Below are 120,000 nucleotides of genomic sequence, written 5' to 3'. Positions count from 1 at the left end.
ATGTCATTGCTGCTGCTGCTGCTGCCCAATGCAGTGTGATGATGATGGGTTCGCCGTGACCTCCTGACTGATGAGTGTGTGTGTGTGTGTGTGTGTGTGTGTGTGTGTGTGTGTGTGTGTGTGCCTGCGCTTCAGTATTGGCAAGAGCTTGCTCATCAATGAGGTCACTATCGGGTGTGTGCGTGGCGACGCTGTCAGTGTGTGAGGTCATTTAGCACATTCTCAGCAGGGTTTGCGGGGGACGGGTGGGGACGGGGGGATGTTTAGGGGGGAGGTGTGGGGGGGGGGGGGGGGGTACGGAGGAGATTGATGGACTGCCAGGAGGAATTATTTTCCCCAGCTGATCAATGTCGCCCAGTTAAAACCTTGTGATTTCATTACTTGACCACTTAGCTAATCTCCCTCTTTGATTCCATGTCAAAGCACATGTAAAGAAAAAAAAAAAAACACTTTCCCGAAGTTCCGCGAAGATATTAACGGTGCGATTAGACTTCGGGAACATTTAGTGATAACAGAGAGAAAAAGGAAGAGAAAGTCAATCTTAAAGGATAATTCTGGTTTATTGCAAACTGTGACGTTACCGTGACGACGCTGGAACGAAGTCTGACGGGGCAAAAAAAATCACGAGCGGTCAAAAAATCGCACATTTTTAAACAGACAGATTAGCTAAACTTGACTAACAGCTAAACCTGAATTGTATTCGTCATTTCTTAAGAATAAAGGTCACTAATGTGATGGTTTTCTGCTCCTTGTGAGGTTCATATCATTGTAAACAAATATATCTTTTGTACTATTGTGTGACAATTTACAGATAAAACAAGAAAGTAATGAGATAAATAGAAAGTATGATAAGATTAAATCACTTTATTCGGAGGTCAATTTGAAATGTCAACAATCATCCCTCATTGGCTGGGAAACTTTTAGGCAGACTCAAATATTCCAACAACTATTTGACGGATTGGCGTGTAATCATGCACAGACGTTGATGGTCCCCAGAGGATGAACCTTCAGGACTTTGACGATCCCCTGACTTGTCATCTACCGCCAGCCGGCTGTCATTTTTGACTTTTATTGAATGGCTTGACGACTATTGGACATCTGTCTGCACATCTGTACCAAATTTCAACACAATCCATCCATGTTACCCAGAGAATAATTTGTTTTAACTTTGGCACCATCATCAAGTTGTCAAATAACTTTAATTTCTTGTTAAAAACCTACAAAACTAATGTAATTTCCATCAACTTCAGCCGTAGACTACTTTGTGTTCAGCACTAAGTAGCAAACGTTAGCATGCTGAGCACACATTCTCAGTCTTAAAACTAGCATTCCCTCTACTGACCACCGGGGGACGACTCCTCTGGTTGTATAGAAGTATATGCTTCATGTGTTAAAGCTGCATTCTCTCTCCTGACCACCAGGGGGCGACTCCTCTGGTTGTATAGAAGTATATGCTTCATGTGTTAAAGCTGCATTCTCTCTCCTGACCACCAGGGGGCGACTCCTCTGGTTGTATAGAAGTCTATGCTTCATGTGTTAAAGCTGCATTCTCTCTCCTGACCACCAGGGGGGCGACTCCTCTGGTTGTATAGAAGTCTATGCTTCATGTGTTAAAGCTGCATTCTCTCTACTGGCCACCAGGGGGCGACTCCTCTAGTTGTATAGAAGTATATGCTTCATGTGTTAACGCTGCATTCTCTCTCCTGACCACCAGGGGGGCGACTCCTCTGGTTGTATAGAAGTCTATGCTTCATGTGTTAAAGCTGCATTCTCTCTACTGGCCACCAGGGGGCGACTCCTCTAGTTGTATAGAAGTATATGCTTCATGTGTTAAAGCTGCATTCTCTCTCCTGACCACCAGGGGGGCGACTCCTCTGGTTGTATAGAAGTCTATGCTTCATGTCTTAAAGCTGCATTCTCTCTACTGACCACCAGGGGGTGACTCCTCTGGTTGTATAGAAGTCTATGCTTCATGTGTTAAAGCTGCATTCTCTCTCCTGACCACCAGGGGGCGACTCCTCTGGTTGTATAGAAGTATATGCTTCATGTGTTAAAGCTGCATTCTCTCTCCTCACCACCAGGGGGCGACTTCTCTGGTTGTATAGAAGTATATGCTTCATGTGTTAAAGCTGCATTCTCTCTCCTGACCACCAGGGGGCGACTCCTCTGGTTGTATAGAAGTCTACGCTTCATGTGTTAAAGCTGCATTCTCTCTCCTGACCACCAGGGGGGCGACTCCTCTGGTTGTATAGAAGTCTACGCTTCATGTGTTAAAGCTGCATTCTCTCTCCTGACCACCAGGGGGCGACTCCTCTGGTTGTATAGAAGTATATGCTTCATGTGTTAAAGCTGCATTCTCTCTCCTGACCACCAGGGGGCGACTCCTCTGGTTTTTAGATAATGTATAAAAGATGGAACCCAGGTGAGTTCTTCATGTGTCTATGAAACGTGTATTTCACATCCAGATGGTTGCAACCCCACCGCATGTTGGCTGCCAACCCAGGGGGGGGGGGGGGGGGGGGGCAACACTAGACGGCGGGTGTCAGACTAAATAAACGCCGGGCGTATTTGCGTGGCGTTAACAGTTTGACTGCGGAGCCCCCGCCACACCTGTTTCAACCTTTCCTTCACGAAGAGGACGAGCACCGAAGGATTTACAGGTAAAATATACATTCTGGGTCAAAAATACACAGGTTGTGTGGATATTGTGGGTGCGTTCAGGCAAGAAGAAGAAAATAAAAAGCTCACGTGGGTTCCAGCCAGTATTGATCTTTGAACATAGGATTATACAGTCTGGCTCTATAGGCTTAGCGGCCCTTTAATTCCCTCACAGAATAGATAGACTGACTTTGGCTCTATACATATCTGGATCAATGCAAATCTACTTTCGCCCCCAGCGGCTCAATTTTAAGCGAATTCCATTAGCCATAAGTAAAAGTTTTCTTGGGTAATGTGATTAGAGAGAAGGGGGGGGGGGGGGGGGAGGAGGGGGGGTCCTCACCGATGGAGTCTCCCTGAAAGCGGTGAAACGATCCTTTTTCTTCCTCCTTCTTCTTCTTCTTCTTCTTCTTCTTCTTCTTCTTCTTCTTCTTCTTCTTCTTCTCCCATCTCACACATCACTTTTTACCTGCGGCGGTGGACGAGGAAGTGTCGCTAACGCACACACACACACACACACACACACACACACAAGACGCACACGCAAATTAGCGGGCACTTGCAGTTTATTCAGATTGTCGCCGATTTTTTTTTTTTTTAAACTTCCTGTTCAGTTATTCATACTGGTGATGAAACTATACTCATCAATTTAATCAGCTGGTCGAACGACAAACTATTTATATAACAGTCATTTTGATTATTGATTGTTGTGGTTATATTGATTCATGGATTCATTTGAAAAATAATGAGCAAATCTTGAAAAAAAAATCACGAGTTGCGGCCATAATTTGGACCAACATTTGGCCTCCAAAAACTAACAAAAGAATTATATAAATGTAAAATTCAATAGATGTAAAATGTTTTAATGTGATTTTACTTTAAAAACTAGGTGTTTATAATGTTAAAGTCACATATTACGCTTTAACTTTTTTACCCTTATTCATTTCTTTAATTAACTGTACTTATTTCCATGTTGGGGATCAATAAAGACTTAATAATGTTAACTAAATAAAATAAAAAAGTTAAACCAAACCCCCCAAAAAATAAAAAAGCTAGTTTTTAAAGACTTGATTTTTGTCTCTATCGTCTTGTCAAGTTACAAGAGGCCGATTTCTAACATTAAATAAAAGCTGAGCATCATCGGTACACACACGCACACACACACACACACACACACACACACACGCACACACACACACACACACAGTAGACAGTAACAGGACAACTGACGTCCACTGATTGGCCCTAATGCATCTGATAGAATAGACACGCAACAAAATTATTCCGAACATTGTCCCCGAGCACGAAATTCAATCACGACGACACAAAACCCGCTCGAGGCATCGCGACCGTTCACGGACGGGGGAGGGGGGGGGGGGGGGCTCTACCTGCAACAAAAGCGCCGGCTAATATTAGAACAACGGGCTCCTCACTTGCACTCTCGGCGCCCTAACGTGATTTTCTTTTCTTTACAGTAATTCGTTTGGTTCGTCCAGATCGTTGTGGAGCCGCAGCTGCCCAGCGAACGTCTCTTTGTTTGTGTTGACGGACAGGAAGGAGAGGCCGCTGTCCGTCAGCCGGCGGCTTTGTTTGACCCCCTTTTGAGACGCCGGCCGCCGGCTGCTGATGGTTGGCTTTCTGAGATCCCGTCAATTACCAGGAGACTTGTGACTTGCACGTCTCCATATGGTCACACGCATTAGCATTGATATGCTAACATCTTAGCATCCTACACAGGAAGTTATACCAAAAAAAGGCATACACGGAAAAATTTAAAGTACTATTCCTGCACTGTAGTACAATTAGTATTATTTTGAGGTACACACACACACACTTTGATATTAGAGTTACTATGGTAACCACATAGTACGCATTAGCATTGATATGCTAACATCTTAGCATCCTACACAGGAAGGTACTTTGCATTCCTCACGGATTAAACAAACAAGACGTAAAAACAAAAGTCATATACAGAAAAATAGACAATTTAAAGTACTAGTACTGCACGGTAGTACAATTAGTATTTTATTGAGGTACAAATCTACACACACACACTTTGATATTAGAGTTACTATGGTAATTACAGAACAGTACAATAAAGTTAATAAAGTTATAATTGCTATAACTTTAAGGTACTTCTACCTAAGTAGTTCTATTCAGTGTATACTTATGCTTTAACTTCACTGCGTTTTGGAGGCAATATATTGTACTTTTTATTCCACTACATTTATTTATACAAGAGACTTTACGAAAAAAAAATCAACAAATAAATGATGAGGTAATATGATAGGGGGAAAAAATACCCAGCAGATAAAAAAATATAAATTCCTAAAAAAATCTGCTCCACCTTTACCAGCTGCAACAGTAAAGTGATTAACACAATAATCTTGTATACATTATTAATATTTTGGTACTTTGAAGTACTTTTGCACAATTTAGAATGCATGACAACAAAGTACTTCTACACTGTGGTATTACTAATGTACCTCAAGGACAATATCTGAGAAGTGCTCTGAACCTTTCCAGACGATCCATGTGGGTCAAAGTTCTGGACCCTCTTCCTCGAAGGCCTCTGTGTTCAGTATTCATCCGGCTCAGCTGGACCGTCTAACAAGCTGCTGACAGCGCGTTGAATCGGGGGGGGCAGAAGCAGGGGAAAAAAAAACGTGGAGACGGATTTAAGTATGCCCCTCGTCATTAGCCTCAACGTAATCAAATCATTTTACCCATTCAGAAGTTCTGCGGGGCCTCCGGGAATGACGAGCGCTGGCGAGAGGCCTTCGTTCTCCCCTCCTCGGTCTCGCTCGGGCCGTCGCTGCCAAGCGTCGTCACTTAACAGCTTTTAATTGGTTCGCGTCTCGTCTCCAGACGCTTTGGGGGCTCTCCAAAAGACGGGAATCGAACCGGCGGATTTTAGACGCTAACTGCGGGTGAAAGGTGGGGATGAAGAAGAAGAACGTGCAACAGGAGAAAAAGAAAGAGCCTCAACTTTTGTATACTCTTTTTGTCATTTTCTAATTTGGTGCAAAACTAGAGATTTCTTTATTTGAAATCTTGCATCCAGGTGAAGGAGACAGGTCGTGTTTTTACGACTCGTTTCACACTCCCCTCCTCTGCCCCTCTCACTCCCTGCAGGACTTGTCTTCATGCAGTTTGAAGTCCAGCTGCTTTTCGTGCTGTTATCTCCCCCTAGAGGTCAATGGAGGAACAATAGAGCCCTTTCTCCCAGTCAGGGTAAACTAACTGGTTTTATAAAGCCCATGTTTTTGCAGGGCTTTTGAATGAAACACAATTCAATTTAAATTTAAGTCCAACACCACAACTAGGAGATATTTAGACAAAGTTTCCCTTTATTAGTTTTTAGTACAAAGACATTGAGAAACTTTCATTCCTAAACTCTTTTCTACCTTTAAATGGTGTGTGTGTGTGTGTGTGTGTGTGTGTGTGTGTGTGTGTGTGTGTGTGTGTGTGTGTGTGTGTCGGTGCAAGAGAGTACAATGCAAATTAATATTAGATTGACTATTTATTCAAATGTGCGTCCAAAAGTCCACACTAACATTTCGTACGAAACCAAAATTAAGGCCCGATGGAACATTACTGGATGCAAACACTGGACCCTACGCCCGCATGGATATCCCACAATGCAATGCGGTAGTCACGACCACGTGGATAACATCAATTCATTTTTGCAGACGTGCGGCACACGAATCTCCCCAAATATCGAATGAAGCTCACGGAGAACTCCAAATAAACGCCTCATTACCCCGACAGCGTGAGCGATGTTACGTAAGTCGACTGTGTGTGAGACTGTGATCCACACGACTGTCCAGCTGATTCAGTTTGTTTGTGTTTGGTCTGAGGCCCCCGGGGGGGGTGGGGGGGGGGGGGGGGGGGGGGGGGGGCTCACGTGAGAGAAATATTGTTCCCTGGAACTTCTAGTTCCCATGAATCCGAGCTGTGTGTCCCGAGCTGGCAGGAGAGCTGCCGCGCCACATCAATACGTCAACGCCGCCGCTTCCACATGTGGTGCGCCGTCCAAGTGAGCCAGAGGTGTGTGTGTGTGTGTGTGTGCGTGTGTGTGTGTGTGTGTGTAAAAGCTTTTATTTTGAAACAGCCTTCTCTGCCTGAGATTCAAACCTGCTTTCCATCCTCTCTTCCTGTAGAGAGAACAAGTGGAAGATTGGGCCCTCATTGTGTTCACGCCTCACCGAGATCAGAGCCAGCCGGGCCACCTCAGCACGTGGTCTGGCTGATCCTGATCCGGATCCGGATCCGGATTCAAAACCAGATCCGATCTCTGAGCGTAACCCCCCGTCGTTGTCAAAAGGAACGTCGTATAGAGAAAGTAAAGCGTGTCTGGGAGGAAGACGGCGGCCTCCTCCGGTTCTTCTCCAGATTCTGGCGCATCGGCATTTGTCCCCCCCCCCCCCTTTACCGCCTCTGAAAAATACTCTACGCCTTGTTCAGACAGAGCACAAGGCGGATTTTAGGATTTGCAGCACAAATCGAGGCAAAGACACATTCAAACAATGGAAAATAAAATGGCGGATCTCAATCAAACTCTTAAACGAGGCGAAAGGGGTAAAAAGGAGAGCGGCTGCTGGGAAACGATAGAAGGGAGAAAGGAGCTCGATGAGTTTTGAGGCCACACATGCTGTAAACTATTTCTAAAAGCCGGCTGAATATACGTGGTTCGGTTTGCTTTTTATTTGTTTAAAAAAAAAAAAAAAAGAAAAGAAAAAAGAGGCGAATGAGACAAAGGACGTCGTATTTTTCAAATGCGTTTTTGAGTCAGCGATGAACCGACGATGCAACACATCGTTTGTTTCCCTGGGCCACGAGTCAGCGAGTTTGAAGTCGTCATCCCGACCCAGAAGCCCCCCCCCCCCCCCCCCTCTTCATTTACTCAGAACCGACTAAAAGCCAGCGATGGCAGCGTTTGATTTTGAGCCCATTTCCCAGATTAGAAGCCAAACCAACGAGGCCTGCAGGTTCCGTTTTATATATATAAATAAAAATAAAGCCTGCAACTTTATCGCATCTGCTTAATTTGTAGCAATTTCCTCTGAATTGATCGTTAACGTCACAGTCGACCGAATTAGGGTCCAATTTGTGCGTACACGTCACTTATTCTCTCAAACATGCCTTTAATTTATTCATTAAATTGTCCAATTCTGCTGCGAGAGTCCAGTGGCCGAAGAGAAATTAATTATGAGTATAGACAATGAATTATTTGCCCGTGTTTGTGCCGGGGGATAAAACAAACGAGTCTCGTAGTCGTATTGTAGCTTAATGATGTTTAATTTTTTTTTTTTTTTTGTGCGAGGCCAAAAGGTTTCCATCGTGGTTGTTAATTAATTAAAAGTGAATCCAGGTTTAAAAACTCATTCAAACTGACTTTGCACTTCAATTTAAGTCGTGTTTATTTATATTACACGTGTCAAATTACTATTTTAAAGAATACTGAGTTGAAAAAAACGTATTTTTGCATCTTTTTTTTAACAAATATTGCATCAAAATGACTCAAAAGTGCGTGTTTGTGTGTCAAATGAAGGTCAGCTGGCTCCGCAATCCAGTCCATCGGTCACTCATATGGATCAAAACCAGGAAATCTAAATTATTAAAAGATTTATCAAAAGCAAATTAAAATGATCTGATTTTGATGAGACAAAACAATTTTTGAGTTTCACATCATTTTAATTTAAATGCACTTTGTCAGGTGTAGAATCTGTGTGTGTGTCTATGTGTGTGTGTGTGTGTGTGTGTTGCATTAGGAGCTATTCATTATGAATATGTTAAAGCTGCCTTCAGTCCGTCCAGTGATGATTTGTCAAGTTGCTCTTTAAGTAAAGAGTCGATGAGGTTAATCATTTCTCCACCGGCTCCTCCATCTTTCTTCCTTAGGGCCTTCGGGCCATCCGTCACGGGGAGGAAGAAAAAAACACACAAAAAAACAACCCAAAATTCTCTGACGGTTTTCTCCGCCTCGCCCTCGGCTTACACTCAAAACAAATCATCAGAGAAGATAAATATGCACAGCGAACGGGGGCCTCGTATTCCGGGAACGGACGACCTAATCCGTTACGCTCCGTCATCCGTCCGGTTGACAAGGGGGGCGGGGGCTTTCGGGCCCAATGGTGGGGCCCGTGGAGCCTCACCGCGGCGCTCGTGTCTTCCTGGATGCTCGTGTGTGTGTGTGTGTGTGTGTGTGTGGGGGCTCAGCTGCCCCTCGTGCCTCTATTCTGTCAGTATCGGCAGCCCAAACTAAATAAAGATGTTTACTGACAGCCTAATGAACGGATGGGCCCTGGTGATTTAACCTTGATGAATGCTCCGCCCAGGTGTTTTCGGTAACGACAATAAGCACTGCAAGCCGCAGGCCCAGTGATACTGGTATAATGCATTATTAGGCCATTAGAGGCAGGCCGAGAGAGACCACTTATGCACCGGCCTATCAATAATGCGGTGTCCCCCGTCCACATTTGGGTCGGGGGAATTAGTCATACTGATATTCTATTTAATAAAAAAATCACAGGAAGACGCATAAAGAATCTCATTACATTTTAACAGGGTTACAGTAACCCGGGAGGACTGCGAGTTTAATTTTCATAAGAGCATCCATTCCTCAATTATGTCAAGCAGAGAAAATGTAAATGGCAAATGGAATCCTAACAATATCTAACCAGCAGCGCATTGGCAGCAGAGGAGAGGAGGAGGGGGGGGGGGGGGGCTGCAGCGCTCTGTGTGTGTATGTGTGTGTGTGTGTGTGTGTGTGTGTGTGTGTGTCGGCATAGTTTCGGATCATGCAAAAGAACAAGAGCGAGAATCCCACAATTTGTCAGTTGTGTGTGTGTGTGTGTGTGTGTGTGTGTGTGTGTGTGTGTGCGTGTGTGTGTGTCTGTGCATGTGTGGTGTGTGTGTGTGTGTGTGTGTGTGTGTGGTGTGTGTGTGTGTGTGTGTGGTGTGTGTGTGTGTGTGTGCATAGTTTCGGATCATGCAAAAGAACAAGAGAGAGAATCTCACAATTTGTCTGTTGTGTGTGTGTGTGTGTGTGTGTGTGTGTGTGTGTGTGTGTCTGTGCATGTGCATGTGTGGTGTGTGTGTGCGTGTGTGTGTGTGTGGTGTGTGTGTGTGTGTGTGCATAGTTTCGGATCATGCAAAAGAACAAGAGAGAGAATCTCACAATTTGTCAGTTGTGTGTGTGTGTGTGTGTGTGTGTGTCTGTGCATGTGCATGTGTGGTGTGTGTGTGTGTGTGTGTGTGTGTGTGTGTGTTTTAACCCTCTGAGAGACCTCTGCAGCAAAAACTGAAACTTTATTTTTATCCTTGCGTTAATCGCTCTACTCTAGGACATCTCTGACTACATACAGAAACAATATCACACATAATTATTGAATCAATTTGGAGATATTCCAAAGCAAAAGTCCCACGTTTCTATAATTAAGACTCTAGACTGTACATATCATTTTTATATTGCACTTTTAATGTATAGACATCTGATCTCTGACGAATATGATGAGTTATAAGAGGAAAAACAACCTTTCATCACGTCGTCATCTCTTCTTCTTACTTGAGGGCGTTAAAATAATGGTTGCCAGCATGGCCGCTCTGGGCTTCCGTACTCAACTCTGTGAAGTTTTTTTTTTTGTGGACCTTGAGCGAGGAAGGGATCAGCTAGCTTAGCATAATTACTGGAAGCAGGGGGAAAACCGCTAGCCCGGCTCTGTGCAAAGGTCAAATAAACACCAACACCTCTCAAGCTCACAGATTAACACGAAAGTAAAAATATAATTGTCGATCATTAAAACTCAAACAAGCTACACTTTCATACACGGCATGCCACTTCCTGTAAATCGCGAGGTGCAGATTTCCTCCAATAAAGTAGTTCCTGGAGCCGCTGAGCCGGTGGATCAGTGCGCCCTGAGAGCGTGTTAATGGACGGAGACATTTTGCCCTTCTACACAGCCGTGCTTTTACGATGCCCACGTCATGGGGACACGTGGAGCGGTACATTCTGCTCATCAAACCTCTGCTCAGCTCAGTCGGTAGCGGCGTCGGCATGTAGCTGTGTGTGTGTGTGTGTGTGTGGGGGGGGGGGGGGCTGCAACAATAAACTGCTAATTGAAGGACTGCAGTGGGCAGAGAGGTGTTAGCGGGACGTCCGGCCGCTGAAAGATCGCTGCGGCACGCCAGCAGGCCGAGGCGCTGAAAGAGCCTATTACACCTCGCCTCAGTACCTGGACCCTGTGCTAATGAACACACACACACACACACACAGCCTGCCTGGAAGAAGAAGCAGTTTGTTAACGTCAAACACAGTAAAAGAATGTTTTTATTTATGTTTATATCCTACAAATCTCACATCAAATAACCCCAGAGAAGAGAAGCCGATGCTGAAGTGCCTTACAATGGTATTCTTTCTAGAAACCTTAAGGGGCGACTTCTCTGGACGCAAAGTTAGGGCACTCACGTGTGTGCATAATATCTTACTTGAGGCCCAATGATTATTAAAATGCACACTTTTGATTGGCTGAGCAGCGTCACGTGATACAATAACCCCTTTTTGCAGGATTACAGCAGTGCAAAATGAACAAAACAAGAAACATTGGCAGACAACAAGATCAAAACAATTATAATACACAGTAAAGGTATAAGGAAAAAATACATATATTATATATTTGATATAAGTCTGACTGATTGAACATTTTCTGGAACATTTTCGCCGGGTAAAATAGAAGCGCTGCGTCAAAATGTGATAATTTTCACACCCCCAAAAAAAAAATCACCATTAATTCTGAGCAGGAAACTACCCCGCCCCCCTCGACCCCCCCTCCCCCCATCGTCGGCCTCCGTCTCACCCCCTCTGAGATTTAAGTGAGGGGCCACAGGAGAAACAGCCCCTTATGCGGCGTGCATGAAGCCATGCAGAACGCTCATAATCTTTTAATACTTGCACAGGCAGGAAAAGATTAAACCGTCAGGGTGTTGACAAATGACAGGAGAACCTCGTCGAGTGTGTAAGACTCACACACACACACACCTTTACGTATGTACACACACACACACACACACACACTGGCTGTACGTACGACCAAAGGGGTCGGGGACTCTTAATTAAAGCAATTGGCTTTCCAGATTGCTTCCCCAATACTTGATCAGGTTCCTCTGAAGCAGTAAGAGGATTAGTCAGAAACCAGTGGTAACGAGCGAGAGAGAGAGAGAGAGAGAGAGAGAGAGAGAGAGGTAGACAAAGTGTTTGGGTGGCGAGAGATTTGCACAACTGTTGCACACTTGAAAAAAAACATATTTAATTTCTTTCACTCCTTTTCTTATTCTCGTGTTCTTTATTCACGACCCCGACGTCCCAAAGAAATGTGAAATGACCACCAATGAGGATTGACCTCTGGTAAATATTCAGTCTTTAGATTATTTTTACAAACTAAGAGAGATTGTTTAACTATTTCCTGTCGTTCCAGTTTTCTTGGATGAATCCAATGCTGATCTGTTATCATCAGCCTTTAAAAACACACAGATCCTCACGTCTCTCTTTCATAAGCTAATGCGTTTCCTTCTCTCCGTATGTCGAGCAGAAAGGCCCACATTGCTACTAGAAGGTCCCAGCTGGGCCACTCTGGAGGTTAGTGGTGGTGGCGAGGGAGTTTGACAATGTGTGTGTGTGCGTGTGTGTGTGTGTGTGTGTGTGTGTGTGTGTGTTGGGAGGCTGCTGAGGGAGAGCAGGGCCCCTCTGGCATTGTGTAGGGTCTGAAAAGGAGGTCACTGATTTGTGGCTAATTATATTACGTAGACCCTACTCAGGGCTTGTTAGGTCTGCATTTACGTGTGTGTGCGCGTGCATGTGTGTGTGTGTGTGTGTGTGTGTACTGTGCATCTATCATTGTGAGGACCAGTGACAATAACACACACAGGCCTGTTGCAGGGTTTAGACTTTATTTTAGGGTTATGATCAGATGTTAAAGTTAAGGGTTGGGGTGTGTTGCGATGATTAACATTAAAGTTAGGGGCTAAATGAGGTTCCTTACACTTGTGTGTGTGTGTGTGTGTGTGTCCATGGATTTCTGACAAAACAACGTTTTTCATGAGCATCGTCATCTTTTCCCAAACGAAATCGAGACAGAAGTTTATTTTTAAAAGACTTTATGCATGTTGTGAAAGCGAAAATATACACGTGTTGCTGGCGTAAAGAATCCGGAGTTACTTTGTGTAAGATGAGGACACGTTGGTGTGTATGTGTGTGTGTGTGTGTGTGTGTGTGTGTGTGACACAACACTCCAAAAAGGAAAAAGTTTAAAGAGCTACAGGCGAGGAGAGCGTTACGCTAACACGCAGCTAGCCTCGGCGGCTAACCCGCGTTAGCCGCTAATCCTCTCCTGTGTTTGGGCCTCCGCTCTGCTTCAGCCGTCATATGACTGCATGCCCTGCACATCGGCCTAATCGTATGGAAGAGATGATCACAGGGCAGGAAATCGCTGCACAGGGCCAAAGGAAACAATCTTTCTGCACAGAGTTAAGCCAATCATGTCCTCTCTCTCAACTCACCGGCTTGGCCTCTCGCTCGCCCTCTTTTTTCTTCGGCTTTTCAGCTTTATTTTTTAACTTACTGACGACTGTAAGCTGTTTTTTTTTTTTTTATGTTTGTCTGCTTTGATACGTCTCGTATTATGTTTAATGTGTTGAACGAGATTCATAATGTGCACATCACACAGGTGCAAAGTTTTATAAACATTAACGTCGAAATGATTGCATTGAGTTAGAGGACAGAAAGGAAAAATAAATGTTGGATCTGTACGTACGCGAGGGGAAAAAAGATCGTCAGCGCAAACAGGAAGCTACGAAAACTACAAGAAAACTACGCAAATATAGCGAACCCAACGTTAAATGTTAAGAGGACTTATTACTTTCTTATTTTTTATTTGTACAGTCGTCAGTCATCTTGATTTATAGACTTACTGAAAATATCATCAGTCGTTAAATCCAAAGGCAAATCTTTTAGTTTTTTTAATGTTTTTTGATGTTTGTATTATGTTTAATGTGTTGAACAATATTAATAATGTGCACATCACGCAGGTGCAAAGTTTTGTACGTACGCAAAGGGAAAAAAAGATCGTCAGCGCAAACAGGAAGCTACAAGACGGCGTCAAAGAAACGCAAATATAGCGAACCCAAACAATGTTAAATGTTGTGTTAACAAAGAGGACTTATTACTTACTCGCTTTAATAATTTCTCTCCCTCAGAATATTTCAAAGCGAGCGAGGAGGGAACTTTCATGACACGTTTACAAAATAAAAAACATCCCACGTGCGCTCGACGGCGCCGATGATCAATTGTTCTGAAGAATGAAGTGTGTGTTTTTACTGAAATCTGTCTCTCGGGCTGTTGATTTAAACAAGAAATACCCGATCGCACAACGTCGTACCCGTCACGTCGAGAGACGGGTGGCTGAGGAGAGTTTATTAAAGGAGGAGGAGAAGAAGAAAGGAAAAAAAAGCCAATTATCATCCGCGCACTTTGCCCCGAAATGGAGCTCTGATGGGTATCACACTCGCTTGAACCTGACGTCTCCTCCTCGGTTTATCTCTCCATCGGCGGAGCGGCAGGTGAGGCCCCCGGCCCCCGGCAGCTTTGTCCCCGGGAAGCGGAGGGATTCAAAACGCCCGAGGTCAAGGTGCGCCGGTAATCCGGGCAGCTGTGTTACCGGGATTAAGACGAGGCCATCGTTCTGTCCACCTAAAAAAAAAAAACAGGTGTTACCATGACGATGACCAGGGGGGGGGGGGGGGGGGGGGGAGTACGGATGCAAGCACCTGCCCTGAGGGTTGAGGACAAAAACATCTGAAAAATGTCAAATTGACATCATATCGCACATATTCATGCACGCAGAAATACTCACAGGGCAGACACGCAGACTTTATGTCTCCTTCACACTCACAAGGACTCACCTGTGCACCTGTGTGTTTATTCAGAAGCAATCAACTAACTTAAAGACTGATAACTGCACACACACACACACACACACACAGCTGGAGAGAATAAACTGCACCTGCAGCCACAAGACTTGTTTTATTTGACTGGAATACAGAATGTGAGTTCTACGACTTTCAGCCAGGAGACCCAGGAGAACCAAATCTGTGTGTTGTTGTCGTGTAATTGTGTATTTATCCTACAGTGTGTTTCTAAACGGGGATGTTCATGCTCTGAAACCTGCCCGGGGACTATAGTTTAATGCAGTTTGTTTGTATGGAAAGGTATTTTTTTAGGGGAATAGGGTTGAATCTGCTAGACGTGTGTTAAAGATATATATCTAACAGGCTTTCTAAATATACAGAATAAAACCCTCCCTCACACACACACACACACACACACACACACGGTCTGCTCGCGACAGCCGCTCCGCCCTGACTTATGTGGTGTTGTGGCCCCGGGGGCCCCTGGAGAGCGCTAATTGAATTGACTTCCAGAGAATACTAATGGGCCGTAATGTTGAGATAACTGATACTCAAACAACGAGTGATCATTGACAGCATGTGTTTCTGCCCCGTGATAAACATGTCACAGCAGCACAGGGAGCCGGTTGGCCCGTGAATTAACCCCCTCCCCCCCCGTCTGTTACACACACACACACACACACACACACACGTCATGTTTCCATCACTTTAGTCATTGACTGACATTCATTTCCTGGAGACCTGCCCTAACCATACCCGTAACCTTGAACCTTCAAATCTTCACACTATAGTGTTATGATATACGTTATGAGGACGTGCATATTGTCGGGTCACACACACGACAGTGGAGACGATTTCAGACCCATTTCTTGTGCACAAGACAATAAATTACAATGTTTTCCCCCTCGGCGAGTGGCGTGCGAGGCCACGTGATTGTAGCGCTCTATACTTAAAGGTTAAAACCCAGACTTTCGCAGAAGAAAAATAAAAACAATCTTTAAAATGATTTGAACATCATGAGAACATTATCGGCTATAATAGTTTCTCCCACTGCTCGTTCCGTCTAAACATAAACACAACGTAGCTTCCTGTGTTCACGATGACCATGAGCTGAACCTATAAGCTAACAGCAGCCCTCCGAAGAGGTAAAAGGGCATTCATCTCGAAGCCTAAAACTCCATTTTTGTCCTCACAAAGATAGCAGAAGAACGAGGGCAGGCTACACACACCCGTACCTTTGCAGCGAAGGGCTTCTAAACTCCACATATCAGTGGTATTATTACAAATAGGTATCTAGTTGTAATAATAGTGGAGCGATATCTAATATCTGCATTAATCTGGGAGCAAAGAGAAAAAGCCCTTTTTGATATGTCAGAAAAGGACAAATCTGAAAGCAATCTGGTAGTTTGATGAGTCATTAAGTGGACATTTTGACACAGCTGTTTTTAATTCGTAGGACACACCTTGGTTGGCGGGTGTCAGCCACAACATGGCCCCCCCCCCCCCCACACACACACATTGACTGTACCCACCCTCAGCCTCACCCACCGCCATGTGCCTCTGCCATGCGGCCTGGTGTGAAAACAAACTCCCCTCAGTGTAATCCCGAGCCGAGCTAACGGTTTTCAATAGCTCGTCCTTCACCGCCTCTGTGTTTCTGACAGCCCCCCCGACGACAACTCAGCCTCAGTTATTGTACCCCGTCTGAGTTTCGAGAAAATACCGCCGTGAGAGGCGAGGGGCTGGGTTGCCAATTGGGGTTGATGATGAGAGACACGCAGGGAAGGGGCTTCACCCCATGCGATGGCCACATGTGCTGGAGGGGTTTCCACAACGCTCCAACAACAACAACGGCTGTAGGTTGCTGTAACAATAAGCATCCTGTCAGAGGAGGCAGCCTGATGGAATAAGGTTATATATTATAACAGCTCGTGGACCAACGCAGTGAGAACTACAGTTTGTGTTTTGTCAATAAAGGATACTTCTATTATTATTATATTTTTATTATTATTATTATTATTTTATTATTATTATTATTATATTGTTATTGTTATTATTATTATATTATATTATTATTTTATTATTTTATTATTATTATATTGTTATTATTATATTGTCATTATTATAATATTATTATTAAATTATTATTATATCAGCTTTGCCTCCATGTTCTTCTCCTTCCTCCCTTTTTCCTGCAGTGCTTCTCAAGTCTCTCTCATGCAGCTTTTGGCTCCCAGTACCGAGTGCCGACAGAGAAAAACAAACACACATGTCTCCCAAAAGCCTCTCGAAACCTTCCCGGGTTTTCCCTCACCCACAGTCGCCTCCCAAGACCGCCACCACATCACCGCCTGCAGATTCCCCCCCGCGGGTGTTTGTTTGTGGAGTTTGAGGGAAGCTGTCATGATGTTACCACCACAGAGCCGCCCCCCCCCCCCCCCCCCCCCCCCCCCCCCCCCCCCCCCTCCCTCTCCTCTTTCTCCATCTCTGTTCTTCACCAAGCTAAACAAAGGAGATCAACTCATCTTCCCTGATGTTCCTGTCTCTGTGGATGGATAACCGAGGCAGCTCGAAAGGAACCAGCTGCCAGAATCCTATGAAAATACAATTGTCCCTCTTCCTTTCATTGGCCTGGGGATCTGCAGAATGTCTTGGTAACAAGGCTGCAGCCGCACTGGATGCTATCAACAAAATGTGAATTTGTTGAAACAGAACAAGACAAGTAAAATGAATTAAAAAAAATATATATATATATGAAAGTTTGTGTGGGAAGCCAATGTGAACCCTTTAAATAAAGATATTATATCTGGATGCTGGATTGTGTTTCTGGAGTGCAGATATATTGTGATCCTTTAGGGACATCTACTGGTGGAACTGGCATGACACCAACAGGACACATTTTCACCCTTAAAACATTTTCAAATAGTCAAATAGTAATTCTTTCTTTTTCTTCTCTGGTTAATGCATTATGTTTTTACTTAATTAGTATTTTTTTTATAGATATGCTTAGCAAAAGGTGTACACGTTATACCTTTGTTTGTTTGAAAATGTAATTTAATTATGTTATTGTCCTAATACTATTTATTGTTCTACAACTGTGTGTTAATGTTCTTTATTGATCAACGCATTTTTTAAAAACACATAGGATATCATAAAAAACATTATACGAGGTGTCGTAGTGTAGTAATATAGGCCTAGTATGACATAGTACTTCAAAATTGTTAAAATAATACATTCTCTACACTTCCAAATACAATTCTGGTGGTCGGATTTATATATATTGAGTCAAAGATTACCGGAATAATAGGAGCCGCCATGTTGAATTTGAAAATATATATATATATATTTTTTATTATTTATTAAAAAATGTCCACGAACATTTTGTAACATGGCCACATTGTCCTGTGTTGTTTTTTGTGTGTGTTTTTTTAAACAGTATTAAAAAAAACGGTATGGTACCCGCTGCTTGGCGTTGCCACGGCTACCGCCAGAAGCCCCTTGTAATGGCGCCGACCGGCCAGCAGGGGGCGAAGCGACACAAGAGCGTCTGAAGAGAGAACCACAGACGCGTCGCTCAGGTAGTAAAGGGGGCAGATCCGGGATCAGATACGAGGGGACGGTGGGGCTGCTTAGCTCACACCCATCGGGTTGTTTTTCTCTCTCTTTCAAGGCAACGGCTCCTCGCTGCCTTAAAACCCTCAAAATCGGCTCCTCGTTTGAGAGAAACTATGGTGGCTAAAAACCGAAAACAGACCGGGAAGAGTCCCGCGACCCAGGCGGACCGCGACCGGAGCCCGCTCGTCTCGCCCCCGGGGAAAAGTGCCGCTCGTCGGCCGGGCAGAGGAGGAGAGGGCAAGGCTTCCAACGGCTCTCACGCGAACGGGCTGTCGGGCATCAGACACAAGCTCGGGCTGACTCCCTCCGCGGTCGCGAGGCTGGGGATCACCCTCCTCCTCGGTAAGTTGGGACCGTTAGCCTGCTAGCTTACCCATGCTCCCCCTCCCCTTAGCTAACCGCTGCATAGCTTCACTACTAGCATGAATTAAAGTTGGTTTAGCTAACGGTAGCTCACGTAAATGTTAGCTAACGTTAAAAAAAAAAAGCGCACCCAGAAATCGGTTCCTCTCTGCTCACGTGACGGCTCGAGTCCCGCGCGCGTGCTAACAGGTCCTCTGGCAAAAGTTTAAGCTAATGTTTTGCACGATATTAATTATTATTATTATTATTATTATTATTAATATCTTGTAGTTTAACTGTCAGTGTAAGTAGCATTTATTTATTTGTATTTAATTTCATCTTCATCCACAGCTGCTCTGACTGGGTATCTCCACTGGTGAGTCAGCACAACATCAGCATGTTATTACTCATTTATAACTGTTTTACTTGTGGCTGCAGGCTAACATGTCCCCCCCCTCACACACTGTGATCAGGCATCATCTCTCACAGCTGTTTGAGAATGACAGGCACTTCTCACACTTGTCAAACCTGGAGAAGGAAATGGCTTTCCGGACGGAGATGGTAATCACATGTATTTATTATTATTTTTAGTAGTGGATGCACTATTTATTTTTTCTTTCTTCCTGATGTGAGTCTGTACAGTTTGAGATATGATGCAACTGCACATAGGTTTCAGGAAGATCGTGATCCTGCAGGGCTGCAACCAATCAAATGCATTACATTAACAATCACACAGAACAAAGATAAGCAGCACATTCTCACATCTGAGAACCTGGAGCTTCCTGCCGGATAAATTACTCCGAATAGTTGCAGAACAACTCACGGTTCCACCCAGTAAACAGCGGGTTCTGCTGCTTATTTGACCCTCATCTCACAACCGGCTTATTGAACAAAGAACGCATGTTCAACCAAGTATGTGCTGCGTAAACAGTATTTAAGAACGGTGAGGCAGAAGATAATCTGAGGCAGCGACCGTGATGTGATGAGTGTATTCAGAGTGTGTGTGTGTTGCAGGACGGGAGCTGTCCGCTTGTCGACCCCCCTTTCCATAAATTTCCATTTCATATCTTCCCAGCAAATTATAGCTTGCCACGACGAGAGGTACGTTTAATTTAAAAGAACAGTCGGTCACAGTGACAGAAATATGAATCTGAAATTCATCCGAGTACAGGCAGATTTTATACTTTGAGGTTTTGGACTTTGGCTTCTAGGACATCGTGTCACTATTTGGTCACATTTTGTGGACTAAACAATCGATTTAATTATGAGAGATGCACTGAAATCTGTCCAATACAGACTCAAACAGATGGATCTGGTGTTGGATGCCATCATTTCAATAAATAACAGTTCAGTACATTTATATTGACAGATTTATTTCATTTTACAACGTAACGAAAGCAAAGTGTAAGTTGCCTCGCAGGTAAAATAATGATGCCAGTCACTTTCACACAGTGGGGCTTACAGCTGGTATCGGATCGGTACTCGGCCGATTCCCAAAGCCCAGAGATCCCAATCGAGAAGGATCGGCGCGTTCCTTTTACTAATGCAAAGAACGGGCAGATTACTGTCATTCTAACGCAGCAGTTTTGTAATGCGTGCACCATTTTAGTTATTGTCCAAACAAAAGGTGACATTGACATTTCCCCAAACGCTGTGTTTCTGTTTGACAGCAAAGTTTGAGGGAGGCGCACTTTGACCTGCAGGTCGGCCTCAGTGAGTCAGGCTTCAGTATGACACATTGGGACCACGTTGTGACTCCATATCCTCTCTGCACATTCAGAGGAGAGACATGTATTTCCTCCCGCAACATCACAAACAACGCTAAACTTGCCCTTTTTAATCAAAAACTGACGTTTGTGATTCGGACCTCGTTCCTGTCGCGTCCGCTCTCTCGTCGGTTTCCATTTTGCGGTCGACGCAATGGTGTCAAAGTGTCTGATATTCAACGTGCCGAGCGGGAGTAGGTGAGGCTTTCATCCCCCCACCCCCCACACACACACACACCTGCTGTGTGATGCCAAATGGTTCTGTGAACTGTTGCCATGTGCTGAGCTGGTACGACTCATCACGATTCGTGATGTTCTGAAGCTATAATTAGTGTGCGTCTGCTGTCTCCTCCTCTCTGTATCGCTCTGTTCGGTCTCTCCTTAGGCGACTCTGTTTCTCTTTTTTTTGCTCCTCAAGTCGCTGACATCGTCCTCATTTAGATTTCTGGTTTCTTATGTGTGTGTGTATATTAATTTGTGCTTGCTTCTGTTGGTTCCAGGGTCTGTACTATTCCTACTACAAGACCATCATTGACGCTCCGGCTTTCCTGGACGGCCTCCACGTGGTCATGAACGATCGGCTGACGGAGTACCCCCTGGTCATCAACACGCTGAAGAGGTTCAACCTCTACCCGGAGGTGATGCGGATGTTTGGCACGCTGTTCGTATGATTTGCAGTACTTTTGCAAAAAGAAAGCATCCAGAGAATTGCAGAGCACCCACGAGAGGGTGCGGAATCGGCAAATCTCTCGAATCTGCGCCCGACTTCTTACAGAAGTCTTTCCGCTCAGCCCCGTTAATCCTTAACTACAACCCATGCTGTCTCTTCATCATGGACCCACCCCCCGTATCTTTGTTCCCCTTTGGCCTGCTCAACAAAAAACGTTGCTCCCTACTGTGCTATTGATCGGGCTGCTGTATCAAATGTATTCTAGATTCAACGCTTAGAGCGTCCGTTGTCATATTTTGCCGTTTGTTTGTTGGAGGAGGACAAAGACTTGTTGAGAAAACTTTAAAATGGTTGAAAAGTTCAAATCTCACGGCACAACCGATCTCTAGAAAGAAATGAATGAATGAATCTTTGCTCCAAACTAAACTCTCTTATCAGCAAGACGTTCTTCAGTTTCAAGGGAATAAATAAATCGACGTTTCACGATCCTTCTAGCGTAATGTCTGAAGTGACGCGTTGTGTTTGGTGCTTTGTGCCCATCGTCAAATCTTAAGAGGGTTTAAGGCCGTCGGTGGGTATTACGCTTCATAAGACGACTCTGTTGTATCAGGAAGCACACGAGTTACCCGTTTGGACCAATCAGTGCAGGAGATGGGACGGTTCTGGGACAGAGAGGCCTTTCAGACATGCTGTGTAAAAAGAGGCTTTGCGCTGATTCTCATCCGTCTCTGGTCCCCAGGTGGTCCTGGCCAGCTGGTACCGGATGTACACGGGTGTGATGGGATACGTTGGCATTCCCACAAAGATGTGCTGGTCCATCAACCGAGGAGAGGGACTCACTCCTGTGGACAGCTGTGAAGGTACGGACTGTCGCCCTCGGAGCTGCAGCGAGAGATATGCTCGTTTGCAAACACACACACACACACACACACACACACAAACACACACACAGGCAGGCAGGCAGCAGGTTGAATGATGACATCGCACAGGCAGATAGTTTCACTGCAGCGACCTGGAGCTACGCTCACATTAAACGCACTCACACACTCTGGTGCCGAATCGACTGGATGACTCAGACTTTGATGGTTTTCTTCCCTCGTGGACCGATGCAGTCAAGAGAAAACTGTATAAATTACACAGAAGGAATTGATCAAAGAACCCGAGTCGTCTAGATTCAAGTGGGAGTATGTATGCATCACTCATAGATTAACTTCCTAACGGTCAGCTCGAAGCATCTTTTACTACGTATTCAAAACCGCTAATGCCAAGATGTCTTTGTAGTGAATAAGAATACAATTCTTTATTCACTTAAAAAGATAAGCTGGAGTCTTGTTTACCAGCAAAACAAAACAACAAACAAAAATGATCTGCGCTATATGGATTATAGATGGATCATAGACAATTATTGACTGTACCATGAAATACATTTTTTTTTTAAAGTGTGATCGGGCATCTCTAAAAATTATATTTGTTCCCTATTTATTCCTGCTGATTTGATCCGTAACTCAAAACCCATGACACGATCTGAACCACGACTCGGCTAATAATGAGGCTATTTCTATAACGTTGGAACTAATTCTTTAATAAATAACTTTTTAAGGAAAAAAGGAAAAAGCAGCGAAACGATTGCCTGTTCACTTTGTCGATTGAGTAAAAACGTAATATTTCAGCACTGATATCATTTAAAAAGACAAAATAAAAATAGAGGAGTTCCACGAAAAGGCAGAAAAACACCAGTGTTGTTAAAGTCGCACCTGAAGGAAAGAAAACCACTTTTAACCTCGTACACACACAACCGGATCCGTCTCGTATTTACAAAGAAGAGTAAACAAGCCGACGGTGAACAAGCTGTTTGTCGGAGCTGCAATCTGTGTGCTTCTGTCAGTCTCGTTAGCGGAGTGAGGCCCACCCCTCCCCCTCCCCTCCCGGGTCGATGAACGCGGGGCTGTTTACACAAACCCCGACGCAAGCCGCCTTGCATGAGAGCGAGAGCGCTTCCTGTTGGCCGTCAAGCCGACACGTGGATTCGGCCGTCTCCATCTGTTCTGAGTGATTTTGTTTGTTCATTTGTGTCCACCCACTTTGTCTCCCCCGAGCACTTACTAAGGACGTTTCTGAACCCAAAACAGTGGAACCCGTTATTTATTCAGTGTATTATGTTCTTGAATATGCAGTCAACACTCTGGCTGGTCAAAGATATCACATGTTCTCATAAGGATTCGAAGCTGAGGGTTTTTTGTGTGATCTTTATAGACTGCGGGGGAAACAGAAAGTGTCGTCTGTCCTGTAAAAACAACCTGCGACCTCACAATGTCCTTTTTTTTTTGTGCCTTTTTTATTAGAGATAGTAGAGGGGTAGCAAGTGGAAATGCGGCGGGAGGGGGCTGCGTGAAACTTTATGATGATGGCGTTTAACCACCGTATGAAATCACAAATGGACTGGCTGAAAATAAAAGGGTAGATCCCCCTCGGCCTGAGAGCTCTGCAGAGACCTGCTCCATGGGCTCAGATATAAATATGTGTGTGTGTGTGTGTGTGTGTGTGTGTGTGTAATCAGGGTTGGGCGACCCGGCGTACTTCTACGTGAGCGTTGTGTTCCTGCTGAACGGCGCGATGATGAGCCTGTTCTTCATCTACGGTGCCTACCTCAGGTAACTCCCCTCCTTCCCGTCACACACGTTAGACCCAGAATACAGAAGACGGTTTTGAAGCGAGAGGTGGAAGGTGACCTCTCTCTCTCTTTTCATTTTTCCCATTTTATGTTGTTGTCGTCCCGTCTAGCGGCAGTCGACTGGGCGGCGTCGTTACCGCCGTGTGTTTCTTCTTCAACCACGGAGAGGTGAGTGCCCCGAAACTATCAAAGTCTCCGTGGGACCAGGAGAGCTACATGTTTGTTACTCTACAGTTATTCATCCCTTTCTTTAAATAAGTAGGACCAAAACAAGTAGGGGTGGCCCGAGCCAAGTCCGTTGATACAGAGTCTGGAAACTTCTGTTTACTTAAATTCCACAGATGGCCAGGGAATACAACTTGAGATCAGATAAAACGTGATTAATCCTGCGTGCCAAAGATGCTCAGCGCACACAGTAAAGCTTCTGAGCAGCAGACATGCAGTGTTGATTTAATGTGATATGCATCTGGCACATTAACACAACATTTGTTTTTAACGAGGCACTCGATCTAAATTACTAAAGATCCCGTTTTAAAATCCATTAAGTTGGAGTGGAATTATTAATATGTGAATAAAAGTTTGGCAGAGTGGAGGTTCTTCCCGAACAAACGATCTTTGGTCCGAGTGCGGAGAAAGATTGTTGCAAAGTGATTCCATCCGTTTGTTGTTGTTGTTGTTGTTGTTGTCAGAGCACGCGTGTGATGTGGACTCCGCCTCTCAGGGAGAGCTTCGCCTACCCCTTCTTGGTCCTGCAGATGCTCCTCCTCACCTACATCCTACGGTAAACACACCGCAGTGGGCCACGTTATCACGTTTTTAAAATGATTTTTAATCCTGTACACTTTATTGTTTAGCTTTCGGTCTGAAGTGCCTTCATCAAAAAAAAAATCACATTCCAGTCGCTGCATGCAGAGCAGCCCGTGCACACCCGCTAGGTGGTAGAGGCTCCGCCCCCTGGGGACTCCTCCCTCACAGTGATGAATGAAGAGGCCGTTCTATCGCTTCCAAGTTTAACAGAAACATCTCGATTGTTACCGCCGTGGCGACTTCATCGTGTGCCAGACCAGTGGGTGCACACACAGGGCTCACTGCCAGTAGCGTAGTCACGCCCCCCCCCCCCCCCAACCCCCATGTGATCCACTCATAACACATAAAGGGAAATCCCAGCGCATTATGTCGGTATTGATTCCACAAATCTAATTGTATCTTGGTGCCTGAACTCTTTTGTTGGGAGAATAACAACAACAAAAGACATGGATCGGTCTTCTTTTTCACTCGAGCAGCAACAGACGTAGTAACACGGGATCAAACCGCAGCTTCCTTGACACGTTGCAGTAATAAAGGCCCGGTTGTGTTGTAATTACTGCGCTGTCTGCTACACCGAAAGCTATTGTTGTCGTATCTGCAGTCGGTAAACCGAGACTCGTTCTGCCGGCAGCATTAAAAAAAAGGAGAGAGTGAACTTTCCGAGGTTGGCTCGGTGCATAAGCGAGGCTTTGTAGGCCGACTCTGAGTGAAAGCTGTGTGTGTGTGTGTGTGTGTGTGTGTGTGTGTGTGTGTGTGTGTGTGTGTCGCACCAATGCATCTCGTCTTATCTCCGCCGCAGCTCTTCTCACCGCTATATTTCTTCCTCTCCGCCCCCCCACCAGGACACGGAACCCGAGCAGGACGGCCATGGTCGCCCTGGGCGTCTCCAATGTGTGCTTCATGCTGCCTTGGCAGTTCGCCCAGTTTGTGCTGCTCACTCAGGTAAATGGAGAAAGGGGGGGGGGGCGGCGACTGGGCAGAGGAGATTAGGGAGAAAATGGAGACTCTGGCAGGGAAGGTGACGGGATTGTAGTCGTTTGCCGGGATGGGAAAGAGGAACAAAGAGGCTGAAAAGAAAAGAGAGATTATAAAATTCCCAGAATGCATCCGTTTACATCCTCATGTCATAAACCTCTCATGCATTACAGTAGGAGAATATGCATATTTGAGTGGAATAAGGAGAGATGTGCAAGTTAAAGACAGGAACAAGGGGGGGGGCTGGCAGACAGACGAGCCGGAGTTTGAACCACCGAGTTGCTGCTGCAGCCCGGCCCCCCTCAGGTCGCGGCTGATACCAACACGAGACGAGTTACTTAACAGCTTCCTCTTTGTTTTGCACTCGTAAGCTCGCTAATTGAGTCTCGACGCACGCAAAACAAATGCTGTGTGTGTCCGTCCGGGAGAATAAATGTGCAGAATACACTCTTCTGGGTCATTTAACGACTTTTAGACTCACACAGTCGCATTATTACACTTACTGTCCTATTTGGTGATATCAATCCCTGTAGTGTTATGATTCCTCTAATCACTTTATTATCACATACCTGTATGTGTCACCTGAATAAGGAGAGGTTAAAAAAAAACTAAAAAAAAACGAAGAACCGGATTGTTGTTGGACCCTGATCGGAGCTGGCCGATGCTACGCTATGATTGGCCAGTCTGCGTTCGAGGGGCGGGACTTAGTGAAAGATCAATTTTGTATCTATGTTAAATATTCTGTATTTTTATGATTGTCTATTCGTTCTTTCTTCCGTCTAGGTGGCTTCTCTGTTTGCGTCCTACATCCTGGGTTACCTCGCCGCCAGCAAGATGCAATCCATCCTGGTCACTCACATGGTACAGTACATAACCAATCCATCCTGGTCACTCACATGGTACAGTACATAACCAATCCATCCTGGTCACTCACATGGTACAGTACATAACCAATCCATCCTGATCACTCACATGGTACAGTACATAACCAATCCATCCTGGTCACTCACATGGTACAGTACATAACCAATCCATCCTGGTCACTCACATGGTACAGTAGATAACCAATCCATCCTGGTCACTCACATGGTACAGTAGATAACCAATCCATCCTGGTCACTCACATGGTACAGTACATAACCAATCCATCCTGATCACTCACATGGTACAGTACATAACCAATCCATCCTGGTCACTCACATGGTACAGTACATAACCAATCCATCCTGGTCACTCACATGGTACAGTAGATAACCAATCCATCCTGGTCACTCACATGGTACAGTACATAACCAATCCATCCTGATCACTCACATGGTACAGTACATAACCAATCCATCCTGGTCACTCACATGGTACAGTACATAACCAATCCATCCTGATCACTCACATGGTACAGTACATAACCAATCCATCCTGATCACTCACATGGTACAGTAGATAACCAATCAATCCATCCTGGTCACTCACATGGTACAGTACATAACCAATCAATCCATCCTGGTCACTCACATGGTACAGTACATAACCAATCCATCCTGGTCACTCACATGGTACAGTACATAACCAATCCATCCTGGTCACTCACATGGTACAGTAGATAACTAACCAATGCATCCTGGTCAAATAAATACACCTGAGCTACCGAGACAGATGCAACAGAAGGATTTTTTTTTTAAATTAAAAAAATGCAGAAAGAAAAGATTTAAATTAACCAAATTCTGCAGGTGAGACACACATAAAAGGCCCTAAAAGAAAAGGCCCTTTTTAAAAAAATACAAAATGTGTGCCCGAGTCGAGGATCTGAGGTGGCTTTAGCTTCCTGTGTGTGTGTGTGTGTGTGTGTGTGTGTGTGTGTGTGTGTGTGTGTGTGTGTGTGTGTGTGTGTGTGTGTGTGTGTGTGTGTGTGTGTGTGTGTGTGTGTGTGTGTGTGTGTGTGTGTGTGTGTGTGTGTGTGTGTGTGTGTGTGTGTGTGTGTGTGTGTGTGTGTGTGTGTGTGTGTGTGTGTGTGTGTGTGTGTGTGTGTGTGTATCTCGGCCCGGGAGGATTTCATGAGCCGCGAGGACGGGATGACTTTCTTCAGCCTACGCGACTGCACCGTTTTTCTTTTTAAAGGCGTGAAATAAGGAGGATATGTTGGCAACACGTGTGTGCGTGTGCGTGCGTGTGTGTGTGTGTGTTGTTCAGGCCGTTTGTCCACGTTCTTTCTCCCTAATCCGCTCAGCATGCCAGCCTGTCAGCCAGGTCCTGTGTGCTCCACAGATAAGGAGAAGGCCCTTTGTAGCAAGATGTTGGAGATTTGTGTCAGAGGAAGCAATGTGTGTGTGTGTGTGTGTGTGTGTGTGTGTGTGTTGCAGACACAAAACCATGCGCGTGTGTCCTCTATGTGACCTACAGCGTGTGCACGTAGAGGCTGGGCGGTGTCACTTGTTACGGGGCATCTAAAGTACCTTATACTTAGATTATAAACTCCTCCGTCAGTCATTAAGATGAGAGGTGACACTTTTATTGTCTTCTATACACACGGAGGCAGGAAACGTATAGAACGATGTAAATGTAAACTGCCTCCGCGAGGAACGAAGTATTTAGGAGTTTTAGTTTTTAAAAGGTAATTTTCTTGGGACAAAAACATCAACGAAAGTTGATTTTTAGAAAATGTATCCGCATGAAATTGATAATAAATGCAGAGAACTAGAATATATTAAAATGCATATTTTTTACCAGTGAGTTGAGCTCAGCAAGGAGCTCCTTGTCTGACATTATTTATACTTAAGGATAAAAAGCTGACATCCCAAAATGCATTCGGTCACATTTCAAACGAGACTTATTATGTTATTATTATCTTCAGGTCACGCTCGCCGTCTGCTTCGTCCTGATGTTCGGCAACTCCATGCTGCTCACGTCCTTCTACGCCTCCTCGCTCGTCTCCATCTGGGTGAGTTGTGCAAACCAGTGCAAACCAGTGCAAACCAGTGCAAACCAGTGCAAACCAGTGCCCGTACTGGGACGCGTCGGGTCCAACGTGTGTCTGGAGTGACGAGTGCTTTTGTTTGAGTAAAGAGGGCGAAAGTAAAAGACGATATAATTGTTGTTGTTTGGAGATGCATCGTTGTTCTGTGATTTCAGGCCATCATTGCGTTGAAGGATCGATTTGCTCGAGTCTTCAAAGTGGGCGTCGTCCTCTGGGTGCGTCGACGTCCTCGTACCTTCATGTTGTTAAAGTTAAAGCTATTGATTACGCTTCACTGGGATGATCAATACAGTTATACAGTTGGAAATGACTAGATGTCTCTCTCCCTCCCTCTTTCTCTCTTTCTCTCCCTATCCCTCCTTCTCTTTGCCCCTCTCTCTCTCCTCTCTTTCTCCCTCTCCCTCCCTCTCTCACTCTGCCTCCCCCTCTCTCTCTCTTTCTCTCTCTCTCTCCCCCCCCCCCCCCTCCATCTCTCTCTCTCTCTCTCCCTCTCTCCCCCTCCCTCTCCAGGTCATGCAGGGTTTGGCTTGGGTCGGCTCCACAGTCCTGTTTAAGTTCATGCTGTCCAGTGTCCTCTGTGCCTCGGATGATGTAAACCAACTTTACCTTTAGACATCCATGTGGGGGGGGGGGGGGGGGGGGGGGTTAACCATCTTTACAACCGATATAATAATGTTTACACTTTTTATTTGACATCAAGGGAATAACTCAAAAGGGTTTCCGTGTTCCTAGAATGAATATCGTCTCATTTTATAACATCATCACTCAGAAAATAGATGTTTTTGTGTTATTTGTGATTTATGGGGCTGTTGGGTATAAAACTAAATCTATAATTAATGAATAAATAAATAAATGTTTAATAGTTTAATACTAAAAAAACGTAAGAAAAGTGGATCAATTCATACGACAACAATACACACAACACACACCATGTTAGTTATTATCGCTTTGTGAAGCTAACGACCTCATTAATAAATGTAATAATGTTTAAAAGGTCATTTAAAGGTCAGAAAAGGTCACGCTGATAATTTAACATTTTAAATGCAGGAATTCGAGGGTTTAAAATAATACAAAATGTAAAGAAAACATGTGTAATTATGTGTTGTGTTGCAGGCTCACATCAGCGGACTCATCAAGTCTAAGTTCACGAGCTACAAGGACTTCCACACTCTGATGTACACGTGTGCTGCAGAATTTGACTTCATGGAGTTGGAGGTAAAGTCTGTTTTTGGGATGTTGTGACCGTGCATGCAGGTGAGGTGTGTGTGTGTGTGTGTGTGTGTGTGTGTGTGTGTGTGTGTGTGTGTGTCACATCCCCGCGTGTGTGTCTCTCCCTCAGACGCCGCTACGTTACCTCAGGACGCTGCTGCTGCCCATCAACATGCTGGTGGTCGCTCTCATCGCTGGGAGGGTGAGTCCTCTTGTTCACTCCTCAGACCATCACTTTGGGTTGTTTACCTCCACAAAGAGGACATTACACATCTGTGTGTGTGTGTGTGTGTGTGTGTGTGAGTTTTGACCTTCATAACGTGTCCACATAATGTTCCTGCCAAATCTGGATTCGCAGCGGCCATTTTTTTTGTTTTGAATAGTTCTTTTTTTATAGTTTGCCACACAACTTTAATAGAGGTCTTGATGCTGTTTACTGGTCAAAGCTTCAGCTTCAGCCTGCCTAATGTTCATATTCACAGATGCGTGCATACTAAATGAGGCCAATGTGTAGAGAGGTCCGAAACCCTCTAAAATATGTAATTTTGATTAACGGAGATGAGTTTTTAGGTGTTTTAATAAATGCCGAGAGGGAGACTGTAGCTTCATAAAGCTCTAGTAAAATAACTCCCTTTCCTAGCTTGTTTCCAGAGCCACATAAAAAAAGGACCGGCTGACTCAAAAAACACATCTTGGGAGGGCAAATAATGCACAATAATATATGCGAATGAGACCCGTGTCACAATCTGAGTGTTTCTGGGTAATTCTGTAAGAGAAACCGACTCCACAAACATGTCCGCATGAGGAGAACGGCTTGAATATATATATATAGGAGGAGGTTGTTATTTATAGTTTTATTTAATTCCGGTTATTCTCTTCCCTTTTCAGAAAGCTGCAGTGGTTTTATTTGCTCTGCGTGGGACGCTTAGTCGTCATTTACATGTGTTTACATTCATATGCTTTTGAGAAGGGAGGCGAGCTGGAAAAAAGACATTTGAGGCACAGCTCTTCATGTTCAGTGTAATCTCATTAGGCCGGCCCACGCTGAGCTGAGAATACACAAGTCTGTCTGACAAAGAGCGTGAAAGCAACACACGAGCACGCTGCCTTCTCCCACCGGCGGTTGTCCGACCATTTGGTCCCTTTTTCCTCAGACCGTCCAGGACGTGGTCCGGTTCCTGAGGGGCGGCGCCAAGGCGTCCGTCAGGCCGGACGACGCCGATGAAGCTGCAGGGTGAGCGGCCTCGAAAGCCTCCTTTTTTTTTTGATTTTTGTAATAATATTTAATGGGAATTAATCGTGATGAATAATGCTGCGTTTATGTGCTCCTCTGTGTTGCAGGTCTGAAATCGCAGCGAAGGGAGAGGTGAGAAAAAAATTCTTTTACCACCTCCTTTTATTGTTGACTGTCATCACGACAACACCTCTGCCTTGTTTGTTTTTTTCTTTCTTCTTTTTCTTTGCAGCAATTTTTCTTAATCCGTTTTTTTTTTTTTATTTGATTAGATTCCTCCAGTGCAGCAAACGTCTGCACAGTTTCCAGGTCCATAAATGGGTTTTCATCCCTTTTTCTCATTACTAAGAAATGAAAGACCCCCCCCCCCCCCCCCCCCTTCCCTTCTGTTATGAAATCCCCCCCCCCCCCCCCCCCTGCCTTCCTTTTGTCGGCTCGCTCTCACTTGCTTCATCTCCATTTTCTGTAATATCCCTCCCAGGGGAAGAGGAGAAACGGTTTGTGCGTTCATCCAGCGGCCGCAACCGTGTGGAAGCTTCCCAGATAATTGCTTTAATATTGCTGTCTGGCTCAGTGAGCCAGTTCTTCTCACTCCTCTGGGGGGGTGGGGGTTGGGGGGGGGGGGGTCTCAATGAGACCAAAGCTTCATGCAAACGTCTTCTTACAGTCCGTCATGAGGCTTTTTCAGGCTGTTTATTTATCACATACACGTACAGACGGATCATTTCATTCATCCCCATGTTTGACTGCTCGTCGTTTTGCTGAAAAGAAATTGCTCACCCATGTATAACTTTAGTAGTTAAACACTTCGGTCTAAAATGATATAGTTCTGAAAGAAGTCTTCAAATAGCTCCACCCGAACAGAAAGATATTTGATTCGTTAATGACGTCAAATGGGAGAATCGGCTCATTTTAAAAGTCCCTGGAGGGTTTTTTTGTTGTTTTTTTTTGGACCACTTTGAAGTCCCGTTTGCTCGAGCGGGTTCCTTCTATCTCAAAAGAGATCCCTCACAGTTTCATCTGGCTTTGTCTGCGCCCTCTTGTCCCGTTCTGGATCCGACTGAGCTTGTGTCTCTGCAGCTGGTGTACCACAGCCTGCAGCTGGTGGCGTTCGCCGTCCTCGCCGTCCTCATCATGCGCCTGAAGCTCTTCCTGACGCCGCACATGTGCATCATGGCGTCGCTCATCTGCTCCAAGCAGGTCGGTCTACGAATGCACACGGGGGTCCACGTTTAAACCCGGGTTCTTAATACTTCACCCACAAAATGACCAGTTATCAGTCTATCAATTACTCACAAATACCTTGAAGAAAACGTTGTTTTGTCTCAAAGAATCCCAAAACGGGGAAAAGGTCTCGGTGAATTCAAGTAATTGAGGGTTTTACAGCAGCAAAGCTACGTCATAGAGACACAAGTCTCGTGAAACTTGGATTTTAAACGGATATTTTTATGTAGTTACGCTGTTAAAGACTTTCCTCCACGAGAGAAAAACTACATTTTCTTCAAGAAGTTCCTCTTCCACTCAAATTACTGGTGGTTCTGCAGTTGTTCGGCTGGATCGGGGAGAGGTTCAAACACCAGCTCGCCGTGTTTGCCGTCATGGCCATCATGGCCGTCCAGGGCGTGGCCAACCTGCAGGCCCAGTGGGCGATCATCGGAGAGTTCAGCAACCTGCCGCAGGAGGAGCTGCTGGGCTGGATCCAGGACAACACCCGCCCTGGTGAGTGAGGAGGCCCGGCCCGCTTCCATGGCAACGAGTTGGAAAAAAGTGTTTTCCATCCTCTCTTCATTGTCTTCAGACGCTGTGTTTGCTGGGGCCATGCCCACCATGGCCAGCGTGAAGCTCTCCACGGGTCGGCCCATCGTCAACCACCCCCACTATGAAGACGCTGGTCTGAGGTCAGATTAATATGAAAGCGTCAACATTAATACATTTCGTCTTGACATTTTAATTAGCGTGAAGCAATCTACGGGGACATGAATCTCTTTTGTTGTTTCAAAGTGCATTAAGATTTACATCACTCTGTGGTTGATTTATGATATCGATTTGTATGCGTTTGGCTACATCTTTGCACTAATTGTTTGCTTTAATTTAATATTATTCTATTACATTTTTTGTATATATTTTATTGCTTACCCGTGTATAAATGTAGCTTTCCATCTTTTTATCTATCTTTTTTTAATGTCGTCACTTAGTATTATTGTACATTATTGTTTCTGTAATTAGGGCTGGATGATAAAGAGAAAATCAATCATCTCTATATTTTAGAACAAATAATCGATATTGCGACAATATTGTATCGTTGTACCCAAAGGGATTTAAAAATTTTTTTCTAAATTAATGCTAATCATCACGTTGATATAATGACTACGTGGATAAAAGCAAATAATGGAGCAACTAGAACAATCTGGTCGCTTTCCTGCAATGCAGTCTTTAAAAAAGACAACATTTATGCCATATTGAGATATCAAAACTCGTGTGCCTTCGCAGGGAGAGGACCAAGCTGGTGTACTCCATGTACAGCCGCATGTCTGGAGAGACGGTGCAGGGGAACCTGATGAAGCTGGGAGTGGACTTCTTCGTGTTGGAGGACTCGTGGTGCACCAGGAGAACCAGGTACGAGTGCCCTCACCCAGAAAGGGGGGGGGGGGACGACATAGTTTTTCTTTCACATTTTGATGTTTTGTTTTTTCTCTCTCTCTCCGCTCAGGCCCGGGTGCAGCATGCCAGAGATTTGGGACATTGAGGACCCCCTGAATGCTGGTAGAATTCCCTTCTGCACTCACATGTCCAGGAGCTCCACGCCCCACTTCATCACAGTGTTCGCCAACGATATTTACAAAGTTCTCAAAGTCCCCAAAGCCGCCAAAGACCTCAGATAACACCGTGTGGCCTCCAGTTTTACAAGGTTTTGATCAGTCACCGCTTTTTACTCCTCCTCCACCTCCGTCGGCCAGCGGCGATCCCCGAGCGGTTTCATTTAGATCGTTGCATCGGTTCTGTTCTATAGAATCTTTTTATTTTTTTTAAGAATCATCATTTTTCTTTTGACTTGAAGTACAATTTGTCTGGCGTGAACCAACCGACGATGTCCACGTACTGTGAAGCAATACCCTTTGCAAACTCGACGTAAGCTGACTTCTTCTTCTTTTTATATAATTTATTTGTGCAAACTTCAAAGTGTTAAAGGAATAATTCACCTCCTTCGGCCCATATGGTCCCAGAGAACGTTTTCCATCTAATTGGCATATCAATGCAAAACAGACTTTGACGGAGGAAAAAGATTATTTTAACATCTGAAAAATGTTATGAAGCATTATCCAAGTGTCTTGTATCCAAGCAAATCAACATCTTCACCCAACTATTGCTCACAAAGCATTTCCTGGTTCCCCTTTTCTTTCAGCCTCCATTAAAGTCTCCCTTACTGATTTTATAACCAATTAATAACCAATACTCTTCTTGGGTGAAGTATTCCTTGAAGAAGTTTTTCTTAGAAGCCAACAGTGTTTTAAGAGGGGGGGGGGGATTATGTTTAGAAGCTTTTTAAAAAACATTTTTACTCTATATACCTTGGTGTCCAGTCAGAATTGGTGCCATTCCCAAACCTCAACAGTCCTAAAAAATGTCCCATCGCTCCTGAAATAATTGACTCGCTGTGCAACTGTGTAATTATTACGCAGAATTTTATCAAAAGACATCATTTTTCAGATTAATTGGGTCTCGGGGGTGATGGGTAGTCCCCCCCATGGAATTCACTCAAGGTAATCTCTTCACAAAAATTCACATAATAGAAGAGCATTCATTCTTAATTCAGTTATAAAATGGCGGAAACCTTTTTCAAAGCAAGTAGACTTCCTCTTAACTGAGCATGTTTTTTGTAAATACCTAACTTGTGTGTAAAATACCAATGTACGGCCTTCAAAAGGTTCTTTGTGTCTCTTAAATACCGTTTGTTGCCAAAGGAGGTCTTGTTATTAAAGCTGCGTATTAGGGGGTACAGTCGCACATAAAAGATGTGTTTTTGAGCTCCGCAACAGCCAATCCAAACTATTTGTAGCAGTGGATTTTGTGTCAATGGTAGCAGTCGTTGGTTCCTTCTTCAGGGTGCATATAATGAATATTTCAGGAAATACGCTAAATGGCTTTCATGCCGAGAGTTGAATGAGAAGATCCATACGAGGCCTACATGTTAACGATTAACTAATAACTTTAGAGGTGCTGGGAGGCAGATTGTGTCACTGTTTTAGAGACCCAGGCTGGCTGTTTCCCTTTGTTTCTAGTCTTTACGCTAAGCTAAGCTACCAACGCTTGCTGGCCATAGTTTCATATTTGGCGGACAGATGTAAGAGTGGCATCGATCTTCTCATCTAACTTTTGGTCCAGACCTTTTTTTTTTTTTTAGAAAAGGGAGGCGTCGCCACGTTGGAGAACGAGAGAAACGAACGTCATCACTTTCTTAAGAGTTTGACTCTCGGGCCACAACAGACAGTTGGCCGAGTCCTCCAACCTGGTGCCATGTGCGTCACAACTATCGGTAACCCCCTGATCAATATTCAGTGATGGGTTTTTACTTTCTAAAAAGACTCCGCTTTAATGTGTTTTCTTGTGTATGAACTTGTAACTGGTTGAAATCATTTCGGTGCAGGCTATTCAATTGATTGGGCACCAGGATGAGACTCAATAACTAATTAAACTAGTAAACCGACACAAATTCCTTATTTAGAAACTGCTGCGGTGAGATTAAATGTGCCAGAGCGAGCGGTCGAACAAATCAAAAAGTACACATTTAAAGACTGAGGTCTCACGGTGTAGACGTGATCCCGTTAGTCAAGTGCCCATTTTTTGAGGAGTCACTTTTCCTGTCACAGACGTTCGTGTGTTTCAGATGTCTTTTTATAATGTCTATTTTGTCTGTATTTTAAAAAATTAAATATTTGCCATCAGTACTATTGCTTTTTTATTGTCGTTGCAACAAGCTAAGAGCTGTGTTCACATTCTCGGCATTAAGTCAGACACTTTTCCGGTGGGTGTTGGCCTCCGCCAGGCCTGCTCTTTATCACCGGTCCCATTTGTGATTTTCATGGACAGGATATCTAGGCGCAGCCAGGGAATGGAGACGGTCAGGTTTGGGGGCCTCGGGATCACCTCTGCTGTTTGCAGATGATGTGGTCCTGTTGGCCTCCTCGGACCGTGACCTCCTGCATTCACTGGGGCGTTTTGCAGCCGAGTGTTCAGCGCCTCCAAATCTGAGGCCATGGTGCTCTGCTGGAAACCGGTGGATTGCTCCTTCCAGGTGGGGACAGAGTGCCTGCCCCAAGCGAAGGAGTTCAAATATCTCGGGGTCTTGTTCACGAGTGAGGTTAAGATGGAGCGGGAGATCGACAGGCGGATCGGTGCGGCTGCAGCAGTAAAACAGGCGCTGTACCGGTCCGTCTTGGTGAAGAGGGAGCTGAGCTTGGAGTTGAGCCGCGACTCTGTCGCGTCAAAAGGAGTCAGCTGAGGTTGTTCGGGCATCTAACTCGGATGCCTCCCATTAGAGGTTTTCCCAGGCACTACAACTGGGAGGACACCCCGGAGGGATTATATCTCCCAGCTGGCCTGGAAACGCCTCAGGATTTCCCAGGATGAGCTGGAAAGTGTTGCGAGTAAGTGGAAGTCTGGGTCAGCCTGCTTGGTCTGCTGCCACCGCAACCCAACCCTGGATTAAGCGGATGAAGATTTTTCACAACACACACACGTTTCTATAGTCTGACGACTTAACAAAAAGGTACAATAAAAGCTTAGTGAACATTTGCCTTTGTTTTTCACACTGGACACGAACATCGGCCTCCTGGGTGAAAGTCATAAGCTTAAAATTCTTCAGTCCAAGTCCCAGCTTCGATGTTCCCTTTCGGAGTCATATCTTGCTGCAGATTAAAGTCTACAGCCCAAAATTCATAAAACTCAATAAAATAGTATTTGCGTATTGCCTCCACCAAGGATGATACATTTTCGGTCTATCCCATCCATCCATTATCACCCGCTTATCCGGGGTCGGGTCGCGGTGGCAGCAGGTTCAGCAGGCCGACCCAGGCCTCCCTCTCACCCGCAACACTTTCCAGCTCATTCTGGGGGATCCCGAGGCGTTCCAAGGCCAGCCGGGAGATATAATCCCTCCAGCGTGTCCTCGGTCTTCCCCGGGGCCTCCTACCAGTTGGACGTGCCCGGAAAACCTCTAATGGGAGGCGTCCAGGAGGCATCCTGACTAGATGCCCGAACCACCTCAGCTGACTCCTTTGGACACGAAGGAGCAGCGACTCGACTCCAAGCTCCCCCCTGATGTCCGAGCTCCTTACCCTATCTCTAAGGCTGAGCCCGGCCACCCTACGGAGGAAGCTCATTTCGGCCGCTTGTATCCGACAGCAGAGAGGCGATCCCGAGACTCCCGAACCGGATCCTCTCCGCCCCCTGGCTGCGCCTAGATATCCTGTCCATGAAGGTCACGAACAGGACCGGTGATAAAGGGCAGCCCTGGTGGAGGCCAACACCCACCGGGAATGTGTCTGACTTACTACCGAGGAGACGAACGCAGCTCCTACTGCAGGCGTACAGAGACCGGATGGCCCGTGCCAACGGGTCCGGCACCCCATACTCCCGCAGCACCCCCCACAAAAAACCCAGAGGGACCCGGTCGAAAGCCTTCTCCAGGTCTACAAAGCACATGTAAACTGGTTGGGCAAACTCCCAGGACCCCTCCAGTAATCTTGCGAGGGTAAAGAGCTGGTCCACTGTTCCACGACCGGGACGGAATCCGCACTGTTCGTCTTGAATCTGAGGTTCGACAAGCGGTCGGAGCCTCCTCTCCAGCACCCTGGCATAAGCTTTTCCCGGGAGGCTGAGCAGTGTGATACCACGATAGTTCGAGCACACTCTCCGGCCCCCCTTCTTGAAGATGGGAACCACCACCCCGGTCTGCCAGTCCATGGGCACTGTTCCCGACCCCCATGCGACACTGAAAAGGCGTGTCAACCAAGACAGCCCAACAATGTCCAGCGCTTTCAGCATCTCAGGGCGGATCTCATCCACCCCTGGCGCCTTGCCACCAAGGAGCTTTTTGACTACCTTAACGACCTCTGCCAGGGATATGGGTGAAACCACCCCAAAGTCTTCCGGCGCTGCCCCCTCTCCAGGGGACATGTTGGCCGGGTTTAGGAGTTCCTCAAAGTGCTCTTTCCACCGCCCGACGATGTCCCCAGTCCGGGTCAGCAGTTCCCCCCCTGCTGAGAACAGCCTGGGGTAGACCCTGCTTTCCCTTCCTGAGCCGTCGGATGGTTTGCCAGAACTTCCTTGAGGCCAACCGAAAGTCCTTCTCCATGGCCTCCCCGAACTCCTCCCATGCCCGAGTTTTAGCCTCCGCGACCATCGCCGCTGCAGGACTTCTGGCCCGCCGGTACCCGTCAGCTGCTTCAGGAGACCCCTGGGCCAGCCAGGCCCGAAAGGCCTCCTTCTTCAGTTTGACGGCTTCCCTCACCCTCAGTGTCCACCGACAGGCACCGATGACCTTCCGGCCACAGCCCCGAGCAGCCGCGTCCACAATAGAGGCTTTGAACAAGGTCCACTCGGATTCCATGTCCCCAGCCTCCCTCGGGATTTGTGAGAAGTTCTTCCGGAGGTGGGAGTTGAAGACCTCCCGGACAGGATCCTCTGCCAGACGTTCCCAGTTCACCCTCACTACACGTTTTGGCCTCTCGAGTCGCGCATTTGGGTCCAGGTCCATAGTTCGGTCTGCCTTCTCTCTAAATGTAAACGAACTATCTGGCACTTGGGTTGCGGCGCTCAAAATTGTCCAGAGATCCAATTAAAAGACCAAAATCAAGGATCCTGCTATTAAATATTGTCTTTGTAATCAAAGCGTGATGTGTTTTCTCCCTTCTACGCGTTGTTTCTATTTCAGTTTCAGGACTGTAAACTATACCTGGGGTTGTTGTTGCCATTGTTTTCAAGCGAATCTCCAATCAGGATCTCGGCTCCGTTGAGTCGTTGCGGCACAGAATCTATAGTGTTGGTTATGTTGACAGAAAACACTCTGTGGGTTGTGCCCAGGTCCAGTCGCCACCAGGGGTTTAAGTCGGCCTTCGTGTGAGTACAAGAAGCCTGGTTCCAGTAGGACGCACGGTTCCCATCTATGGCGTTGATCGCATTGCCGGAAGAATGAAGTGACGACTGTGTGGCTTTCCCTTGGTGGGCCAGGTTCTTTCCTGCATAGAGGACAACATATGTGTAAACATCAGCACACTGATAGATGGTTTTTAACGTAGGCGTTTAAAAGTTGCCCCCAAACTGGACATTTCTTGAAAACAATTTGCACATCGATGCGATTTTCTAGCTTTCCGGACCGAAACTGCAGTTAAATGTCGGAGAAGTCGTGGAAAGTTGGTTACGTAAAAGGAAGCGCATGAATTTTTGCCCGTTAGCTTAATAACGCGGCGTGACATCGTGCCGTATAGAAAACAAGACGTTGAGTAGAAAAAAAACCGTCTCGTGAGGATTCGGCCTCGCGTTCGCTCCTCACCGGTCGGGGCGCGGTACCCGTAGACCTCGACTTCACAGAGCGTCAGGACTCTGTTTAAACCGGGTAGCACCACGGTCACATGACGTCCCTCCACATGTCCGGTAAAACTGAGTTTTAAAGACCTGCCCGCTGGGATGTGAGGAATCACACCGACCCTAAAGGAGAGAGAGAGGAAGCAGTGTGTGCATTAGTTGTATAATGAAAGGTGCACATCAATATCAAGTAAGGAATAATGAAATGTGTGTATCAGAGACGTCGTTACGTTCACTCACACTGGGTTTGCAGCACCGTTGTCCTGTAAAGAGTTGCCGATGTGAACCTCCGCCCCATCGAGCCTGTCGTCGCAGCAGTCTCCTCTGTTGGTGACGATGACGGAGGTGACGGTGTAGGTCTGCAGCAGGTCCACTCTCCACCAGGGGTTGCTCTGTTCCATCGTCTTGGTGCAGGATCCAGCCAAGTAGTTTTATTCGCGATTTCCATCAATGGCGTTGTATGCAAATCCGTAAGCGTCCGGTTCACGGTTCGACTGGGTCGCTTTTCCGCGCAGGGCCACGTTCTCTGTTCACAAGATAGTTGAAATACACCTTTTTAAATATTTGATTTGAACAAACCTGCAATGGCCATTTCTTTTTGGCCACATGAGGGCAGCAGAAACCAGCTGGGAACACGATATATAATAAATGTATTGCCACCTTTTTAAATTGATGTGGCAAACTGTTGGATCAACATGATCGAGTGATGTTTGAGTGCACCTGATGAATAGAACCAGTATCTCTGCAGGTCAAAAATCAAATGCAATCTAATGGTTTCTTCAAAAAAAAATGCAAAAGTGAAATCAATTAAGATTCCTTTGTGGGTAGCGGACACGCAAAGTAAACTTCACCACGCACATTTCAGCCAGCACAGACTTAATGTCGTAGAAAAGATAAAAAAAATAATATAATAGGCAAAACATATTTTTGGAGTAATGTTTTCTAACAAAGCGTAGCCAGATCCTACTCACGATAGGTGTAAGCCGAACACGTCCCCAGAAGGAGCAGCAAAGCCAGGACTGAACTGTGGTCCATTGTTCTGGTTGAGACCATCACGAAAGTCAATGACAGAATTAAACATTGTTATGAATACTGTTAGAAATGCACAACGGTCTTTGTTCCAGGTGTTCGATTTCCAAAGTGCACACAAACTAAATTAGCTGTTACAAGAAGAATATGCTGGTGGCAAAGAAGAAACGGTGCATTTAAAGGCATCGTAATCTTCATCTTCCACATACCTTGACTTGTCGAATGGACCCGGGAGAAGACGAGGAGCCGCTGTTGGCCCACACAGGCATATTTGTGTGCACCTCTTATTGCGGCACATGCTGTTGTTCATTGATGATTTACCACACTTTGTCCTTGTGTGTAGATATGGCTCAATCCAGAGCTTTTATCGATATTAAAGTGTGTTTTAAATAACCTTGAGCTTTGATAAAAACCCACATTACAGTAAATACTATTCCAGCACCGAGAGGTTAAAGGATTTAAAAGAATATGAAATGTCGCATTTTCCTCATAGTCCAGGTGATATGTGAAATCCATTTTCGCCTTTTTTCATTAAAGCATGGAACTCGGTACAATTGTACAGTTTGGGGCCCTCATTATGTCCATTGACTGATGTACAGGGAGGGTTATGAGTTGGGAAGGGGCTGGGGTTGGGTCAGGTGTAGACCCTAGCAAAGTAGTGGACATTGGAGATGTTGCTGACCTTAACTCCCCCCACACAGACTTAAAGGTCGACTTGTCAGACTTGACCTCCATTCCCAGTTGCTACCATGATCTTAAAGGAAGTTTTTAGCAAAAGCAAGGCTTCTCTGCCACCCCACCAACCCTATTGACTGCCCCATTGACCTTATCCCGGGAGCACTGATTCCAAAGGGGAAACTTTATTCTATTTCCGGCCCTGAGAAGGTAGCTATGACCGAGTTCATTGAGGCTTCCTTAAAAATAGGACTCATACGCCCCTCAGCGTCCCAAGCAGGAGCAGGGTTCTTTTTTGTGGGGAAAAAGGATGGTTCCCTGAGACCCTGTATCGACTATGGACCATCAAATGACATTACCATTAAGGATCGGTACCCTCTGCCCCTCATGTCATCAGCCTTTGAACAACTGCAACAGGCCAAGATAGAACTGAGAAATGCTTATCATAATAGAGGGCGACAAGTGGAAGACTGGCTTCAACACTCCTTCCGGTCATTACGAGTACCTCGTGATGGCATTCGGCCTGACCAACGTTCCAGCGGTGTTTCCGGGCCTGACCAACGACGTGCTGAGGGAGTTCCCGCAGCCAGGTTCCTGGTCCGTCAGGGGACATCCCTGGAGAAGGGGGGGTGTGGGGAGGGGGGGGTATTGTTTCCACCTGTGCCCTTACCCTGTGTATATATTGTCTGCGTCTCCCTTTGTCCTTTGCCAGTTTGTCTTGTCCTTTGTGCCAGAGAACCAGTGTTATCCATGCCATTGGCCATTTGCCAGGTCTTGTTGTTTTGCTACTTTGTTCATGTTTGTTTTCTGTTTGTTTTTCCAGTTCAATAAACTTTGATTTTGAAACTTTGCCTCTCGAGTCGCGCATTTGGGTCCAGGTCCATAGTTCGGTCTGCCTTCTCTCCAAATGTAAACGAACTATCTGGCACTTGGGTTGCGGCGCTCAAAATTGTCCAGAGATCCAATTAAAAGAGCAAAATCAAGGATCCTGCTATTAAATATTGTCTTTGTAATCAAAGCGTGATGTGTTTTCTCCCTCTTTGCCCCCATTGTTGTCCAAAAATCAAAATCCACAATGTGGCACTGATTGACAGGTTCCTTCATTTGCATTAACACACACACTGAAGTTTATTGAGAAAAGCACATTATCCACTGAAAGAATGGAGGTCTTAAACTACATTTTTAGATTACATCACAACATTAGTCGGATGTGGATTGCAAAAATCAAAAATGAGTCACGTGCACATGCTGTTTACTGTAAATTCCATAATAAATCTCGTTGTACTTCCTTGTCAGATAAACGGAGATAAAACAGTAAAATTACAGAATATTCGTGTTTATAATTAACACGAATATTAAACTCAGAAGGTATTTTACTAGAAATCAAGTTATCCCTGATCAGGACGTGTCCTTTAACTCACAGGTAAAACACATTTCAAGGACTGCCTTTTTTCACCTCCATAACATTTCGCAAATTATGCATTTTTACTTCAAGACTGGATTACTGCAATTCTTCCTTATTATCAGGCTGCTGATAATCCAGTTGATCCAGAATGCTGCAGCTCGTGTACTAACACCAAATAAGAAAATAGATCACATTACTCCTGTATTAGTTATATATTCAAGAAAACTACAGACATTTACATTTCTGCTTTGCACTGTTCCTTTAATAATACACATTTTCTTCCTGTATTTTTAAAGAGGCCCACTCAGTATCATATTGTGTAGTTTAACTAAACTGGAGAGAGTTGGATAATGTGTTGGTGTCAGAGGCAGAAACAGAAGTAGCAGAGCATTTTGAGATGTTGAAACAGAGAAACAATGAAGTGATGCTGGCAGAACATTTTATACGTTTTAGGGAACGGGCATATTACGCAAAAGAAATGTAAAAATCTGCAACTAAGCATTTTCAGCATTGAGGGATCAAAAGCAGGTCAAAAGCACATAGAAAACAGCTGACAGCAGCTATTTTTCCTCACATGTTATTGCAAAAAAATCTCAAAAATCACACAAACATTAAAGTATCATACATTTAAGTCTCGAGTTAGACGGACAGATTTGCTTTTCTTCTCTGAAGTTGTTGCTTATTCCATATTCTACTTCATCAGTTTATGAAGTGCTGATTATTTGCCCATGCTCGACCAGACCTCCTGCTGTAATGGTCCATTTTAATCGAGCCATTGTCTTGTGAAGGTCGTCCAGTGAGCAATGATGGAATAAGTACTCATACAAGTAATTAAAGCATCAAAAGTACACACAATGGCAGAGGAGCATGAAATAATAAGCTGCTAAGTAACTTTAGTTTTTATATGAGTAAAAAGTGCAATATTTCCCTCTGAGCTGTAGAGCAGTAGAAGTATAAAATAGTATGAAATGGCCTCAAAAAAAGTACAGTACTTATTATGTATTAATATGGTCGTTTATTAATACACACACGTAATGAATCGACGTGTGTGTGTGTGATCTTTGGCACACTTCTTGAAATGTACTTCTGAGATTGAATCACGAGTTCAGGGCCGAGGCAATACATACGATGTGATTGGATAAGTGTTGCAGATGAATATGATCCGATTGATCTGATTGGTTAGATACGGTCCCACTGAGACGCATATAAAGAGCACAGGAGTTGTTTGAGGTGTTTGGAAGCGTTATTATTTTTCATTGAATCATCTTGACGGTTGGGGTCTCCAGGTAACACTTTTCATTTCTTTGTTACATCATGTTCCTGCATCAATTTCTGAGGATCCTTCGCATGTCGATCTGCAGCACATAATAGTTGGAATAGTTTTAACTATAATTATGAATACTTGTACTCTGTTTATGCACTCTTTCCTACTTTGTACCTCTGGATGAAGTTCTCTTATTTTATTGTTGCTCTCTAACAGATTCAACATTGTTATCACTCCTTTAGAATTCCAATAGGACACATAGTACACCAGTAATAATGTATAATAAGATGTTTCATTCTCTCAACCAGAATGATGAAACCCAGCGTTTTTGTTCTCCTGCTGCTCCTCCTGGAGACGCGCTCAGCTTCCACGTATGGTGAGTATGATCTGAGTATGTGTGATGTCGTTATTGTCAATCATCACCAGGAGGTGCTCGTAGGTCTGTTTTATTAGCCAGAAAAGTATACTAGAATATTCATGCAATTGAAGTCAAAGGAAACAAGATTTTTGTTGGGCTGTATGGCCAGACAGAGGCTTGTATTTATTATTTGTTGTATCTACTCGGGCTCTGCATACAAATTAATGTCCCCCCTCACATTAAACATGTATTGAATGTTTAGCTAATCCGAACTCTCCGAGCGTTGTGTTGTAGTTGGACCGCATCGGCAGACCAACGTCCTCTTTTTGAAAAACTTTCTGCAGCAACTTCCTGCTGGATTTTTGTATTGAGGCTCATCAGATTGCAACTTAAGGAAGCAAAGAGACACAAACATATGACACAACATATTTCGACCAATCCCACATCAATTTATCGCAAGAAAGAACATTTTGGCAACGCACGCAAACACAAACAAATAGACAATTGTACGATGGTTGACTATAACAGGGAGCTCAAGGCTTAAGTTTACACCAAGTTAATATAATGTTGAAACACAGTCTATACCAGGGGTTCTTAACCCTCGGGGGCCAACTTTTCAAGTACAAAGGGGCCCATTCAAATAGTAACACCGTATTGGTTTAACTAATTGAGCTCTCTCTTGGTTTGATTTGTATTCAATAACTAAATCAAATCCACTATGGTTTCAAACAGAAAACAAAGCAACTTCTGGTTCTGCCATGCAAAAATGAATTGATAACCTATGCGGCCCCATGGTTAAGAATCACTGGTCTATACCACACTAAGATATATTAACTCCATGCTTTTTCTTTATTTGCAGTGTATTGACTAGTTATATCAGAACCCTTGTTGAGTTGTTAGACACAGATTTAAGTTTCACAATTCGCAGACGATCTTCCGTTATATCTCTGTGTTTTTCAACCGTCTCATTCACAGAGAACGTGGCCTTGCGTGGAAAGGCGACCCAGTCAGACCGCTATGAGCACGCCTTTGGCGCCGCCTCCAGTGCTATTGATGGAAACCGTAATTCTAAATTCCATTCTGGATCCTGCACCCACACTGATAAAGAGAAGAACCCCTGGTGGAGAGTGGACCTGCTGGAGTCCTACATCGTCACCTCCGTCATCGTCATCAACAGAGAAGACTGCTGCTCCGAAAGGCTCAACGGGGCGGAGATTCACATCGGAAACTCTTTAGACGACAACGGTGCCGCAAACCCAATGTAAGAAAATACATTCTGCAATTAAAAAAAATATATATTTTTGTCTTATTTCTTGTAAGTACGTCTGTGAATCATGCTCGCTTTCACTTTTGGTCGGAACATTTGAAGAATGCTTCAAGGCCAGATTTGTACTTGTATGCATTGTTACCAAAGCTCTCAAATGTCATGGGGACAAAGCAGATGCTTGAAGCCTAAAGGTGATATTCAGATCATTAATATAGCAGCAAATTATTTACTAAAGATGTGGTGGAGTAATGTTTACCCGAGCAGAGAATGAAGTCACCCTTCTTCTGTCTGTGTTTGTGTGTGTTGTAATCTCAGTTCATTGTTGTGCGTGCTTTTAGTGCACGTTGGTGCATGTGAGCGTGCCCCCACTAGCTAGTTCATGGCCGCCGCGCTGCACTGCTCTCATATGGTGTCAGGGTCTTGGATTTGGGTTTCCTGTTTTATTTTGAAGTTTAATGTCTCTCGTGTCCTCTGTTCCCTTCACTTCCTGCCCTTGTGAGAAAAAAAAGGTTTAACATGTGATATCTCTCTCTCTTAGTGTTGGTACAATTCCTGAAACTAATTCAGACAGACAGTTTACTCTGACTTTCACTGAACGTGTGGAGGGACGTTACGTGACTGTTCTTCTACCGGGTTCAGATAAATACCTCACCCTCTGCGAAGTGGAAGTCTACGGGTACCGTGCCCCGACTGGTGAGCTATTGAGCTATTGCATGAATGAATATGCAGTGGCATCGCATCTATAAACTGTGGTGCGAGTAAATAAATAATATAAAACCAGTTTTTGCTGTCATTTGTTTTGCAGGAGAGAACCTGGCACTCGGAGGAAAAGCCTCCCAGTCGTCACTGTATGAATTCGGCACGGCTTCTAACGCCATCGATGGGAATCCTAACAGCAGGTGGGAGGACGGCTCCTGCAGCCACACCAACAACAACATCAACCCCTGGTGGCGACTGGATCTGCGCACAACCCACAAAGTGTTTTCCGTAAAGATAGCAAACCGAGAGGAAGTCTCCCACCGACTCGATGGAGCCGAGATCCGCATCGGAGATTCCATCGCAAACTTCGGCAACAACAACACCAGGTAGTTTAGAGCCCGGTCATTTAAAACCCACGGTTTCTTCATAGACATCTTGAGATACATTTGTATTTTATATTTCAACACACCGACTTGTTTTGATATCTTCTGGACGATATCATATTTGACATCCTCTAATTGATCTGGTTTTACTGTTTGTCGTATGTTTTATTACTGCTCTTTGTTCAAGCGACAGAGACCAACGCCATTTCTGTTTCTTCTGCCAGGTGTGCTGTGATCACCAGTATCCCATCAGGTGGAGTCGCTGAGTTCCAGTGCAATGGGATGGACGGTCGTTACGTCAACGTGGTCATCCCAAGAGAAGAGTTTCTGAGTCTGTGTGAGGTGGAGGTGTACGGCTCTCCCCTGGATTAAGGAGGAAGTGCTTCATAATACAAGCCGATAATCAAAAAGCACTACTTTTGTAACAGTGATTCCATTGTGATTTGTTTTCTTAATCTCACTACGTGTTGCATATGTTTTCATTTGTAAGGCTGTGAGTTGTCTTTTTTAATACCAAACCTTTGGTGTGCTGTCACTACCTGCTGCAGGATATACTGAAATGCAATTAAATCTTAAACGGAGCCTATTGTCTTTTTCATTTCATCCTTATCGGTTCTTGCATTTAAAATGTCGTCGACCACAACTGTTTGCTACATTTAGCATATACTAGACCGGAAATGTATCATCCTTGGTGGAGGCAATACGCAAATACTATTTGAGTTTTATGAACTTTGGGCTGTAGACTTTAATCTGCAGCAAGATATGACTCCGAAAGGGAACAGCGAAGCAGCCCCCTGGCATAAGCTTTCCCCGGGAGGCTAAGTAGTGTGATACCACGATAGTTCGAGCACACTCTCCGGTCCCCCTTTTTGAAAATGGGAACCACCACCCCGGTCTGCCAGTCTATTGGCACTGTTCCCGACCCCCATGCGACATTGAAGAGGCGTGTCAGCCAAGACAACCCAACAATGTCCAGCGCCTTCACCCTCTCAGGGCAGATCTCATCCACACCTGGCGCCACCAAGGAGCTTTTTGACAACCTTAGCGGCCTCTGCCAGGGATATGGGTGCAACATGGTATGTCCCTACATGTGCCCTCGATGGACTGGCGGCCTGTCCAGGGTGTCCCCTGCCTTCGCCCTATGTCAGCTGGGATAGGCTCCAGCGCCCCCGCGACCCTAATGAGGATAAGCGGTATTGAAAATGGATGGATGGATGGATGGATGGTTTGAACATGGTCCACTCGGATTCCATGTCCCCAACCTGCCTCGGGATGTCAGAGAAGTGCATCCGGAGGTCGGAGCTGAAGACCTCGCGGACAGGGTCCTCCACCAGACGTTCCCAGTTCAACCGCACTACACGTTTGGGCTTGCCAGGTCTTTCTAGCCCGCCATCTGATCCAACTCACCACCAGGTGGTGATCAGTTGACAGCTCTGCTCCTCTCTTCACCCGAGTGTCCATGACATACGGCCGCAGATCAGATGATAGGATTACAAAATCGATCATTGACCTTATGTTCGCACATGGTGTTCGTTATGGACAAACCGGGGCTAGCACAGAAGTCCAATAACAAACACCAGTTCAGATTGGGCAAGCCGTTCCTCCGAATCGCCCCCCCCCCCCCCCCCCCCCCGCAAGGTTTCTCTGCCATTGCCCACGTGAGCGTTGAAGTCTCCCAGGAGAACTATGGAGTCGGCAGGCGGCGCCCTTTTAAGGACCCCTCCCACAGATTCCAAGAAGGCCGGATACTCTGAATTGCTGTTTGGTGAATAAGCACAAACAACGGTCAGAGTCTTACGGTCCACGACCCGTAGAGGATCTGCTGTTTGCGGATGATGTGGTCCTGTTTGCCTCCTCGGACCGTGACCTCCAGCATTCACTGGGACGTTTTGCAGCCGAGTGCGAAGCAGCAGGGATGAGAGATAGCACCTCCAAATCTGAGGCCATGGTGCTCTGCCGGAAACCGGCGGCTTGCTTCCTCCAGGTGGGGGCAAACTGCCTACCCCAAGCGAAGGAGTTCAAGCATCTTTGGGTCTTGTTCACGAGTGAGGGTAAGGTGGAGCGGGAGATCGACAGGCGGATCGGTGCGGCTGCAGCAGTAAAACAGGCGCTGTACCGGTCCGTCTTGGTGAAGAGGGAGCTGAGCCGGAAGGCAAAGCTCTCCATTTACTGGTCGGTCTACGTTCCAACCCTCACCTATGGTCACGAACTCTGGGTCGTGACCGAAAGAACGAGATCTCGGATACAAGCGGCCGAAATGAGCTTCCTCCGTAGGGTGGCCGGGCTCAGCCTTAAAGATAGGGTAAGGAGCTCGGACATCAGGGGGGAGCTTGGAGTCGAGTCGCTGCTCCTTCGTGTCCAAAGGAGTCAGCTGAGGTGGTTTGGGTATCTAGTCAGGATGCCTCCTGGACGCCTCCCATTAGAGGTTTTCCGGGCACGTCCAACTGGTAGGAGGCCCCGGGGAAGACCGAGGACACGCTGGAGGGATTATATCTCCCGGCTGGCCTTGGAACGCCTCGGGATCCCCCAGAATGAGCTGGAAAGTGTTGCGGGTGAGAGGGAGGCCTGGGTCGGCCTGCTGAACCTGCTGCCACCGCGACCCGACCCCGGATAAGCGGGTGATAATGGATGGATGGATGGATATACATATATTAATATATATGTATATATAACATTTATATATATATATATATATATATATATATATAGATATATATCTGTAATTGCTAATGTGTTGGCTGAATTAACATGATGCTCTTCCACATTTTCTTTAATTGAGAGAGCTGAAATACAAAAAAACAAAACAATTGTTTTCAAGCGAATCTCCAAGGATATTTATTATATTTATATTTATCTCGGCTCCATTAAGTCGTTGCGGCAAAGAATCTATAACGTTGTTTATGTTGACAGAAAACACTCCAGTCACCATGCAGCAGGGGTTAAAGTCGGCCTTTGCGTGAGTACTGGTCCCAGTAGGATGCACGGTCCCCTTGTTGGTGTTATTTGCAGCAGTGACGACTGTGTGGCTTTTCCTAAGAATGTAAAAGTACACGCGTTGTCTAATCAGACCAGGAAGTTGTGCCATATATGATCCACCGGGCAGGGTATCGACATTAATATCTCTTATTTTACTGTTTTAGAACAATGGACCACAGTTCAGTCCTGGCTTTGCTGCTCCTTCTGGGGACGTGTTCGGCTTACACCTATCGTAGTCATCTGCTGGCAGTGAAAGAACATCAATAAACCTTGCACTGCTTCACTTTATACTTTAGATACACTATACACTGTATACACTTTAATTTTTATTTTTACATTTTTTTATTTCATTTTTACATTTTCTTGTTTTTTATTTTAATTTTACATTTCTTTATTTTATTTTTATTTTATTTTATTATTTTTATTGTTATTTTTATTTTCATTTCCTTTATTATTTAAATTCTTAAATGTAATATGTCCTGCCCTGCTATTTTTTATTTTATTGTATTGTATATATGTAAACATGTATGCTGCTACTTCACGAAATGTCCCTCTGGGGATGAATAAAGTAATTATAATAGAATTAGAAAATTTAAATCTTCACTTCAGTCAAAAAACAAATCTGCATCAGCTTTACAAAACAAAACGGGATTAAAACAAATAGAAAAGTAGAAAGTACTTACAAATTCATATGTAGGGATAATCATGCAACATTATTGTCACTGCAGGTTAAATGCAATACAAATATACATATTTTTTTTCCCTGGGGAAAGCTTAAATAGTCCAGGTCGAGTCAGAAGAAGAGAGAATACAGGACACTGATGATTGACAGGGAGCACTTTTCATCAACAAATACATATTTGTGCTTAACATACCGTTAATTTTTAAGTAACATCTTCAGTTTTCCCAGAATTTTAAGTTTGATAACAGGATGTTTCTTACCAGAATGCATTTTGGGAGATGTAGTTTGCGTCTCCCCTTAGTGTTTGTGTCCGGTCCCTTTGAACAGCCAAACAGTTGGCAGTTTGTTTGTTTGTTTGTTTGTTCATGTTGATCATTAATCCAGCCTGGAGCCGTACACCTCCACCTCACAAAGGCAAACAATTTTTTATTAAAGCAATTTGTAGAAGTCAGAGTTGGAGAGAGCTATTCGGGAAGGTTTGGTATCGAAAATGGAACACCTCACAGGAGTATAGTCAGTCCTCTACTATTCTCCATAATGATAAATAATGTGTTCAATGAAATAGAAAGAGGGATGTGATTGTCACTATTTGCAGATGATGGGTCAATTTGGAAGAGGGGAAGAAATGTGGAATTCATAGTAAAGAAACTACAGAAAGCCATTTGTAGGGAGAAGAGTGGTCATACAAAAGGGGTTTTACATTTTCAGCAGATAAGACAAAAACAATGTTCTTTACAAGGAAACAAATTGGTAGTGATGTCAAACTAAACTTAAATGATAACGAATTGGAAATAGTAAAACACTTCTTGGGCCTGTGGTTTGACGAAAGGGTCACATGGGCTGTACATATTAAAAAAGTAGAGGATAAATGTAAGAAAGTGCTAAATATAATGAGGTGTTTGGTGGGAAGGGATTGGTAGGCAGATAGAACTGCTTGGAAAGCCATATATAGTGGATTACTTTTAACCATATTAGATTATGGGTGTGTGGCGTATAGGTCGGCAGCAAGATCATCTTTAAAAAAACTAGATAAAATCCAGTATTAGGCATTGAGAATATGCACCGGGGCTTTTATAACAACGCCAACGGCAGCACTACAGGTGGAAATGGGTGAAATGCCTCTAGAAATACGAAGAACGCAGTTAGCCTTGAGTTGTTGGACTAATCTACAGGGCCACAGTGAAGAACATCCAACACAGGAAACCTTAATGCCTGGGCAAGCCGATCGCCGGCGGCATAGACTAGCTCTAGGGACGTGGAATGTAACCCCGCTAGCAGGGAAAGAGCCAGAGCTGGTGCGGGCGGTGGAGCGGTACCAGCTAGATATAGTTGGGCTCACCTCCACGCACAGCACTGGCTCTGGAACCAAGCTCCTGGAGAAGGGTTGGACTTTGTTCTTTTCTGGAGTTGCCCAGGGTGAGAGGCACCGGGCGGGAGTTGGGATACTCACGAGCCCCCGGCTGACTGCTGCTGTGTTGGAGTTTTCCCCGGGGAACGAGAGGGTCGCCTCCCTGCGCCTATGGGTTGCGGGGAGTAAGGCTCTGACTGTTGTTTGTGCACCGAACAGCATTTCGGAGTATCCGGCCTTCTTGGAGTCGGTGGGAGGGGTCCTGGAAAGGGCGCCGCTTGCCGACTCCATAGTTCTCCTGGGAGACTTCAACGCTCACGTGGGCAATGGCAGAGAAACCTTGCGGGGGGGGGGGGGGGGGCGATTCGGAGGAACGGCTTGGTACAGATGGCGGGCTAGAAAGACCTGGCAAGCCCAAACGTGTAGTGCGGTTGAACTGGGAACATCTGGTGGAGGAGCCTGTCCGCGAGGTCTTCAGCTCCGACCTCCGGATGCACTTCTCTGACATCCCGAGGGAGGTTGGGGACATGGAATCCGAGTGGACCATGTTCAAAATCTCTATTGTTGACGCGGTCGATAGGAGCTGCGGTCGGAAGGTCATCGGTGCCTGTCGTGGCGGCAACCCGAGAACCCGGTTCCAGGGGTGAGGGAAGCCGTCAAGCTGAAGGAGGCCTTTCGGGCCTGGTTGGCCCAGGGGTCTCCTGAAGCGGCTGACAGGTACGGTAGGCCGGAAGGACTGCAGCGGTCGCGGATGCTAAAACTCGGGCATGGGAGGAGTTCGGGTCGGGCATGGAGCAGGACTTTCGGTTGACCTTTCTGGCGATCCATCTGACGGCTCACGAAAGCAGGGCCCACCCCAGGCTGTTCTCAGCCAGGGTGGGAGCTGCTGACTCGGATGGCGGACATCGCCGGGCGGTGGATAGAGCACTTTGAGGAACTCCTATATCCGGCCAACATGTCACCTGGTGATGGAGCAGCGCTTGAAGACTGGGGTGGGGGGGGGGGCGGGGGGTTGCACCCATATCCCTGGCAGAGGCCGCTAAGGTTGTCAAAAAGCTCCTTGGTGGCAAGGCGCCAGGTGTGGATGAGATCTGCCCTGAGAGGGTGAAGGCGCTGGACATTGTTGGGTTGTCTTGGCTGACACGCCTCTTCAATGTCGCATGGGGGTCGGGAACAGTGCCAATAGACTGGCAGACCGGGGTGGTGGTTCCCATTTTCTTAAAGGGGGACCGGAGAGTGTGCTCGAACTATCGTGGTATCACACTACTTAGCCTCCCGGGGAAAGCTTATGCCAGGGGGCTGCTTCGCTGTTCCCTTTCGGAGTCATATCTTGCTGCAGATTAAAGTCTACAGCCCAAAGTTCATAAAACTCAAATAGTATTTGCGTATTGCCTCCACCAAGGATGATACATTTCCGGTCTAGTATATGCTAAATGTAGCAAACAGTTGTGGTCGACGACATTTTAAATGCAAGAACCGATAAGGATGAAATGAAAAAGACAATAGGCTCCGTTTAAGATTTAATTGCATTTCAGTATATCCTGCAGCAGGTAGTGACAGCACACCAAAGGTTTGGTATTAAAAAAGACAACTCACAGCTTTACAAATGAAAACATATGCAACAAGTAGTGAGATTAAGAAAACAAATCACAATGGAATCACTGTTACAAAATAAGTGCTTTTTGATTATTGGCTTGTATTATGAAGCACTTCCTCCTTAATCCAGGGGAGAGCCGTACACCTCCACCTCACACAGACTCAGAAACTCTTCTCTTGGGATGACCACGTTGACGTAACGACCGTCCATCCCATTGCACTGGAACTCAGCGACTCCACCTGATGGGATACTGGTGATCACAGCACACCTGGCAGAAGAAACAGAAATGGCGTTTGTCTCTGTCGCTTGAACAAAGAGCAGTAATAAAACATACGACAAACAGTAAAACCAGATCAATTAGAGGATGTCAAATATGATATCGTCCAGAAGATATCAAAACAAGTCGGTGTGTTGAAATATAAAATACAAATGTATCTCAAGATGTCAATGAAGAAACCGTGGGTTTTAAATGACCGGGCTCTAAACTACCTGGTGTTGTTGTTGCCGTAGTTTGCGATGGAATCTCCGATGCGGATCTCGGCTCCATCGAGTCGGTCGGAGTCTTCCTCTCGGTTTGCTATCTTTACGGAAAACACTTTGTGGGTTGTGCGCAGATCCAGTCGCCACCAGGGGTTGATGTTGTTGTTGGTGTGGCTGCAGGAGCCGTCCTCCCACCTGCTGTTAGGATTCCCATCGATGGCGTTAGAAGCCGTGCCGAATTCATACAGTGACGACTGGGAGGCTTTTCCTCCGAGTGCCAGGTTCTCTCCTGCAAAACAAATGACAGCAAAAACTGGTTTTATATTATTTATTTACTCGCACCACAGTTTATAGATGCGATGCCACTGCATATTCATTCATGCAATAGCTCAATAGCTCACCAGTCGGGGCACGGTACCCGTAGACTTCCACTTCGCAGAGGCTGAGGGATTTTCCTGAACCCGGTATAAGAACAGTCACGTAACGTCCCTCCACACGTTCAGTGAAAGTCAGAGTAAACTGTCTGACTGAATTAGTTTCAGGAATTGTACCAACACTAAGAGAGAGAGATATCACATGTTAAACCTTTTTTTTCTCACAAGGGCAGGAAGTGAAGGGAACAGAGGACACGAGAGACATTGAACTTCAAAATAAAACAGGAAACCCAAATCCAAGACCCTGACACCATATGAGAGCAGTGCAGCGCGGCGGCCATGAACTAGCTAGTGGGGGCACACTCACATGCACCAACGTGCACTAAAAGCACGCACAACAATGAACGGAGATTACAACACACACACATAGACAGAAGAAGGGTGACTTCATTCTCTGCTCGGGTAAACATTACTCCACCACATCTTTAGTAAATAATTTGCTGCTATATTAATGATCTGAATATCACCTTTAGGCTTCAAGCCTCTGCTTTGTCCCCATGACATTTGAGAGCTTTGGTAACAATGCATACAAGTACAAATCTGGCCTCGAAGCATTCTTCAAATGTTCCGACCAAAAGTGAAAGCGAGCATGATTCACAGACGTACTTACAAGAAATAAGACAAAAATATATATTTTTTTTAATTGCAGAATGTATTTTCTTACATTGGGTTTGCGGCACCGTTGTCGTCTAAAGAGTTTCCGATGTGAATCTCCGCCCCGTTGAGCCTTTCGGAGCAGCAGTCTTCTCTGTTGATGACGATGACGGAGGTGACGATGTAGGACTCCAGCAGGTCCACTCTCCACCAGGGGTTCTTCTCGTTATCAGTGTGGGTGCAGGATCCAGAATGGAAATGAGAATTACGGTTTCCATCAATAGCACTGGAGGCGGCGCCAAAGGCGTGCTCATAGCGGTCTGACTGGGTCGCCTTTCCACGCAAGGCCACGTTTTCTGTGAATGAGACGGTTGATATAACGGAAGATCGTCTGCGAATTGTGAAACTTAAATCTGTGTCTAACAACTCAACAAGGGTTCTGATATAACTAGTCAATACACTGCAAATAAAGAAAAAGCATGGAGTTAATATATCTTAGTGTGGTATAGACCAGTGATTCTTAACCATGGGGCCGCATAGGTTATCAATTCATTTTTGCATGGCAGAACCAGAAGTTGCTTTGTTTTCTGTTTGAAACCATAGTGGATTTGATTTAGTTATTGAATACAAATCAAACCAAGAGAGAGCTCAATTAGTTAAACCAATACGGTGTTACTATTTGAATGGGCCCCTTTGTACTTGAAAAGTTGGCCCCCGAGGGTTAAGAACCCCTGGTATAGACTGTGTTTCAACATTATATTAACTTGGTGTAAACTTAAGCCTTGAGCTCCCTGTTATAGTCAACCATCGTACAATTGTGTATTTGTTTGTGTTTGCGTGCGTTGCCAAAATGTTCTTTCTTGCGATAAATTGATGTGGGATTGGTCGAAATATGTTGTGTCATATGTTTGTGTCTCTTTGCTTCCTTAAGTTGCAATCTGATGAGCCTCAATACAAAAATCCAGCAGGAAGTTGCTGCAGAAAGTTTTTCAAAAAGAGGACGTTGGTCTGCCGATGCGGTCCAACTACAACACAACGCTCGGAGAGTTCGGATTAGCTAAACATTCAATACATGTTTAATGTGAGGAGGGACATTAATTTGTATGCAGAGCCCAAGTAGATACAACAAATAATAAATACAAGCCTCTGTCTGGCCATACAGCCCAACAAAAATCTTGTTTCCTTTGACTTCAATTGCATGAATATTCTAGTATACTTTTCTGGCTAATAAAACAGACCTACGAGCACCTCCTGGTGATGATTGACAATAACGACATCACACATACTCAGATCATACTCACCATACGTGGAAGCTGAGCGCGTCTCCAGGAGGAGCAGCAGGAGAACAAAAACGCTGGGTTTCATCATTCTGGTTGAGAGAATGAAACATCTTATTATACATTATTACTGGTGTACTATGTGTCCTATTGGAATTCTAAAGGAGTGATAACAATGTTGAATCTGTTAGAGAGCAACAATAAAATAAGTGAACCAGAGGTACAAAGTAGGAAAGAGTGCATAAACAGAGTACAAGTATTCATAATTATAGTTAAAACTATTCCAACTATTATGTGCTGCAGATCGACATGCGAAGGATCCTCAGAAATTGATGCAGGAACATGATGTAACAAAGAAATGAAAAGTGTTACCTGGAGACCCCAACCGTCAAGATGATTCAATGAAAAATAATAACGCTTCCAAACACCTCAAACAACTCCTGTGCTCTTTATATGCGTCTCAGTGGGACCGTATCTAACCAATCAGATCAATCGGATCATATTCATCTGCAACACTTATCCAATCACATCGTATGTATTGCCTCGGCCCTGAACTCGTGATTCAATCTCAGAAGTACATTTCAAGAAGTGTGCCAAAGATCACACACACACACGTCGATTCATTACGTGTGTGTATTAATAAACGACCATATTAATACATAATAAGTACTGTACTTACATTTTTTTGAGGCCATTTCATACTATTTTATACTTCTACTGCTCTACAGCTCAGAGGGAAATATTGCACTTTTTACTCATATAAAAACTAAAGTTACTTAGCAGCTTATTATTTCATGCTCCTCTGCCATTGTGTGTACTTTTGATGCTTTAATTACTTGTATGAGTACTTATTCCATCATTGCTCACTGGACGACCTTCACAAGACAATGGCTCGATTAAAATGGACCATTACAGCAGGAGGTCTGGTCGAGCATGGGCAAATAATCAGCACTTCATAAACTGATGAAGTAGAATATGGAATAAGCAACAACTTCAGAGAAGAAAAGCAAATCTGTCCGTCTGACTCGAGACTTAAATGTATGATACTTTAATGTTTGTGTGATTTTTGAGAGATTTTTTTGCAATAACATGTGAGGAAAAATAGCTGCTGTCAGCTGTTTTCTATGTGCTTTTGACCTGCTTTTGATCCCTCAATGCTGAAAATGCTTAGTTGCAGATTTTTACATTTCTTTTGCGTAATATGCCCGTTCCCTAAAACGTATAAAATGTTCTGCCAGCATCACTTCATTGTTTCTCTGTTTCAACATCTCAAAATGCTCTGCTACTTCTGTTTCTGCCTCTGACACCAACACATTATCCAACTCTCTCCAGTTTAGTTAAACTACACAATATGATACTGAGTGGGCCTCTTTAAAAATACAGGAAGAAAATGTGTATTATTAAAGGAACAGTGCAAAGCAGAAATGTAATTGTCTGTAGTTTTCTTGAATATATAACTAATACAGGAGTAATGTGATCTAATTTCTTATTTGGTGTTAGTACACGAGCTGCAGCATTCTGGATCAACTGGATTATCAGCAGCCTGATAATAAGGAAGAATTGCAGTAATCCAGTCTTGAAGTAAAAATGCATAATTTGCGAAATGTTATGGAGGTGAAAAAAGGCAGTCCTTGAAATGTGTTTTACCTGTGAGTTAAAGGACACGTCCTGATCAGGGATAACTTGATTTCTAGTAAAATACCTTCTGAGTTTAATATTCGTGTTAATTATAAACACGAATATTCTGTAATTTTACTGTTTTATCTCCGTTTATCTGACAAGGAAGTACAACGAGATTTATTATGGAATTTACAGTAAACAGCATGTGCACGTGACTCATTTTTGATTTTTGCAATCCACATCCGACTAATGTTGTGATGTAATCTAAAAATGTAGTTTAAGACCTCCATTCTTTCAGTGGATAATGTGCTTTTCTCAATAAACTTCAGTGTGTGTGTTAATGCAAATGAAGGAACCTGTCAATCAGTGCCACATTGTGGATTTTGATTTTTGGACAACAATGGGGGCAAAGAGGGAGAAAACACATCACGCTTTGATTACAAAGACAATATTTAATAGCAGGATCCTTGATTTTGCTCTTTTAATTGGATCTCTGGACAATTTTGAGCGCCGCAACCCAAGTGCCAGATAGTTCGTTTACATTTGGAGAGAAGGCAGACCGAACTATGGACCTGGACCCAAATGCGCGACTCGAGAGGCAAAGTTTCAAAATCAAAGTTTATTGAACTGGAAAAACAAACAGAAAACAAACATGAACAAAGTAGCAAAACAACAAGACCTGGCAAATGGCCAATGGCATGGATAACGCTGGTTCTCTGGCACAAAGGACAAGACAAACTGGCAAAGGACAAAGGGAGACGCAGACAATATATACACAGGGTAAGGGCACAGGTGGAAACAATACCCCCCCCCCCCCCACACCCCCCCTTCTCCAGGGATGTCCCCTGACGGACCAGGAACCTGGCTGCGGGAACTCCCTCAGCACGTCGTTGATCAGGGCCGGAAACACCGCTGGAACGTTGGTCAGGCCGAATGCCATCACGAGGTACTCGTAATGACCGGAAGGAGTGTTGAAGCCAGTCTTCCACTTGTCGCCCTCTATTATGATAAGCATTTCTCAGTTCTATCTTGGCCTGTTGCAGTTGTTCAAAGGCTGATGACATGAGGGGCAGAGGGTACAGATCCTTAATGGTAATGTCATTTGATGGTCCATAGTCGATACAGGGTCTCAGGGAACCATCCTTTTTCCCCACAAAAAAGAACCCTGCTCCTGCTTGGGACGCTGAGGGGCGTATGAGTCCTATTTTTAAGGAAGCCTCAATGAACTCGGTCATAGCGACCTTCTCAGGGCCGGAAATAGAATAAAGTTTCCCCTTTGGAATCAGTGCTCCCGGGATAAGGTCAATGGGGCAGTCAATAGGGTTGGTGGGGTGGCAGAGAAGCCTTGCTTTTGCTAAAAACTTCCTTTAAGATCATGGTAGCAACTGGGAATGGAGGTCAAGTCTGACAAGTCGACCTTTAAGTCTGTGTGGGGGGAGTTAAGGTCAGCAACATCTCCAATGTCCACTACTTTGCTAGGGTCTACACCTGACCCAACCCCAGCCCCTTCCCAACTCATAACCCTCCCTGTACATCAGTCAATGGACATAATGAGGGCCCCAAACTGTACAATTGTACCGAGTTCCATGCTTTAATGAAAAAGGCGAAAATGGATTTCACATATCACCTGGACTATGAGGAAAATGCGACATTTCATATTCTTTTAAATCCTTTAACCTCTCGGTGCTGGAATAGTATTTACTGTAATGTGGGTTTTTATCATTTTTTTATTTAAAACACACTTTAATATCGATAAAAGCTCTGGATTGAGCCATATCTACACACGAGGACAAAGTGTGGTAAATCCGATCTACATAAAAAGATAATACAGGTTTTCATTAAGAGGGTGTAAATATTAAATCAGCTAAATCCCTCCCTGATGCAGAATGCAAACAATAGTGAAGATTCTGGGCACTAGCGTCATGTTTAGATACAATTATCTGTCTATACTTGTGAATTGTATTTTATTAGTTTTGATTGATAGACTATCCTTTGTTTAAGGAAAATATGCTGCGTGTTCTTCCTGATTACGGTCAATTCCCCCAAAAATATGGCTGTGTTTCCTTTTCAGATAAACACAGAGATAAAACAGTAAAATAAGAGAGATTAATGTCGATACCCTTCCCGGTGGATCATATATGGCACAACTTCCTGGTCTGATTAGACAACGCGTGTACTTTTACATTCTTAGGAAAAGCCACACAGTCGTCACTGCTGCAAATAACACCAACAAGGGGACCGTGCATCCTACTGGGACCAGTACTCACGCAAAGGCCGACTTTAACCCCTGCTGCATGGTGACTGGAGTGTTTTCTGTCAACATAAACAACGTTATAGATTCTTTGCCGCAACGACTTAATGGAGCCGAGATAAATATAAATATAATAAATATCCTTGGAGATTCGCTTGAAAACAATTGCTTTATTTTAATGTGTATTTCAGTCTCAATTAAAGAAAATGTGGAAGAGCATCATGTTAATTCAGCCAACACATTAGCAATTACAGATATATATATATATATATATATATATCTGTATAAATGTTATATATATTTATATATGTATATATATACATATATATTTATGTATATATATACATGTATATTTATATATATATTTATTTATATATGTATATACATATATTTATTTATTTATATATGTATATATATATACATGTATATTTATATATACATATGTATTTATATATATTTATTTATGGACGTCATGATGTAAAATGTCTCTGTGATACATGATGAGGCTCCTCGGGCCTAATCCAGCCTGGAGCCGTACACCTCCACCTCACACAGGGTCAGGTACTCGCTCCTTCCAGGAATGACGACGTTGACGTAGCGACCGTCCATCCCGTTACACTGGAAGTCTTCCGTGAAACCTCCGGGGATGCTCGAGATCACGGCACACCTGTAGCGGGTAGAAGAAATGAACTTGAACTCACCGGGCGATCATTTTAATACTCTATATTATAAGTAGTTTGAGAAGTTTCACCTAAAACAAACCCAACGACAAATAATCCATTAAATCCCAAACGCGTTGTTTCTATTTCAGTTTCAGGACTGTAAACTATACCTGGGGTTGTTGTTGCCATTGTTTTCAAGCGAATCTCCAATCAGGATCTCGGCTCCGTTGAGTCGTTGCGGCACAGAATCTATAGTGTTGGTTATGTTGACAGAAAACACTCTGTGGGTTGTGCCCAGGTCCAGTCGCCACCAGGGGTTTAAGTCGGCCTTCGTGTGAGTACAAGAAGCCTGGTTCCAGTAGGACGCACGGTTCCCATCTATGGCGTTGATCGCATTGCCGGAAGAATGAAGTGACGACTGTGTCGCTTTCCCTTGGTGGGCCAGGTTTTCTCCTGCATAGAGGACAACATATGTGTAAACATCAGCACACTGATAGATGGTTTTTAACGTAGGCGTTTAAAAGTTGCCCCCAAACTGGACATTTCTTGAAAACAATTTGCACATCGATGCGATTTTCTAGCTTTCCGGACCGAAACTGCAGTTAAAGGTCGGAGAAGTCGTGGAAAGTTGGTTTACGTAAAAGGAAGCGTATGAATTTTTGCCCGTTAGCTTAATAACGCGGCGTGACATCGTGCCGTATAGAAAACAAGACGTCTCGTGAGGCTTCGGCCTCGCGTTCGCTCCTCACCGGTCGGGGCGCGGTACCCGTAGACCTCGACTTCACAGAGCGTCAGGACTCTGTTTAAACCGGGTAGCACCACGGTCACATGACGTCCCTCCACACGTCTGGTAAAAGTGAGTTTTAAAGACCTGCCCGCTGGGATGTGAGGAATCACACCGACCCTAAAGGAGAGAGAGAGGAAGCAGTGTGTGCATTAGTTGTATAATGAAAGGTGCACATCAATATCAAGTAAGGAATAATGAAATGTGTGTATCAGAGACGTCGTTACGTTCACTCACACTGGGTTTGCAGCACCGTTGTCCTGTAAAGAGTTGCCGATGTGAACCTCCGCCCCATCGAGCCTGTCGTCGCAGCAGTCTCCTCTGTTGGTGACGATGACGGAGGTGACGGTGTAGGTCTGCAGCAGGTCCACTCTCCACCAGGGGTTGCTCTGTTCCACCGTGTGGGTGCAGGATCCAGCCAAGTAGTTTGATTCGCGATTTCCATCGATGGCGTTGTACGCAGCTCCCAGCGCGTCCACGCGGCGGTCCGACTGGGTCGCTTTTCCACGCAGGGCCACGTTCTCTGCGACGGGGGAGACAGTTGAAATACACAATTTTCAAGGTTAAAAATCTCATCTTTTCAGACTCTTCCTACGTCTCTTTTTTTTATTTATCGTGGGAGACTATTAAGATATCACAACAAAGCGTAGCCAGATCCTACTCACGATAGGTGTAAGCCGAACACGTCCCCAGAAGGAGCAGCAGAGCCAGGACCGAACTGTGGTCCATTGTTCTAAACTGGAGGAATAAACATAGTCATTATTAATACTAAATGAAATTCATCCAAGACCTAAAATGCAGACTGTGCATTTAAAAGCTTTACTTTACTACAACCGCATACCTTGACTTGTCGAATGGACTCAGGAGAAGACGAGGAGCCGTTGTTTATGTTGGTGAATAAGACTTGATGTGGCCCACACAGGCATATTTATGTGCACCTCTTATCACGGCACATGCTGTTGCATGTGCCGTGATAAGAGGTGCACATGTTCATTGATGAATACATTTATGATTTATTTTGTCCTTGTGTGTAGATAAAGCTGATGTGATTCCTATGTGTCTGACTCATTCTCAAGATCAAATCACATCAACGGCTCTTCTCATTGAAACATAAAACAAAACATAAGAAACGAAATAAAAAGATAATACAGGTTTTCATTAAGAGGGTGTAAATATTAAATCAGCTAAATCCCTCCCTGATGCAGAATGCAAACAATAGTGAAGATTCTGGGCACTAGCGTCATGTTTAGATACAATTATCTGTCTATACTTGTGAATTATATTTTATTAGTTTTGATTGATAGACTATCCTTTGTTTAAGGAAAATATGCTGCGTGTTCTTCCTGATTACGGTCAATTCCCCAAAAAATATGGCTGTGTTTCCTTTTCAGATAAACACAGAGATAAAACAGTAAAATAAGAGAGATTAATGTCGATACCCTTCCCGGTGGATCATATATGGAACAACTTCCTGGTCTGATTAGACAACGTGTGTACTTTTACATTCTTAGGAAAAGCCACACAGTCGTCACTGTGTATATATATATATACATATATATATGTATATATATATTTATATTTATTTATATATGTATATATATACATTTATATATTTATTTATATATGTATATATACATTTATATTTATATTTATTTATATATATATATATATTTATGTATATATGTGTGTGTTTGCAGTATGTGATGATAGAATAAAAAGGTGATTTAATAGACCTCTTCTTTATAGACATGGGGTGTGCTGCAGTACCAGAAATCGCCTCTAGATGGCGATTAAACACTAAGAAAAGAAACTCGTAGCGGAGCCTCAAGATGTTGTAAAGAAGGACAATGTTCATGCAACGTGGCATTTCCAGTAAAATCTCAAAATCACGTGAATACGTCGATATATGTATGGCTCGTTGGTCTAGGGGTATGATTCTCGCTTAGGGTGCGAGAGGTCCCGGGTTCAAATCCCGGACGAGCCCTTACATTTTCATGGAAAAGTACAGAATATGTAATTAAAATGATGGAAAAAAACAAAATAGTGACATAAACTGTTGTGTCAGTGCAGAGGAGAATGTTAATACGTTACTAGGGATATAAAAAACTTCACGCAACAGGCTTCGCTTTGTCTTTCTCACAACTCTCAAATGAAGATGTTGTAGTGATATGGTCATATTATATCAAGCTTTTATTGAGCAACATTTAATCTGCATTATACCTCAGCAAAGGCCAAGTATTGTGCCATCCAGTTTAATGTCAAATAGTCTGTTTCAATATACTAATAATACTAGTTTTATTCAGCCGATACAGTATATCTTTCAGTGTCAATACTAATTACTAATTTCCCATTAATATGTAAGAATTATAAAGATTAGAATCAGGTAAATGTACAGGTATAAAACAGATGGTATAAAAAGGTATAGGATTGTACTTTTAGATAGGAACAGTATTCAAAACACCTGGATTAATGGATGGAAGAAATATAAAAATAAAAATAAAAGTTAAATATATATATATATATATATATATATATATATATATATATATATATATATAAAATCTAAGAATACAATGTGATAGTTTGTGGGGAGTAGTCCTGTATTTGCACACCCTGCTGTTGCTAAAGTAAATTAATTTGATTACATCATCACTTTTTCAAGTTAAATAACGCTGTAGTTTTAAATCTCAATAATAACATAGAAGTGTAATATCCATGATTTTAATTGAGCCAATATATACCTATAAAGCACCTAAAACAATAATAATACGCAACTGTTACACATGTACTCTCAACAGTATTCCCTTGTAGAAAATAAACAAGCACATAAACCAAATTAATACATTTATTTATTCAAATATAAAAATGTTAAAAAGTTAATTAAAAATCATCATAAAAGAAAAGGTTGAGGAAGCTGAACAGCTTTGCTTGTTATCTCTGCAGCAGGAGGACCTTGTGCACATGCGCCACATGCGGCACCAGGACATCCAATGTGGGCAATCACCTATTCATTTACAACATTACATAGTACACAACAAATCAACTACACACAACATTAATGATATCAACACAGATCAGGCAAAACCAAACCCTGGATACCAAATATTTAACAAACATCTGCATCCTCATAGCAATAACATATTAAAAATGCACAATATATACAAACAAATTAATTGAATACGATTCAATTAACTAACAAAGCAAACAAAACAATAGTGCAAAGATAATTAATTAATTTGGCCACAGGTGATTTATTATATAGTCTTATTTAAATGGGCAGGAATGATCTCCTGTATCTGTCCTTATTCATGTATTTATCTGGTTGTATATTTATTTTAATATATTTATATTATATTTATTTCTGTATAGTTATATTTTTACATTCCTCTTCTTTCTTTTTTTATGGACACACGTGTAAGTTGCCTACATCTCCCATCAGCCCTCCAGAACGAAGACTCGCGAGATTTAAAAATACCAACACGTCTGCGCCTGCGCAACATCATTCGAAAACTTGCACGGTGAGCGACGCCGTGGAGGAGCGAGAGAAAGACGAAGCAGCGGACAAAAAAAACACACAATGGCGACGGCGGCGACAACGGCAGGCGGAACGGGCTCAGGCGGACCGGCCACCGGCCCGGTCGGCGGCGGGACCGCAGTGGGCCGAAAGAAAGACGGCGGCCCGTCTACCAAATTCTGGGAGAGTTCAGAGACCGTGTCCCAGTTCGAGACGGTGCGGCAGTGGATCGGAAAGCACTACAAGAAGGTGATCGTCTATGGCGGCGGCCCGCTGGCACAATGGGGGCGCTGCTATCCTAGCTAGCTGCCGCGGCCGCTCGAAAAAAACCCAAAGACGTCATAGGATCGTTTACTTTTATTCGTTCGTTAAAAGCGATGCCCAGTTAGCTCGCGGTAGTGTCAATAAAACACATTAAAACAATTCTTAACTTGACGTTTCGTGGAGCTGTGTGTCAGTTAGCTAGCTCCGCTCCGTTAGCTAGCTAACTGACCAACTGCCGCTCCGGGTGTCGTTAATAATAATAATAATGATAATACTATTTTTTTTTTGCCGAGAAAACGTTAACAAACAGGAGGCAGATGCTGAAGGTGTTCATCTTGACTTCGCAACGTCTCTCCATTAATAACACATCAGCTAAACTAGCTTATGAGCACCGGAGAAGGAGAAGAAAAGGCCTAAAGCTAATCACGGGACGCCGTGCAATCAATCAGATTTGAAGCAAACATACACTAGTTTGAGCACTTTAAAAAAAATTTTTTTGTATTTATTCCTTCTCTCATACACTGTGCTCCGAGTCGTCATCGATCACACCAACAACTGTTGTGTTGTGTTCAGGTGCTGAAGCGCGAGCGCGGGGTGAGTTTTGTCAACACGGGCAGCATTCCTGGCCGGTTCGGGCTCCTGTCGCCCACTTAAGTTACCCAAACAAAGAATGGGTCCTCCTGGCTCCCTTCAAACCCCACTGACACACTTCAGCTGGTTACGTTGAAGAAAAAGAAGCAACAAACAACAAAAAAAGTGAATTAAATTGCGGAGGAATCTGGATGAGGAATTGAGGAAATGCAGTGTTGGAGGCTTGGAGCTACGTTTTATTCGCAGAGGAAGTAAACATGTAAAACGTGCTCCTGCAGAAACGTAAACCCGGTTTGTTTATATGATGTACCTGTATCTAAAGGTGTAAAGTGATGCTGTTGTTGTTATAAATACACCAGGGCTAATGTGAGCTTCTTCTCCTGTATAGTTTAGTTTGTCCTATGTTCTCACAGCGAGAGCTTTTATGCAGCGTGGTAGCTCTTTGCCGAGAGAGCAGTGCAAATGTCTCTGTGGCCCCGATGAGAAGGTCATGCATGTGTGAGATTTGGTAGATAGCAGGACCGGGTGACAGCTAAAATATCTACTTTGCAAGCTCTTGGTGTGCTCGACCCCCGACGGTTGACTTCCTCTGTGGAGGTCAGTGGGCTTTCCAAATTAAGTGCCGCTGTTTTGGCTGTAATCGTTGGCAACATTTAAAATGAAAAATACAAAATCGAACATTTGGACACAGTTTTTTTTTTTTGTGTAAAGTTTTCAATAATATGTCCTCATAATATGCATAAAACTCTTCAAAGTACACACTCGATCTATTTTTGTCTAATTCTGTTTTTTTTGCTTCATCTAAATCAGGCTAAATCTTTCATTTCTCCACCATGAGAAAATATTCACGATTCTTTTGATATTAGAAATTTACCGCGATCAACTTATTATAGGTGTTTATTAACATTTTTTAATTCCAATCGGTGATAACATCTTATATTGTTCCTTTCCTATTCGAGGGTGACACATCTCCCCTTAGTTATTGACATTAGAGTGGTGCACTGTGTTGTTTGTGACCAATCATGTGGCTCTTGATGAGTGTGTGTATGTTTCACTGGGATGTGTTTTAATAAATGTTTTTATACTGGTTCCAGTCTGTCCAGAATGACTCCCCATCCAGTAAATCCTTGGCGGGTCTGGTGGTCCAGCTGCTGCAGTTCCAGGAAGACGCATTTGGTCGCAGGGTCAACAACCCTGCTCTTACCAAGCTACCTGTAAGCAGAATATATCAAACACACATTGAACTTGTCTAGCGTTTGTATAATTCCTAGCTAACGTACTCTGTGTGTAGACACGTCACAGCCTCATTGTGACTCTTCCATCCTCAGGCCAAGTGTTTCCTGGATTTCAAGGCAGCTGGTGCCCTCTGTCACATCTTGGGGTCGGTCTACAAGTTCAAGAGCGAGCAGGGCTGGTGAGTTGACTTGTGGCGACTGTAACTTTAACCCTCATGTCACCCTGACGGGTAACGCAGTTAGTGGGCTTTGTCATGACGAAGAAGATCCCGCTTTCACACAGTCACTGTTGTTTTTACAAAAGTCTGCGTTGTAGCCGTTGTTGATACCGTAGTTTTGCATCCACATCTCATTGCGCGTCTTGCTCTTCTTTGTCAACCCCCCTCCAGGCGTAGATTTGACCTGCAGAACCCTTCCCGGATGGACAGGAACGTGGAAATGTTCCTAAATGTAGAGAAGAACTTGGTCCAGGTACGACACTTGCTGCTGCTTTGATGAACGGCTCATTGGCCCAAATTAAGATGTCTGTAGATGTTCTTTATATATTTTATATATTATGTGAATCAATCTGATGGCTCTTTGTGGACCAATAAACCCTCAAACTAGTTATTCATAGTTTTGGTTAACTTACATCAAGCTGCTTTTTTAAAGTTTCTTTTTGTCTGACAGTCATCATTTTTTAACTAGTAATAACTTCTATGCAGTTTTAACCAAGCCAAGCTGAATATAGACATCGATAGATGAGGAATGATTATCTTTTACATGCGTTTTCTGTGCTTTTAGAACAACTGCTTGACTCGACCAACCGTCTTCCTGTCGCCGGACATCGAGCAGAAACAAGCCAGTAAGCTCAAAGACATCATCAAAAGGCACCAGGTGAGCCTGAACCTCCTACCTCAAGCTGGACCATTAAATGATTGTGGAGAAGAGTTATTTCTTATGGCAAAACTCGGTTATGTCTGTCTCTTTGGTTGTTGTTCATTATTTTCTCCCCTCTGTCCTCTCAGGGCTCCATTACGGATGACAAGTCGAAGGCCACCCACCACATTTACCCCACTCCATCCCAACAAGAAGAAGGTAGGGTCTCACAGATTAGGTCAATAAAATCAACCCGAGTCAATACCGAACACCATAATATTTGGGAATACCTTTCTCTCACTTTCAGTATATTTAAAACTTAAAACCAGTTTTTAATTTATTATAAAAAATATAGAAAAGTAGTTTTTAAAAAATAATAATAACACAATAATAATAAAAAAATACACTAAGATTATCACATCAAATTGTAAGCCAAAGGTCGACTGGTAATCTCGTTACCAATCGTTTGGTAACAGGAGATATGTTTACGTCATACTCAGTAATTTGTATAGTTGGTCAATGTGTACATGTCAGCATTGGTTTGTGTGTGTTGCAGAAGAGTGGCTTCGTCCCGTCCTGAGGAAAGACAAGCAGGTGCTGGTTCACTGGGGCCTCTCCCCAGACAGGTGAGCAGAGGAGGATCGAGAGGCTCACCGACGCACTTAATACTCATTTATTTATCTTTGAAGAGACACCTCTGATAAGAAAAAGAAAAGCAAGATAAGATGTTCAGTTTTTAAAGAAAAGAGACTTCTGAAGGGATTAAATTGATTTCCTCATGTAATTATAGGAAACAGTGCTGTGCTTTTATATCATCCAGATTTTTTGCATTACTGAAAGTAATACATTTTATTTTTCAAGCTCTTAAAATATATTTTGGTGACAGATAATTTATGATTTTAGAGAGCGACATATTTTAATAAACTGAAATTATGATTCTTTTTATATCCAATAACCAAATCTCTCTCGGGCCCGTGTTGTCGTCTTGGCGACAGCACATAGCTTCATCAATGTTACTCTCATCCCTGTTGTTCTCCTCCATCAGCTATGATACCTGGGTATCCGTCAGCGAGGTGGACGGAGACGTGGAGGACCCACCCGGCACCGACAGACCATGGAAGGTGAGCAATGAGGAGCACGAGAGAAGGAACTTCTAGCAAGTGGAGTATCTTTAAATCGAAACAGTCTTGATTTTTTTTTTAACTAATCGCAGCTAGCTCGTGATTACCTCCAAAGAGAAGCATTTAGGGAGCGCCGGTTTTGTTAAATAAGTAGTCGTTGTGTCCTGCAGCACTTAAATGGTGCTACTTTGTGACGTTTTGTTCAAAGTTTAATCATTTCTAATGTTTTTTTTTTTTTTACCAATTTCTTACTTTTGGGCCTATTTTCAAATACATGAATAATAATGTTCTGGTTTTAACAGTGAGTTCATTCAATTGGGGTGAAACGATGACGTAAAACCAGGGCAGTCGTGTGAAGTGCGGGTTAGACTCTAGTTGGATGAACAGAATAATAAACGACCGGCACTCACGTCGAACATCGCTCTCCTTCACACTCAGGTCCACGCCAAGTGGGTTTTAGACACGGATGCCTTCAACGAGTGGATGAATGAAGAAGACTACGAGGTGGACGACAACAAGAAGCCAGTCAGCTTCCGCCAGAAGATCTTCCCCAAGGAGGAGGAGGTAGGTGTTTGTGTGTGTGTTCTTGAGTCTGAATGTTTTCTAACCCTCGGATCATCAGTCCGACTTAAAACAGCTATTTGTTGTCTAATTAAATATCAGCAGCACCTTTTCCTGATTGTGCCCCACATGATAATAACCAACTAACTGACTGACACTGAATGTTCAGATTGGGCAGTTCATGATGAATATAAAACCAAAATATTTGTCATGAATTCTGTAGTGTGTGTGTGTGAAGTCGTTAGTTTGCACGTGGCCGTGTGATGTGGGTTGTGCGTCTGGCCTCTTGTCTGTTTTTGTTGCCCATCCTTTCCAAACCTTTCCTCGCTCTTTGTCTCCTTCTATTGTATGTCAGGGTTTCTGTCTGTTTGAGGGGGCAAAAGAACCAGGAATTTAAAAAAAACAACTAAATCCACACGATTTAATGCCACAGGAAGGAGAGTTTTAGTTAAAATACACATGTTTGTCGTGGTCTGTTCATGGTAGTAACATTAATACGCTCTGTGCTCCCAACTCATTTGAGGCTCGCACAATCAGAAGCCTGTTTGATTTGTTTTGTTTATTAGTTACTGGATTGTTACATTAGTTTTTCATCTACCAATACAAAAGGTCTGTTTTTATTTGTCTGCTAAAGATCATTTACAGCAGATATTATTCAGTGAAGGTTTTGGTGACATTTGAGAGAGAGAGAGGACAGCGCACAGGAACCCTGGTCGTCTCCTCCACCTCCACCCCACCCCCCTCCCCCTCCCTGCCGTCATTCTCCCACCGCTTCCCCTCCTTGTGTGTGCAACCGTTCCATCCTCTCATTCTGCGGCTCTTTCTCTCATCCTCCATCCCTCGCTCCCTGCGCTGCACGGGGTTTGTCTGATCAGTCTTCCCGTACACCCGATCGCAAGGAGCGCAAGGCCAACTCTGCCAGCAAGAAGAGGAGGCGCTCGCCCTCGCCGCCCAGCACTCCGGCCGAGTCCCGCAAGAAGGGAGGAAAGAAGGGGTAAGGAGGCCGACTTGTGATGTTCTCCTTTTTACAAGCAAATCATTCAAGTTGGAGAATCAAAGAAAGTTTAAATAAGGGACTTTGTTGTTTCCCCAAAACAGCTGGTCAAACAGGAGTAAATAGCGCATTTGTTGAGGCCTATTTTATGTGGCGGATTAATACTAATTTGGAGTTAGTGATTATTTACGCCATGTGGGATTGACTCCCAAATGAACGACAGTTGCCATATTCATAATAATAGAAGAACATGTTACCCGGTGCAACAGTGTGGCTCATTGATGTGTTTTTTTTTAAATTATTGGGGGTGATGGCAAGAATCAAAATGTAGCACATCACCAGACGTAACCGTACACATGCCACCACGGATGTCTGTGCACTGGACACTGAGAATAAATGATGCCCCTGAAGACGCTGGCTCTGACTCCGAGTCATGTGTGGAGACGACCTTGTGGTCTGCACGGCTACAGAAGGACACGCCTCGTTCCGTGACATTTAACTTGTGACCCTCTGTGGTGTCAGGAACCAGGGGCCTCACTGGAAGCGCCGGGGCCACAGGGGCGAGGAGGAGGACACGGAGGAGGACATGACCAAGGACATGGACGACTCCTCGGCCGGCGCCAGCATGGAGGAGGGCAGCGTGTCCAAGAACGGTATGTGGCGAGGGAAATTATAATGATTATTATTATTATTATTGATCATCTTTTTAATCCACTGTTTGTTCTAGAATTTAATTTAAGAAATTCAATGAAAGGTTCCCACAGACCAAAACGAAAAAGATTTTTAGTAAACGATGATAATAAAGCAGAGAAATTCTCTGATAACTTGCAGACATTTGGTTATTTCTTGTGCATCTGATTTAAAATCAGATCGGTATTTATTTATTTTTAACTCTAGACTCGGTTTGAGAAGCATTTAATTCAGGCTCTTCATTTATAAATGCACTTTAAATGCATGTTCTTAGTGATGAAGTCTGCCTTTCTTTTTACTACATGACTGTAAAGGTCTGAGACTTGTTGTTTTTACTTTGTTAATGTCTCCTATTGTGATTATTTGCATTAAAAACACACAGTTCATATGATTAGCAAATACAATATTGTCTTTTTATTTAAATACTTTTAATTCAGTATCATAAGCTGCCGCTTGGAAGTTAAATCCGACCCGCCCTACATCTCTCTATATCATTTTCTCTTTTCTTTTGTCCACAGCCAATTCAAAGAAAGACAGTGAGAATACTCCAGTGAAAGGAGGGAATGTGGCCGATATGGGTGCGTATGAATAACTGAATAAATCGATTTTGTATGTGATGCATCTCAACTAAAGTCAGTTTAAACTTTTTCCAGATGACCTGGAGGACGACTCCGTGCTGTCTGGTGGAAAGGTAAGATGGTCCATGACTCCCTGACTTCGCCTGGTTTTCTCACATAAAGTGCCGTGTAAATCTCTCTAGGAATGTTTTTAATTGTATGAACCTTTTTTAATAATGGAATGAAAACCATACACTTATTAATATGTAACGGAAAAATTCAGGTTTTCATTAGTTGGTAGGAAGTAAAGTTTGGGCACCAAAAATAGAATTAAGAGAGTATAAAATGATGGCGTCTGGCTGATGAAAACCCTGCAAAGTCCAAACTTTACCACTCTCACTGAATCGTGTGTGTGTACGGTGTGTGTGATGTGCACACAACTACCTTTTTTTGGTTTTATCGTCTCCAAAACACTTTTCTCTCTCCGCCCCAAAATCCAACTTTACTGAGGAGGACCTTTCCTGAAGTTCTAGACCTGTATAATTAATAATTACCCTGTAATTGTTCATGTTGCCGACCGGTCCGACTCCTCGTCTCTTCCTGCAGGACGATGAGGAGCAGGGCAAAGCTGAAGTCAACCGGCTGATGGACTCCAGCGAGGACAACGTGACGGAGCAGACTCACCACATCATCATCCCCAGCTACGGCGCCTGGTTCGACTACAACTGGTACGAGTTTGCTCTCTTTTTTTTTTTTTTTTCTGTGCGTCGAGGAGCCGCGGTGGAGTCGTCGTTTTATTAAATCGTAGATCATAAAACCAATTATTTGATTTCCTATCCCGATAGCATCCATGAGATCGAGAGAAGAGCCCTGCCCGAGTTCTTCAACGGGAAGAACAAGTCCAAAACTCCAGAGATGTGAGCTTACACACACACACACACACACACATTGGTACATTTATACATTTATATGAGCGATACGTTTCCCGTCGTGCTCATCTCTGTCCTTCTACAGATACCTGGCCTACCGCAACTTCATGATCGACACCTATCGGCTCAACCCTCAGGAGTACCTCACCTCCACCTCCTGCCGCAGGAACTTGACCGGAGATGTCTGCGCCATCATGAGGTGAGCCTTGAACACTGCTACACACCTTCTTCTTTTTTTTTTACATTTCTTTAATAGAGAAGGAAAAACAAAAGCATGTCGTTTTGCCTCCAGGGTTCACGCCTTCTTGGAGCAGTGGGGTTTGGTGAACTACCAGGTCGACTCCGAGAGTCGCCCGTTACCCATGGGCCCCCCGCCCACACCCCACTTCACCGTGCTGGCTGACACCCCGTCCGGCCTCATGCCCCTGAACCACAGACCCCCACCGGTAGGGCCCGTTTTAAAATGGAGAGAGTGATGAATAGATGACGGGAGTTTGTTGGGAATTGGATAAAAAGAGAAATAATAAGGAACACGGATGAAAATCACGGCTTCCCCCGTAATGCAGCATGTGGTTTTCTCTCTGGATTCCATCGTTTTCTCCCGTTTGTGTGAGCAGCTTCGTCTGCAAAGCGTCCCAAAACGTTGTGTTTCATTCCTCTAGATTCCCCCCCAGCAGCCAATGCCCAACTTCGCAGACAAAGGCAAAGACAAGTCCATCGACCTGCAGAACTTCGGCCTTCGCACCGACCTCTACAACAAGAAGAACTTCAAGGTCGGCACACGACTCGCTTAACGACCTCTTGAGCCCCACAGATCATTTCAAAGGGGCAATAGCCTAAAAAAAAGTCATCTCTAAATCTTCTGTTTTTACTTATATTGGAGGATATAGACACAAATGAATGAAAACCTCTTTGCCGTTCTACTTAAAATACTGCAAATAAATGTTCCTGATGTCCTTCTTAATGTGGTGATTTGGTCTCTTCAGGGTAAACTGGTCAACTCCACCCGGGATTGGACCGAGCAGGAAACCCTCCTGCTGCTGGAGGTGAGTCTCACAGGACGCCCGAGTGGAAGGAAGCCTGTTAAATATGGATGACCAACCGGCGGTCATAAACACTGATGGAAACATAAAAACAGTTTATGCGCTCGTTGTCCATCTTTAACCTCCCATCACCTGACAGCCTCCATCTCTCTTCCCTATTCCTCCTTTTAACTCGTACTTCCTTTGCGTAAAGAAATCTCAATTTGACTCTCTCTTCTCTCCTCTTTACATTTTGATAACCTCTCTTCCGTCATCTTCTGCTTTACGGCTCATGATCCTGCGTACCTCCTATAAACATTGCACTCTGACGAGACTTTACGGCTGAATGTAAACCCGCTCCCTTCGACTCTTCCAGGCCCTCGAGATGTTCAAAGACGACTGGAACAAAGTGTCCGAGCACATCGGTTCGCGCACCCAGGACGAGTGCATCTTGCACTTCCTGCGCCTTCCCATTGAGGATCCGTACATGGAGAGCACCGAGGCCTCCCTGGGCCCTCTGGCCTACCAGCCCATCCCCTTCAGCCAGTCCGGAAACCCCGTCATGAGCACAGTCGCCTTCCTGGCCTCCGTGGTCGACCCCAGGGTGGCGTCTGCCGCCGCTCGGGCAGCTTTAGGTGAGTGCCGACGGAAGGAGGAATAAATATTATTATTAATATTATCAATTCCCCTTTTACATTAGTGGCGACGTATAAGGAAAAACCCATGAACGTTTGTAAATGCATCTGTAAGTTCAGACTTTTAACTCTTTTCCAACTCCTCAAGTTGAAGTCAAATAATAGTGATCATAACTTTGACAAGCAAAACTATTTTTTAAATCTCTTTATGGATGCAGCATTTTGCCACCCAGGTTAACACACACATTAGATTAAGAAGAATTAAATCAGAAAACTAAACGATATCTTCTGCGGTACACTTGGAATTGGTTATAAAAACATTAATAGACAAAGTAACTCCTTTCAATAGTTTTGAATCACCCGTTAATAACCGTCCTCTCTCCGCCTGCAGAGGAGTTCTCCCGTGTGCGCGAGGAGGTGCCGGCCGAGCTGGTGGAGGCTCACGTGAAGAAGGTGCAGGAAGCGGCCCGCAGCACAGGGAAGGTGGACCCCGCCTTCGGCCTGGAGAGCAGCGGCATCGCCGGCACCGCCCCCGAAGAACCCGAAAAGACTGGTGAGTTGGAACGTGAGGCGGCGCGCCGCGTAAAAAAAAGGCGCCTGGCGGTCGAATCGGTAACATTTCCACACCTCCGGTTGCCACTGGAGGGCAGCAGATGGTAGCGTTGTCACGGCAATCTGTTTGGGAGGGGGGGGGGGATATATGAGCGAGTGTGTGTGTGTGTGTGTGTGTGTGTGTGAGAACATAATTGCTTTTCCTCCATCTTTGAATGAAAATTATGGTCTTTCTTTGCCAGAATATAAGACGGATGACATTTGAAGACACATGTCAGCTTTTACGTGTGTGTGTGTGTGTGTGTGTGTGTGTGTGTGTGTGTGCAGTGATACCCAGTGGATTAAAACAACGGTGGCAGATGGGGAGGGGGAGGAGAAAACTGGGTCATCTCACTCTAACGTGTGCGTTCTCGTTATTTTGCTCAGTGTTTTCTCGACATGTTTTTTTCCTCTCTTTCACTTCTTCCTCCCCCACACACACACACACACACACACACACACAATCATTTGTCATACCTTAATTAATGCCCTCCTCACTGAGCCACAGTTACAATCGATGAGCTTAAATGTGTTCACTGCCCTTAGCCTGAAGCGGTCGACCAACCAACACACACACACACACACACACACACACACAATCAATATTCAAGCCCTAAACACACGCTCAAGTGCACCCGTGACACGGTTTAACACTCAGCCGCACACACGTGTTCATCCGGTCACGTGTGTGTGTGTGCGAACGCGATCTCGCCTTCCCTTTTTTTTCTCGCCTGCGTTCTCGTTAGTGTGTTTGTTTTTTTTGCCAGCGTAAGCAATTCTTCGGGGAGTTAAAACCATTTGCGGCGAAAGAATTTCGTCTGCAACGCAACAATCTGGAGCATCTCGATTGGTTTCATATAGTCTGACATGACGCTAATTTCTCCACCTCGCTGTCGCTTGCAGAAGCCCCCGAGGCGGAGAAGATGGACACGGACACGGACTCCCAGCAGGCCGACAAGGTAAAACCACCGTTTATATTTCATCGTGCGTCTTGTTTGTTAGTTAATGGATTAAGTATTTTTGTGTTGTTGTCAACGCGTCTTACATGAAGAAGAAACACCAACAATGCTACATTTTTAATAATGTTTCTTGGCCTATTGTCACTTTTCCACCATCTCTTGTATGTTTTATTTTTTCTTAGTTGAGGCTTTACAACCCAAACTGTCAGATTGTCTCGTTCCTCAGCACTAAGCATCACTAAATCCTAAAAAAAAGGTGCTTGAAACTTGGCCTTATTCCCCGCGACGTGGTCCCTTAACGTTGTGCATCCGTCCTCGTCCTCCAGGCGGAGTTGAAGGACGAGGCCGAGAAGCCCAGCGAGTCCGCGGAGAAGAGCGACAAGACGGACGCCGTCGACAAGGTGAAGAAGGAGGGGTCGGAGGCGTCGGAGCGCGAGGAGGAGAGCGAAGAGGGAGGCGACGCAAAGACGACTCCAGCAGGTAACGCTGAGATTTCTGAAGAACATGTTCCACACTTTCAGGTTTCGTTAGCGATTAGCTGCTAATCAAGGCTAGGGATTGGTACTGAAACAAAGACGTTGTAATTTACTTTATTAGTTGAGAGTGGTAGTTACATGTCTGTCTCTGTCCCCGTCAGACAAAGAGAAGGAAGAGTCCATGGAGACGTCGCCCTCCGAGCAGGAGAAGGAGAAGGAGGAGAAGGCGGCTATCGGCGAGGGAGACGAGAAAAGGAAGAAGCTGGAGCACGACATCGGAGAGGGGAACATCGCCACCGCGGCCGCCGCTGCATTGGCGTCGGCTGCCACCAAGGCCAAGGTGAGACCGCCGACTCGCCTGGTCGTGACATCCCTGCAGGATGAGCGAAAGGACCTTTTATCGGTTGTCACCGCGTTGGACACAAGATGTTTAATCTTTGTCTGCTTGCTTCCTCCTCTCAGCACTTGGCAGCGGTGGAGGAGAGGAAGATCAAGTCCCTGGTGGCCCTGCTGGTGGAGACCCAGATGAAGAAGCTGGAGATCAAGCTGAGGCACTTCGAGGAGCTGGAGACCATCATGGACCGGGAGAAAGAGGCGGTGAGTAGTGTTGAGATTACATGTGGACGTTGCATTAGTTCCAGCATTAACATTTCATCTCCACACACCCAGGAAAGGGCTCTCAGCTGTGGTTATTAATAATGAAGGTGATCTGTTGAAGGTGGAGGGTAAATGAAAGTTATGGTTCAGAAGTCGAGCCGCTCACGTAGTCCTGCTGAATTGAAACAAGCCGCCGGTAAGTTCTCCTGAACGTCTCCGTTGAACCTTGTTGCCGTTTCTGCGCCTCCTTCCTGCAGCTGGAGCTCCAGCGGCAGCAGCTCCTCACCGAGCGCCAGGCGTTCCACATGGAGCAGCTCAAATACGCCGAGATGAAGGCGCGGCAGCAGATGGAGCAGCAAGCAGCCGCCGCCGCCGCCGCGGCAGCAGCCGCCGCCGCCCAGGCTCAAGGGCAAGGGCAGCAGGCTCCCGGATCCGGGCCCCACTCCGGGCCGCCTCCGTCGGGCATGCACCCCGGAGGGCCCCACCACGGAGGGCCCCCACCCAGCGGTGCCATGCACCCCGGCTACCCGCCGATGGGTCACCACCCAATGGGCCCCCACCACCCCGGGCAGACAGGTGAGAGACGCGACCCCGGAGGAGGTCCTCAAACAACGACTTCGCCACATCGTCTGAATCGTCCCTCCCTTTTTCTGTTCCGCCCTCCAGGACCGATGGGACCCGGCCAGCCGATGCCGGGACGCATGATGACCGGCCCGCCTTCTGGCGGCCCCCCCCCTGGTGGCATGGCTCCCATGATGCCCCCCCGCCATCCCGGAGCTCCCAACGGCATGTGTGAGTGCAAATCTCCTTCTGCCGCACATTACGCTTGTGTTGTGTGTATAAACTTTGATGTTTGTGTCAGATTTTATAAGGTTTTTTTATTGGGGTTTAATTTAATTCATCGAAAACCAAATGCAGGGGGTGTTTTTTAGAAGCCAGTATTTACATCACAAACAATCTCCAAACTAAATATTACCGACAGCTGGTATTTACTTAGAATGTCGTGTGTCATTGCTGCTTATTAGCATCACACACACACACACACACACACACACACACCAAGGCTGTAGCTGGGGAGGTCTGCAGCCAAAACAAAGAGGAGCTCTCCATGAATCTTCTTTTGACGAGCTTCGTACTGCAGCAGAGGGATTTTTATATTATGGGATTACAGCGGATGGAGCTTTTCCTGCATTTCCGACATCTTTTTCTTTTAAGAATAATTTTAAAAAAAGAAGCGTTTTGTAAAAACCAACATTGAAGCTGAATCGGCTTGGAGGACAGTTTCCATAACATCTATTAGAGATAAAACTAGACCTTTTTAATCATCTAACGACCGACCTTATTGGTCTACTTGTAGCGACTCGTTAACTTAAAGGAGGATACCTGGGCCACTGTAGAAATTAGCATATCTGTTTCAGACTCCGCCTTCAAGGAGTCTCCTTTACCTCATGAAGCGCTTCTCTTTTTCTCAAAAAAAAACACAGCGTCTCTCCTCTTTCCAGACCCCGGTCCTCCTGCTGCTCAGGCTGAAGCGGTGCCTCCGCTTCCTCTGGGTCCTCCAGCGCCCGCGAGTGGACGAGTGGCTGACAACTAAGACACACACACACACGCACACACACACACACACACAACTAGCTCAATCTCTGAAGCTCTTTTTGTTTTTGATCCCTTTGCTACTGGCTCGTCATGTTTCCCCTCAACACTCAAAACTACAGTTAACTTCATCACACACACACTCTCAGGGTTCAGTGGCAAGGGTAACCCAGTTTCACACACACACACACACACACACACACACACATCCAGACTTCCTCTCAGGGCACAGCGGAAAGGGTCGTCTAGTAATGAACACTGTTTTCTGCTCCGTTGGCCGGAGAGAACGACTCGTGTACAGAAAACACAACAAGCCGTCTTTCTCACCTTCTCTTCTCTTTTCCTGTTTTTAAAATTACACTGTAAACCCCCCCCCCCCCCCACCCCCCCCCACACCTCCTCTTGTCTGGCGCCTCTTTCTGCAAGCCGAGCACTAGGGGGAGCTAGTGAGACCAGACCTGCGTGTGCGCTGAGCAACCTGAGCTGTAACACACACACACACACTAGGCGTAGCAGGTTATTCAGATAACACACACACACACACACACAGCTTGTCCTGGCTCGTGTCTTGTCGAGTATCTACCTCTCGCTCCTCTTTAAACTGTAGTTCTGTGTGTGTTCAGAGGGGGATGGGGGGGAGGGGGGGGGGGTTCATGGTGGTTCACTCACTCACTTGACGACCGTCGCCACACTTTGTGCGTCTTGTGTAATCTTCGGTCAAAAGAAGCACAAATTAGGGAAACGAGGCCGGCGATGTCGTCTTCTCCTCCGTTCCTTTGACCAAAACAAAGATGGCACGGTGGAGTTTTGCCAAATTAGACATAATTTTGTTTCCCTTGATTTAATATAAAAGGATATTAAATTTAAGTTGTCTTAATTTCCTAAAATAAGACCAAAACTCTCTGTGCCCCCCCCTCCTTCCCCCAATTGTTTTTTAAAGGCTCAGTGATTTCCTAAAACAGCTGGTTGCTGTAATTTTAAACAAAGCCTTGGTTTTGGGGAATATCTTCAACAATGGTTTTTGATATTTACTCAAACTGAACGCGTGTGTTTGTGGTAACGAAGGAACCCGGAGGAACCGGTTCATGGTCGCTTGATTTAAAAAAAAATAAAAAAAATCAATAATAAGACCGGCCGTATCTTTTTTTTAAACGTCAAAGCAAAAAGTCTCGCAGCACGATAACACACACACACACACACACACACTGAACTTCACACAGCCTTTACAGAGGAGGGATACGCTGTTTTTTGATTAGTCGAGAAAGTAATCAACCCCATTTTTTTTATTTAATTTTTTAATCAAATGAATTGTTTAGTCATGAGATTTAAAGCTGGAACCGGCAGTTATTTCATACAATAACAAAGAAACTAAAATAATACCCGTTCCTCAGCACTGGTTACTGTATCCCAGTCGTCATGGTTTCTAACTGGTTTCTAACTGGTTTCCTCAGACGTCGCCCTTCAGTTTTAATGTGAAGCGTCTCCTCCGTCAGTATCTCTCTATCTCTTCTAGAAGTCTTTCTCTTAGCTGTGTGCTACCTCTGCTTTCTTTTCACCACACACACACACACACACACACACACCTCCTTTCCCATTCAACACCATACTGCTTGTTATGTAATATCACCTAAATATGAGGACCCCCCCCCCCCCCCTTACATATATTATCTTTAATCGATACTTCTTTGTGTTAACGGTAATGTATTTTTTAAGGAGAAGTTTTGTGTAGATGGAAGTTATCTCTTGTTCTTTGGAAGTTTGTAGAATTATTTTGTTTTGTTTTGTTTTTTTTGTATGAGGTCTGTCGGTACTTTGGACCTAGACGCTGTCGAATAAACTGTTTTGTATGAGCTCGATGTCCCGCTTGCTTTCTTTCTTTCTTTCTTTCTTCACTTCTTTTAGACGACGTGATGCTTTTGTGAGCCGCCAGAAAACCCACAAGCTTCTGTTTACTGTACGTGCACACAAGAAACACACTGCTACTTTAATTTGGGTTTCCACAACTTTGTACGACACGTAAAATACAGATAAATACCACGAGTACCCAAAACTCTTAATGCTGAATATACCAACACGAGAAAAAAGAAATATACCAACGCGAGAAAAAAGAAAATGCTTTAAAGGCTCTGAAAATGTAGAATTTAAGTTTAATCCTGCACTTAATTATTGTTAATATGAACTCCTTTTCCTTCTCAGTAAGCGCTCCATCCTTTCTGTGTGTGTGTGTGTGTGTGTGTGTGTGTGTGTGTGTCATCAGAGACTCCTTTCGTCCCTTTTCTGTTGCGCAATCGTTTTTATTTTTTTATTTTCCGGTTTGCGTCTTTTGTGACGTGCCAATTATAAAAGAAATATAAAACGATACAATATCAGTTTATTCAAATTTAACTAATGGAAGAAATTATGATTGCTATTGAAACAATGTAGAGCAGGCCAGACTATATATATATATATATATATACACATACATATACACACTGTGGGTCAGTGGTTAGCAGGTCCGTCTTTCAATCGGGGTTGGTGGTTCAATCCCCGCCCTAGTCGATGTGTCCTTGAGCAAGACACTTAACCCTGAGTTCCCTGTAGCTGTTCTACAGTGTATGAATGTAACATGATTGTAAGTCGCTTTGGATAAAAACGTCAGCTAAATGACATGTAATGTAATATATATATATATTTATTTATTTTTATATTTATTTATTTATATATATATATATATATTTATATATATATTGTCTGGCCCTAATTTTAGGGCCGTTGGTTCACTTTCTGTCTTTTGTCGTGTGTGTGTCCGTGTGTGTGTCCGTGTGTGTGTGTGTGTGTCCGTGTGTGTGTGTGTGTGTCCGTGTGTGTCCTGCTGCTGTTAAAATCTAATCCCGGCCAGCCAGCGCTGTATGTAATCTGTGGGGGGGGATGAGGGCCAGAGGGTGATTACTCCCTCTGTGGGGGGGGGGTTATTTAGTTTGTGTGTCAGAGGAACTAGAGGACGGCGCTCATTAAGACACCTTCATGTTTATTGGGTGTTTGCTCAAGTTCGGCGTCTGAAATGAGACTTTGTTTTCTTTCCCGTCGCGCTGGAGAGGCTCCCTGCATCCTGCATCCTGCATCCTGCATCCTCGTATCTGACGTGCATTCACAGACGCAAACGCACGTCGACGATAATCCGTGTCTCGGGGTTTTTTTACAGAGCAATAAAGCCTCCTGAGCCACCTAACGGGACAATTAGCTCACACACTCGTTTGTAGAAATCTTGTCTGCAAACCGTGTGTGTTTTCAACGAGGCGTAAATAAATAATACAAATAAATAAAGAGCTCAGAAAGTTTAACAGAATGCAAACGTGTAAAAATACAAGTTTAAAATGCTGCTAAATGAGATTGACAAACATGTTATTAATAGTTTACATCATTTCATTGTCCATTTATAACATTTAAACTATCAGAACGTTGCACATATTCCGACTCCCTCGTCCTCGATGTGCTTCAGATGAAAGGAAACTTATTTTGGTGAATTTTTAGAGACAACAAAAGCCGCTCTGTGACATTTAATAGACAATATTAATAAACGTTACTGACGTGTGTCTGGTTCTTCTTCTGGACTCGTAGCCACATGTCATTCTGCAGAAGAGGCTCCACTAACCCACCGCTTTGCATTTTTGCTGACTCGTGCTGAGAATCTCTGACAGCGAGTGCGTTCCCTTGACCCTTGACCCTTGACCTCTCTCCCTCGTCTGAATGAGACTGAGCGTCTCTTGGGGATTTCGCTCTGGAAGGAAAAACGACGGGGACGAAGTCGTCGGCGTCCTCCATCGATGTCGATATCTCTCCATTTTGTTTCTGCAGCACGTGAAGGAATTCTTTGGATTTCATTTCATAACAAAAAGTGAGATGCGTTTGCAGGAGAAACGCTTCACATCTTCGTAACCAACGGTTACGTTTCTTAATTTCCCTTCAGCTCTTCCTACTCATGCCCTCAACATTCTTCTTGACTTCTTCCCCGTGCAGACAGTCCCCTGCTGGTGTGTGTGTGTGTGTGTAAAGAAATGAACAAAAGTAAAGACATATTGCATATATAGATAGATAGATAGATAGATAGATAGCTGGGACCACTCGTACAGATATAATAATAATAATAATAATAATAATAATTCAACAGCAGTCGTCTTCCGAGCTCTTCGTGTCTTCAACTGAAGGCGTGAAGAGGCTTAATATGTTCACCCTGAGCGTGTGTGTGTGTGTGTGTGTGCGTGCCCAGAATGTTTTTCATAATTAACATGGCCGCTCCCTCGGGCCTCCCGCATCTGCACTGAATCTGCACTGAATCTGCACTGAATCTGCCACTACCGATGAGCTTTACACTTTTCAACTCAACCGTTCTCTATTTATAATTATATATAATTTCTTCCTTTTTTTTCTTCTATTTTCACCTGTCGGATCTCCTCCCTCCCCCTCTGTGGTTTTATTCCCGTCTCTGACTCCCTCACCTCAGATTTCACCTTTTACTCCTCAACCTGCAGCTCCTCGGACTTACTGACGTCACCTGTTAAATGGTGTAAATACCAATAGGACAGCATATCACGTTACTATGGCAACGTGCAAAAAGATGATGTCCAAGAACGGGTATTTATCTTGTACTTTTGGCTCCGCATCTCAAATTATCTACTTACTTGTTTTTGTCAAAAACAGCTTAAATGACAAAAAAGTTATATTTGATAAAAACATTTTTTTTATTTAATGTCTTTTTATGCTCCATCTTTACTCCTTAATGTTTCTCCAGGCTGAACACACTTGTCCTCTTTCTTTTTTTCTTTTACATCTCCATGCTTCCACTGGTTACCCCGAGTTTAACGTAGCATTGCTATGAATTGTGGGTAATTCCCTTGGGTAAAGTCTGCATCTAATATTTCATAAAGGGTCTCCTAGAGACTCGAACCCTCCCAGACTTTGGAGGTGAGTCCGTGAGATTCTCTCTGTGTTCACATGAGGCTGTCAAAGAAAAGCAAATGAATTGTCCCAAGATGGCCACCGTACAGATCCAAGAGTCACGCCGCTTCCAAGATCAATAATTCACCTCTCCCTGTATAATTCACACTGCGGAGTTTATCAATACCTGAGGAGGGAATTGCATTGTGGGAGCATTCACACTCAAACAAGATGACGGAGGGTTGTGTGTGTGTGTGTGTGTGTGTGTGTGTGTGTGTGTGTGTGTGTGTGTGTGTGTGTGTGTGTGTGTGTGTGTGTGTGTGTGTGTGTGTGTGTGTGTGTGTGTGTGTGTGTGTGTGTGTGTGTGTGTGTGTGTGTGTGTGTGTGTGTGTGTGTGTGTGTGTGTGTGTGTGTGTGTGTGTGTGTGTGTGTGTGTGTGTGTGTGTGTGTGTGTGTGTGTGTGTGTGTGTGTGTGTGTGTGTGTGTGTGTGTGTGTGTGTGTGTGTGTGTGTGTGTGTGTGTGTGTGTGTGTGAATCCTGCAGCAGCTGCGACGCCGGTGGTCCTTTGCCCTTTTTTTATCGGAGGAGCCTGTTGCTATAGCGATGGCGGCGCCATAGTTACAGTCAGCCGAGCCTGCGGCGCCCAGTGGGGGGGGTGGGGGGTGGGGGGGGGGGGCTCTAGATGCTGTGAAATCATAACCCACGACCACCTGCACGGCTCGATCGATACCGCGTTGCTAGGAAACCGTTTGTGTCCAAGTTGTGCGTCCAGCCAGCTGTACAACAAATTCTACACTCGGCTGTTTACGTGTCCTGAAATCTCTCTGACTTGTGTCTGTGTGTGGAATTTTTTCATAGATAACATTTCACTGCTTTGTGTGTGTGTGTGTGTGTGTGTGTGTGTGTGTGTGTCAATGTGCTTATGAACAGTAAGTGTGTGTGCATCATACAAAATGGAGAAGGCTAAAGTAGGCCAGCGGTTCACAGCCCCACATGAGCTTGAAGGAGCCGTGGAACGACACCTCCCTTCCCTCCCACGCTGCCTTCCTCTTTGTCCTCCTCCTCCTCCTCCTCCTGTAATTCCCCCCCCCCCCTCCTCCCCCTCCTCCCACCTCGAAGCCATTGTTTAAAGCCATTGTTTCTTCCCTGTCCTTTGTCTGGTGACGACGCTCTGAAAGCTCGATAACGACCGTCATCATAAATACAGTCACGGCTAATCTGCTGTAATTTATCCTCTGAATTTAAAATTAAACATCTGAGCGATGATGATGATGATGATGATGGTCGTGATAATCACGACGCCGGCGACCAAGACGGCGACGGACGTGACCGTGATGATTTCACGACACATTTCCACCGAGCCACAAAGATGAAAATCTACGGATTTAATGCTGATTTAACGATTTCTGAGCTCTGATTTCAGGTCCGACCAGCAGGCCTCAAAACCAGCTGAGTGGTAATCATATAATATACTGGTTATACTGGTTACGCTGGTTACACGTCTATGCAGCCGTGCAAAGGCTCAATCGTAGCACGTAATAATACGCCATGAATACGTTTTAACCGTTTATTTCAAATGAATTCAGTTTAAAAAGCGGAAACTAATGATATTGATTTGGTGAACGTGAACCATCGCTTTCCTTAACTTCTTTTCCGCAGAAGATAAAGTGAAGATAGAGATAAACACGCTTCATGGCTCCATCCAGTGAGGCCGCAATTAAACCCTGGAAGCTGAAGGTCGTGGAAGGTGAGTTCTGCATCGATGAAGAGTGTTTTCCAGAGAGGAAGAAGATGAAGATGAGCTTCATGACTCTAAAGAGCCTTGGAGAGGCTCCAGTCAGATTCAAGAGAGTCAAACAGAGAGGAGGAGGAAGAGGAGGAAGAGGACTCTTTGACTCCTTTGACTGCGTCTGGCATCCAGCAACATGAATGTTGTTCTATATTTTTAAGACCTGAACCACACGCAGGCCGCTGCTGTCCACCTTGTTTTAATGTAGCGGGTTGCAGCTTAAAATAGTGTTTATTATAATGCATACTGATTGTCATTAAATGCATTCAATATCTGTTAATAGGAGCCGTCATTGGCCAGCCATCATCATGTCACTACCACGTGAAAGAGTTAAAGTGACTCTCAGTCACTTATTAAACAGTCATGACTATACGTGGGATTTTCATGTAGGTGCACAAGATTAAAACATAGTTTTCTACAGGTGTGCTGCTCACACAGAGAGGGAGGGGCCACCTTGAGTGACACGCAGTCGCCATCACATAAAATCAAGCTGCGCCACCAACTGCCAAAATATTTCTGCAGCTACCGATCGAGCCGGTTGGGTTTAAACTGGGAGGCGGCGCTTCCGAAGGTTGGTCAGAGTGTTGTGACTGAACCGGTGCGGTAAACGTGCTTTTAAAACCAAAACAATAATGCAATCAATATCCAAAACAAGGATTTACTGCAGATTAAGGAGGCGTCTGGATACGCACATCGTCAGGTCACGGCCACGGAAGAAAAAAGAAGAAAAGACTCGCAAACTAAACCTAAAGTCTGGCTTTCAGATACATTTTGTCAAATAGTGCACCGTCTGCATATATGGTTAACGGGCAGCGTGATGCAACTCATCTCAGACGCTTCGGAGAAACTTGTATTGCAATTAGCAAAACAAAGAATACATGTGCAGTGTTGTTTAAGCACATAAGGCTTTATGTGTTTAGAAGGCTTTATTTCAGGGAGTGGGGGTTTAATATTTTGAGGAGACATAAATAGTGAACCATTTATTTCTGCTCTGGTTAGCAAACGCTAACCTCTGAGCTCAAGGAAAGACAGTAAAAAGAGAAGAGGTGAGAGGGTAATAATGGAGGAACAGTGGAAGGAAAGAGGGAGGATGGAGGGATGAACAAAAGGTAAAGGAGAGAAGAACGGAGGGATAGAGACTTTAATCGTTCTGATCATGTCCTCTGGTGCTTTAACATGTTGAAGAGCCCATTCGTACACCCGTGAATGTGATATGTAGACTTTGAGTTGAGAGTAGTGACGTGTTTTAAAAATGTTTGCACTCAGGCCAAGTTTTTATTAATTTACCATTTAACATTACCTTAAAATATTTATATATATATATATATATTTATATATGTATATATATTTATATTTTTATTTATATATATATTTTTATATATGTATATATTTATATATATATATTTATATATATATATTTATATATGTATATATATTTATATTTTTATTTATATATATGTATATATTTATATTTTTATTTATATATGTATATATATTTTTATTTATATATATATATTTTTATATATGTATATATTTTTATTTATATATATATAAATAAATATATATAGTCGTAGACTGACCCCAGGTCTGCTGTTGCACGCTGGCTGTCGTTCCAGTGGTTTGATGCTACAACATTTCATTCACACTGGTGAGCATTTTGTGTTCAGGTTGTTCTGTTCTGATGATATAAGAGCTTTTAATTGCAATTATTTTGTGCCGCTAACAAAAACTTAAAAACTACGTTTCTGCCACTCTATGGTTTTCCTAGTATTTGTTTTAATTTAAAGCATTCGTTTAAAAAATAAGGAAACAATCCACAATTATAGTTTTAAAAAGAATGGACCCAAGCCGCTGATTTTACTGAAGCAGTTCATTGCTGCATCTATTTTTAAATTCCGTGATAAAGAATCAAATTAAATTTGCGGGGAAACAAAAAAAAAAAAAACTAAATCACAGATGCGGTGGTTTTGATTGACAGGTCCAGCTGTAGCCAAATGTGAGTTTCCCCTGTTTGTTCAACTTTATTGGAAAATGTTTTAATATGCTGCTCGCAGTTTGAAGAAAGAGCAGAGTAGACGACAGAAGATACGAGAGTGCATGATGAGGTATGAAATCACACACACACACACACACACACACACACACACACACACACTGTAACATCTGGCTTGTGCCTTTAGTGGTAGAGGTTACGATCGGCACTAATCAGACTAATGGCTGCAAAAATCCGTCCGTCGGCACCGAGTTTGGAGACAGACGGACATGAAAAACAATTAAAAATGTGACGTTTTCTTCTGTTTACGAACTCTGTTTAACGTGCACGTTTTTTTTGGGGGGGGGGGGGGGAATAGTATGAGATGCAAATGCCTGAAAGTGAAGTGAAGGGGGGGGGCTTTAGGTTTAGTAAGTGAACAAGAGGGATCAAATGGTCCCTAATCCATGTGTTGATGAGCACTGTACCCTATTTAATATCAGGAAAGCCGTCACAACAACAGCACGTGACCCTCAATCGGACATGATAGCTGCACAAGAATGACATATTACAAATACTGATGGAAGTGTGTGTGTGTGTGTGTGTGTGTGTGTGTGTGTGCAGGGAACACCCCGGTTCAGCCCGGTATCACGGGAGTTATCCACTGGTTTCGTGTACAGGGCCGAAAAATAATGTCAATGGGAAGTCAACAGTTTTGTCCTGTTTTCCCTACATCCGTCATATCGCTGCGTCCACATACGCACTATTTATTATTATAACAATTTTGGGTGTTTACCTCCGTCAAGGCCAAGGTCCCAGTCTTGTTTTGTGCTCTGCCGTCTCCAAGGAAGTGGGTCAAGTGGATGACACTGCGGCTAGTCAGACATCTGATAAGACGCGTTTTGTTATTTGGGTTTTGGGGACGGCGCCGGAGTCTGTGAGGTCGGGACGAGCCGTCTGCATGCACACCATGTTCAGATTTAAGCGATACGGGGCGCTACATCCAACAACGACCGTGCGTTCTCCACAACAATCTTCATTTTTCCCCCGAAGGAGGGAACCATAATAACTTTGGCTAATCTCTTGACTTTTCCTCGAGTGCCGTCATCGGTTTAAGCTAACGAGAAAGAGATTATATCCGCTAACGTTCAGCGCCACTGTGAGCATGTCGTCACGCTAACGTTAGCTGTTAGCTAACGGCTACGAACGACTTCACGCAACTGGAGGTGTGATGATTTAACTCCACTAAAAATGCTAAATACTCGCCTGAAAACTACTGTGACCTGGTGGTCAGTAGAGAGAATGCAGCTTTAACACATGAAGCATAGACTTCTATACAACCAGAGGAGTCGCCCCCTGGTGGTCAGGAGAGAGAAGGCAGCTTTAACACATGAAGCATAGACTTCTATAGAACCAGAGGAGTCGCCCCCTGGTGGTCAGGAGAGAGAAGGCAGCTTTAACACAAGAAGCATAAACTTCTATACAACCAGAGGAGTCAACCCCTGGTGGTCAGGAGAGAGAATGCCGCTTTAACACAAGAAGCATAGACTTCTATACAACCAGAGGAGTCAACCCCTGGTGGTCAGGAGAGAGAATGCCGCTTTAACACAAGAAGCATAAACTTCTATACAACCAGAGGAGTCGCCCCCTGGTGGTCAGGAGAGAGAATGCAGCTTTAACACATGAAGCATAGACTTCTATAGAACCAGAGGAGTCGCCCCCTGGTGGTCAGGAGAGAGAAGGCAGCTTTAACACAAGAAGCATAAACTTCTATACAACCAGAGGACTCAACCCCTGGTGGTCAGGAGAGAGAATGCCGCTTTAACACAAGAAGCATAGACTTCTATACAACCAGAGGAGTCGCCCCCCTGGTGGTCAGGAGAGAGAATGCAGCTTTAACAGATGAAGCATAGACTTCTATACAACCAGAGGAGTCGCCCCTGGCCGTCTTGTTTCAGACTATATAGCCTCTGGGTTGTTGTACACTATAGTTAATAAATAAATAAATAAATCAGGAAATAAATCGCCCCTGGTGTGTAAAAAGGCCTTTAGTCTGTTGAGTGTTAATAAGCAGCGATTGTGAGAGTTTATTAAGCACGGATGAGTCACCTGAGACAAGGTGGCAGCTCAGGTGAATCCAAATAAGCCGGGACAAGACGAAAAGACAAATATTCCACTTTATTAGATTTTGGGCGATTGGACGACAAAACTGAAAGAAATGTGGTCTGAAAGTTCATAACAGATGTGATTTATTTTGTTATCTCTCTCCCCCCCCCCCCCCCCCCCCCCCTCTCTTAACGAACACACTGACGGAGGCCGAAAAAGAGACGTTTTAATTGAGCTCATTCAAGATTTGTTATTTATTTTTTGGAAACAAAGCCTGCAAAATAAAAGGGACCTTTTTATTTTGTATAGGCTCTTTTTTTTTTTTTTTTTTTTAAATGGACGCCACCAAAATGTCTACTTGACCTACTTTTCACAATTCACCAAACACGTTCTTTTCTATTCCACTAAACATTTTCATTTTGTTGGCATTGCTGTTGCTTTCACATGCACACATACACACATCAACAACCAACCACACACACACACACACACACACACACACACACACACATCAACAACCAACCACACACACACACACACACACACACAAAACATCTCCTGTTGCCCAGCCCCTCTCTCTTTATGCTTTTTGTGTGTGTGTGGAAGAATGCCCACGACCCCCACCACCACCATTACCCCCGGGGCCCTCGGGCATTCATCACCGTGTGCATCCCCCCATTTACCCCCCCTCCCTCCCCCTCCACCCAGACACCCCCCCACTTCTACCCCTCCTCCTCCCCACTTTTGTTTGCTTCTCTGTGTCACACCATTAAACAAAGCTGGTTGTTTTGACGGCGTCAAACAACACTTTTTTACATAATCTAATACTGCTTCATCCTACATTACACACACACACACACACACACACACACACACACATACACACACACGGGACGATGAAGGGAGGTTAATCTCCTTCGAAATATAGTGATTTCCCTGGAGGAAAAAAAAAGAAAAGTGTCCAGAGCAGAGTGAGCTCCTATTTGAGATCCAACACTCAAATAACTGAGAGCTTTAGGAAAGAGTGGGAGGAAGAGAGGAAGGAGGTGGACAGGTTGTGGGAAAGGAAAAGAGGAGGAAGATGGAGGAGGAGGAACGTGTGAAGAGTAAGGAATAGTGGAAAAGGAGAGGAAACAACAAGGAGGAGGAAAAGGAAGGAAAAGAGGTGTAAGATTAAGGAACAAGAGGAAGATTAATGTCTGTGGAACAAAGGAAGTGGTAGAAGCACTAAAAACAAAGGGAAAGTAGGATGCATAGAGAAGGAGGTGGGGAAACATGGTGGGAAAGGTGGAGGCTTGAAAAGTCTTGGATGAAGAAGAAGAAGAGAAGCAAAAAAGAGAATGAGAAAGACCTTTGGAGAAGAGGAAGCAGGTGGAAAAGTAGAACAATAGTTTTAGGAAAAAGGAAGGATGGAGAAGGAGGGGGAGGTAAGGGTCTCGGGAAGGGGGTGAGCCGTTTTGAGGAAAGGAAAGGAAGGAAGCTGGAAACAAATATGAAGATTTGAGAGGAAAAGCCTCGGTGCAGGAGTTAAAAAGACAAATGAAGTGAAAGAAGTTGTACAAGTCTCTTGAAAAGGTCAAGAAACCGTCGGAGAAGGAAGATGGAGAAAGTGAAAAGCGCATAAAGTCATGGAAGTTGAAGAAAGTGAGGAGGAGGAGGAGAAGAAGAAAGATGTGGACGCTTTGAAGGGGGAAAAGTTTTAAGGAAAGGATGGAGAGAGGAGGAGGAGGAGGAGGAGGAGGAGGGAAGCGTCTTAGGAAAAGGGGGGAGGAGGGATAGAGAGGAGGGGGCGGTGGGGGGGGCGTCAACAACCCTCCGTTCCCCCTCTCCAGATGATGAGAAGGCTGCCGAGCGCGCTGCACTCCGCCGTGCGTTTCGCTTCCCTTCAAAAAAGTGCCCAAAGCACCGAGCCGAGCCGAGCCAAGCCGAGCCGAGCCAAGCCGAGCCGAGCCAAGCCGAGCCGAGCCAAGCCGAGCCGAGCCAAGCCGAGCCGAGCCAAGCCGAGCCAAGCCGAGCCACGGCGCGCCTCCCGCCCACAACAACCCACCCACCCACCCTAAAGCGCACCACCCCGCCTCCTCCACCCCCACCCTCGCCGTCTCCGACCGCCGTCCTGTGGCAATGGAGCCGTAAACCAAAAAAAAAAAAAACCTCCAGTGTGCTTAAACGGAGCCGAGCGCGCGCGTGAGAGCCAAACGACCGAGCAGGCGGCTGTGGAGGAGACGCGCGTGAGGCTGGAGTCTAGACTGCACGCGTATTTAACACACCACGGATTACTTTTTCTTTTTTTTTGCCACCATTTTTAAAAAAAAAATTTTTACTAGTAGAAAAAGGAATCTCCTCCCCCGGTTCTTTTTTTAAAAATTTTTTTATTGTTATTTTTTCCGGTATCCACCCGTCTGATCATCGTATTATTCTACCGTTGCACGGCGAGGATGCAGGGGAAGGAGGCGAGCTCGTGCACGGGATGCTGGAGACTCACGCTGCTGTCGTGCGTCCTGGTTCTGCACTGGGTCCCGCTGCCGGTCCACGGTAAGAAAACAAGCCCTTTAACGTCACACTTTCATTTCTTTTATATATTTGATATATATTGTGCTGCAGCAGCACCTCCTCTCTGGGGAGCCAGGGTACCTAAACACACTCCCACAGGGCAGCCAGAAAGGAGGTCAGTGAGGCTCGGATTGTGGGTTAGGAGGCGCTGCACACTCACTCTGGGGTTTGATTGAGTGTCGGTTAGTTCTGTTATGACATTATTCCACACATTATATTGATCTAGAGATGTTCAGGTCGATGCACACTGAAAAAAAAAGAGAGAGTAAAGCAAAACCAAAAAAATAGGCTAAATATCAACATCTAGATTATTCAAATTTTCTAAGAATCTTATATCAATGCATACAGACACACATTAACCCATTATTGCACGCGATGTCCCTGCAGGAATAACTAAAATTAGGTCACAATAAAGGCAAAAGTAGATAATCTAAGCCCTTATGGATATGATAGAGACACAAGAAGAGGTAACAATTAGGTCAATATAAACCCACTGGACACCAGAGACACACTATCAGTTGAAATATTATATTATTACACATTGAAATGAGGACTAATACCATGAAGGTATCTTAAAATACGAACATACAATGTCTGCAATGCTAATGCATCGCAGCCGTCGTATGTAATTGTGTAGTTTACACTAAAGGAAAGAAGGGATTTACGATGACATCACGTCGCTAAATCCACGCGATGCATTTAAAGCCAGTGGAGGAGATGTGACAGTGACAGCGTCCGGCCCGATGCGGAGCAGCAGCAGCAGCAGCAGCAGCAGCAGCAGCAGCAGCAGCAGCAGCATCATCCCTGGAGGCCACACAAAGGAGAGGATTAGGGGGAGTTTATGAATAATTCATGAGGGGATCTGGACATTCTGATACACAGAGAAGATGAAGAGGAAGAGGAAGAAAACACAGCACCACAGTAATCATTGAAAAACACATATAGGCTCTCTTCCCCTCTCGCTCTCTCTCTCTCTCTCTCTCTCTCCGTCTCTTTGTCTGAGATTCATTGCGCACGGCGGGCCACATTACTGTCGGATTAATAATGCAGGAGCGTGCACGAGATGAAATCAGTCTGGCGTTATAATCCAATATAATCTGTCCGATTCCTTTCATCGCACTGGCTGCGATTCAGTGTGATTTCAAGGTGGAAGCTCCCCCCCCCCTCGACACAATTATGTTTTTATTGTGTGTGTGTGTGTGTGTGTGTGTGTGTGTGTGTGTTTATTTGGAGCGCTAACGTCCCTCAGTGGAACATCCAAGATAGATAAATGTTCCCTGTCAGCTGCACATTAGCCAAATATGTAATGATTTAGAAAGCTGACCCATTTGGGTCCTTTCAGTCTTCGGCCTTCGCTTCTGTTTTTCCCTTAAAATGTCAAAAGTATATGAGGGAGTTTTTTTCATTTCTCCAGTTATAAGCTCATGTAACATAAATTATGAAAGCATCCAACCAGTTTTTTTTAAAGGTATGCACACGATGAATACATGAGCATCTGTGTTAATTGGCCACTATGTCGAAAGGGCTTTTATTGTGAAAGGTAAGGCCTTGAAGTAGTGGATCTATAGTCTTCGCTGCCTTGTATTAAAGTGTAATAAAGTCTCTAATTCGTTCCGCCCCAACATAATTATTTGATGCCTTCGTACACGGAGCGAAAGCTCAGAAAAATCAACCACAATCTGTTCGATATTATTCATGACAAAAAACATGGTTGGAATAAAAGAAAAGAAACGCCCCTGTTGTGTAAAGAAGGCTTTTTAGATGAGAGGATTTACCACTCTCATGTCTGAAGGCTGAATAAGAAGCTATATGACAGTTGGCGGTTAGCTTAGCATAGCATAAAGTAGCAGGGGGGGATTGTCAACCTTTAAATTGAATTAACTAACACAAATGCATTCAGGCGGTGTAGTTGTGGAGTGGTTAAACGCTGAGTGTGGCTTAAAGCTGCATTCTTTCTCCTGACCACCAGGGGGCGACTCCTCTGGTTCTATAGAAGTCTATGCTTCATGTGTTAAAGCTGCATTCTCTCTACTGACCACCAGGGGGCGACTCTTCTGGTTGTATAGAAGTCTATGCTTCATGTGTTAAAGCTGCATTCTTAAGCTGCATTCTCTCTACCGACCACCAGGGGGCGACTCGTCTGGTTGTATAGAAGTCTCTGCTTCATGTGTTAAAGCTGCATTCTCTCTACCGACCACCAGGGGGCGACTCCTCTGGTTGTATAGAAGTCTCTGCTTCATGTGTTAAAGCTGCATTCTCTCTACCGACCACCAGGGGGCGACTCCTCTGGTTGTATAGAAGTCTCTGCTTCATGTGTTAAAGCTGCAGTCTCTCTACCGACCACCAGGGGGCGACTCTTCTGGTTGTATAGAAGTCTATGCTTCATGTGTTAAAGCTGCATTCTCTCTACCGACCACCAGGGGGCGACTCCTCTGGTTGTATAGAAGTCTATGCTTCATGTGTTAAAGCTGCATTCTCTCTCCTGACCACCAGGGGGCGACTCCTCTGGTTGTATAGAAGTCTATGCTTCATGTGTTAAAGCTGCATTCTCTCTACTGACCACCAGGGGGCGACTCCTCTGGTTGTATAGAAGTCTATGCTTCATGTGTTAAAGCTGCATTCTCTCTACCGACCACCAGGGGGCGACTCCTCTGGTTGTATAGAAGTCTCTGCTTCATGTGTTAAAGCTGCCTCCCATAGAGCCAGGCAGCTGGTGAGCAGCTGGTGAGGCTAAACTGTTTTTATTTTTTATTGTTGCAGTGTGTGTGTGAGATCGATACGGGATATTAAAATAATTTAAATATATCTTAACACGCCCACATGTCTGCTCAGCTTTGAGCCTCGTAGAGTTTGAGTCAGCTCCAACTCTATTAGATATTTAACCCCAAAAGGCAGATCTGGTGCAGACGCCTTAAAACAACCTTGGGGCGGCTGATCCTCTGCCTCCACCCCCCTGCCTCACACACACACACACACACACACACACACACACACACACACATCTGTGAACGATGCTCAGGCGAACCGAAGGCCAACCCCCCCCCCCCCCCCCCCCAAAACTGGATGCCGTCAGTCATTTCCCCATCGGCTTTTTCCTCCGGTGGCCATTTGCAATCCTCTTCCGTCTGTGTGGTTAAAACAGACGATTATCCCCTCCCCCCCCCCCCCCTCCCCTCCTCTCACCTCCCCCCCCCCCCCCCCTTCTCTCCCCTCCCCCTCCCCCTGGTTAAGCTGGTAGATAGGTGATTGACGGACTGATGGATGCACTGAAACTCGTGGATGTACAGCCTCTTTCATGCCCTTCTCCTCTCCCTTCATCCTCTTCCTCTTCTTCCTCTCCCTCCATCCTCCTCCTCTTCCTCTTCCTCTTCCTCCTCCTCTTCCTCTTCCTCTTCCTCTTCCTCTTCCTCCTCCTCCTCCTCTGGCCTGTTGACACATATCTGCTTCGCTATCACATTATCTTTGATCTGCAGTGGGTTAATCTACAAGCCAATGACTCCACTCACATAATCCAGCTTTTAATATATATATATATATATATATATATATATATATATATATATATATATATATATATATATATATATATATATATATATATAGCAGTGGGAGGAAGGAATACAGCAAATAAACCATGCAGATGAATGCCGGTAAACAATGGCTTTTTGCGGTCTCTCTCCTCTGCATCTTCTCCGTCGCCGTGGAAACCACCCACCGTCCACTGTACGCCGGCTCCGCTGGCAGAACAGTGTGTTCACATCGCCGTGTTTCACGCTTTTGAGTTTCATTAGTGCTGGAAATGTTTTTTTTTCTTTGGCACACGCCGAAATGTCTCGCCAAGGTCTGTGTGTGTGTGTGCGTGCATGTGTGTGTGTGTGTGTGTGTGTGTGTGTGTGTGTGTGTGTGTGTGTCCAACCCCACTGTCAATGGGGGTAGTCCATCATTAGCAGCTTTAATTTGGAGGTGATATCATTGTTTTCGCCGGCGTATTCATTATTTCTGCATAATGGCTTTTTCGGCAGATGAACTCATTTCACTGTTTTGTTGCCTAGCACCTTCTGAGAAGCCGCCATCGGCCACAGCTGATTGGATGAACCATCTGTCAATCAAGAGGGAGACGAGGGAACATTTTTGGTCGGGTCTCTCCAGCAGGGTGCCCGAGTTATTTATTTATTTGTATTCACCGTAAACCACTATCTATATAACACAGTATTGCCTATTTACTTTATTTTATATATATATATTTTTTTATTTAAGATAAAACAATTTAAAACTATATACAATGTTAATAATCGGCTTATTTATGTCAATAATCACGTACCTCCTTTTCAAATCTGAGTAGTTATTTATTTTTTTCTTGCCGTTACATAAAAATAAAAAATGAAGTAATCAATAATGAGAATCCTCTTTTTTGCCAGCAGCCTTAATCTCAGTTTTCTCTCCGTCTTTTTCGAGCATTCATAATCTGGGTTTACGTGATTTTTGTAAAAATGCTATTTGGATTAAACCACCAAAAGTTGAATTAATTTTTCTCCCCGTGACATAAAACAACACTTTTCATACTAAACCGGGACCCGTTGACGCTATCGGCTCATCCCAGATAAATCCGTTTGTTATGAAAACTACGTGATGCTAATCTCATTAGCGATGTCCTCCCACCTGCATCGGCCTGACCCCGACCGGCTGCCGGCGTGTGTGTGTGTGTGTGTGTGTGTGTGCAGACGTACCGACGGGCCGGTGTGTGTTTTTTCATAATTTGGGACGCGTGAAACGGGGCGTAGTGGAGTCAATTTCTCCTTCTTAAAAACACTGGTTGTTAAAAAAATATCAGAATGCGTGTTTTAAGTGCAGATAAGTCTTGCATTCTTTACAGTGGCCACCAGGGGGCGACTCTTCTGGTCGCTCAAAAGGAGTCAGTCGGTCATTTTAAGATGAATGAGTATTGTTCTGCCGATAAGTGCCCTGAATGCTTCACACTGTACCTTTTTAAAGGTACAGGTCTTGGTGTTCCTCGTCGTCCTCCAGGTGTTCCTCCCTCTCTGACTCACAGGTGTGACCGTTGTCTGGGACGTCGGTGGAGAAGGTCATCGAACAACCTGCCGAAAGGTTTTGAAAGACGAAACAATTAGCGGACAGAATTGTGTTTTTTAACACTGCTGAGTTGGCGTTGTTCTCAAACTCCGGCTACCCTTGAACAGTAATTTACGTGTGTGTGTGTGTGTGTGTGTGTGTGAGTGTGTGTGTGCGTGTGTGTGTGTGTGAGTGTGAGTGTGAGCGAGAGACAGGGTGAAAAAAAAGAAAATGGAAGATGGAATAAGAGCATATCTTTTTGTTTGTGCGTAGGCTTGCACCTGTCTCTCTCTGTGTGTGTGTGTGTGTGTGTGTGTGTGTGTGTGTGTGTGTGTGTGTGCCACGGTACGGCTGCTTTAGCGTGTCCTTGGTGAAGCGAGTCATTGAGTTCATGCTTGTGCACAAACTCTCCTCTCCATCTGTCCTCCTCCTTCCCCAGCCCTCTTCTTTTTCTTCTTCTTCTTCATCATTCAATCACACGCGTATGTAAACACACACACACACACACACACACACACACACACACACACACACACACACACACACACACACACACAGACACACACCTGTCATGGCAACGAACCAGGTTCAGCAGAAAGGCGGATAATTATTCATTTATTTTGGTTACGTGTGTTTTGATATTATTTGATTTGTCAATCAGAGAGAATTTCTTCGTCTCTAATATTTTCTGGTTTATTTTTATTGTTCCGTGACTGTAAACTCAATTAATTTTTTTGGACTGGATGAAACGAGCCGCTCCTCGACCTTCGGTGCTCATTTATTTATGCCGTTCACGTGTAAACGACCAGAGGTCAACACACACTCTGGTAAACATGGAGATAATAAATAAATAAATAAAGCTCCAGCAAGAATATAATAGAAACATTAATTGCGCTCCAGTCAGAAAAAAAAGAAGGCAAATGAGTTGCTGATTATGCACCAGAGACCCTCTGAATAGTTTGGCTCCATATAGTATTTAAAATAATGAATACAAGTATTACAGATAATTTTTTATGGCCAAAATAAATGCTGATGATTAAAAATAATTATGAACACAAAAGCTAAATGTGTACTTTTCATGTAAGACTTAAAACACACCGTTAAAAATCAGATCACAAGGGAGCAAAACAACCACTCTGTACATGTAGCAGCGTGCACGCACTCATGCACTATGCACATGCACTATGCACACATGCACTATGCACATGCACTATGCACACATGCACTATGCACATGCACTATGCACATGCACTATGCATGCACTTAACACGTAATGTACTGCATGTAATATTAATAACACGTGCCATTGTTGCGCACGTGTGCACGGACACGTGCGCAACAATGGCACGTGTCCCATTTTTCAACCTCATAAAAGTCAAACGCATTATCATTAGTTGTGTGTGTGTGCGTGTGTGTGTGTGTGTGTGTGTGTGTGCGTGTGTTTAATGTGTGCGGATGCGAATCTTGTCGCAGCTCTAGCGAGGCCGAGGCAGAGAGCGTTTCCATGGCAACACATCCTTCCTCCACATTCCACCACCTGTGGAGTCAGAAATGAAAGGATTAATGTGATGGAAGGAGAGAAAAAAGAGAGAGACAGAGAAACGAGGGGAGGAGGCAGGAGACAGGAGACAGGAGGCAGGAGGCAGGAGGCAGGAGGCAGGAGGCAGAGTTTGTCAATTAGAGTTGAATGCAGATCTTTGCATTTCCTCTTTATATCAATGTTAATGAGCAGCGCTGAGCGAAGATATCAATAATATGTTTTATTCACTACTTAGTGAGTGTGTGTGTGTGTGTGTGTGCGTGTGTGTGTGTGTGTGGTTCTTTCTCTTCATCTCCACTCAATTCGGCCATTTTGACAAACATTCACTCATTAAATCTGTGTGTTTAATGTCCACACACTGCAAGAACTGTGTGTGTGTGTGTGAGAGTTTTGCACTTTGCTCTTTAATTACTGTATTTGAGGACTCGGGACCTCCATCTTGTTTCTACGGAAGCCTGTGAGCTTTTGTTTGCTTGCCATCCGGTGCCCAGCGTTTCCTCTTCTCCCAGTCTGGGGAACTGGCTGGCGGGCCCAAACTGTCACGGCCAATCAGGTTCCTCTTTACGGTCTGTCGCAGCCAATCAGAGAACCCGGTAGAAATTATCTAGGTTAAACAAAAGGCGAGGCTTGAGGGTCGGCGGGCACACACACACACACACATACACACACACATACACACACACACACACACACACACACACACACACACACACACACACAAGAAAACAAGCCAAACTCTTCTCATTATGACCATCCACACCCTTCACCAGAGGAGCTGGAGGCCACCTCAATTACCAGTAGGTGATACTGGCAAAGAGACAAAACACACACACACACTCACTCACTCACTCACACACACACACACACACACACTCACGCGCAAATATAAACAGAGGAATCATCTTATGTAATACTGTTTGATTATCTCTTGTTAAGTGGGAGGAGAACCGAACAAGGGCCCTTTTATTCCACCGGTCTCATGCGGGTCTCGACCGGACCCCGACCCCGACCCCGTCTGGTCTGGTGTTCCCCGACCCCGTCTGGTCTGGTGTTCCCCGACCCCGTCTGGTCTGAGGCCGGTTGTGGGTTCGGTTCCGATCGGCTCTCTTTCTCCACCTGGTCTTCAAAGGCAGAGAGAACGTGTCCAAAAGTGTCTTTTTTTAAATCTTTTAATTTTGCAGATGAGAAGTCAAATTCACTTTGTCACATCCTCCTTTCTCCTCCTCCCGTTTCTTCTCCTCCGTCCTTCACTTTCTCACATCCTCCTTTCTCCTCCTCCCGTTTCTTCTCCTCCGTCCTTCACTTTCTCACATCCTCCTTTCTCCTCCTCCCGTTTCTTCTCCTCCGTTCTTCACTTTGTCACATCCTCCTTTCTCCTCCTCCTGTTTCTTCTCCTCCGTCCTTCACTTTGTCACATCCTCCTTTCTCCTCCTCCCGTTTCTTCTCCTCCGTCCTTCACTTTGTCACATCCTCCTTTCTCCTCCTCCCGTTTCTTCTCCTCCGTCCTTCACTTTGTCACATCCTCCTTTCTCCTCCTCCTGTTTCTTCTCCTCCGTCCTTCACTTTGTCACATCCTCCTTTCTCCTCCTCCCGTTTCTTCTCCTCCGTCCTTCACTTTGTCACATCCTCCCTTCTCCTCCTACCGTTTCTTCTCCTCCGTCCTTCACTTTCTCACATCCTCCTTTCTCCTCCTCCCGTTTCTTCTCCTCCGTCCTTCACTTTGTCACATCCTCCTTTCTCCTCCTCCCGTTTCTTCTCCTCCGTCCTTCACTTTGTCACATCCTCCTTTCTCCTCCTCCCGTTTCTTCTCCTCCGTCCTTCACTTTGTCACATCCTCCTTTCTCCTCCTCCCGTTTCTTCTCCTCCGTCCTTCACTTTGTCACATCCTCCTTTCTCCTCCTCCCGTTTCTTCTCCTCCGTCCTTCACTTTCTCACATCCTCCCTTCTTCTCCTCCCGTTTCTTCTCCTCCGTCCTTCACTTTGTCACATCCTCCCTTTCTCCTCCTCCCGTTTCTTGCTCCTCCGTCCTTCACTTTGTCACATCCTCCTTTCTCCTCCTCCCGTTTCTTCTCCTCCGTCCTTCACTTTGTCACATCCTCCCTCCTCCCGTTTCTTCTCCTCCGTCCTTCACTTTGTCACATCCTCCCTTCTCCTCCCGTTTCTTCTCCTCCGTCCTTCACTTTGTCACATCCTCCCTCCTCCTGTTTCTTCTCCTCCGTCCTTCACTTTGTCACATCCTCCCTTCTCCTCCTCCCGTTTCTTCTCCTCCGTCCTTCACTTTGTCACATCCTCCCTCCTCCCGTTTCTTCTCCTCCGTCCTTCACTTTGTCACATCCTCCCTTCTCCTCCCGTTTCTTCTCCTCCGTCCTTCACTTTGTCACATCCTCCCTTCTCCTCCCGTTTCTTCTCCTCCGTCCTTCACTTTCTCACATCCTCCTTTCTCCTCCTCCCGTTTCTTCTCCTCCGTCCTTCACTTTGTCACATCCTCCCTTCTCCTCCCGTTTCTTCTCCTCCGTCCTTCACTTTGTCACATCCTCCTTTCTCCTCCTCTCGTTTCTTCTCCTCCGTCCTTCACTTTGTCACATCCTCCTTTCTCCTCCTCCCGTTTCTTCTCCTCCGTCCTTCACTTTGTCACATCCTCCCTCCTCCCGTTTCTTCTCCTCCGTCCTTCACTTTGTCACATCCTCCCTTCTTCTCCTCCCGTTTCTTCTCCTCCGTCCTTCACTTTCTCACATCCTCCTTTCTCTTCCTCCTGTTTCTTCTCCTCCGTCCTTCACTTTGTCACATCCTCCTTTCTCCTCCTCCCGTTTCTTCTCCTCCGTCCTTCACTTTGTCACATCCTCCCTTCTTCTCCTCCCGTTTCTTCTCCTCCGTCCTTCACTTTGTCACATCCTCCTTTCTCCTCCGTCCTTCACTTTGTCACATCCTCCTTTCTCCTCCTCCCGTTTCTTCTCCTCCGTCCTTCACTTTGTCACATCCTCCTTTCTCCTCCTCCCGTTTCTTCTCCTCCGTCCTTCACTTTCTCACATCCTCCTTTCTCCTCCTCCCGTTTCTTCTCCTCCGTCCTTCACTTTGTCACATCCTCCTTTCTCCTCCTCCCGTTTCTTCTCCTCCGTCCTTCACTTTGTCACATCCTCCCTTCTCCTCCTCCCGTTTCTTCTCCTCCGTCCTTCACTTTGTCACATCCTCCCTTCACGTTGCCTCGTTACCGTGCGTCCTCACCGCCGCTCGTCGTTCCCTCTGGCAGCCATTACTGTCTGTTTTCTAGTCCGTGTCCATCAGGCCTGTTGCAGGAGGAGGAGGAGGATGATGAAGAGGAGGAGGATGATGAAGAGGAGGAGGTAGTTGTGTTGAAGGCTGACCTTCCCCTCCGGGGAGATCCCCGGTAAAAAGAAACGTCGCTCACGCGGACAAACTGTCCCCTAACGAGCGTCTGGCCGTCAGGTGTGTGTTGACGTGATGAAGCCAGCGAGTGTTTCAGAGAGACGTGAAAATCCTGATGAGCGGCGAGCACTCGGTGTGTCAAATGCTTATGTGTGGTTATAGTAAAGCCTGTTATTTATGAGTGTGTGTGTGTGTGTGTGTGTGTGTGTGTGTGTGTGTGGTTCTGGCATATTAACCTCAGCTCAGCTGATGTGTTTAACAGCAGTGGATTGTGGGAAGGATTAACCCCAGAACGACCCCGGCGTCGAAGTGAGGCCTCGCACCTGTCGAGCGCCCCGTGGAAATAAGTGACGATTTTGTATTTATTTATGAAAAACCACAACGTGCATTCATTCATAAGGAACCTCCATCGATCAGTAAGTCAGCGAGGGATCGTCCATCGCAGGCGTCACAACTCAAGTGTATGAGCAGCTTGCTCAAGGGCACTCTGACGTGGCGGAAGTGTTTTCATCACGTTGCAGCGAGTTGTCTCTTTTAAAATGGAAACATGGCAGCTGAGCCAAGATCTCCTGAGCAGACGCAGGTCTTCATCTTGTTTATTTCGGCGGTTTGAGTTTTGCACGGGGTTCGCAGCTGCTGATGCTCAATCTGGAGTTTATGGGATGCTTTTGTTGCGGTGGAACATCAGGTAATCATGTGAGGATCATAGATGGAGGGAGGGTTCCTTCTTTTCAACCAGTTTTCAACAACCACAGAGTCCTCGTCTTTTACTCCCCTATATATATATATATATATATATATATACACACACACACACACACACACACACATTAAAGGAGATGCAAAGAGATCAATTTCCCCTCTCTCACTCTGAATATTAAGAAAACTTTACTCAAACAATTCCCAGTGGACCAAGTGACGCCCTCATTCTACTTAATTAACGTCTCTATTCAACAATAAATCGTTCTGTGAAATTGTTTCTTAATTTTGTATAATCTCAACAGATGCATGCGGTCGTGCAGAAGTCGCCTTCTTCAACTCAAGAACATCGTGCGACGCCAGAAATAGGGGCGATTATTTGATGATTATGATATATTGTTTATTTTTGAAAGAACGTAAAAATGATACGTTGAATTTCTACAATTCATGTCACCGTCTCTACAAACGTGTGTAGATTTGCCGTTTCGAAACATTACATTTTATAGGTTTTTATAGGTTTTTTTGGCATGTTTTGGATTTAAATGATTACGAAACCTTTGGTTTCCAGCTGAACACGAACACCGGTCTCCTGGGTGAAGGTCCTACGTTTGACCCGTATCAGTTCTACAAGCCCATTAAAGACAGTGGATACATTGGTCTTTACAAGCAGAGTTGATTTGACTCAAAGGATTAAAGGTGATGGAGTGACTTCGCTCGCTTCCAACCTCAGACATCACGTCGTGAAAGTCGCTGGAGGTTCACAAACGAACGAGAGGATCTACCGTCCGTGGTCCACGGCGCCTCGCTGACATTCAGAGACGCGCAGATTAAAGTCCCGGGAGGGGTCGGGATCAGAGCTTATCTCCAGTCGGCATAGATCCCCTCAGATATCCTCACGGACGCCATTTGGTGGAGGCCGTGGACCAAAAGCTCTTTTACTTATACGACCACGACGGCACACGATGATCCACCGTGGGGGATCGAACCCCCGGACCCCCCGACACATGGGTGTACGTTGTGCCATGTGTAAATGTGAACCCTCTTCTCGATGAGGGCGCCAGGCTCGATATTTAATGTTTATTTTGTTAATAAAAGAGATTTCTCTCCAAATAAATGCTCCTTTTTAAAAAAAAAAATAAAAATGCATCCTGGGAAATGCAGCGGTAGAGTAAACAGAGGCCCGATTGGCTCCGTATCGGTTAGGTTGGTGTTTTATGATAAACAGTCTCCGTCATCTTCATCTTCACATATTTAAAGCTCCCCCCCCCCCCCCCCCGCTGGGAACCCCCCAAAGTCTCCCACAATCCCTCCCTCTCCGACCCCCATAATCCGTAATCCCGGTTCAATACATTAGTGCATTATTCCTTTAATCCAGAGAGCGGCTCATTGCATGACTCGACGAGCCGCCCTCGGATGAAGTAACCGACGCCGGGAGGATGAGCGTCTCGTTTTTAATTCGCGGTCAACGCCAGACTCCTCGAGCCCCCCCCCCCCCCCCCCCCCCCCCCCCAACAGCTCGGTGCAATTTTTTGCAGTTATTCTCGGAAAATATTTGCAAATATTCCAATTGGAATGATAAGATTTAAGTGTGTATTAGATATGAGTGAATAGACGTCATTCTTTATTTTTGTTTATTTTCAACCCCTCGACGGTTGCTGCATCCTCTGACGTCGTGGTTTTTTTATTATTATACTTCTGGCTGCACATATTTATTTACTTTTTTTTTGGTGCATTTGTCATACACATGTTTTTAAATTCAATGTGACTTACACAAGAATATCAACACATCTGCCTCGAAATCATTGAGAAAAGAGGCTCTAAATCACAAGGTTTCATAAGGATCCCCCAAATAGAAGTAAAACAAAGAATAATAACACATGTATATGAATCATCACTGTTGCCCCATTACGGAAATAAAGCTGTCACAAGTTCAGTAAAATGCACAAAAGGGTATTTTTATTGAGTCTTATATATATACATATAATAATAATTATAATATACTGTTTCCTTTGTTGCTATATTTCCATTAAGAAACTGTATTTTCTTTGTTTGTAGGAAATGTTGTCGGGTCCAACGCCACTGAGCCGGACAGCGTGGCCAACGTTACCTCCCTGCTCAGCGAGGAGGAGGGGCCTGTCAAGGTCGCCGAGGCCGTCGCCGTGGTAACCGCCACCGCGGCCCCGCCGCCGGCGCGCCGGATCCCCCGCGCCAGCGAGGAGGACGAGCAGAGCAGCGGCATGTTCGGCGAGCCGGTGGTTCCCGCGCCGGAGGAAGTGGGCGTGGCGTCTCCGCCGCAGCTGAGCCCCGACTCGGCCGAGATGGAGCACCTGCTGCCCGGCAACCCGCACGGGGGGGACGCCGCGGAGGTGGAGGAGGAGGACGAGGAGGAGGAGCCTCTGCCACACACCGACCCGCCTTGGATCCACGCCAAGGACACGGCCGTCTTCGACATGGACAGCCTCTTCACCACCACCACCGCTCAGCCCACCGCGCCCACCAACCCCGCCAACCCCGACGTCCTCCACGTGGACTTCTTCGACCCCTCCTCTCGCGGCCGCGGCCTCGACCTGGCCCCGGCCTCTCCTTCATCGCTGGCCCACGAGCTGCAGGGGGGCGACCCGACCTCCTGGGCGATGCCGGACAGCTACGACTACCTCACGCCTTACGAGGACGGCGTGTCCCCCACCGCCGACGAGTACACCTACAGCACCACGACCGACGCCTACGAGAGCGACGACGACCTGCGGCTCTCCGCCGGCTCTCGACCCAAGCCCCGAGCCCCGGCCCCCGGGGCGTCGCTCCCCGGCGCGGGACCCCCGGCGCCGAACGGCCCCGCGGCGGCTCCTCCCGTGGTGGACGGGTCGGACGGGATGGGCGGATGCCGCGCGGGGTTCCAGGTGGTGAACGGAAGTTGCCGCTCGCCCTGCGACACGCTGCCCAACTTCTGCTTCAACGGGGGGCAGTGCTACCTGATGGAGGGCATGGGAGTCTTCTGCAGGTATGACGCAACACACAAAACACCCAGAATGCACTGCACGGTGCAATCGCAAGGCCTCCAAGTTGCACTTGACTTTTCATTGGGCCGATTCACAGAAACGTAAAAATTAAAGATATGTGGGCTAAAGAAAATGTATACCTGTAGCTCACAGCTAACTCTCTAACTCCATGGCATCGCTACGCCACCTGCTGGCATCACCCAAAGCATGATGGGAACTGTAGGACCAAAACGTCATGTGTCCATATGACATATTCAACCCCCACGGACAAAAAACACTGCAGTTATGACTAAAAAAAAACAACAAAAAAAGAAGAAGAAAAATAAACTTTTCCAAACTTTTTTAAAACCAAAGTCCTGCAGCTGCATTGGGCTTCATCAGGGGGGGTGGGGGGGTCGTCCATCTGCATGTATAATCAATGGTAATTATATTCTTCCACAGAGCAGTCAGACGCCCTTTTAAGTATAAAGTTGTGTCATCTGATGCACGAGCAGCTCGAGTTATTCTCGTCGTGGAACATGTGGAACGGCTCAAGTGACGAATAGAAACCGGTTTATTGCTCTATTGTTTTAACGAGAGAGTTTTATGAGGAGATGTTCTTCTGCCCAGCTGGAGGCTCTGCAAACTACACACACACACACACACACACACACACACACACACACATACGTCACGAGTGAGAGCGTTACGATGAGGGAAGGGACTTCCAGGCATTAGACTGCGGCGGCCACGCCCCTCAATAGCCGGTCGAATATAGGCGGAGGTCAAGAGGTCGAACGGATTAAGAGAATCGTTGATTTATAATACTGTACGGTTTTAATAATAATATTTATTTAGGAGAAAGTCACACAAAAATGAAGTTAGAGTGACTCCAGAGAGAGTCGGCACGTCCTCCACTAAAGAAATTCCTAGTTTTATTCGCATTTTTTTTTGCAATATTGACTTCTTGTCTACAGCCGCCATTTTGTTCTGATGGTAAACAGGAAGAACTGCGAAAGCCGAGAAAAAAAACTGCAGAATACGGATGAGATCTAACAATGTCGGATTGTTTTTGTGCACGTTTCCATCCCATAAACACAGGTTTCACATTTTACATAACCCCATGATCATGAAAGGGATGAACCCACCAATCAGTGAGAGGACACTTCCAATCAGCGAACAGCTGCACAGATTGACATGCAAATGTATGCGCGGCAGCACACACACACACACACGCGCGCGCGCACACACACACACACACACACACACGCACACACACACGCACACTTCTAGACAGGCCAGGTTTATTTGTGATCATTTATGATCCTGTGACCTCCGGAAGCTTCAAGGTCACACGATGCAGACGGCAGCATCACCACTCAATCACGACCCTGAGCCCGCGAAACGCCCCCCCCCCCCCCCCCCCCCCCCCCACACACACACACACACACACACACACACACACACACACACACACACACCACGCCCAAAAGCCAGCACTCGCACCGGGTTTATGCACGTTTGAAGAGTTAAAATCCAATCGTTTGCATATTCGAAACCTGACATTTTTAAAACGTACTTTTTGTCCGCGCTGCTATATTAGTTTTAATGTTCACCCCATTAACGCGTAAAAAGGGTAATGCTTCAATAATATGTGTTTTATTCATATTCATGAATTTCCAGTGACACACACACAGCTGTGTGTTGATCACGCACAACATGATCCAGGTATTTAGGGCAGATTTTGGGCCTCAGTCAGCAGATCTGAGAGGCGGAGAGGCGTATTACTGCTGGGCAAAAATTGCAATATGGGTCAATGGAGCGCTGGCACAGATGAGCACCAACATGTTCCTCTCTGTGTGTGTGTGTGTGTGTGTGTGTGTGTGTGTGTGTGTGTGTGAGCAGCTTCGTACTTCAGGCCAATTCAATTACAGCGGGCTGAATGTCGGGACCTTTCTGGCCCTCTGCAGTCAAACACGCGCCCCCTCAGGAGCGCTGCTTACTGACCTCAGACCAGGCTGTCGTTTCCTCTTATCTTGCAGACAGAAATATGTACCTGCAAAATGTACATATGAAAATGTACCTTTCAAAATAAAACGTCAGGTCCTTCGCGGGAAACAACTTGGTTTGGGTTCAGGCGACTCCTTCCTTTTGACCTCTGACCTTTGACCTCTATCGTTATCATCTACGATGCAATAGATGGTTTATTCACTAATAATAACGTCATAATACGCAAGCAAAGGATAAAATAATATAACTTATAGCATCGCTAATGATATGTAAACATGATTAATGATCATTTCAATACCTGTAAAAATCACCATTTATTATTGGTGGTTATTATAAAGAGACAAAAAACACCTTTTTTTGACTGCTCTTATTTTGTGATGTTTAATCTTTGAACTTTCAGTCCGTCGTATTTATTTTACGAAGCCATCTTCGCAACACACACACACACACACACACACACACACACACACACAGTCAAACATCACCCCCCCCCCCCCCGACTAATGTGATCTGACGGGGTTAACCTCGTAAATCTCCTCCGCCTCCCCCGGAGCTGCAGGACGAGGGGCCATGTTCAGAGAAAACAGATGATAAAACGGGGACGAGAGGACCAGAGACCAGGAGAGGTCCGATATTGAGAGATAAAGAAAATCAGGGAAGTAAACAAATAAATAATTAAAAACACGGGAGAGGAAAAGAGCACGAAGCCTTTCAAAAAGGAAGTAAAAGAAAAAGAGAGAAAAGAGTTCGAGGTGGAAGAGAAACGGAGTGAGAGAATGAGTCAGAACCTTAACACGCTCGCCAGCATGGAAACGGCCCGGGAGAGCCAGGTCCAGTTTACTTGTGTGTGTGTGTGTGTGTGTGTGCGTGTGTGTGTGTGTGTGTGTGCGTGTGTGTGTGTGTGTGTCCTGCAGCTTGATGTAATTAAGTGAAGCTCTGAGCACCAACTGCAGTTTGTTTCCATTTTAGATTTCATGACCACATCATGGAAACACACTCATGTACAAACTTACATACACACACACACGCGCACACACACACACGCACACACACACACACGCACACACACACACACACAGGATTATGTGTGTATTAGGATCAGTTCCAAGTCAAAGAGGTCGTGGAATCAGTCCAGAGGTCAAACACACAGATTTACGACGACTGTAGAGGAGGTTTCGGGACAAAAGACACACACACACACACAAACACACACACACACACACACACAGACTGTTTTTGCCAAAGGTAGTCCAGCCCGACGTATTGTATCCAATAGTTGACACACACACACACACACATGTAAACAAAGAGATAATTGTTTTAGTAGATCTTTATGTGGGCGGGGCTTCAAAGCTCCTCTGGACCGGCTCACTCTTTGTCTGAGGCGAATGCCTCTAAATGTTTTAACGCTCTTATTTTGAAAGAGCCTGTTTATCGACACGCAAAAGGAGTGGCGAGCTCAAAACTTTATTGCCCAACAATGATTTACGATTGCATTAGAATCGCATTTAATCACAATAATGTTTGCGTGCCGGAGCCAATGCACTTATTTTAAGGATTCCAATCAAAATGAACTGATTAAAGAAATTTAAATGTATTTAAATGGTTCTCTGGAGGCCTGAAGCCCTCAACCCGCTGACCGGCGTGTCTTAAATTGGCCTCTTCATCGGCCCCCTGATCGCTCCATTAGTCTTCATCAACACCAGCAGGGGGTCTTATTAGAGGGCCACAGCCCCACCTGCGCCATTGTTAAAGACTCCCTTCCACCCCCTCTCTGTCTGCCTGCCCCCCCCCCCCTCCCTCTCCCCAGCTGCTCTGTCCAATCAGGTAAATATCGAGAGGATTTGTTAGCTCTAATTCTGGTCTGTTCCTGCCGGGCTGCGACAATGCGATACGTGCGTCTGCGGCGATGGAGATAATGATGGGTTTGTGAGGGGGGGGGGGGGGGGGGGGGGGGGGGGGGGGGAGGGGGGATAAAAGAAACCTCTGCAGTGGGAAAACAATGGGAAGAAGGCCTGTTGGACACGTGGGAGGCTTTATAGAGGGGATCGAGTGGGAGTTTTTTTTGGGCGACTCTCAGCCAGAGAGGGATCTGTGCTGTCAACGCTGGAAAAAAGAGCTTTTTTTTGACGGGAGAAGTTATTTCATCCCCCAAAAGAGGAGCCGCTTGTGTTCCAGAGAAGGGAAACCCTATCCTTAAAAAGCTGCTTCCTCTCGTGTCAGCTTCTTAAACTTGGGTCCAAATCTTAATAGATGAGGCCGCTGTTATTCTGGGTTTTTTCTTTGTGTCCAAGAAAAAAAAAGGACGAGGACCAGAAATGTGTTGGCGCTGTTTTTTAAGACTATTTTCAGCTGCGGATGAATATAAACACCCCGTGTCCTAATACTAAAGACCATCTGCAGGAGCAAATCTGCTAATAAAATGTGTTAAGGGGAGAACGTGAATAAAAACTAAACGCCCTGGTTGGAAAAAAAAATCTTCTTTTTGTTGATGGATTGTGATGAGAAAGACAATTAGGTCCCGCCCACAATTCCTCGTTGTCCAGGTGTCTCATTGTCATTTTTGCATTTTTTGCAGGCTCAAAGAGAGGAATCTAATACATCAGGCGTTGGATGCTTGTTAGTACAGTTCAATATTGATTTTTTTCTCATTTATTTTCAAATGAAAGTCAAACCAGATCAATTCAGAGAGAGAGAGAGAGAGAGATAAAGAGATAAAATCAGTTGCACGAACTGAAAGCAGAGACACGATTCAGCTGGAGGCGCTCTGCAAAATGTGCAGGAAGGAGGAAAAGATGGGGAGGTGAACAAGAAAAGAGATGTTCGAGACGACGAGGCGCAGGAGGGAGGGAGGGAGGGAGAGAGGGGAGAGAGAGAGAGAGAGAGAGAGGGAGGGAGGGAGGGAGGGAAAGAGGGGGGGAGGGAGAGGAAGAAAAGAAATGGGAGCTACCGCCGCGTCCCCGTGGACGGCTGAGCGTGTGACGGAATGACATGTCGGCGCCGCATCTGCATGCGCTCCTTTTTTTTCGACCTGCTCGGGCCCGCGTTGCCACGACGACCAGCACATCCTCTTTTATTTATTCTTTTTTCATGCGACCCTTTTACTTCTCTCTCTCTCTCTCCCGCTCTCTATTTGCGTCCCCCCCCCCCCCTCCTCCATCCATCTCTCCCGCTTACATAAACCTCGTCTTTTGTACGCTCGGAGGTTTGAGTGCATCGAAAAGTCTCCTTGAAAATGTGATATCAGGCATCCTCCATCTCTCTCTCTCCATCCCTCCATTGCTCTCTCTCTCTCTCCATCCCTCCATCTCTCTCCCTCCCTCCATTTCTCTCTTTTTCTCACATATGCCCACACTCAAAATGTCTCCCGGACTCGTTCGCGAGCGATTTCTCTTCAGCTGGACCAAAAAGATTTTAATAAAACGTGAAGGATTCATGAAGGAGACGAGAAGAGGAGGCTGTTTAGGATGTAAGGGAGCTTATCCGTCCACTTGACGCTGCCTCCTCGGTGTGTGTGTGTGCGCGTGTGTGGGTGTGTGTGTGTGTGTTGGCGCCCAAACGAGAGGGCAGGAGAACAATTAATTGCTTTGTCATTCATAGATGGATTCGGCGTTTTGAACGCCATCTGCCTCCGTGTCCCCGGGACACCGCGCTCTGCCAAGCGGAGTCTGGGCCTCAGATGGCCGGCGCTGTGTGTGTGTGTGTGTGTGTGTGTGCGTGTGTGTGTGTGAGAGTGTGTGTGTGCGTGTGTGTAACATCTTTAAGGTCTTTCATGATGACGTTTGACTGTGTGTGTGTGTGTGTGTGTGTGTGTGTGCACATATGTGTCCATAATTTACATCCACACATGGACATGCATTGTGTAACATCTTTTAGGTCTTTCATGATGATGTGTGTGTGTGTATGAGTGAGTGTGAGTGTGTGAGTATATGAGTGTGTGTGTGTGTGTGTGTGTGTGTGTGTGAGAGAGTGTGTGTGTGCGTGTGTGTGTACGTCCACATATGTGTCCATAATTTACATTCACACATGGACATGCATTGTGTAACATCTTTTAGGTCTTTCATGATGATGTGTGTGTGTGTATGAGTGAGTGTGAGTGTGTGAGTATATGAGTGTGTGTGTGTGTGTGTGTGTGTGTGAGAGAGTGTGTGTGTGCGTGTGTGTGTACGTCCACATATGTGTCCATAATTTACATCCACACATGGACATGCATTGTGTAACATCTTTTAGGTCTTTCATGATGATGTGTGTGTGTGTATGAGTGAGTGTGTGAGTATATGAGTGTGTGTGTGTGTGTGTGTGTGTGTGTGTGAGAGTGTGTGTGTGCGTGGGTGTGTGCGTCCACATATGTGCCCATAATTTACATCCACATATGGACACCCGTATGCATTGTGTAACATCTTTTAGGTCTTTCATAATGATGTTTGACAGTGTGTGTGTGTGCGTGTGTGTGTGTGGGTGTGTGTGCGTGTGTGTGTGTGCGTGTGTGTTGCTGGAAAAAGACCCCCGGGTTCTTTCTTTCTTCCCCTTTCTATTCTCACACAGAGCCGCCGTCCCCTTTGAATGAAGCCGCCTGCAAAGTGAAACCTGCCGGCTGCTTCACGAGAACTCGGAGCGCTTATGTAACGTGTTGGGAAACGTTGGGACGTTTATTTTTACTTTTGGACTTCGCACGCCAAAGCGATTTTGAATATAATTCGGAGCAGAGAGGAAATCCTGAATGTTCATGAACATGAGGAGGCCATCGCGGCCCTTCAATGGCACCTTAAAGATGAATATATGGGCGTTGCCGAGCAACAGAAACCGACTCACAATTCACTGAGTCTGAGCCTCGTGTGGAGCCACTCAGATGTTTAATCCTTCTCCTTCTCCTCCTCCTCCTTCTCCTCCACCTCCTCCTCCTCCTCTATCTTCTTCTTCTTCTCCTCCTCCTCCACCTCTTCCTCCTCCACCTCCTCCTCTTCCATCTTCTTCCTCTCCTCCATCTCCTCCTCCTTCTTCTTCTCCTCCACCACCTTCTCCTCCTCCTCTATCTTCTTCTTTTCCTCCTCCTTCTTCTTCTCCACCACCACCTCCTCCTCCTCCTCCTCTATCTTCTTCTCCTCCTCCACCTCCTTCTTCTTCTTCTTCTCCACCACCTCCTCCTCCTCCTCCTCTATCTTCTTCTCCTCCTCCACCTCCTCCTCCTCTATCTTCTTCTTTCTTCTTCTTCTCCTCCCCCTCCTCCATCTTCTTCTTCTCATCCTCCTCCACCTCTTCCTCCTCCACCTCCTCCTCCTCCATCTTCTTCCTCTCCTCCATCTCCTCCTCCTTCTTCTTCTCCTCCACCACCTTCTCCTCCTCCTCTATCTTCTTCTTCTCCTCCTCCTTCTTCTTCTCCACCACCACCTCCTCCTCCTCCTCTATCTTCTTCTCCTCCTCCACCTCCTCCTCCTTCTTCTTCTTCTCCACCACCTCCTCCTCCTCTATCTTCTTCTCCTCCTCCACCTCCTCCTCCTCTATCTTCTTCTTTCTTCTCCTCCTCCTCCTCCTCTATCTTCTTCTTTCTTCTTCTCCTCCTCCCCCTCCTCCACCTTCTTCTTCTCCTCCTCCTCCTTCTTCTTCTCCTCCCCCTCCTCCTCCTTCATCTTCTCCTCCTCCTCCTCCTCCTTCATCTTCTTCTCCTCCCCCTCCTCCCCCTCCTCCACCTCCTCCTCCTCCTCCTCCTCCTCCTCCTCCTCCTCCTGCAGGTGCAACGTCCAGGACTACATCTGGCACAAGGGCGCTCGCTGCGAGTCGGTGGTGACGGAGTTCCAGGTGATGGTTCTGGCCGTGGGCGCCTCGGCTCTGGTGCTGCTGCTGCTCTTCATGATCGTCGTCTGCTTCGCCAAGAAGCTCCACGTTCTCAAGACGGAGAACAAGAAGCTGCGCAAGCGCAGGTGAGTCTGGGCGGAGTGACGTCGAGCACTTATTTACCCCGGAGGGTTGAAAGGCAGCTTTATTCACTCCTGTTCACACCGAAAAAAGCATGAAAATACGTTTTTATTTTGTCATATTTTAGGGGATGAACCTTCGGCTCTTCCCCACAAAGTAGCACGTTTTTTATCAAAGAAATACACAAAGTGAATTGTGTGTCCGGCGGTTCTCGGTGGAGTCATTTGTCGAAAAAAAAAAAAACGAAGAATCTTCGGTGCCTTGCTCGAGGGCATTCTGGACGCAGCAGATTTATTATCCGTCGCCCCGGCAGACGCGTCACTCCCTCGACGTTAAAAGATATCGAAAAGGAGGAAAAAGAAGCTTTTGATTTCTGGTGCCGAACCGATGTGTTAAAGAGTTAAAGTTTAGAGAGCGACAGACCGGTCGATGGAGAGAGAGAAGGACAGAATACAGAATAAGGGAAATACATTCTAAAGCAGACAAACCAACAGCCGTAAAACACTAAAAAACAGAAATTTACTGTAATATTTCACAGTAAATTACAGGCTTAAACTGTAATTTTAACTGCGAAATACACTATTACGCAGGAAATTTGAAGTTTGAACCTTGCAAGGCATTGTGGGATAACTATACTGTAATTCCACAACAGCATAATAATCTGCTATAATAATCTGATGGGTATTTTACTGTAAAATCACAGTTCGGTGCAGTACAGCAGCAAGTATATAGTCACAGTATATATCTGTCATTTATACAACTGTCACAGTAACTTACTGTAAAAGTAAGGTTACTAGAAAAGTATTAGTTATTATATTATTAAATTAGCACAGTGAAATGTTGATCGCAACAGGAATATATGTTTGAGTTCAAAAAGGTCGTTAAAAGGTCGTATGAGCATTTTGATGCCGAGTAGGTTTTCACATTATAATGGGTGCAATATAATAGAATTACAATTATAACATAAACAAAAATACAATAAAAGCATTAAGAAATATGTACAATGGAACTGTTAAAAATATATATATTCAGTGTGCCGACACAGTAACTATGTCGTGCTTTGCTTTGTTCTTTCTGTTCAGGACGGTCTCTTTTTTAATTAATGGGTCGATAACAAACTAATGTTTGTTCCTTGTAAAAAAAAAAAAACTCTTGGACCAACATGTCTTCTTTCTCCTCGTCTCCCTCCTCCTCTTTTTATTCTTTGGAAGAGATTTGGAAAAGATAAAAATAGCTGTGGATTGCTGCCCAGACTCTCTCGTTGTGTGGCGTCCATCTTTTCTCGCGATGGAGATACAAACTGACAGGATTTCAAGGAGAGTCTGAGGGATACGTCGGCAATTCTGCAGAGGGGAAAGCATCCAGTAGTTTAAGAGCAACAAGCAATCCTAATTGTTGTAATAAAAAAATATATATATATTTTAAAATATGTTGGGAATCACGGCTCTACGGCATCTCCGTTTGGTTTGTTCTGTATTTATTTTGGCTGCAAGAGCAGTTGTGTGTAGTCTTGTAAATCTTCCTTTAAAGCAGCTTTAAATTCTAAACTATTAATATTTAATCTTCAATCAATTGTGTGTTCCTATTTGTGTGAATTAGGTAAAAGGTGGAACTGCAAATGTGTAACGTTGTTACAAATGATCGTCGTTAAATTAATCTCAGTCAGCAATAACGTTCCTTTGTTTAATTTAATTTAGTCTATTTGCTCCATGATACTCGCTAGCTTACTGTCCGCAAACGACCTAATCAGCTCCGTGCTACACTTTGTAGCTAAGCTACAGCTAGCTTGCTAACCTTAGCTGAGGTTAAAGTCAGCTGGTTGGGCTTGAATTTATCCTGCAGTCGTTATTTATACACCTTTTGCTTTGTCTTTACATGAGTCAGTACCATAGATCACGTTAGCTGGTGGTTGTAACATTGAGGAGCAAGCAAGCTAAGGTTAGCCAGCTAGCTGTAGCTTAGCTACGTCGCATTGTTAGCCTAGCGGATGAAGTAAAGTGTGTTCATACACAGAAATGAGTAGAATGGGGGGGGGGGGGGGAAGATAGGATGGATCTCCTGAAATAGGAGGCAAACAAGTGAGGAAGACAATGGAGGAATGCAGGAGGAGACGAGGAAGCAGAGAGGGGCGGCGGCGTGGAGCGCTGATGGCGTGGAGCGCTGATGGCGAGCAGCGCTGATGGCGAGCAGCGCTGATGGCGAGCAGCGCTGATGGCGAGCAGCGCTGATGGCGAGCAGCGCTGATGGCGAGCAGCGCTGATGGCGAGCAGCGCTGATGGCGAGCAGCTGGCAGAAAATCAGACGACAGAACAGATTAAGGGGAGAGGAAGAAAAGCCGGTGAGCACTCTCAGGAAAAAGAAGGACCAGGAAACGGGTCTTCAGAGACGTTTTCGATTTACGATTTGATTAAGTGATAATTATTACAGTTTTTAATACAAATAATCACATTTTCAGGTCAATATCAGATAGATTTTAAGAAATATGTCTTTTCGGGCTCAAAAATAGACAAAAACGATGATATGAGATGGAGCTATTGCGCAGTGTAAAATGTTGAGGTGAAAATTAATTAATTAATTAATTGTCATGTATATTAGTCATAGATATTTTAATTCTATTGAATGTTTTTTGTCAGAAAGTGCAGGAACCTTGACTCGAGAACCTTTAAAGAACCATGAAAAATCTATTTTTTTTGTGTGTGTGTGAGGGACTCAGAGGAAGGTGGAGGGAATATTGACTGAAGGAGAGAACGAGAGTGACAGACAGATTGAATATAAAAAAAGAAGAGTGTGTGTGTGTGTGTGTGTGTGTGTGTGTGGGGGGGGGGGGGGGGGGGGGGGTTGTTGGTTCGGCATCGCTTTGCCAGAGCCGGTGTTCTACCGTCGGTCTCCCTAGCAACAGCGGCAAATGAGCAGCCGCCCCGGCGACCGAGCGTCCTCGGCTGCAAATGAGAACCGAAGGACCGCATTCTCCGACAGCAGGGACTACTTTTTAGCTCCACGGAGGAAGGATATCATGACGAAGAGGAGGGAAAGCAGTGCAGTCAGTAGCAGGATAGCTAGCAGAAAAAGGAGAAAAGGGGAGAAAAGGGTGATGTCATTGGTACTCCAGCTGAAAGTAGGGCAGTCTGAACAGGAGGGGGGGAGGGAGGGAGGGAGGGAGGGAGAAACAGGGGGAGGTGGAGTTGACCTACATACAGCTGTGTGACCTGAGGGGTGTGTGTGTGTGTTTGTGTGTGTGTGTGTGTGTGTGTGTGTGTGTGTAGCGGTGCAGCATGAAAGAGACAACACGGCCTCATCAAGCGGTCGGCTAAAAGAAATCCAAATGGAGGAAGGAGGAGGGTGACGGATGAGAGGAAGAAAAAAAGGAGGGCAGGATGAAACGGGGGGGGGGGGGGGGGGGGGGGGGGGAGTGAGGGAGAAACTGTTGCAGGAGGGGAGCGAGAAAGAGGAATAAGAGGGTCGTTGCGGAGGGAAAGAAATCTCGGCGTGACACAGAGGAGTGTGTGTGTGTGTGTGTGTGTGTGTGTGTGTGTGTGTGTGTGTGCGTGTGAATACATGACACTCCCCCATCTGCTGCAGTTGCAATCAAACCCAACACGCTGGTCAGAGAGGAGAGAGAGAAGGAGAGAGGAGAGAGAGGAGAGAAGGATGGTGAAAAACAAAACAATGAATGGAGGTTTCCATATTTGGAATGCAGATGAGTGGCTCTGGTAGAGACCTGCCAATCACCTTGTAGCCCCGCCCCTAAAGCATCCCCTGCTTTATGGTCTGTTTGACTCTAAATGACCATAATTTACTAAATAAACATCACGCTGTATTGAAGAAGACTTGAAACTAGAGATTGAAACCAAAAACTAATGTTTACAATGTTTACTGAGGGAATACATCAAGAGAAGTAGAGTCATTTATATAGACTTCTATACAACCAGAGGAGTCGCCCCCTGGTGGTCAGGAGAGAGAATGCAGCTTTAACACATGAAGCATAGACTTCTATACAACCAGAGGAGTCGCCCCCTGGTGGTCAGGAGAGAGAATGCAGCTTTAACACATGAAGCAGACTTCTATACAACCAGAGGAGTCGCCCCCTGGTGGTCAGGAGAGAGAATGCAGCTTCAACACATGAAGCATAGACTTCTATACAACCAGAGGAGTCGCCCCCTGGTGGTCAGGAGAGAGAATGCAGCTTTAACACATGAAGCAGACTTCTATACAACCAGAGGAGTCGCCCCCTGGTGGTCAGGAGAGAGAATGCAGCTTTAACACATGAAGCATAGACTTCTATACAACCAGAGGAGTCGCCCCCTGGTGGTCAGGAGAGAGAATGCAGCTTTAACACATGAAGCTTAGACTTCTATACAACCAGAGGAGTCGCCCCCTGGTGGTCAGGAGAGAGAATGCAGCTTTAACACATGAAGCTTAGACTTCTATACAACCAGAGGAGTCGCCCCCTGGTGGTCAGGAGAGAGAATGCAGCTTTAACACATGAAGCGTAGACTTCTATACAACCAGAGGAGTCGCCCCCTGGTGGTCAGGAGAGAGAATGCAGCTTTAACACATGAAGCTTAGACTTCTATACAACCAGAGGAGTCGCCCCCTGGTGGTCAGGAGAGAGAATGCAGCTTTAACACATGAAGCTTAGACTTCTATACAACCAGAGGAGTCGCCCCCTGGTGGTCAGGAGAGAGAATGCAGCTTTAACTCATGAAGCATAGACTTCTATACAACCAGAGGAGTCAAACGTGAGTTTAAAGTCTCAGTTTTAAGTAGATTTAGTCTCTGTGGGGACTCCAGTGAGGACCAGGTAACCCCAAATTGACGCTCGTTTGTTGCATCACAGATAAAATGTTTATTTATTTTCTTTACTTCTATAACTAATGCTGCTTCCTTGCTTTTTTTTTTTGTTCTCCCCCCCCCCCCCCCCCTCCCTTTTTTTTGTGTGTCTAATGTGATCTTTCCCCTTAAATTTGTCCTTTCTTTTGCATCCGTTTGCGACTCATCTTTTCTCCACCTGTGTCTCGTCATTGGCTCCCTCCTCCCTCTTTTCCTTGGACTTCCCTCGGCTTCGTCTCCGATCTTCTCCATTGTCTCGTTCTCCTAAATGTGCTTTATTCTTCGTAACTTTACATTTTCGTCTCTCTCTCTTTCCAAACGTCTCTCTTCCTCTTAATTTCTCCACATCTCTCTCCTCCTCCACTCCCCGACAATCTCTTCCTTCAAACTCTTTTTTACCCCCAAATCACATTGTATTCCCCCCCTCTCCTCTTTTATCCTCCGTCCCCCAGCAGTAAGTACCGGCCTTCATCGGAGCAGCACAATGATAATTTCTCGCTGTCCACCATCGCTGAGGGCTCCCACCCAAATGTAAGGAAACTGTGCGACACCCCTCCTAACGTCCCTCATGCCCGTGCATTGGCTTACTATGATAACATTATCTGTCAGGTAACGTGGTTCTCGCCTCTCTCTCACCCCTTTTTTCTGCATCCCCCCCCCACCCCCTTCCCTTGCAAACCCTGCCCGGTGCCCCATGACTCCCCTCCCACCCACCCCACCCTCCAAACGCATGGGCATGGGTATTCTCAGATACTCCGAGGTGTGCGACGCTAAGGAGTGGGGGGGGGGGGAGTGCGATCAAGGATCGGGTGGGGGGGGGGGGACGGGGAGTTTTTTCTCGATCGGCGAAAACGAATCCAAGTGGATGAGAAAGAAAAGAACTGCAGCAGGCACGAAAAATTATATTTTTAGCAATTGTGGTTTTCTATTGCGTAATATAACTTTTTTAAAGCCATAAATGTTTAAAATATATATATATATATTTATATTAATTATATCGGGATAGTCCAAATTATTATTACGAGCCAATTTCCCACAAATCATGCATATGAATCTATAGATGTTAGAGGTTAAATGGAGCATTAATCGGCGGCCCTGACTCCAACTTGACTCCCCTTTGAGAGAAAAACTCCCACAATCCTTCGCGGCGACCCCGCCCCTCCCCCCCTCCACCCTGTCTCTCCCTAACCTTCTCTCTCTCTCATCACCTCTTGCATCGCTGTGTCACATGGCGTCCCTGCTCTGTCGCTGACATGCGCCCCCCGGTGGTCATGTCGGCCGCTGCAGCTCTGCTTCGCTATATTTGTTTGCAAATCTGTTTTTTATGACTGAATGTCTGCTTACCTGTTTATCCTGACAATGGGAGGGGGAGGGGGAGGGGGAGGGGGGGGGGGGGACTGCCTGCCACGATTGGTCGAAAAATGGTTCATGCTGCGTGTTTGTTTGGTGCCACAAACAGGTAAGCTATAAAGGTGTGGGACATTTGTGAGAAAACGGTCGGGGGTTATCAGGATAAACATCTGAGATGCAACACCCCCCTCCCTCCCCCCTCTCCCTTCCCTTCCCCGCGGCGGCCTGCAGGTGGCAGCAGAGAGCCGACGGGCGCCTCCCTAACTGAAGCATGGGTAGCTAGTAGCGGCTAAGCTGCCTTTCGTAGCAGCATGGGGAGCTCTCGTGCTACGACTCTGTGTTTTCAGGATGTGGTACCACCCTCTAACAACTCCATCAGTAGTTCAACCAGTCGTTTCTCTGTGACGCTCATCTCGTCAACACGTTTGACGTTCTCATTTCTTTTAGAGGTTCTCACC

The 120,000-nt window shown here is 45.1% G+C and overlaps 7 protein-coding genes and 1 non-coding gene across 10 annotated transcripts in view; 5 read left to right on the top strand and 3 right to left on the bottom strand.

Moving 5' to 3' along the window:
- The first annotated feature begins 18,159 nt into the window (after positions 1–18,159).
- Positions 18,160–35,828, top strand: dpy19l1l (dpy-19-like 1, like (H. sapiens)). 2 transcript variants are annotated; one of them, XM_034554086.1, is made up of 22 exons: positions 18,160–18,579; positions 18,931–18,955; positions 19,053–19,140; positions 20,846–20,983; positions 21,755–21,875; positions 23,573–23,666; positions 23,797–23,854; positions 24,376–24,467; positions 25,336–25,435; positions 26,252–26,329; positions 28,317–28,403; positions 28,595–28,654; positions 28,950–29,030; positions 29,553–29,654; positions 29,779–29,850; positions 30,803–30,882; positions 30,990–31,014; positions 31,963–32,082; positions 32,427–32,601; positions 32,681–32,780; positions 33,373–33,498; positions 33,593–35,828. In XM_034554086.1, the coding sequence occupies exons 1-22, from the start codon at positions 18,351–18,353 to the stop codon at positions 33,762–33,764; spliced, it is 2,223 nt and encodes a 740-aa protein (XP_034409977.1). In that variant the 5' UTR covers positions 18,160–18,350; the 3' UTR covers positions 33,765–35,828. The 2 variants fall into 2 exon arrangements, with proteins under 2 accessions (XP_034409977.1, XP_034409979.1); XM_034554088.1 differs by lacking the exon at positions 28,595–28,654 and having other exon boundaries at positions 18,189–18,579.
- Positions 35,829–38,817: 2,989 nt separating this feature from the next.
- On the bottom strand, positions 38,818–42,825 carry LOC117745754 (fucolectin-like; the record flags this gene model as incomplete). The annotated part of the gene is given in 5 exon segments (XM_034554282.1): positions 38,818–39,119; positions 39,434–39,588; positions 39,706–39,991; positions 40,437–40,484; positions 42,801–42,825. Coding segments are annotated over 5 exon segments (816 nt in total), but the record flags the coding sequence as incomplete, so codon positions are not given.
- A 921-nt stretch (positions 42,826–43,746) lies between these two features.
- On the top strand, positions 43,747–47,127 carry LOC117745403 (fucolectin-6-like). The gene is made up of 6 exons (XM_034553700.1): positions 43,747–43,860; positions 44,147–44,214; positions 45,172–45,457; positions 46,002–46,156; positions 46,269–46,548; positions 46,770–47,127. The coding sequence occupies exons 2-6, from the start codon at positions 44,148–44,150 to the stop codon at positions 46,915–46,917; spliced, it is 936 nt and encodes a 311-aa protein (XP_034409591.1). The 5' UTR covers positions 43,747–43,860; position 44,147; the 3' UTR covers positions 46,918–47,127.
- A 5,931-nt stretch (positions 47,128–53,058) lies between these two features.
- Positions 53,059–56,416, bottom strand: LOC117745402 (fucolectin-7-like). Its single transcript, XM_034553699.1, has 6 exons — positions 56,306–56,416; positions 55,958–56,025; positions 54,727–55,012; positions 54,030–54,184; positions 53,638–53,917; positions 53,059–53,416 (listed from the first exon to the last, which is right to left on the bottom strand). The coding sequence occupies exons 2-6, from the start codon at positions 56,022–56,024 to the stop codon at positions 53,269–53,271; spliced, it is 936 nt and encodes a 311-aa protein (XP_034409590.1). The 5' UTR covers position 56,025; positions 56,306–56,416; the 3' UTR covers positions 53,059–53,268.
- A 3,904-nt stretch (positions 56,417–60,320) lies between these two features.
- Positions 60,321–61,979, bottom strand: si:ch211-215k15.4. The gene is made up of 5 exons (XM_034553701.1): positions 61,916–61,979; positions 61,488–61,773; positions 61,216–61,370; positions 60,637–60,919; positions 60,321–60,471 (listed from the first exon to the last, which is right to left on the bottom strand). Exons 1-5 carry the CDS (start codon positions 61,977–61,979, stop codon positions 60,321–60,323), a joined length of 939 nt encoding a protein of 312 aa, XP_034409592.1.
- A 1,183-nt stretch (positions 61,980–63,162) lies between these two features.
- Positions 63,163–63,234, top strand: trnap-agg. The gene has a single exon. It is a non-coding gene; the product is annotated as a tRNA-Pro (tRNA).
- A 1,535-nt stretch (positions 63,235–64,769) lies between these two features.
- On the top strand, positions 64,770–80,287 carry smarcc1a (SWI/SNF related, matrix associated, actin dependent regulator of chromatin, subfamily c, member 1a). 2 transcript variants are annotated; one of them, XM_034553153.1, is made up of 28 exons: positions 64,770–65,013; positions 66,714–66,833; positions 66,948–67,033; positions 67,244–67,325; positions 67,638–67,730; positions 67,862–67,931; positions 68,269–68,338; positions 68,758–68,833; positions 69,272–69,397; positions 70,270–70,388; positions 70,911–71,041; positions 71,597–71,656; positions 71,732–71,769; positions 72,242–72,363; positions 72,481–72,552; positions 72,650–72,763; positions 72,857–73,010; positions 73,227–73,337; positions 73,551–73,610; positions 73,963–74,221; positions 74,613–74,774; positions 75,716–75,771; positions 76,098–76,251; positions 76,409–76,587; positions 76,710–76,844; positions 77,102–77,420; positions 77,511–77,636; positions 78,347–80,287. In XM_034553153.1, exons 1-28 carry the CDS (start codon positions 64,828–64,830, stop codon positions 78,436–78,438), a joined length of 3,372 nt encoding a protein of 1,123 aa, XP_034409044.1. In that variant the 5' UTR covers positions 64,770–64,827; the 3' UTR covers positions 78,439–80,287. The 2 variants fall into 2 exon arrangements, with proteins under 2 accessions (XP_034409044.1, XP_034409045.1); XM_034553154.1 differs by having other exon boundaries at positions 64,773–65,013; positions 70,294–70,388.
- An 11,366-nt stretch (positions 80,288–91,653) lies between these two features.
- cspg5a (chondroitin sulfate proteoglycan 5a) overlaps positions 91,654–120,000 on the top strand; it is a 34,086-nt gene continuing 5,739 nt past the window's right edge. The window contains exons 1-4 of the mRNA XM_034553970.1: positions 91,654–91,753; positions 104,520–105,462; positions 113,179–113,367; positions 118,645–118,723. Of these exons, the coding sequence (XP_034409861.1) occupies positions 91,657–91,753; positions 104,520–105,462; positions 113,179–113,367; positions 118,645–118,723 (1,308 nt within the window). The 5' untranslated portion in view covers positions 91,654–91,656. The remainder of the gene's footprint in view (positions 91,754–104,519; positions 105,463–113,178; positions 113,368–118,644; positions 118,724–120,000) is intronic.

This window comes from Cyclopterus lumpus, chromosome 16 (genome assembly GCF_009769545.1).
Source record: "Cyclopterus lumpus isolate fCycLum1 chromosome 16, fCycLum1.pri, whole genome shotgun sequence".
In the NCBI taxonomy this organism is placed as follows: domain Eukaryota; kingdom Metazoa; phylum Chordata; class Actinopteri; order Perciformes; family Cyclopteridae; genus Cyclopterus; species Cyclopterus lumpus.
The sequence above is the reverse complement of the archived record's forward strand: the minus strand, read 5'-3'. Positions and strand labels throughout refer to the sequence as shown.

Coding starts and splice junctions, on each gene's coding strand:
- dpy19l1l (XM_034554086.1), top strand. CDS start 18,351: ATGGTGGCTAAAAACCGAAAACAGACCGGGAAGAGTCCCGCGACCCAG. Junction 19,141..20,845: donor TGGCTTTCCGGACGGAGATG/GTAATCACATGT, acceptor TGTTGGTTCCAG/GGTCTGTACTATTCCTACTA. Junction 29,851..30,802: donor TCGCTCTCATCGCTGGGAGG/GTGAGTCCTCTT, acceptor CTTTTTCCTCAG/ACCGTCCAGGACGTGGTCCG.
- LOC117745403 (XM_034553700.1), top strand. CDS start 44,148: ATGATGAAACCCAGCGTTTTTGTTCTCCTGCTGCTCCTCCTGGAGACG. Junction 45,458..46,001: donor AACGGTGCCGCAAACCCAAT/GTAAGAAAATAC, acceptor TCTCTCTCTTAG/TGTTGGTACAATTCCTGAAA. Junction 46,157..46,268: donor CGGGTACCGTGCCCCGACTG/GTGAGCTATTGA, acceptor TTTGTTTTGCAG/GAGAGAACCTGGCACTCGGA.
- LOC117745402 (XM_034553699.1), bottom strand. CDS start 56,024: ATGATGAAACCCAGCGTTTTTGTTCTCCTGCTGCTCCTCCTGGAGACG. Junction 54,185..54,726: donor AACGGTGCCGCAAACCCAAT/GTAAGAAAATAC, acceptor TCTCTCTCTTAG/TGTTGGTACAATTCCTGAAA. Junction 53,918..54,029: donor CGGGTACCGTGCCCCGACTG/GTGAGCTATTGA, acceptor TTTGTTTTGCAG/GAGAGAACCTGGCACTCGGA.
- si:ch211-215k15.4 (XM_034553701.1), bottom strand. CDS start 61,979: ATGGACCACAGTTCGGTCCTGGCTCTGCTGCTCCTTCTGGGGACGTGT. Junction 61,774..61,915: donor GTGTTCGGCTTACACCTATC/GTGAGTAGGATC, acceptor CCCCCGTCGCAG/AGAACGTGGCCCTGCGTGGA. Junction 61,371..61,487: donor AACGGTGCTGCAAACCCAGT/GTGAGTGAACGT, acceptor TCTCTCCTTTAG/GGTCGGTGTGATTCCTCACA.
- smarcc1a (XM_034553153.1), top strand. CDS start 64,828: ATGGCGACGGCGGCGACAACGGCAGGCGGAACGGGCTCAGGCGGACCG. Junction 67,034..67,243: donor TTCAAGAGCGAGCAGGGCTG/GTGAGTTGACTT, acceptor ACCCCCCTCCAG/GCGTAGATTTGACCTGCAGA. Junction 67,932..68,268: donor TCCATCCCAACAAGAAGAAG/GTAGGGTCTCAC, acceptor TGTGTGTTGCAG/AAGAGTGGCTTCGTCCCGTC.